The sequence below is a fragment of the Molothrus aeneus genome, chromosome 17 (assembly GCF_037042795.1).
Source record: "Molothrus aeneus isolate 106 chromosome 17, BPBGC_Maene_1.0, whole genome shotgun sequence".
Classification (NCBI taxonomy): Eukaryota; Metazoa; Chordata; class Aves; order Passeriformes; family Icteridae; genus Molothrus; species Molothrus aeneus.
The window spans coordinates 6,347,798-6,487,191 of NC_089662.1; the positions used below are offsets into that span (position 1 = coordinate 6,347,798).

A 139,394-nucleotide genomic window follows, 5' to 3' on the forward strand; every position below is an offset into this window, starting at 1 on the left:
CCTGTCTGGCTTATAATTTAATTTTGCTAAGGTTAGAACATTTCTTCTATTAGTGAAAAGCAGAAGGTAGTTTTGAGATTATGGCAGGAAACCTACAGTCAGTTCCTAGCTCCAAGAGAGACTTTCCTTATACAGTGTTGGGCAAGCCAACCAAAACTCATATGCTTTGTACCCTGAACTTGAATTAAAAAAAATTATACTTCCTTCTGTTCTTTGTCTTGGCTTCTTGGACAGTGAGCACTTGGGGAAGAGAAGGCTTTCACTCTGTATTTATAAAGGCTTTCACTCTGTATTTATACTGTGCCTGGTTCTTTGAGCCATCAGCCTGCAGTATTCCCTCTATACACATAGCAAGAAAGAATAAATAACTTAAAATGTATATTGCTATGTAAGTGTACAACAACCAAACCCAGTGAAGCTGTGGTACTTTGGTGTGTTGGGCACCTGAGCCAGTGCCTCTGGGCATCACCCTGCACTGATGCCATGCCATGGCACCACAGATCCTTCTCTGCTGTTTAGTCCCTGGTTCTGGGTATCCATGCTCAGCACATTTCACCTCCTGCCCCCCAGCCTGCCCAGAAGAGCCAAGAGGAACTTCTAAGTGGAATCAATTAGAGCCCTGAAGAGCAGGGATGGTCAAGTCTGTGTTTGTTTTCGGGTGCTGGAGGACACTGTGTGCTGCCAGCCATGAGCTGCCTGGCTCCAGCATCAGCTTTGCTCAGGGCAGGGAAGGGGTAGCATGAGACAGGGAGGAGCCCAACCCTCCTCACCCTTAGGAATGCTGTATTTACTCTGAACAGATTTATGCATGTGTTTTCACTAGCAGGGCTTGTTTCTGTGCTGCATTTGAGCTCCCAGCATGTGGACTATTTTTTGAGCAAGCAGTGGGCAGAGAGAGCAGAAAGAGCAAACATACACAAAACAGAGAGTTTGGTTTTATTTCCAAACAAGCATACACAAAACCACAGGGAGTACAAGAGAGAGAGGGCAGCATATCCTCTTGCTCCAGTATAAAAATGAACTTCCTAGGCTGACCTAGACACCTAAGAATAAAGGCAAAAATATAAGCTACGTGACTAGTGGGAAGAGAAAGAGCCAGCAGGAAAAATCTATCAGAGCTTTCCATGGTTCAATCAGTCAGAGCCTGCTTCACTGGGGAAACAATCAATTAACCACTTCCACTGGGGCAGCCACAGACGTGCTGCTCTGGAGGCAGTAAATCTTGGAGTTTATTTGTTCTCGCCTGCACTCTCAGCTTATTTACAACATCACGGGAATCTTCCTCCCTGTTTATCCTCACTTCTGCAAGTCCCTCCCAAGGATCTTGCTGTCCATGTCAATCAATGAAGAAGAACTCTTAGAGATTAACAATTTCCAGCTTCATTGCAAATCCCTGTTTCCCTTAAACAGGCAGCCAAAACAAACAGTTTCCTCCAGGCATCCAGAGGGCATTAGTCCTTTAACTGTCCATCCCATTTCCAGCTGTCAGTGCATTTTGGCTCACTTTAAGGCAGATGGTTTTGGTTTAGGAAGTTTTGGCCCAGCCAATAATCAAAGAGCCCTGCAGGACACATATTTGCCCTGGCCCTGAGGAGCAAAATGTAGCAGTCAAATGAGAAGCAGATGACACCAAAGCTAAGGGATGATGTTTAGAGCACTCAGCCCAAGCCACTCTGTGGCAGACAGGAGCAGGGAAGGACTCAAGCATGGCTGGTCCCACAGCTTCCAAGATGTAGTGAAACAAGCAATTTAGATGGACACAGCATAAAGCTGAGATTAAACTTCTATTCCCCATTTAAATTTTTTATTGCAGTCTTTAAATGAAAAAAAAAAAAAAAGCCAGTTGTCAGCACTTTTAGGTAACTTCTGTGCCTGGCAACCTGCAAGCAAATTTTGATTCACAGATGCCTCTTGCTCCTCTGATCAAATGTGCTGGCAGGACCGGTAGACAGGAGCTGTCTTAATAGTTTTAATGCACCTAAATTTGTGCCTGTAGCTGCTGTTAATGCCTTGATTGGTGCTATTGAAATCTCTTCTTAAACATATGGTAATACATTCCTCACTGATTCCTTTGCCTTTCAAAACTCAGACCTGGAGATATCATTGTCTGTAATAAGTTCATTCTGTTCCTTCTGCTTTACTGCCTGCCTAGCCTAGCTTTGATGAAGTAATTCATATAATTCACCAACTCCAGAGCAAGTTTTGATTAGTTTTTGAATTAAATAACATATTTTCTTTCAGGAAGTGCTGGAAACTCATCTTGGTATCTGATATTCATATGACCTCTGCCATTCTGGATGCATCACCAGTAATGAAGAACCTGGATGTCAGGGCTGAGTGCACTACCTGGCTGCAATTACCCCAAAAACCTTCATTTGGGGCTCACATTTACCCCCTCTGTCAGGAGATCCATTTAAGCTCCAAGCCTGGGGGGCTTCTAGCTCTTGCCTAGGCTGTAGGTGAGACTGTCTCAGACCTGATCCTGAACTGATGTTTGGCTTTCCATGGATGACTTTGGAGCTGGTGTGTTGATAGGAGGCACTGCCATCACCTCCTGCTCTGCCTCCCATGGCAGGGGACTGTGTCTGGCCACAGGTTTGTCCCTGCCCTGTGCAGAGGCTGCTCCTGGCACCCCTTCCCTGGGAGCAGCCCTGCTCCTGCTGCTTCTGGGCACTGGCCACAAATACCATACAGCTGTGGTAGGACTTTCAGTAGACAGAAAACTTTTTATGGATTGATGTATTAACTGTTTGAGAATGGAGAATACAGGTTGTTTAGCCACACTTTTCCTAAGGGAGATATTGGACTCTTAATATGCATTTTTGGATTAGCACAAGCAGGCCTGTCATTTCAGTGGGGTGACATTTAGTTATCAGGATGGGGGGACAGACCAAGCACAAGGAACATCTTCCTTTGTTCCCTGAGGGAACAGCAACCTTTTTGTGCAGACCACGCAAAACACTCTGTCTAATAGCATCCCAGGGTTTTGTTGCACTGAATAAATAAGGCTATACAGCGTTTCCTTCCCCAAAGCAGGACTAGGAGATGCTGTGATGTCTCTGCCATAGGCAGCACCTGTGGACAGCTGGCAGTCTTGAACCACTAATTCTCCATAAAGCTTATCGGAAAAAAAATGTGACTTGGGGAAGGATCTAAAATGTGCTCATTTCACAGAGCACAGCAGCTTCTATCCCACGGTGTGCTGCAGAATGGGCTTAATGCTGAGCCACAACAGGCACCAGCCTTCCTATTTAATGTAACACACCAAGGAAAACCTCCTGGTTTATGTGCTTTCTGCCTGGGAGCTTGTACGCATCCAAATAGTGGCTTTTATATTTTGGGAAGGGTTTTTTTCTGTGTCTAAAGAGAGGTATGTGGGAGAAGGCTGGGAGCCGGGCTGCTCTTCCATTCACACTGGGGTCACTTACGTCCCCTCTCTTTTGGAAGAAACCTTCAAGGTTCTACACCTGAAATCTTCAAGGTTGTTTTCTGCCATTGCACTCTGAGATCAAACCCAGGACCACGCTCTTCCTCCTGCATCTCCTCCTCTGTCAATTTCAGTTTCTCGGTGGATAAATGAGAAATAAATAAATTTCTGTCTATTTCAGAAATAAATAAATAAATAAATTTCTGTCTATTTCAGAAATAAATAAATAAATAAATTCCCATTTCAGAAATAAATAAATAAATAAATTTCTGTCTATTTCAGAAATAAATAAATAAATAAATTCCCATTTCAGAAATAAATAAATAAATAAATTCCCATTTCAGAAATAAATAAATAAATAAATCTCAGTCTATTTCAGAAATAAATAAATAAATAATTTTCTGTCTATTTCAGAAATAAATCAATTTCTGTCACTTTCATTTTCCCAGATCAATTCACAAGCAAACCTACACCTGCGTTATCCCAATGCCCGGGATGCGAAGGACCTTTCCAGCCCAGGGAAGGCGAGAACACAACCGGGGCTCCCCGGGCCGGGCTCGGGGCAGGGCGGGGCAGGCGCAGCGCGGAGCCGGGGCCGCCCGGGGCGGAGGGAGCCGGGGCCGCCCGGGCGGGGGCAGCGCGGCCGCGCCGGGCCCGTCCCGCCCCCGGGCCGCGATTGGCGGCGCTGCGGCGGGGCGGGGGCGGGCGGCGCGCAGGGCCGGCCGGGCGGCAGCAGGTGGCTGCGCTCCGCTCCGCGCCGCTCCGCGCTCCCGCCTGCCTCACCTCGCCTCGCCCGCCTCGCCTCTCCTCTCCCCGCCGCCTCAGCGCGGCCCCGCCGCCGCCAAGACGCCGCGGGCCGTGCTCCGAGTGAAGAATGGGGCGGCCAAGCTCGCCAAGCCGCCCGCGGCCGCGGGCGAGACCCCCGGCGGCGCCCCCGGAGCCGGGCTCTTCATGGAGCGGTCGCAGAGCCGCCTCAGCCTCTCCGCCTCTTTCGAGGCCCTGGCCATCTACTTCCCCTGCATGAACAGCTTCGACGAGGAGGACGCGGGTACGGGGGGCCGGGGAGCACCGGGGGGCGGTGGTTCCCGGGGCTGTGTGTCCGTCCGCCGTGGGCAGGCGAGGGTGGGTGTGCTCCGTGTCAGCGCCATCCCCGACCCCGCCGGGGGTTTGGGGCCGGGGGTTCATCCGTGCGGGTGTCCGAGGGATGCTGGGCACCGCTGGATGCGTGTGCCTGTGGAGGGTGAAACTGGGAGTGTGCTCCAGCGGTGAAACACGCTCCGGCTGCCGATCGATAGGAAACACGGGTTATTTGCAAATGGAGCGGCTCACGCTCCATCCTCCTCTGTGAGAATGAAGGGCAGAGCTCAGGGAGGAGGCGTCCATCCTGCCGGGTGGTGTGTCCGCTCTGATTTATACACCATCAACTCTCGGGCTGATTGTTCCCAGGGGTTGTTAGCGCCCTACACCGTGCTGCTTTTGGAGAGACGAATAATGGGATTCCGTTTAAATGAGGGCAGAGTAAATCCCAAAACAAAAGCCTTTCAGAATGGATGCAGTGATTTTTTTTTTTTTTTTGCCGGCATCAGAAAGACCTTTCTGGCCTCAGACAGTTGGTGGTGGTGATAAAATGACACCAAGCTTAAAAAAGAGGGGCACTGGTAGGGAGAAGTAGGAAAGGCATTGGGTTGAAGGGGCGAGGAAGGGTGGTGGGTGCTGGGGAAGGTGCTGGGAGTAGAGGGCAGCACAGCCGCTGCGTGGGTAGGGAGAGAGGGAGGGAGGGCGTGCGCGGGAGTGGATGGAGAGCGGTCGGAGAGCCCAGAGCCCTCTGTCCGTTCCCGGCGGCTCCCTGATAATTGAGGGGTGTTTTTCCCAGTGCACACTGTACCAGAGACTGAACCTGTGAGTCTTGTGAGTGGCAAATAATAAAAAGTTGGTAACAAAAGCATATTTTAACACTGACTGTCATGGTTGCATCCCTCAAAATGCCGGCATGCTCCTTTGTCTAGTGGCTCATCCCAAGATGTGCAGATGCCAGCAGGAATACATCAGTCCGCCAGCTGCTACACCTGTAACGATGTTGTTTTTAAAGGAGTTGACGTAAGAATCAATTCATCATCTGTGTGATTAACCTAGACTTGTCATCAGCATCATGCAGGGGTGGCAGGCAGAGGATTGTCTCCTCCAACAGATGTAGTTTTAAAAATTCTTATCTAAAAATTTTGCTGATGATTTATTTGCACTTCAGATTTGGCTCAGATGCCGAGAAGCGTACAAGACAATAACAGGAGCTTTGGGAAGTCTCAGCGCTGTTGCTTCAGGCATGATTGATAGTGAGACATGCTCAAGTATGAGAACCCAACACAATGCCTGGACAGCATTTCATTCCCTGGTGTCCAGCCCCTCCTGTCCTGAGCAAGGTGATAGTTTAGGTGAATGCTTCCTCTTCCAGCGCTTAAAAAACCGTTTTTGTGCTGAATTTTATTTATTCATGCTTAGTGAATGTTCATGATTGAATGTTAATAAGCTGCTCTTAATACAACACAAGTACTTGTCTCTGAATTAAGTAAATCTCCAATTAAAACCTCATTCTCCAGCAGCTTATGGGCAGGTCTTGCCTGTGTGAGTTGTCTGGTTAGTGAAGCTGCTCAGGGTGGATTCAGTACGATGGGGATGTTGCAGTGTTGCTCCTGTATTTTGTGCCTGTGAGTGTGTGCTCAGACATGTATGAGCAACCAGCCAGGAGGAACGTGTGCTGCTTTTTATTTTTGGTGTTAAAACTACAAGTGTATAATTTTCTCAAGCAAGTAGATTACTTGAAAGAGAAATTATAAGAGAAATGCTGCAATTGTGCCAGATAAGATTCTATATTATTCATACCCATGCACGCTTCTGAAATAGTGAGAGATTCTGATCAGTTTGGGTTGCAGCATGATTTCTGTCAAAAAAATAGATCTCGATAGCTCATTCAGGGAGATGAATACTGCACTTGGCAAAATGTTCTCTATAGGAGGAGGCAGAAAAAAAATGAAATTGATCCCAGGGGCATTGACAAAGTAAACAATCCTATTTCAAACAGACACATCATCCATTTTGTCTGAAGCTGAGAACCACATCTTTAAGAGAATAGCCGTCCTACAGAAAAAGGAGAAGAGCTGATAAATGACCAAGCTTAAGGGAAATGTGACGTTTTCCTCTGAAAGGGGAAAACAGCCTAATGATCGTTTAAATGTACAAACAAGAAGAATTCTCAAGGTGTTTCATTTAAGTTACTATGGGTGGGTAGTATCAAAGGAGTCTAAAAGGAAATTTACAGATGTGCTGAGAGCCGTGGCCGCATTTGGGCAGTGGTAACAATACCTCTGACTTCCAGTATTTCACCCTTTTAGTCTGGAAAAATGACTCTGCATTTGAAAAATACAGAATATACTTTTATTTATACAATATTTCCTTTTCTGCCATGGCTCTTCTTTGCTGTCTACCTTGTGGACATAAGGTGAGAAGACTCTCCTCATCTTCCACAATTCCTTTGCCTGGTAGACCTGCGGTGTGTCTGGATGGGGTTCTGAGCAGTGAATCTGGGTGCAGATGATCTCTTCATGTGCAGAAGCAGGCAGCCAGTGGAGGCAGGAAAGCAACAGAGCAAGAGACAGGATCACATTTGAGTGCTTCCAGAGCATGAGGGTGCTGGAGTTTCAGGTATTTCATGTCCATGTGTCTCTCCAAAGAGGTGGATGTAGACTTCAGGGTTCCAATGCCCTTTTCATTCCTCAGCTGCATCTACAAAAGAAGATGCTCTGAGCAAATGCAGAGCTTTTTTTGCCAGGAAGTTGCAGTGGGGCTTTGAAATAGCCAAAATGCACTCAGCAGATCAAGGACTCAGGGTTAATAACTCTTTTGATCTCAGCATGGTAATGTTGCTGGCCTTCCTGCTGGCTGGGTGCCACTGTCTTTGCTCCTCTGAGGTCCCCAGCAATGTCAGTGAAGTTTAAGGATTTTTAAGCTGCAGTTATTATCAGAATAATTGTTGGTTTAACTTATGCAAATGTCTATCCTACATTTCAGTTATGGAGCAGTAGAGTAAGAGGAGGTAAAAGTCAGTCATGCACTCTTTGTGGGCACATTTCTAGAATGCCTGTTTCTGACACAAATCTTGTGAACACAAATCTGAGCTGTTCTGAGGATCTGCCATACGTTTGGTCTTGGCTAGAATCAGCTGTTTGGAATGCTGATATTCCTGTGGGAACATGTCAGAAGGAACCAAACTGCTGAGGACTGAACTGCCAAGTGGCAAGTGCGTGTAAGTTAATAACAGGATTGTGGTGCACCTGGGTGCAGCTCATAATGAAAGCTGAGGGAGTGGGGTGTATGAAATCCCTCTGTGACTGATGGTGGCCTTAGCACAGCCCTCCCCAGTTCAGAATGAAGGTCATCCTTAAGGCTAATGGTGTGGAGGAGAGCCATTTTACTCCTTGTGTGGGGCATGAGGTTTGGAAATGTGACTAAAGCAGAACAGAAAGTAAGGATTTTGTAGAGAGTACCAACAACTGACTTGGAGCTGCACATGCAGAACAAGCAAGCTTTGAGCAGGAGAGAGGAGGTGGTTTGAGTAGCTGGGACAGTTGATGTGGCAGTGCTGAACCCACTGGGAGTTGGGAAGTCAGAAGCAGTGCTCAGCTCTGGAGGAGTGAGAGCTTCCAGACCAAAACCCTGTGTACTACAGAGGACAGGAGCTACATCTAAAGAGAGGCAGGTAGGTAAAGGCAAAGAGCACTGGAAGGGATGGGGTTTCCTTTCTTGTGCCTAAACTGCAGGACCCAACAGCACTGGTCAGGTCTGGGTGTGTGCTCCAGCTGTGCTGTGGCCCAGATGGGTGAGACCCTGCAGTGCACCAGCTCCTTTCATCCTACACCCCGGTTTTCTAGGGAAGGACACCTGCTTGCACTGGCAGAAGGCATCTGTAGCGTGCCCTGACAGGGATGCAGACTTGGATGTGTGGAATTGTAGCCATGGGTCACACTGCACACGCAGCTACCCTGGAATCCAGATCCAACTTGAGCATCTACACCAAGTTCCTTACTTACACAAGTGTGAAGAGCAGGGCTGCTCTGTCAGGAAGCAAGGGAAGGTACAGAGCAGCTGTGAGGGACTGGTAAGTGTCCCCTCCCTAGTCAGGACCTCAGCACAGGGACTGTCCAGCTTGGCAGACCCCTGTCCTTGCTGCAAGACTGGAGAATCAAATCGTGTCTCAGCCAGCTGGAACCAAGTGTCTGGCAGAGAGAAAATGGTTTCCAAAGTCAAAATGTCTCCTAGATACTGACAGTAAGCCTTCCTTGTGTCAGCTGCTCATTCAGAAAAGAGTTGAATTAGAGATAAAATTCAGCCCAGGCTGCTGCTTTCACACATAATAAAGTACTGGCAGAGGCACTGTGTTACGATCAATTGCTTTGAAGAGAAAGTATGTGAAATACTAATTTAATGGATTGATAAAAAACATTTAAACTATCGGGGTGTAAGAAGGGGCTGTGGATATTTAGGTTAGTTTAGGATATTCATTTGTTTGGGTTTTATGTATTGAACTTCCTCATAATTTTAAACATTGACTTGCTCTATAATTTCAAACATTAAGCGTTACAAAGCTATTAAATAGAGAGAGCCCCTATGTGTGTTTTCATGTTGCCATGGATATATCTCAGTTGCAGCACTGTATTGGGGTACATATGGTTTAAAAGAAAATTATGATTCAAGACTTAACTAGTCCATTTTTACTTTTTTTTTTTCTTTTTTTTTTAAATATAGCCCAAGTGTGTTAAGTCCTTTTTGTGCTTACTTTGGTTTTGCTTCATCCAGAGTTAATTTTTGGAGCTCTGGAAGCCTCTAACCGGTTTTGTTAGTTGTTTGTAAGATTGGTAGCTGTGCTCATGTGGCAGACATATAGAGAACAGGGGAAATTATTCATCCATCTGGAATGTTAGCTATTTTTTTAATCAATGTTTTATAAATGAATGGATAGTTTATCCCTGCAAAGATAGCCCCTAGAGCTCACCTGGCCATGCGTTGCCAGCTCTCTTGGTTGGTGCAGGAGGCAGTAAAATCTAGGGGTGCCAGCTCTCTTGGTTGGTGCAGGAGGCAGTAAAATCCAGGGCCTTTCCCTCTTCTCGCACAGTAAGGAGTGTATCTTTGGCTGTAGATTATCCTAGTGATGGTAAGAAATGTCTCTCTCCCTGCTGGGCACATTCTAGCTCTAGGTAAACATGTTTGTTTCATAAATGGATTAAGTTGAAATGAAAAATGAGAACAGTTCTGGAAGACCTGCTGTCAAATCAGTCTTCCATCAGAGGAAAGTATGAAAGGGAGCAGCAGCCTGGAAGATGAGGCTGTGGTAAGACCTGCAGAGGCTGGTGATCCCAAACCCGGTTATGAGTTAATCCAGATCCTAAATACAGCGACTGATTCTGACACCTGGTCAGGCAGAGCTGAGCAATCCTTGCTGCCCCTTCCCTGCCCTGAGCACTGGAGCAGCTTTCTGCTCTCAGCCCTGCTGCTGCTGCACGTGTGATCAGGGGACCGCAGGTACAGACAACAGGTTTTGTCTTTAGTGGCCATGGGAGGCTGAGAATGAGTCAGCACGAGGAGCGAGCGATTGGAAACCTTGTCCTTGCTTGTGTTGCTCTCGGTGTTGTGGCTGCACGTGAGAGCCATGGTCCTGGGCCAGGTTCATGCTGTGCCTGTAGAAAGGCAAAGCAGAATGTCAGCGTCAGTCGCAGGGCGCTCGTGCTCCGTGGCAGAACCCGGCAGATGGGGCCGGTGGGACAGATGGGCGAGCGCGGGGAAAGGTGACGTGGCATCGGTCAGGGCTCAGCGTGCCAGGCTGCCTTCCTGGGCCACCAGCTGCTTCCCACTCCTGTCTCCCATGGGGCATCCTGCAGAGCCCTCCAGCACCCCCCGACCGGCAGCATCCGCCTGTGCTGTGTTGGGAATCGTTAGAAATGCTGATGTAAGGTGGAGGAAGAGCAGCAGCTGCTAGCCCAGGGAGCTCAAGCACTGTGCCACAAAGTGCTGCCTAGAAGTTTCCTTGGTGGTCAGGTGGGTGTGGGTTTATAGGGGAGAGGGATGTGGATAGGGTCATGGGCCATGATGGTGGCTCTCTGCTGTCCCCTGAGCTTTTGCAGCACACACGTGCAGCCATGGAGAGCACAGCGTTTTGTCTCCTTCCCTCGAAGGTGGCCTGATGTACTTCATTCAGAGGATGATGCTGAGTTCAGCTGTGTGTGCAGGAGTTGTTGAGGGTGGGTTAGATGTGACCCCACCAGCCACAGGAAAAGGATGTCTCTTTTCTCTAATTCTGCTCTCAGCTGGTTTCCAAGTAGAAGAATCTGTCCCTGGAAAGCTTTCTATCTAGGAGACACTGTTTTTTTACTGCTTCTATTTCATGTGCAGTTAATTCTAATGCAACATTTATTAATTCAAAAGCACTCTGTTCTCCAGGCAAAAAAAAATTATCTTTGCTCTGTCAGATTCTTGCATCAGGACAAGTTGTGAAACGCTGGAACTACTTTGCTTCAACATTCCTGTTTGACAGAATGTGTGGATCTGCTTTGTGTAGGGAAGAATTAAGTTTGATTGGAGTAGTTGTCTTGAGGAATAATTTATCTGTGCAATTGTTTTCTGAAGCACTATTTGCTTATATTTGAATGCCTTCAGTTAAATTAGAAATGTGAACAATTTAATTTAGGAAATGGTCTGTAAGTCATTGATGGTTTTGGTGGGGCAGTGAGACCTGACTCACTCAAGGCTCTCAGCCCTGCTGTCTCCTCCTCTCTCCCACAGACATCTGTTGAGAAGCACCATTAGCATATTTGAATAAGGATTTCTGCTCCTCTGCGGAAGTGTTCAACACATTTTGAATATCCCATCTATCCAGATGATGTTCCCTTGGGGTTTGGTTTTATTTTCTGGGAGGTTGCTGTACTGTATGACAACACGTGTCACGACTGGGGTTCTGCAACACAATGATCCATCAGTTGTGCCATTGCTTAAGTCATCTGCTGATGACACACAAATTAGGCACTCTCTGCTGTTTGTCAAACCATGCCTTGAAATCTGCATTTAAGTTTTATCCTTGGCTTTGCTTTTGCAAAACAGCACATTTGTAAAGGCTGAGTAGCCCTGATACAGCCTCACCACACAGGGGTACAGCAAGCTCTGTAGCCCGACCTTATAGCCAGATCCATCCACAGTTAAATCACTGAGATGGATAATGTTCCACCTTCATGCCATCAGGGTGTTCTATCAGTTTTGTCCAAAACACAGAGCACTCATACAGCCTTGCAGAAACCAGTCTAAAATGTCTGAGTGCTCAGCAATTTGGGGAGTACACCATGTACAGAGGTAAATGACATGTTTTTCTCAAAACTGTTTTATGACTAAGAGAAACTTAAGCTATTGTCTGTGTCCTTATTCTTGCAAATGTAGAGGTAGAGGGGTCACTTATATCTGTTCCCTAAGTAACTAATTTACTCCTAATCAGAAGAATAGTTTACCCTAAAATTTAGCTTAAATCTGAATAGAAATAGCAGATTGCTATTGCATTGCTCCCAGCAACATTACAAGCAATTGATCACTGCTTTTGAAAGCAACTCTTCACATCACAAAGCTGTTCCTTCTTGTGCCAGTAATTCCAAGCCAAGTAATGGCTGTAATGACAGCCAGTGCTGCCTGGCATACCTCTCCCTCCTTTTGCTGTTTGGACTAAAGAAACCTGATGGATGGTTTTGTTTTCATCAGGTGTTTTGGTTTTTTTGGTCTTTTTTGTTGTTGGTTTTTTGTTTGTTTGTTTTGTTTTGTTTTGTTTTTTTTTTTCCCCCAAATGTCCTGTTGGCCTTCTTGCTGGATTTGGGATTGTGCAGGAGGAGCAGTGTGGACAGTGCCCTTGTTGCTGTCTGGCCCCTTGCAGTGAGGAGTATCTGTTTCCCACACTTTGTATGCACTATTCCTGTAAATACACACTCTTACTCCTGCTAACACTCAGAGTATGATCCATGCTATTTTCCAGATCATTCCCAGCATGAGTGCTGTTGGCTACTCGTTCCCTTTCTGGCATTTGTATGTTAATTTTTTCAGTGCTCTGAAATTACTGGTTTTACATGTGCCTTTAGTGATTTTCTTTGTGTTGACTTGGAGGGTTGAGCTATTTCATCCCATGGGTATTGGTCTGAATTCAATATCTGTTGTTTAGAGAGACCCGTGCTTATGGGATATTTGTGGGACTGGGAGGTGGGGTAAATGTCTGTAATAAGATGCTTTATCCCCTGGGCTCCAGGAATGTAGCAATGTTTGTGGATTAATTTGGGAGCTGGAGGAGATGGTCTGTAACTGAGGTGGAGTGCAGCATCCTTGAAAACCTTTGCTTTCAGAGCAGCCTGTTTTGTCAGGCCCCTTCTCATCACTTCATTCTGTGATGCTCAGGTGAAGGGACTGCCAGGCTGTCATTCCCAGTTAGCAGCTGGAATGAGGATCACAGTGGTTCTTACTGTGCTTCACATTGGTGACATCTGATTTGAGAGGTTACAGTCTCTCTGCCCAAGGAGCACATGGTTGTGTCCCTCTCTGGAGCGGCCCATCCTCTGAGGAGCAGCAGCTCAGCTCTTGCAGAATGATCCAGCAGCAGTGTCACCAAGGGACAGGAGTGTGGGGCCAGGCTGCCCCTCGCTCAGCTCCCTGGGCAATATGGATGAGGCTGACATTTCCCAGTGGTGACAGTTTCCCAGTGGTGTGGGACTTTTGCCAGCTGCCCACCAGCAGTATGCATATTTACAGTTAGCAGGGAATGTATCCTGCCACGTGGATGGAAAACATGTTAATTGTGTTGCAGCCAAGATGTCTAAGAAGATTAAGATTTTTTTTTTCCCTGTTGTAAATCCAGCTCCTTGTTTAGCACTTATCAGCATCCTGTGAGGATTGTGTGGGTGGGTTTTTCTTTTTTTCTTTTATTTTTACTATTCACCTTTCTTTTCTTGCATTTCATGCATGTTATCACAGCTCCAGCGGAAAGTTAGGAAACCTTCAGTCAAGATTGTAAGGTGGTTGCTTTATATCCATAATTTGTGTTTTAATCAGATTGTCAGAAGAAAAAAAGAGAAGGCTTTTCCTTTCTAATGCCTGTTGGATTTCCAGCTGCTGTAGTTGATTAATTCCTGAAAGTATCATGACAACTCAGACGCAGTAACTTTCCCTGTCCCTTAGGTTTAGGTTGTGCTGTTGTTCCTCTGCTGAAGCTCTGTTATCTCCTGCCCTGAGACCTCTCCAGTAGCCTGTGGGATTAGAGCAACTGCTCTGCACCACTTCTGCAGAGCCCTTCCACCTTTGTAACAGTTTAAATTAAATTCTCAATAAGGGTAGACAGTGCTCCAGACTAACTTCTGAAGCTTGTCAGTATTCTGCTTTCCCCCAGATCCCTCCAAAGCAGAAGGAATTGCAGGAATTGCTGTCACAACCCACTGTTGCATTTCAATGGTGAATTTGGTATGTTTGCCAAAAACCCAGGCATTTTTGTGTGGGTTGGTCCCCACACATCTGCCTTTGTGGATCACATAGTCCACAGTACATCCCCTGCAGATACAGGATTTTTGTTGTAATGTAAGTAAAGGGGAAAGGCTTAGATCATGTTATCTAATGTACCTTGAGATAAAACCAAGCATTCTGCCGTGAGCAGTTTCTACAAGAGTCAGTGCTTGTTTTAAATATTAAATGTGCAAAATTGGGCTTTTTCAAAAGTGCCTATGAGTTTTGGTCTCTGGTATTTGTTGAAAGTGAATGGGATTTGGGGCTGTGTTTGCTTTTGGCAGTTCAGAAGATCACCCCACAGCTCTGCAAGTGTGGGGCTGAGGCTGCTGCCCTGGTTGTGCAAAGCCAGCTGGAGCAGAGGAGCAGATCCTCCCTGGGACCCTGCAGTTCAAGAAGTTGAACTTGGATGAGGGAGTGTAGCATTTGCATTCTCCGAAAAAATCCCTTTGCCCAGGATTTTTCTCCTGGGAAGCTGAGAAGCCTCAGAGAAAAGGAAAACAATTCTTCTCTCATTTGCTTCTCCTGTGTTGTGCTCACATGTAGACTGTATTTGGAGATTGTTTACCCACAGGTGATTGTTTCATTGGATTCTGGTGTGAGTTGTTTTGGCTCACGGGCCAAGCTGTGTCAAGACTCTGGAAACAGTCACAAGTTTTCATTATTAGCTTTTTAGCGAGTATCCTTTCTGTATTCTTTAGTATAGTATTTTTAATATAATATAGTATCATAAAGTAATAAATTAGCCTTCCGAGAACATGGAGTCAGATTCATCATTCCTTCCTGCCTTTGTTGGGACATTCCCAGCAGATACAATAGGGGAGCACTGAGGACGCTGGTGTGGAAAGCAGGGCAGGCAGTGCTGAAAGTGGGCGTGCAGGCCAGCGCTCAGCCTGGCAGACAGAGCCTGTTAAATCAGGGTGATTTATGAAGCAGTTGCTGTTAAAAGCTTCCTCGTGCACTTTAGGAAGCGGAGCTGCCAGATTGGTCAAACTCCAATGCCCAGACAGTTTGAATTGGCTGCCGGCTGCGGGAACAAGCGTGGCAAACTCGCACAGCCGCTTCCTCCTGCCTTTGCAGGCTGCCACATCGCTGCTGCTGCTCGCCAAACAGACAGTGTCAAAATGTTACGTGCTATGAGGACATTGCCATGGCAACCTCAGCATCCCATGACACCCCTTCTCCTGCTGTGGTGTCAGCGCAGGCTGTCATTGATGTACTTTCCTCCTCCATCTGGGGCCTTGGGAGTGCAGGATCATGTGAATTTCTTCATTTGTGGGGCTGAGGGTGGAAGAGATGCTCTCACTGGGCTTTTGGGTGTCTTAAGTAAGGCAATGATTCCCTCTTTTAGCATAGCAACACTCTCATGATCATGGTTGGGCTCAAAAGCACCTGGATTTGCTTTCTGCTGCACTGAGGAAGCAGCATTCCCTCCATCAGATGGGCACTGCAGTAGCTGTGCCCTACCTGGCATCAGAGCACCCACACTGCTATCAGGCAGCTCTGAGATCACTCAGTTTGGACAGACACTCTGGTCTTGCTTTGGGACAGTCCTTTCAGCCCAGAAAAAGCCTGTTGCTGATGTCCATCTGCAGCCTGCTGGTCTGCTCCCTCCTCCCCTTCCTTAGCAGGAGCCATCAGCTGCCCTGAGCACAGCTGGTTTTGGACACCTGCCTCACACCTTTGGGTGGAGTTTCCTCCATGGCTACCTGGAGGTTTCATCATGTCTTGATCAATGTTTTCAACTCGCCTAAAAATATTTCAGTTTTTGTTGCTCCCTCTGTGTCCCGCCAGGATTTTCAGTATTCCCCAAGGTTTATTTTCCCCTTGTCTTCCTATATTTCTGTATTTCTGCCAGGTATTCCAAAATTAGCATCATGGTTTTTTTCCAGATATGTTTATTGGCTCTTTTCCCTTGACATAGGGAAAGCTGTTCTCAATATAAGCTAGAGCTTTGGCAAGAAATAACAAAGGTGGAGATGTTTCCTGTATGGCAGCCTGTAGACCTTCCACCAGTGCACGTTTCTGACTCCTGCTTGGTATTTTATTAGAGCAGGAGAGAGATCTGGAGTTAGTTATTGTGAATGTGAAAGTTCTGCAAATGGCAAGGACAAAGAGATGTTTAACTAAGGATTTGCCTGCCCAGTGTGTACAGGCTGTGGATGTGCAATTCAAGGAATGTGGGTACTCAACAAAGCTGTTTTTCACACCGTGGTGCTACAGCATAGAGGGATCATACATGATAGAACCCAGCACTTGTGATCTTCACATCTGGTCTAAAGGGTCTGAGAGGGTAAATGTGAGGTGTAAGAAAGTACCTGTTAAGGCTTGGGGAAGGAGCAGAACTTGATTTTTTCAATAATTTCTGTTTGTCCAGACCCACTTCTGAACTGTTTCACAACAATAATTCTCAGCTCTCCTGTCTTGCCCAGTGCTCTGCTTTGAGTCGTGCCAGAGTCCCAAGTTAATCATTCCGTAAACTTGTTTTTCATCTGTTTCCACTGAATTCCTGGCATCTGCCTAGTAACAGGAGTAGATCTGTTCCTGTGACCTGGCTGCTCAGTCTCTGCAGAAACACTTTTACTGCTCCTGCACAGGAGACACTGCTATGTCCTAAACTCAGTTTTTCCCAAGACCCAATCCAAGCCAAGTGCCTCTAAACCTGGCATCGTGTGGGCCCTATTTCAATATTTTTCTATTTCTGTCTCAGTACTGCCTGGCTTACCTACTAAAACACTCTATGAAATATTGCATGGTTGGTTGAGGCAAAATCCGGCTTGTTGCTCTAGGAATAATACCAGGCAAATTATCCACAGTCCATTTTATTTGGTGAGTTTGACTGTTTTCACAGCCTGTTCACTGCAGCTGTCTGCTGCAGCAAGCTTGTTGGACAGAGTGACTGTAAAAATCAGGAAGTCTTATTTCAGGCCATAATTTTGTTTAATTTCCTGAAATCCAGAAAGCTGTATATTTTCTAAAACATCTTTGCTTTGGAGCTCTAAGGCTGGGTTTCCAAAGATTACACATACAGGGTATGCATACCTGCATGAAAAATCTTGGTGAGAGGGTTGAATCCTGAAGCAGGGACAACATGATGGTCTGAAAATGCTTCACTGAGCAAAATATTAATAACTTCACAGGCTTGTGCCAGTTTTGTTAAGAATGTGGTTTTATATACAAGCTGACCAAGACAGGAGTGTTCTGTGAATGTCAGTTATGCAGATTAAAGCAGCATTTGGCATCTGATACTCAGTTAATACTCAGTTAATGGTTTGAAAACTGGATTTTGCCTGCTTTAATGCTAAAGTACTATGTCAGGAAAGATTATCAGCCTGTTATTTCAGTTTACAAAGAGGGGGGAAAAAAGCTTAACATCTTGATATAAGTACATCTTGGAGGGTTTAGACATCATAAAAGGTTTGGTGACCTGTTCTTTTAACCGCTTATAGTCTTCAATTTTGAGAGGAAATTGCAGTCAAAAGTGAACATCTTAAAACCTGCTGATCTTAGTGGTCTAAGAGTCAACCTGCTTTTTCCTCTTGACATTCCTCTGCTTAGTCCACTAAGGCTGCAGTGCAGAAAGGGGGAAAAGAGCTGTAGAACTAGGACAGACTTGGGGTATATTTAACAATGTTCTATTTCAATGTGACAACAGCTATCGAACACCTACAAGATTGCAAACTGTGATTCACTCGGAAGCTGATATAACTGATGTCACGTTATATTAATAGCTACAGAATTGTAACTGCTTTTAGCACTGAGATTCATTAACAGCCTCTACAAACACTCTTGACAATCAGTTGAAAACCTGAAAATATTAGGTGTATGTAAAAATGGATTATGCCATAAAGGAACCTCCCTATGCTGCCAAATGTGTTTACAGCAAGTTCTTGAGGGTGTTATGCATAATGATTCCTCTTCATCACTTTCAGGAGGTCTTAGTGATAGCAAAAGGTGTTTGAGGACTGATCCACACTCTAAATTAATTAGGAGCTGCTGATCTTATGGGGTTGCATGATGTGAGTGTTTTTGTGGATTATGGTGTCCATGGCATTTTTATTGGCACATGGGAGCTGCACAACCTTCCTGCATAGTGCTGATGGTGTCTTGGAAGGTATTTGTTCCTTCACCTGTTTTAGCTGCACATTTTGGCTTCAATGGTGTGGCAAACCATGCCTGGACAGAATTCTCCAAGGGGTATCAAGTGCAGGGAGTTCTGCTCTCCTCTGAGCTGATAGCCATGTCTGAGGAGATGGAAGAGAAGGAAGTGGGTGTGGAAGAGAAGGAAATGTTCAGTTCTTTCTATCCTTGAAGATACTGAATTAGTAGCTAACAGTGGTGGCATATAATGGCCCTCTCCAGCCTCTGTTGGCTCTCCTCTGGGCTGAATGAGTTGGCTGCTCTTCCAGGCTCTTCATAAACTCATCTCTTCATTACACACATGTGGTTTTAAGCTTTACATCCCCTGCATGACAGGTCAGGACATGGTTATAGAAGTGAAATGAAGACTGAGATGCAAGAGAGGAAGTGTTCAGGGTGACATTTGCTCTGTGTCAAGTTGTGTAGTCAAGCTTGTCACTAGGAGTGAATGTGTGGACGTGTAAAGCTGGGCTGACATTTCCAGTGCTCTGGGTGTTTCTGAGAGTTGTTCCATCATGATTGGCCACCTACTTCCTTCAGTTCTTTCTTTCCCATATATCAAAGTACATCTCTTCCTTTTGGCCGTGAATAATTCCCTTTCCTTTAAGTTTTCAGGTGAGATCTGCTCTGTCTCATTCATCTGTCATCAGGTTTTGGCATCTCTCATTTGGATGTGACCTTACTTTTGGCGGCCTGTGACTCTTAGGCTGTGATGTGCTGACTTCTGGAGATGGAATCTTCTGAGACTGGTAGGAAAGACTGGCTCAGGACACAGCAAAATTGCAAATAACAGTACTTTGAAACCAGTACTGTCTTCCAAGGAAGCAAAGCTCTGTATTTTGAGAAGATGGAAACCCTAAACCCTTCTTTTCCTTTTTCATTGTTCTTTTTTACAAGATTGGAAATCTTGGTTTTGAGTACGTTGTTAAATGGTCATTTGCCCTTCCTCCCTAGAGTTACAGGAAGCTGTCCAGATAATTAAGTACAGTTGATCATATTCCAGTAACACTGTTTATATTTTAAATATCTCAATAGCAAGGGATTCACTGGGCACATAAAACAGCAAGTGATCAAACCACATCTGGCTCAACATGTCTGTTGAAACAGCCTATGACAGTTAAGGAGTGTAATTAGCAAGACACATAGAATGGGATTGAAAAAAGATGTGAAAATAAGCAGAAGGATTTGAAAAGGATTAAGAATGTTAATGACAAACCAGTAGTTAAATGGTGCATGATTAATGACTGTAGAAGTAAAAGGTTGACTAAATATTGTGACTCTGTAATGGCTGCCCCAAAGTAATAGAAAAATACTCTGTTCAAAAGAATTCAGACCTGGATTTATATTGACACATATGCTGACTCTGGATTTAGACCTGTTTCTTAGACTTGGTTTAGGTGAGCATCCCCTGAGATGCCTTTCATGGTTGACTTGATGACCTGAGATTCCTCTTCCATCTTTAATATTGATGATCAGGATCAAGATATCACCACCCCACTGAAATGCTGAATCCCCTTCTGAACTGGACAGGCAGTTTGCACCGTTTCAGTAAAGCTCTTCTGAGGAGCATCAGGCTCTGTGTTCAGTAGCTCCTAGCTTACAGAGTTTAGTTTTGTTTCTGAGCACTAAGTTGCTTTGATTTCAATAATTCATCTCGATCCAACTGTTTTATTGTCACTTGATTTATTAATGAGTTGGCTCGGACATTGTCCTAGTACTTTCTCACAGCTGGGTGAAACCAAGAGTTGTGCTGAGCACAGATTGTGTGAAAAACACACCACTTCAGCTGGCCCCTGAGGGGCAGCATGGTTAGACTCATGTGCAAGAGCTGGAACTCCCAAACTATAGCCTTGTTATCAGTAGCCCTTCCCAGCACTCATTCTCTCTCTCTCTTGTTGTAGAAGAACTTCAGATCATGCTTTCTTTTTTCTAGGAGTGAATTGTGATGGTTAATTAGATAATGTTTGTAGAACAGTGTACAAAACCTGCCAAGGGTCACTGTCCTCACTGGTATTATTAGAGCTGGAGGAAAACTGCCAGGAGGTATTGATTACTTGGTAAAAATAAACCCTTCAAAATTCTTTGGGTTTTATTCATTGCTGCTTTTTATCTCGGCATCCTGCAAACATTTCAGAGGGTGGATTTGTTTGCCAGAAGACCAAAACAAAATTTTGACAACTACTGGTGCCAATTTGTAGCCTCCCATGTGGGTGGCATCAGAGGAATTTGTGCAGTGCTCTGGAAAGTCTTTCGAGGCTCTGAATCCCCTTGGATCCTGGAACTGTTGTTTGAGCAAAGCTTCCAAGTGTCCAGGTGGGATAGCACATTGAGTACCAAGCACAAGAGGATCTCTTTGGGGCTTGTGAAACTCTATTGTGTATAGAAGCTTGTATAAACTTCCTGAAGCTGACATTTTGATTTCTTTAGTGAAGTCTGTCAATTAATTGAGTAAAGCTGAGTCTTGCAAGGTGCAGTGGGTGCTGTTGAGAGTGCTGTGTCTGGCTGGTGGGAAGGGCTCAGTGCCCTCTGTGTTTTCTAGTACATCTCTCAGCCATGGTTTACACTTCTCACACACCTCACTGTGGAAAACAAAATGTCACACTTTGAATTCATTAAGCAGCTGTGAGTGTTGAAAGGGAAAGCTGTTCCATATGACAGTAAAATACGGGGAAAAGTCACGTATCTGTAGCAGAAAATACATGGGAAAGACAAATATTGTGTAATGTTCAGAAGGGCTAAGTCATGCTTCATAGAGGGGAGTTTCTAAGGAGAATGGATACAACAGGAGGACCATTCAATGAGGAATATGGCTTATGTGATAGAAGGAGGATGTATAGTCATTCATGGATCCATAGGAATAGAATTCAGTAGTGACTTCAAATCAAGTGTGGCCTTGTGGTTTCTCTGATGAAAATGTGCAGTTGGAGCAGAAGCAAAATGTTACATCCTTCTCCAAAACAGGCCAAGGACAAAGCACAGACCTCCAAACATCTGCATGTGTTCTGACCTAAAAATTGCTTCAACAGGGAGACTAAACCAGGCTTTGGTGGAGACTGCAAAGTGTTTTCTGTGCATGTGTCAGACTTGCAAATGGGTTCACTTTGATTATCACGAGTCCCCTTCATGTTCATTCCAAACCATTAAGCTTCTTTGAATGAATGTTTGGGTGAATGGGAAGTTTTTAAGTGGACTAACTGTCATCCAGCAATCTTAAAAACTGACTTGTCATGGAGCAAAGGGCAGGACTTGCCAAAGCTGACCAGTGGTGCTTGAAGGTCCAGTGCTGGCCTGGCCTGGCCTGCCACCCTGCTTCCTCAGGCACAGAGCACCTGCTGGGCCTGCACTGACCAGTCATACTTTGGTAATCTTGAACAGGTACCAGCTGCTTTTCTTTTAAAACTCAGGATAATTTATGAGCAAAGGAAGGGCAAGAACCACCAGCAGATGCTGTCAGCTCACTCCCTCAGTGCTAGTTGCTCAGATTTGTTCCAGAAGTAACTGAGATGTGAGCAAGTCTTCCAGCTGCCTGCTGCATAAAAAATGAGTGAAAATGGTTAAAAAAAAAAAAAAAGGCAGATGACAGGATTAACATCTGGCTGTTTAGGTACGTGGCTGGTGAAAGGGAAGAATGGTGCTAGTGCTGAGAAGTGGCAGAGAGGTTTCTGTTATTGAGATTTCTGTTATTTCAATATGTCACAACACATCAGTAACTGAAAGATGGAGAAAGAGCCATGGGAAATGGGACAGTAAATACCTGCCAGCACAATTTTAATGCTCTTTCAGTTGAGCTGTTTAAATGTAGTTGCCTGTTTGAGGAAACCACTGAATATAGATTTTAATGCTTTTGCTGATTGGTAGGTTCTCATGTGGGCATTGCAAAATCATCCCTGATGGTCCAGGCACAGGTGGAGTTAGACATGAGCATGGGAGAGGAGTGGCAGATACTCTACAGCTGTGCCAGGGCTTGCACAGACCATGCAGTGCACTCAGTTTGCACAAACTATAGAGGAAGAGAACCTGGAAGCAGCTTAGGAAATGGATGGGAAGCTGCTGCAGTCTGAGGACTGTGATCTCACTTCTCTGTCATGGCAGAAGGAAAGGAGTTTTCTTAGGATGCTCCTTCAGGATGCTGGCCCACCTTCCAATGATTCATGGCTTAGGGACTTTCTCTGCTCTTGAATTTTTTCCTCATTGATTTAATCCAATTTCTTTTTGACCCTTCATAAATGTCCATGAGCACCCCAAAGTCCTGCAGTGAGGAGATACCCAGCAGTGCCACTGCCCCTGTTACCTCATGAGGATGTCTGATAAAGTTGGCATGTTGAGTTCTTGGCTGTGGGTTGCCACAGAGCTGTGGCAGGGCAGACCCTAATTATACCACATTATGCTGGTTTAATGACAGTAATAGAAAGTCAATTTATAGGCAAGAGCAAATTGCCTTTTTATATGGGGAGGAGGATAATTCCTCCCATGTGTTGCATTATTAAATTTGTAATCTTCATTTCTAATGCTTTTCAAAAGTGAATATTAACAGAATCTAAAATGCAGCTCATAAATTTATGAGCTGCATTTTTTTCTCCAAACTCTTCAAGTTCTATAATTTATCTTAAAAGGTGAACTTCAGCAAGCTTAGGGTTTTTTTTTTCCTTTCTTTGCTTAACTTAATAAATGAAAATCCCTTACTTGCTACTTACCTCTGGACAAGCTTAAAGGCTCCAAAGATGCTGCATTTTAAATAGCAGTAATGGATATCTATTTCCATTCTTGCTGAGTGGAAAGTTCCGAATTCAGGCTTATTCCCTGGTGATGAAAGACACTGGAGAGAAAAAAAAATGACACGTTTTCATATGTCATTTGCTAGCAAGGAGGCTGTTATGATGCTCTTTTTTGTTGCCAGGGAAACAGAGTCCTGAACTCCTGTCTTTGCAGGAGGAGGAGGAAAGTATTATTTCACTCTTGAGCTCAATTTGTGACTTGTGATCAGAGGCTGTGAATCGGTTGGGACTGAGGGTCTCACCTTCAAGCTCATTTTCAAAATTGTGTATCCTACCTCCTTCTGTTTGTTTCCCTGTTGGAATGAGTGTGAAGGGTGGGGCCTGGTGGGGTGGGTGGCTGGCACAGGTCACTGGCACGTTTGCTGTTACAGCTGAGTGAAACAGAGTGCTGGGAGCCCAGGTGGTGATGGAAGGGGATTGTACTTCTCTGACCTTGCCAGTAACATCTTGAGAAATCCCAAGGCTTCCTTATGTCTGCCCAGAACAGAAACATGAAAGTTACCTGCAGGTATCAGAAGGGAGGAAGTGACAGTGATGCAGGTGCTTCGTAAGCACGGTGTCCTCTCCTGACCTTCTTCCATTACTGTTGAGCAGTAGTTGCCTGCACATTTTATAAAGAGATTCCCATCAAACTTTTTTTTTTTTTGTGGTTACATTAAAACTAATTTTTCACTCACACACTGCCCTTTAATGCATATTTGATCTCGCTGAACTGTCAGTGTTGCCTGCAAGGCTGATGCTGTCTGTGTCACAATTGCTTCTTCATCTGCTCTCTTTTTTGCTCTTGTAGTAGAGAGAGATTAGCAGGGCGCTCTAAAGCATTTTGTTCATCCTTGCTCCTTCTACAAAATTTGTTCAGAAATATTTGGCACAGATCATGGGATTTTGCTGAAGTTTCTGCCAGGTACATGCCATGTGGTAGCCATGCTGCAAACGGGCATTGCTTCTCAGGATGCTGTGCTGGTGTGTGGCTGTTGTTCACTGTGTGTGATTAATGCAAATTCCATTCAATACGATATTGAAGTCTGGTGTGCCTCTTCTTCACAAGGGACTGATTCTTACTACATCTAGTTGCTGATAATTGAGAAAACGAGATTTTGGTATTGTTCCTAAAGTGTATTAATCTCCTGTATTAACTAATCTGTATTAATCTGATGATTTTTTGCTTCCATCCTCAGTAATCTACATCCAGGCATGATATTTTGGTTGGTTTCCCACATCCTGCAGTATCTTTCAGCAGAGATGAACACATCATGTTTATTTTCCAGCTCTGGCCAAAAGGCTTTTTCTCCTCTATTGAAAGCTCTATACTCTGCATAGGCAAACAGTGAACTGAATTTCCCAAAGGACTTCAAATAATCTGGGATGTTTTTCTATCTGAGTGCTGCTTTTGTGCATGCAGCAAGCAGATGTAGGAGGCAGTTATGTGTCTGCCATGTTCATCTGTGGGAGAGTGTGTCACTCGGATGAGAGCTTGCATGTGTCTCTTCAGGGTTTGGGCTGTGAAAATTTTACTTGAATGTTTTTTCTTAGGTGTCTGCTAGTTAAATTCCAGCGCTTCTGTTTTTGGTATTGGATGGTGTTTTCCATGTGTAACGGCCTGACTTGTCCCCAGTTGAAGATATCTGTGATGGATGATTGGCAGGGCTGTTTGCAGTGATACAAACTCACTTTGATTTCTTAGTCACCGTGAATGACTTAGCAGCGTAAGGAACCGTGGCTCCTGTCCTGCTTCTGGGCATTGAAGCCTGACCTTCCCTTCCAGCTGTCATGAGATATCTGCAGTGAAATTACTGCAATCATGAAGGGCTGGGTGCTCTCCTTTCACTCCACCCAGGCAGAACCTGGCACTTGATCCAGAACCTCAATCCTGAAAGGGATCTGTGTGAAAGAAACACTATGAGTGCATTGGGTCCATTTGCAGGCTTTTGGGAGATGCAATCACTCTCTGAGCTCTCCCTTCAGCACCACAGGTGTGCTATAAACAGAGAGTTTGTACAGTTCTTGGTACCATTTGGAAAGAAAAGGGTTCCCTTTAGTGCACCTGTAGTGGGCTGTGGTACTTGCCTGGCACAACAGACACTCCATAGCCATGGACCTGTCATGGGATGTCCCCATGTGAGTCAAAGCAATTGTAGAGCTAGAGGGGAAGAGCATGCTCCTCTAGCACTTGCTACAGGTATTCCATGAAAGCACCTTTGGTGGAGCCTGACACAAGCAGTTGTAACATCTGGTGAGATTGTCTGGAGTTAGGAACTCAATGCCTGAAGTTGTTTAACTTCTCTGGAAACCAGACCATCGGCTGCCCCCTCTCTGCTTCCATAGTGGATCAAATAATTGCTTCCAAATGGACACAAGTTATTAAGCAGTGTGTATAATTAAAGTTTCACTCCTTGTGAATTTGAGCATTCATTTCCTTAAGGAAAATATGATGAAGTAATTATTACCCAAGCTAAATACAAATCAAATGCTGTTCTAAATGCAATTCTGCACGAGGATTCTAGTTTATGAATGACTCCAGGGTTCTGTGTGGCTTTGTGCCTGTTAAGGAAATGGGGCTGTGTTTTTAATTGTATTTATAATGAGTGAACAAAAGGTTGCATGACTCATGCATTGTGCCAAGACTATTGCTCCTCTCTGCGCTCACATGCACGTGGTCTTGACAAAGCTGCTCGCTCCTAAAAGAGCATCAGTAGGACAGAAGAAAAGGGAAGAAATCTCATTAATAAATATGGCCTTGTCAACTGCTTCCTCTGAATTTTGTCTGTCAAAACTAAACTTTACCTGCTGTGTAGTAGCTGTGATTTTGAGGGAGGCAAGTATTTCTTCAATGCTTAAGCTGCTGTCTTGACTTTCTTCCCATCACTACTATGTAGCAGACACTTTCTAGTTTCAGCTGAATTTGGGGGAGATGTCCAAGATGTGCAGACTTTAAAAATGCTGGAAAAGATGGCTCTGGGTAGAGAGAGAGACATAAGCTAGCACCCCTGGGAGAAAAGGCCTGACACCTAATCTCAGTTTAAAATCCACTTTGTGGGTGAAAGCAGACTGCTGGAGCTGAGCATCCAGTGGGACAGAAAGGTGTGTCAGCACCTCTGGGAGGTTTTGGTGGCTTCAGGAGGCTCATGACCCGAGTCCTCTTCTGCAGCAGGAAAGCACAGATTGCAAACAGGCCGCTGGAGTTACTTTGCCCCTGAAAGTGAAGAGCTAGATGCTGAGCTCTGCCATGGGGGGCACTTGGTGAGCACACAGGTCCAGCAGGCTCAGGAATGGCACAGCAGCCTCATGCAAAATTTCTTGGCTCACTGAAGTGTAGGCAGAGCAGCTCTTTCATCTCATGCCATCTTTCTCTACAATAGCTCTTTCCTAGTAGCTTTATTTTTGTGAATTCACCTCATTTTTGTGATCCTTTTCTAAATCAAGAGGTTTTCTGCAGCTCAGGCTCATTCATATTTCAGAACCTGGACTTAAGCAACATCCTCAGTTATTAATAGTGTGAGGTGGATAGCAGAATTAGGACATCAGGGTGCTCTGGTTCAGCTCTCTTGTAATTAAGTAGAGAACCTCACCTGGCCTTCACAACTTATGTTGTCTAGCTGGAGGACTTCCAGCCACAGGGACATAAATTGGCTCAACCTCTAATTCTCCTTGTGAATTAACAAGAAGAAAGCCCTGAGATGGTGCTGGCACACTAACCAGCCACTCATCTTTCTACTTTGATGCTTTCCTGATACCCACATCTTGATAGCTGGCAAAGTTCCAAGAGTTTGGAACTGAGAACAAGGAGAGCACCGCTGGTTGATGTTTGTATGTATGACACTTCCCTCAGCTTTCTAGAGAGTAAATATTACAGTGTTGTAGTTTAAATAAATAATTTCAATTAATTGCCTGTGCCAAATGTATGTGTTCTCTGAGCCCATCAGCTAAATTTTCCTTGACCTGGTACATATATGGGCTGCAGATCCTGTGGGGTTCCCAGATGGGCTGATGTCAGAGGGGCGTTTAACTCTTGGTGAGGCTTAAAACCCAAAATGCAAGAAGTGGAAAGATTGAATCCCCCAACTGCCATGCAGTGAGAGAGTGTTGTGTGTGTGTATCTGTGGTTTATTGGACTCTTAAGTACCATAGTAAGATTCCATTTTGAAGTCATCACCCCTTGCCCAAGCACAAAAGCAGCAGATGAAGAAGGGCCTGGGATGTGGGATGTCTGTCCCAGACAACTGGTGCAGCATCAGCAGTTCTGTGCTTTCCCTGGAGACCTGGGCTACAGACAGAGAGCAATGTTCAGGTTTCATTGCTGCAGAAATATTAGAGCAGTGCATTTTCTGGGTGGCTATGGACGTTTCATTTAATCAGACTCTACTGCAAAGCCTGGCAGATTGGGGAACGAGAAGGGGGCAGTGTGTTCCATTTTCTTATAAAAATAAAAATGCAAAAGCATCCATCAGATAAAGCTATTTGGATCCTGCTGCTGCAAACAAAATAGAGACATGGAATGAATTCTGAAGAGCTGGGTCTAGCTGCAAAGTGGTTCCCATGAAGTTACTCTGAAAGAACCAAACGTTTTTGTTAGTGTTATGGTACTGCAGCTTTTCTGTAGTGAAAAGTGAAACAATTTTTATGGCAGTCAAAAACTCCTTTTGAAGGTCATTGACAGTGGAACATATGTGTTTACCTTTTTGGCTGTTGGCTTTCTCTCTTTTGACAGGAAAGGAAAAAATCTCCAAAGGATTTTCCTGGCTACGTGTTTGCTGCAGAACTTTTTCTTTAGACACTTTTAAATGAAAATTTTAATGAAAATTTTGGCCGTTAAATTTTTTATATAGATGAATTATCAAAAAGGTCACAATTAAAAATAGCATCATGGGAACTATTTGATTTTAACCTCAAAAGGAGGAGAAAAAATATGTTTAAAATAAGAAAATGGAGCTTTTGAAGAAAGGAGGAAAAATTGATGCTCTACCCATGCCCCAGACAAGCTACAAGAGATGATAACATCTGCTGGGGTGGAGACTTGCTTAACTACAGGCACAGTTGAATTTAAACTGAACTGCAGCTCAGAGCAGCATGGAGGAAAAAATGCTGCTTTAAGTGTCTGAGGAGCTGGGGTTTGGGCTGAGTTGTGGGGGAACTATGGAAGGCAGCCTCAGGGGCTGGACTTGAAAATAACCCTGTGGATGATTTTTGGTTGTCTTCTAATGGTAATTATGGTCTTTGATCATATTTACACTGGATGTCAGCAAAGCAGACCTTCCAGTGCTGTGTGGAACACCTTTGGGAATGATTTTTGGTCATCTTCTAATGGGGAAAGAACAGAAACCTCTGGGTTCAGGGGGAGTTGGTTTGACATATTTTACTATTTTTCTGGCTCTCACAAGAAGAGTTGATTGAACTTTCCTAACCCTGTGAATGTACCTAACCTCCACAGATTAGAATTAACATGGTGATTTTTTTTTTTAATCCCACAAAGATTCTGTGCTTAATTTGGAAAGAAAGGGTGTGATTTTGTTGGTGTCTGAAACTAGGACAAGGGGAACGAAGCATACAGCCTGATTAGTGCCCCTGCTTATCCCCAGCCATTTTCTGTCATTCTGGTGGATTACTCAGGCTGTGATGATAGCCTGGCATGTTCTGGAGCACAGTACAAACTGCCTCTCTTTAGGTGCTCATAATTCACACTCCATTAGGATGTTGATGTAGGGAATGCTTGGCAGGATGTCAGGGCTTGCCAGGCATGATGAGATTGAGTTCATCTCGTTAAACTGCATTCTGAAGTGACAATTCAGTATTTATATATTTTATTTTTTTCCCCCTCAGCAGAAGCAGCCCCTTAGCAGAGCATCAGGGCTTGCTCTGAACAGAGAGAGCCCTGCAGAGGGGCCTGTGCTGCCCACCCTGGCAGCCAACAGCTCAGTATGTGCCAGGCTGTCACAGGTGTTGGGAATTCATGCAAGGCAGTGGGAAGGTTTCTCTTCTTCTCCTCTGAAGCTGAACAATGGAATTTTTATTCATCTCAGAACTGATTCATGGCACTCAAGTCTTAGTACGTGTCACAGGGAGTCAGCATCTGACTAAACAGAAGAATTTTTTTTAAACGCTTCAGGAGCAACAATGCAGTGACAAAGTTTCAAGTGGAGAAGTTAATGTGCTGACTCTTTTCTCAGCGTAGCTGAAAATAGGTAGGAGGTGAAATGGTCAGTACTTTAGCAGTCTGATGGGGAGCTGAGCTGAGACTCCCACTCTGCATTTTGCCCACAGACATCCCAAATTGTTGGACTTGGGGACCTCCCTCACCGCAGCAGGTGATATTATCCAGATGGGTGCTTGATGTTTTCCCTTCGTTCGCAGCCCCAAACCACTTCATCTTTTCTCAGGGGCAGATCTCCACGGGGAAGAAACCTAGAAAAAAGTCCTGGGGTCAAAACCAAGGATGAAGTTAGTGACAGCATAAAGTGAAAGGGCTTGTGAGCCCTTGTTTGAGCCAAGGGTAGAGCAGGCAGATGAGCTGAAAGGAGATAGCTCCAGGCAAATCTCCTCTGCAGGCAGTCAGGTCCTGTCCTGGCTCTGCTCTACCTGATCTACAATGTGCTCTGAAGGCTTCCTTGACTCTGCCAGATGGGTTTTTCTGTGGTCCCTTGCTGGAGCTGTCAGTTCTTCATGCTTCATAAGCTCAGGTTTGTATTTTGGAGCAAAGCAGGCGATTCATGTGCTGAGGAGCCCAGGTGTGAATCCAGGGAGCAGAGTCTGCCCAGGCTGATGCCCTGCAGCATGTTTGGATGGGAATTGTTCCATACTGCTGCACCTGGATAAGAAAAGCAGTGGGGATGCAGTCTCTTTGCTCAAGCTTGGACTGACTTTCTTGGAAAATACAAAATGTTATATTTTCCTGAGCTTTGCAATAGGAACAAATGAAAGTAAGCATCCAAGTGATTTCCCTTCCTGATTTCCCCCCTGGCTCCTCAAGCTGAAGTTTGGGAAAGGATAACAGCTACTCGCAGTGTTTTGCCAGATCCTGGGTGTCTTGGGTGGCCCATGGTGGTGCTGTGTGTCCATGTGCTTTGGGTGCCACTGTGCTCTGTGCTTGGAAGTGGTTGGGTAATTTAGGAGCCAGGCTGATTGAGTTGAAAGTCAGTCAATGCCTAATCTCAGGGCTAAATCAATACCAATTAATTCTAAAGTACAGGAGGGTCTGCAGCACATGCATCATGCTGGGTTCTTTTTGTGATGGTGGCAAGCCGCAGTGGAGGAGAAAATTGAAAACAAAGTGGAAAACAGAAAGATTGTAACAAGTACCTGGGTGGAGGAAAAGGAAGTGACAAGAGATTAGACAGTGTAGGGATAACAGTGAGAGACACTTCTGTCTCTCAGAAGTGCCATCAATAAACATCTATCGTAGAGTAATTCTGTGTAGGAGTAATAATTATATAATGATGACCTTGTGATGAGGTATTGCAGGACTCAGGTAGATTTTTCAAGACTTGCTGGCCTCTGAGCATGGAGAGCCCTGTCAGCAGCAGAGAGGAAGAGCTTCAAAGAGTTGTGTGTGGGAGTGATGTAGAAGAGGACATGAGGAGTGGTTACTCTTTCCTTGGGGGAGAAAAGGGAGCAGCACCGCTCTTATTTTTCCCACCCCATAATTTCAGGCAAATCCAGTCCTTGGTGGCAGCTCTTCCACAGGAGTGGCACCATCCTTGAGAAGAGCTGCCTCTTGGTTGGCAGCTGAGAGTTTAGTTAAGGGAGCTCTCCAGAAGGTGCTCTGCTCTGCACGGGGCACCTGCACAGTCACCTCGCTCCTCTTCATTTGGTACTGGGCTGCCTGGAAGGAGCTTCTGGTTGGCTGGTCTGACATCACTCAAAATGACAGGAAATATGATAATGAGATCTAATTAATAATGAATAAAATGATGGAATATAATTAACATCAATCAAGAAGAATGTAGGGAAAATGGGTCTTGTGAGAAATTCTTTTTTCGCCAAGTTTTAGAAGACACAGATACTGGGTAAGCATGGTAAGTATGTTAGGGCTTTGTCCTAGAACAACATGGCCCTAAAAATGTGATTGTGATAAGTGGATTAAAACGTTGATCATGATCAAAAAGCAATTGTCAAGGAACAGCCTCAAAGGCAGGAGGCCTCTCTTGAAGGCCTGGTGATGCTCAGTGTTTTCATTTGATTTGGAGCAAGCATGAGTTTAAACCTCACTTAATTCACAGGTGATGTGGACATTAGAAAGAGAGTAAATAGTATTGAGTGTGGAAGAGCTCTATAAAGCTGTCTGGAGTTTTGCTTGCTTTCTCTTCAAATAAAATTCGTTTTGTTACATATTTTTTGTTATAATGTTCTGCAAGGTGGTGCCATCAGGACAGGCAAGGGACTACAGAGCCTCCAGATGAGGTGTCTCCTCCAGGAGCTTACTGTGGTCTTGGGAGATGCCAGCAGAAGTACTGAAGATGAGAGCACAAGCTGATATTTACCTCTGTGTGCGTTTCTGCCCTTAAATGCAGACTTCAGTTCTGTTCTCAAAAGGGCGTTTAAAACCTGGGGAGGTTGTTAGAAAGATTCAAGGCCAGGAGAAAAAAAAATGCCAGAGCATGAGAGACATAGAGTTCTCAGTCTGTTTAACTTGTCAAAATAAGATTGAGAGATAACTCATCTGCACTGCAGAAAAGTCTGTGTAGTGAGAACACAAAGCAGCTCTTGGGGTGGAGAAGGGCACTAAAAAAACCTGATGTGTGAAAGCTGAAACCAGGCAAACTTAAGCCACATCTCTAAATGTCAGGTAGTAAAATAAACTGTGCAGGCAAATGGCAGATTCTTCATCTCTTGATATTCTTCACACCCAGAGTGGATAGTGCTTTAGAAGATATTCTTTAGCCAAACATAAATTGTTTGGCTGAGCAGAGCAAAATCAAAGCACCTGTCAACACTGAGAGCTTGGCAGAGTGACTCCTGGGCCCTTCTGGTTGTTGGCATCAGTGAGGTGCTGTGTATCTTCATCCTGCATATTTGAGCAAAAAACTTCATCTCCCCAAGGTCATCCCGGACCAAAATCCTCCCTTAGTGAGGTGTTGCACTGCAGCCTTGACTGACTGCTTAACCTCTGTTGTTTGCTGCTTAATTGGAAGAGGTGCAGGGAATAAATCTGGTGACGCTGCAGAAAATGTCAATACTGCTCTTACTTGTTTCAGATACCACTGACAAATTAAGACAAATGATTTTGCCAGGCAACACCCACATAGATGCATCTCATTTACCTTCTGATTGGCAAAGGTGTCAAAGCACAAAGATTTCAGGAAGGGGAGGAGGCACAGCCCCTATGCCATGCTCCACACTGACCAGAGAAGGTTGATGCTAGGTGACTGTTGCTTGTGAAATATTTTTGGCTCACTGATGAGAAGTGCAGTGTCATCCATATTTATTTCCTTTCCAGGTGTGCTATCCCTGATCTGTCCTCCTCTCCCAGCTGATGGGGATGGATAGTTTAGGAACCTGTATCTCCTTTCTGATATCTAGTGCGTATGGTGATCTCTTACCCTGTTTCAGTCTGGCTCTGCCTCTGGCTACTGTGGTTTGGGAGCTTGCCTTTTTGACAAAAAAATTATTCTCCTTCTGTTTAAAGGAAACTTTCAACAAAAAGAGACTGTAGTGGGAGAAAGGTTTCTCCAACCTTTCTCCAGAATAATGAGAGATAATTTGTAAGATGCAGGAGTTGCTCTGCATCCCTGTCTGGAAGAAGAGGGAGGAACAAAGGATTTTTGTCCTTTATTTCCATTGTCTTGTTTTACAGAGATTCTCAGTTAAACTTTTGTCATTTTTTTCCTTTTTTTTTTCCCAGTCTGCAAAAGCAATCAGGACTACTAGAAAATGACCCACCCAGCAGTGGAAAGCTGTGCATGTGATGCTCTACATCTGAACTTGCCCTGTGCCAGCTAAATCTCTGGTACAGTGCCCTGGTGCTCCCACAGTGCTGCCTTTCCTTGCCTTTGAGCCCTTCTGCTTTATTTCCCTGGCTTTCAATCAGGAGATAGTTGATAGAATAGAGCAAGCACCTTGCATTGCTCCAAACCCATGCTCTGTCCCAAGCCTCTTGTTTGTTTCCAGCTGTGGATGAACAGTGTTTTAATTTTGAGTGTCTCCAGGCACATCTCATTAGACTGGGGAAAGAAGAGATTTTTTTAAGCAGATGTTGCTTGGCTGGGCAATGGGTCATTTTTAATTTGTTTCCTACATTTATGTCATTTGATGCTTTGACTCTGGCTGCCAGCAGAGCTCTTGTGAGGAGTAACCTCAAAGGGCAGGAGGATGAGTGCTCTGAGTGCACACGAGGAGGAAGGATGGGCACTGGTGCATGTGGATGACTCAGAGATTGTTTGTGGAGGTGAATGCAAGACAAGTGAAATGGACCATCAAGCCTGCCCACATGGCTGTGGGATGTGCCCTCAGAGGAACCTACAAACGGCATCAGAGGCTCCAGTGAGCTGCACAAGGCTAAGGAGGGTGAATCAAAGGGAGCTGCTCTGCACTGATGGGGAGAACAAGCATGGCCATTTCACAAACCTTCGCTTTTGTTGATGCCCATCTTGATATTCTTGCCTGAAGGTTTGGGTTTTGAAAGCACATGAGAAATATGTTTTACATTTGTGTGACTTCCTGATTTATACAATGTGCTTCATGCATTGCTCTAGGCACACAAACAGTACAAACTGTAGTTAATGTTAACCCAGAATGTGGAAATTCGATCCCCTCAGCTCACAGGGACATGTGTACACAGGCTGCACCATATTTGGGGACAGCAGCTGGTACAGAGCCCTGGGGCCAGCACATTTACCCAGTTGGAAACATCATGATAGTAGAGAAAAAGGTACTTCACAGCTGTATTGATAGGAGAATTTTTGTCTTTGCATTTCCATGTAGATATAATTGGAGAAGTGAGATAGGAAGCATTTCTGATATCTTACGGAATTTTTTTTCCAAAGTCCCTCTTCCCACCAAGATCTAAAGAAAAGTATTTTAGGTCAAGCAGCCTGCTACAAATAACAGTGTATTTTAGGGAGGTTGTTACAGATACCCTCATATTTCCAAAGTAGTTCAGAAAGTGATTCACCAGAAGTTCCACCTGAATATGAGGAAGAACTTCACTGTGTGGGTGCACTGGAAGAGGTTGCCCAGAAAGTTGTGGAGTCTCCCTCACTGGAGATATTCAAGAACTGTCTTGATGCAATCCTGTGCAGTGTGCTCTAGGATGACCCTGTTCCAGCAGGGAGGATGCATCAGATGACCCACTGTGGTCCCTTCCAACCTCACCCATCCTGTGATTCTTTGAAAGATTTGCTTTCTTTAATATTTGGCGATCCTGAGTTCTCCAGACTCAATAGCTGGGTCATTTCTCCTCTGGAGGTGGTACTCAAAAAAGTTGGAAGGTTTCTGAGAGTACTGTGGGTCAGAGGTTTGTTGCCTGAATCCAGGGTAGTGACTGAGCATCTTTAGAGGATTTAGATAATTTTGCTTTGTTCAGAAAACTTGTAGCAGATGTGTTTTAGGATGAGTGCTCTATGTGGGATGAAATCTGGAGCTTCCTAACACCAGCTACAGCAATTAATAGTAATGGTATTCATTACATATTCATTACATAACATGGTTTGTTCTGAGAAACAGACTGCTTGAGATGGAGGATGAAAATAGCAGCTGTTAATTTCAGAGGGCTGAGCCTCTGAAGACTGCACCCAGGAGGAACCAGAACCTACTTAATTCCCTCTATGCTGTGGCTGAGGGCGTCTGTCAAGGGGAATAGTCCTCTCCAGGGCTTTCCATGCTGGTGCCACCAGGGAACATTTCAGCTGTGCCCAATATTCCCCTGTGGCAGGTCTGGGAGGGTCCTGCTTTGACAGCATCTCTGGTGCTGCCTGGCCTTTTTGTGCCCTCAATGCCCACCAGGACCTGCCACTCTTTGTGCTGTTCCACACAACCTGAGTCAGCAACGTGGGATTTGGGAGAGGCTTGGAGGCATCGGCTGTGCCCATGGTTGCTGCTGCTGTGTTCCCTGACTGGGTAGCTCTGGGTGTAGCCAGCTGGTGTGGCTGCCTTCTCAATGGATAATTAATTGGTTCAAATGGTTGGAGCAGGTAGGGAGGGTGTGCATGCTCTGAGTATCTGCTGGGCCTGGCATGGTGGAGCAGTGAGTGTGTTCCAGAGGTGACTCGGGAGCTGATGATGAAGCAGGGCTGGGTAAGGGAAATTTCCTTTGTAATAAAGGAATTTTATGTTTTATAATGAAGGAATTTATTATAATTTATATGTTTATAATATATATATATATTATATATATATATATAATTTATTATAAAATTCTATATTTTATAATAAAGGAATAAAGAAATGTATTCCCTATATAATAAAGGCTGGTCTTCCAAAATACCTCCTCTGCTCCCCCTTGGCCCTGTGAGTGCAGAAGGCTCTGGGAATAGAGGCTGACTGCCTTTTCTCCCCTTGTGTTCCTAGATGGTGATGGCCGGAGGCTGAAGGGAGCCATCCAGAGGAGCACAGAGACCGGCCTGGCTGTGGAAATGCCCAGCAGGACCGTGCGCCAGGCCAGCCACGAGTCCATCGAGGACAGCATGAACAGCTACGGGTCAGAGGGAAAGTAAGTCATCAAAAAGGAGCTGGGTAATCACTCGTGGGATGCACTGTCCCTGAACCTATTAATTTTCCTGCAGCATGATGGACGATGTGTTTTTCTGACTTGCCTGTGCTGCAGGTGTACTGCCCATGCAATTAGAGCAGATCTCTCTGTCTGCATAGCTGGCACATACTTGACTGTTTATATACTTTTTTTAGTGTCCTCATTACTCTGAGCTGAAGCAGATACCCATTACTTTTAACCACTTTGCCTTTGGATGAGTAATTCAGGGTCAATAGCAGAGGCTCATTACTGCTCGTAAATTATAAGCCAGTAGTTTCTAATGTTGCACAATAGTTTTCCATTTCCCCTGTTTCAAAATAGCCCTTTGGTTTGGGGCAGAAGGAAGTTTCACGGTGCTGAAAAGGGTGAAAGTAATAAAATACATGATAACATGGCAAAATTCTGGTATCAAAATATATATTCTAGAGCCTGAGTGTACTTCGGAAAAAAACCTAATTTTGTTTCATCTGAGTTAGTGTCCTAAAAGAATGTGTTTCAGAAAAGATTTTTGACTGCAAGAGAAGTTACAACATGCTTACATTTAGACTTTATACCAGAGTGCAAAGCAGGGGATATTTAGGCCAGAACTTGGAGACCTGACTTGTCTCCAATTCTGGTTTTTGTATTTCCATTACTTGAAGCCATATATGGAAATTTAATTATTTTACTAAGATGACTATTCATGGAAATCTTTGGAAGCAAAAAACCCACAGTGTTTAAAGAAGAAGGCAATACATACCATCTGATTTTGTGCTTTCTAGGTGTGTGGCCACAATGTTTCTATACCTAAAAGGTGTCCTGTTCAAGCCAAGGATTACACTTGGCATCACTCTGTATGCTCTCTCGAGTCCTGTGTGGTATTCCAAGTACACTGTACAGCTAAAATGCTGAGATAGTCCAAAGGCACTCTCAATTAATGTGATTCTGGTGTTAAATAAGTAACAGGCTGTAAATTAAGAGAGACTTTCTTTAGCTTTAGAAGTAGGCTAATCCTGGAAAGGCATCATAGATCTGTGCTGAAGGTTCAAAATAGTAATGAGGCACAGACTGCGATAGCAATCTTGTCACTCCAAAGCTGTGATGTACCTTATCTCTTCTGTGAGCTGCTGTCTCCAGGGAAATTTTCCTGCTACACCAGCACAGTCCTGTGGCTTGGAGTTCTGCCTCCGCTACTAGATGCAGAGGATTAATGATTAAGTTCATTCCCTGGGCAATGAGGAGTAAGAATCTGCTTTCATGCAGGGCAGAATTCTTTCTTTTTTATATTTACATAGCTTATCCTCCTGGGAAGGGGTGTAGTTCCCTGGATGGTTTGTGTCCTCTCACTGCTTCCATCAGCTGCTTTTGTGGAAGAGGAGTATTTCTGCCAACAAAATACTGCACCCCTACCAGTGCTGTCTCACCCTGAGGGCAGGTGACATGTAGCTACCAGCTGGACAGAAAAAGGAAAAGCCTGATTTGCAATGCAATTGTCTTTATTAGAACGAGCCTAAGGTTTGGTATTCCAGCCTTGAGCCCTGCCAGATCATCCTTGCCAGCACCTCAGCCAGGGATGGGGTGGTTTCTTCCTTTCTCTGAAAAGTGTGATTAAGTTGTTCCTGGATGCTTTGTTCCTGGGTGGGATAATTAATCTCTTCTGAGAGCCCCGTGGGAATTGCAGCTATCTGTCTGAGCCACAAGTGATAAGCAAACAGGGCTGAGAGTACAAAGAGCTAAGAGGGCTCAATTCTCTTGAAACATGGTGGGAGGGGAGTTTCTCTGCTTTCTTTTCCTGCTGCAAAGAATGGAATTGTTTGGGGAATAGCTTCGAGGAACAGAAATGTGTTCTCCTAAATCAGATTTCTCTTGACCTCTCTCGTTTGCTGTAGCTGTCTTGCCAGGGAGGCAGAATGAAGATTCATATGTCTCTGTTAGCTGTGGCAAGTTGATTTTCTTTCTAATAAAAGCTGGGTTTGTGACTGGTGCAGATTCTCCCAGGTCAGAGAGTTTTCAGCAGTGACTGTCAAACCCCTGGTTTCCAGCAAGGCAATGCTGTTCTAGCTCTTTCCACCCATGCATCCCTTTGCCGTGTCCACGCCTGGAAAAAGATGGATTCACAACCTCTCAACTTCCATGTGTTCTTATAATCCTTATCAATTTAAGGACTAACAGGAAAACTTCCAAAGATGGCATGCTGAAGTGATCAAAGATTGGTGAAACTTTGCTGCAGCAGGCCTAAATACCAGCCCTCAGCCATACAAACTGCTTTTTAGGAAGTGTTGCTCACTGACTGCATTTTCATGTTTGTTGCAGGGAGCTGCTCTGTGCTAGTGCAAGGTATCACAGTTTAAGAATGTTCTGAGGTGCATGGTTTTGAGCAATGCTGCTTCCATGTGAATACCAGCATGCATAAAATCCAGATTTTTTTTCATGGAGAGGCTTATTATGTAGGGGAATACCTCTGAGGTGTGCTTGGCATTCTTTTGAATACTCCCTTTAACTGAAAATGAAGTATACTGGAGAGTAGCTGGGCTAAATGATGCATCTCCTGGAATTAAAGCTCATATAGCATGCCAGGAAACGCTGACATTGTGAACACACTGCTTCATGTAAATTTTTGTCAGACAAGAAGTCCTCCAACCTTCTTATCCAGATTTTCTATTGCACAGTGGTTGTGCACTAGTATAGGAAATGAATATAATAAAACTCCATGTGAGACTTTGTAGAAGGAGAAGTAGATATTTACCATGAACAAAACTGTTTTCAGTCATTCCCATGTCCAGGTTTCATTCCCTCATGCTCTCACCACCCCATGTGGGCACCAAGCCTGGTGAATCCAGGTGCTGGAGCCAGGCTGGGTTGTGTGCTGCAGGGAGGACATGGGACACCATCTGTCAAGCCCTTGCTGTGTCTGCTGAGTTGTTCTTCACAGCAGACTGGCTCTTGGACTGTGTTTTTCTTACACTTTCTAGGACTTACCTGCTGCTTTGGAGTGATCTTTCACTTCAGGGTCTTGCTCTTTTTCGTCTCTGTAGATCTCAAGCAGCACTGCCACCTTTTTGTTCCCTTTTTTGGGGGATCTTTCTATGGCTACAGTCTGCCCTCAAACAGGCTATGGAAGTGATGTGCTCTCTAACCTTGTTGTCTGTTCTTCCCCCTTTCATTGGAGAACAGATCTGCTGCAGCCAGGTTGGTTGTGCTTTCACATACACAGATGTTCCCATTCATAATTCATCCAGAACAATCTTAGCACTGGTTACAAATCCTACAGCAGTGAATATTTTCTTCTATGTCTATTCTTAAAGATTCGCTTGAGGAAACAGTTGCCTGCTGTAGTAAGTGCCTGTGGGGTAGTCTCAGGACACCAGGATTGCTGCAAGGATACAATTCCCAATATAGGAATAACTCACAAACAGCCCTGTGAGATTCAGCAGAATCTCAGCTCCATCCTGGCTCTTGCACCATCTACATCTTGTTTTGGCTGGGTTTTGCTGCAGCTGCACGAGACCATGTACAGCATTCAAAAAGCAGTAGATTCTGGACTTGCATGTAACTTGTTCCTGCCAAACACTTTTCTTCCTGAAAATGGAGCAGAAAGATAAAAATGGACCTGGAACAAAAGTCTGCTAGCTGCCATAGTGCCTAGTGAGTGGTACTCAGAGGGTTTTTGTTCTTGCTGGCTACTGCTGAGATGATTAAGTTCTGGAGAGATCAGGTGATTCTTACCTTAGAAAAGCACAGCAGGTGGTGACTAACAAAGACTTGGAGGATTGTTCTGGTATTATCTGAGATGAGTGTGCAGGTCCAGTGAGGAGGCATCTTCTTGTTTCCATCTCAGCTCTCTTCTCCTTGGTGAGGGCAGTGCTGCCTGAGCCCTGCCCTGTTGTGCCCTGGGCAGGAGCAGGACACAGCCTGGCATAAGTGCCACCTGCAAGGGCATCTCACACCTCTTGGCTTTCTTCTGTCTCTGGTACCAGCTCTGCCCCTGGGCTGGTGTAATCCAACACTGGGACTTAGGCTGGGGAAGCTGCCTGCCCCTCTCTGCTTCACTGTGGAACAATAATTAACAGGAAGCAGGAGAAAATACTAGCCTGGGTTGTGACCACATGAAAATTCACTTCCCTTCACCAGAAATTATCCATCAACATTCAAGAATGACCAAAAGACTTGATTCCTCAATGCCCCATTCAGGAGATTCATGTTGCAGCTATTCCCTGAATGTTTCTTGTTGGACTTCCAAAGCCAAGAGACTTCTAGACTCTTTTATAACAGATTATCTTCAGGCCTCTTTTTATCTGAGTCCTTTAAAAAAATGTAATGAAACATGCTAATATTAGTTCAGGCTGTAAGAAACCAATGTCTTTTGAGATGGAAACCAGGAAAGGCATGGAGATTATTTCTGTAATGTATCAAAAAATTCCTTAGGCTGTTCAGCAACAGCACATCCTTTTGTGCAGGCAAAGCTTGACCAGCACAGCTTGGAAAGGATGTGACCTTGAGAGCTGTGGTTCCAGCATGAAATACAGTGAATCCCACCTTCAGCAACCCCTTGGGAGCAGACAGAATTGCTCACTGAAGACAGGTAGCTATCTTTTATTCAGTGCATCTAGATGACTAGTGATTGCTAAAAATGGAGCTAGCCTGGCAAGGTGGGGAAGGGAGTGGGGGAGGTCTTTGTGCAGAATTCACTGCATAGTTTTTATAGCACTGTTTCAGTGGCAGAATTCACAGAGCAGAGCAGAAGGAGCGGGATACGCGAGCGGAGTACAATGTGTTACAGCGCAGAAGACAGCACGTCACAGTGCTAAAAATGCTACAGAAACTGGAGTGGCCCAGAGAGAAACAGAGCTTGTTGAGAGGCAGAGTTGGAGATCTTGCCTGGCACAGGAGAGGTGTGCAGTTGGGGTTAGGGTGGGTTTGGGTCATGGAAAACCTTCCCAGCCAAAGTGAAGGCTCCTGCAGCGTTCACATCGACTTTGGCAGGTTAAGGGGCTCTGTGCCCAGTCCCTGGATGCATATTCCTCCTGCACACCATAAATATTTGAAAGATGGGGTTATGGACATTGGCAAGTTCTGCCTTCTTCCTTAGCTGATAGATTCTGCTTGGCTCCTGCCTGGGAGATGCGATTTAAAAGACGTTAGCATGCAATATGGATGAGTGTGATTGTTACACAGAACATTACTGCTCCCTGAAATTGGAGTTCTGATGGGGTTTTTTTAATGCTCAAATAAAATAACTGTCAAATATGTTATCAGTCTCAGAGGAGACTTCCCTCTCCCCATTTCTTCTGACTGTAGGAATCTGTTGCTGTCCCTGTTTTTTAAAGATAGAGCTGGAGAATTTAGCTCCATGTTAGATGTAGATGTGTGGTGTATCTGTTAGTTCAGCTGTGCAAGTCAAACCACTGAGATGCATGGCTGTGTTTAGGCAACTTGCTTATTAAATGCAAGTTTGTGCCATGAGATGATTAAAAAAAAGAGGCTTTTTTATTTACAAGAACAGCACAATAATTTCTGAACCCTGGACCCGGACACATCCCATGCACATAGCAGACACAGTGGAGCAGCTCTTCAAGAATGTATCACCTCTGGAGACTTGAGATGATGGCAAATCGGTGTTTGTGTGGATAGTGTAAATGAATCCATGAAAAGAACAAGACAAAATGTTATCTTCTAGAAATAGCTGTGTCTGGGTGTGCCAGGGGGTGGCTGTGTTGAAGCTGTCTGGCCTCACCACCTCGCTGAACCCGGAGCAGTGGAGCTCTGTGGGAGTCAAGGTGTGCAGCGTGTGAAACAGAGAGACAGGAATGGGGATTTGGTCCAAGGGTGAGGACACAAAATTCTCTTATCCTGAGAGAGCTCCTGGACAAAAGGGTGTTACACCCAGCCTGTGAAGGGAGATGAATGCCTCACTCTGTATTTCTTCTGCACAGGCACAGCAGCGAGTGTGTGGCCATTACACATTAGTACAATCAAGACCAGTCTCAAAGTCTTGTAAGACTTATAAAAAGGTATAGTATCAAGAAGAAAAGAAAGGGAATATGTGGTCTGTTTTTCAAACTGATAATTCACAAAGGACTGATGTGTAAAGAGGAAAAACTGGAAAAATATTTGGAAGGAGAAAGTAAAATAATGCACAGGAATAAACTCTCTGGGAAAGATTTAAGAACAGGTTAGAAAAGCAGCTGTCCTAGATGGTGTAAATAAGGCTGCTCTGGTCTTGGGACCTGGGTGTGACTGACCTGTGGAGATGCATTCTGACCATATTTCCTGTGAGTATTACAAGATTTTGACAAGCTGATTCTGCAAACGCTCTCAGCAGCATAATGGGATACCTGGCATACAGAGTCCCAGGAGCAATTTAAAAATAGATTTAGAAAAGAGGTTGGACAAACTCTGCACGGACAGGAAAAGAAATTAATGATACATTTTCCCTAAAAGTGTCTGCCTCTGCACACTCTGCATGCTAATCTGTAGCCAGCAGTGGGTGGGAGTGCAGAAGGGACTGAGCAGAGCCACATACACTGTGTGAGAGGCATCAGCACAGCTGCTCTGCATTTTCTTCATAGCATTTTGCATTGAAATCAGCGTTGTCCATCTGAGCATTCAAATCCTGATCAGTTTACAAGCAAACTCTGAAAAGCTAGTTCTGCATCCAGTCATATATAAGGAGGAGCTGCTGTGCCATGAAGGCAGGGACTGCATGATTTCCCCACAGAGGGGAAGGACATGGATCTTTGCAAGGAGTAGGTCAGGAAATGCTGCTACCCTGAAAGACCAGAGAAGCAAGCAGCTGGCAAGGAGCCTTTAAGCCACTCTTAAATTACTCTACAGAGTAGAGTAATGACCTGACCTACAGCATGCAGCACAAGAACACAGTCTTCAGAGGCTGCACAGATTTCGTAAATAAACAGGATTAGGAATGTTGTGTTAAAAGAAGAAGGTCTGGGCAGTTTCAGCCCCAGTCTGAGCACACAGCTTCTAAGATCCATAGAATGTAGAATATGCTGAGTTGGAAGGGACCCACGAGGATCCTCAAGTCCAACTCCTGGCCCTGCACAGGAGACCCCAGGAATCCCACCCTGTGCTTGAGAGCGGTATCCAAACACTTCTAGAACTCAGAGCTGTGACCAGTGCCCTGTTCCAGTGCCTGACCACCCTCTGGGTGAAAACCTTTTCCTAATATCCAGCGTAAACCTTCCCTGACACAGCTTTATACCATTTCCTCAGGACCTGTCACTGGTCATGAGAGGGAAGAGATCAATTCCTGCCCCTCTGCTTCCTCTCATGAGGATGTTGAAGACCACAATGAAGTCTCCCCTCAGTCTCCTCCAGAATGAACAAACCATGCTACCTCTAGTGTTTCCCATAAGGTTTCCCCTCCAGTCCCATCACCATCCTTGTGGCATCTTTTGAATAATGTTCTCTAATAGTTCAATGTCTTTTTTATATTGCTGTGCCAAACCTGCCCCCAGGACTTGAGGTGAGGCTGCACCAGAGCGGGGCAGAACAATCCCCTCCCTTGCTGGCCATGCTGTGTCTGATGCCTCCAGGACAGGATTGGCCCTCCCAGCTTCCAGGGAGTGTGAATATGCTGATCATATGTGAATATGCTGATCATATTCAACTTGCCATCAGCCAGGACCCCCAGGTCCCTTTCCACGGTGCTTCTTGTTCCCCTGTCTGTACACACACCCAGTCTTATCCTGCATATAAACGTGTCCCACAAAGACAGAAGGGGTTTGTGGGCTCTGTCACGTGTGCCATAAAGCCGGGCTGCTGGTTGGTACCTGCTCTGCACGGGCCCCGCAGCAGTGCGGGAGCTGCGGCGCTGCCGCGGGCTCGTGTCTCCCTCTCGCGGCTGTCCCGGCTCCCTCTGTCCCTGGCTGTGTCCCTGCTGTCCCTGCTGTCCCGGCTCCCTCTGTCCCTGGCTGTGTCCCTGCTGTCCCTGCTGTCCCGGCTCCTTCTGTCCCTGGCTGTGTCCCTGCTGTCCCGGCTCCCTCTGTCCCTAGCGGTGTCCCTGCTGTCCCTGCTGTCCCGGCTCCCTCTGTCCCTGGCTGTGTCCCTGCTGTCCCGGCTCCCTCTGTCCCTGGCTGTGTCCCTGCTGTCCCGGCTCCCTCTGTCCCTAGCGGTGTCCCTGCTGTCCCGGCTCCCTCTGTCCCTGGCTGTGTCCCTGCTGTCCCGGCTCCCTCTGTCCCTAGCTGTGTCCCTGCTGTCCCGGCTCCCTCTGTCCCTAGCTGTGTCCCTGCTGTCCCGGCTCCCTCTGTCCCTAGCGGTGTCCCTGCTGTCCCAGCTCCCTCTGTCCCTAGCGGTGTCCCTGCTGTCCCGGCTCCCTCTGTCGCTAGGTGTGTCCCTGCTGTCGCTAGGTGTGTCCCTGCTGTCCCGGCTCCCTCTGTCCCTAGCGGTGTCCCTGCTGTCGCTAGGTGTGTCCCTGCTGTCGCTAGGTGTGTCCCTGCTGTCCCCAGCTCCGTGCTGTTTCTAGGTGTGTCCCCTCTGCCATCCCTGCTGGCTCTTGTGCCAGGCACAGTTTGGGCACAGCAATGGTTATTTGATGCTGAAGTGGTGTTTGCAGCCTGTGCTGAGCCTTGGTAGGAGCTGGTACCCGTGCAGCCAGGGTTAGCCTTGATGCAGGTTTCTGCTGTGTTGGTGGGCTCAGAGATCCCAGGATCAATAGTATCCACTTATATTATTATTACTAGTATCCAGTGTTATTTTCCGCTGTCCCTGCTCTGCCTCCTTGCCTACAGCTGAAGACCATGGTCTGAGCATCCTCCAGCAAAATGTCCTTCATTTGTCCTTGACACTCTGGAGACATCGCTGACCTCCCTGTGCTCTCCCTCTGCCTTCTGGCCAACAACAGCATTGCATTCAACTTAGGACCAATTCCACAGCAAACCCATAATCTTTAATTCTGTTAAAATCATCCCCATTTGGCTGTGGAAAAGCAGAGCCCGTAAATCATGATTAGTGAAAGCAAAGGGCCAGAGAAGAGATAATTAATTTCGCTTTGCTGTTCAAAGGCTGCACTGCCCTTGCTCAGTGGAGGATTTGTGCCCTTTAGACAAAAGGCTGACAAGTGTCACCTGTTAATCTTCTCTGTGTGCAGCTCTTTGCAGCGTGAGATGGTCCTGTCACAGGGCCCTGCTGGCTCTGGCAGCTGCTATTTGCAAGTCAGCTGCAAAGCTCTCCCTCTTTATTCCTCTGGCTATTTTTAGCATTTCTCTTTAGATGCAATAAAAAAAAAAGACATCTCATGTCGGTGATAACCAGGTTGTAGTGATTGTTCCCCTTAAGGGACAGACATGTTGGGCAATGGGAGGGGAAAGGCTTTCCAGGATTGCTCCAGTGTGTGTGAAACATCTGCTGGCTGTCACCCAGGGTGGAGACACCACTGTCACCTGCGGCAGATCCCTTCAGGAGCCTGTCTCCAGCACATCCAGTGTGTGGTGGTTCAGCTGGAGAGCTGGTTGCTGCATCAAGGGCAGGTCAGAACAGCTTGATATATGCAGAGGGCAGGCAGGAAAAGTCTGCTGAGCCTGCAGCATGTTCCAGAGTGGCAGGGAAGGGCTCTTGGGAGCATCAGGGCTGCATTTAAGGAGTTAAAAGAAGTCACAGTGCTCCCTGGAGCTCTTTTCCTTCCTGCTTTAACTGCAGGAAAAACAAGTGAGGGAATGGGGAGAGCCTGTCCCAGCAATCTCACCATACATGTCCCCCTCACCTCACAATCTCAGCCTCTCTCTGAGCCTTTGACAGACAGCTCATCAAGCTGAATTTGAGCATCTGAAATTTAGTCTATTCTGCTAAATCATTCCTGCTGGTTTTAATCCACATTCATACTGTATTTCTGCCGTTTTATTTTCCCCTTCCCTCTCCCCTCAAGGGAGAAGCAGTAGCTTTCTTGGAGATAGCTTATGATTTTTCCAGACAGAAATTGTTTCCATTCCAGGGTTATTGGCAATACCCAAATATATGTCCAGGAATTGGTCAAAGCCAAGATTTAGAGCTGCTGCTTCTAGTGTCTAATAAAGCAGGACTGCAAAAGGTCAGCCTCTGTGCAACATAGCAGCCAGTTCCACCAGCTAATGGCATAATCTATTATAGAAGTAATTCCTATGTCTTCCCTTCCCAGTCAAATGTAACAACAGTGGGGAACATTAACTGTCTAATTTAATCCTGAGTTTCTTATAGTGCTAGTAAACCCATTAACTAGGGCTGTTATCCAGACTGATTGAGTCTTGACCTTGGCCTGTGTTTTTAAGTGAGCTTTGCCATTCCCTTTGGGATCAGCAGCTCCATTCAAGCAGCAGCTCCACTGCCCTCCTTGCAAGGCTCTGTGCTGGTGGCCCAGCCTGGGTGGCCCTGCAGCAGTGTCCTGCCCTCTTGCTGTAGTTTGCACTGCAGAGCATTCATCATTTCAAGGTCATCCAGAGCTCTCTGACTTCTGAATTTATGGAGGGTAACAGCAGCCTTTGCTTTGCTGTAAGCACTTCCCCTTGCCATTGCTTCACCTTTACCCCAACAGCTCTTGTTCTTGTGCTTTTTAACACTGTCCTTCATACTCTCCTGCTTTTTCCCTCTATGTCATCAATGCAGGCTGCAGCATCAGCTGCTCTGTTAGCAGGTGTTTTTGCTTTCTCCTGAGCTGCCCCAGCTGCTGGGCAGAGCCTTTGCTAGCAGCATTCATAGTTAGCATCACATAACAGCTTGGAAGGGACCTTAAATATCATCTGGTTCCAGCCCTGCTGCCATGGGCAGGGACACCTCCTGCTAGGCCAGAGGAGGGGTGGGTTGGTGTGAGAGCACAGATGCCTTCTCTCCACACAGGTATAGTGCAGAGGGGTACTTGGCATCAGCCTTTGATGTGATTCTCCCTGGCAGGTAAGAGGAAATGGTTTATTGGATTGTTTTGAGTATTCAGAGGCCAGAGGGGTTTCTGTGGGTGGTCTTCTCCCACCTTTGTGTGTCCTCTGCAGTAACATGGCTGACTTTCCTCTAGAGAGGAATTGCTCTAAGACCTAGTTCTGGGTGTGCTGTGAACTCTCATAGCCCTCAGCTTCACTCAATCCTGGGCTTCCCCTCCTCTGTCCTGGTCCTCAGCATTTTGCTAATTAGCCCAAGCATCTGTTCTGAGCACAGCAGTGAACATTTCCCTGAACAGCTATGAGTTGTCTTGCCAGATTGTTATTTACATGCTGGTTCAGGTCACACACTCCCCAGGGCAGGAGTGAGACCCGAGTTTGGGCCATTTGTCTTCCATGAGTTGAAGAGAATAAAGAAAACATTTACCTTCTGGCTGATGGTCCATTCATCTCCTGCTGAATCTTATGTCTTTGTCTGTCAGATCTCCCTTTTTCCCGCACTATTTTGAGTTCTCTAGGCACTAGTTTTCATCCTTTTTTGACTCTCTGTGTGCAGCCCAAAATGCCTGAGCCAGCAGGGTCACGGAGTCTCGCTGGTCCTCATGTGCACCAGGACTCACTTCTTCCTCCTTGTATGGGCAAATCACGAGCCTGATAAAGCCTGTCTGGCTCTGGGCTCCCTCTTCCTCTGCTTCCCCTATCCCATGTCCCTGCAGATTTTCCAGCCCTGGGGCTCTCTCTCTCTCTCTGTGTGCACAGTTTATCCTGGGGAGCCACAAATCCAGCAACTCTGCCGTGGTCCCAGGGATGGCTGCCACGGTGGGGCTGACAGATGCCAGGTGGGTGGTGGGGCAGGAATTGTGTGCCCACAGGGAGCAGAGTGTGGCCCTGGACACTGGGGATACACCTTGTGCTTCTAAGGAGTTGGTGACACAGGAAATTGAGAGAAATGCTAAGCCTTCTCTGCAACAAATGCCAAATAAACGCTGCTGTTTCTCTTGTATCTCAGAATATCACCTGGAGTGTTGGTGCAAACAGTGGATGCAGGGCAAAAAAACCACTGAACTGAGGAAAATACACCCAAGCAGAGCCCCTCCCAAGCCTGTCACCCAGGATGCCAAGACTCCCTCATCCCTTTGCACAAAGGTGACATTTGTAAAGAGCTCAAGGGCAGGTTTTTCCATGCTGATGGCTCAGCAGCTCTCCCTGCGCAGCAGCAATAACCAGGTTTCTCAAAGAGCCAGGTCAGCGTAGAGGGGAGGTGCAGTGTTCTGTGGAAAAGCTGGGCCATTTAATGCAGTGCCCCTGTCACAGGGAGCTAAGCCACCCCATGAACCCATGCTAGTGACATGTCCTCTTCAGTCCCCGTGTGTGGTGAGCTGCTGATGTGTGTGTGCTGGCATCCTCCTTCCCTGTCAGAATAAATAAATACTCCCATGGGGCTGAGAGCAGGTCTGCAAATAGCTAATGAGAGCTGAAATCCCAACCTGAAATTACCACACTGCTGGTTGAATGGGGTTGGAAAAGAATTCCTTTTCTTTTTAATGTCTTTTAAATGTAACTGGCTAGCAGGGGGGCATCACCAAGGCTTTGTGGCTGACTCAGCTGTGTGAGAGCCTGCCCACCCCGCAGGCAGGGCTCCTCTCTGCCGTCACTTGTACCCAACCTGCAGCCTCCTCACAGCGTCCTTTGTGAGAAAGGGATTGGGGGAACGGGGGCTGCATCACTCCCTGGGTAATTGCCCCCATTCAGGGGAGTTTGGAGAAGTGGAGGAGGTTTGTAATTGTGCCTGGCTTTGGCACGCAGCAGGCAGAGAGCAGCACCCGGCACGGCAGCGTGGGTATCCCAGCACAGAGCTCCTGACGTGGCTCAGCAGCTGTGTCATGGCTTGGCAGATGCCTGTGGGACAAATGTAGGTGTCAAATGCTGGCCTCAAGCCTCCTCCTTACCATTTGCAGCAAGTTCTTCTACAACCTCCAAAACAGCTGCGTAAATCAGGGTCCAGCTGGGTAAATCTTCGTTTGTATCAGTGTACCACAGAGTTTGACTCTTTGGTGTTGCTACGCACGTCCCAGCGCAGTGACCAGCACCTGTAGCTTGCCACGGGCCAACCTCAGTACCTGGTGATGAGATTTGGAGGCTCTGTCCTCCCAACAGCTTTTCTTTTGCTGTGGTGACTGTGGCAGAGGCACTGCTGGTGTTTGAGGATGTTGTCCTGTTGCCACCCATATTCAGATCCTCTTTGTGGCTACAGTCATGGAAGCAGATGTGAAAACCACAGTGTGGACAGGGTGGATACTTCTGATGTTGAGCAGGAGGAAATGGGACCTTCTAATCAAAAAGGAGATGTATTGCTCTGTGTGTGTTATAAATGGATAGGGAATTGAGTCCCAAGGGGACTGATGACTGACCCCTGCTCATCTCACTTTTAACTACTGCTCTAGATGGATTATTTCCTCTGCAGAAATGAGGATTGGGAAGGGATGGCTACCAAGAGACAATCCTATAAGCTATTCTAGCAATCTGTTACCTGAAGAGGTGACAGCCATATATGAGCCTGAGATAGCAGAAATTTTCTTTAGAGGCAATTAGTTATAGCTAAACAAATGTTGACCAGCTGGTGACGGTGACTGCAGCCATTATTGGGGTTTTTTTGGGCGAGGAAAGAGATTTTAAATGGATTCCATCTAACTAAACTGTGTAGAAACCATCGAGTTTTGCTCAAAAAAAGACTCCATAGACGTCATTCATTTCAAAGATAAATCTGGTTCTTTAGTTACTGAGTTGCTTTAAAATGCAGATTAACCACTAGCCAAAATAATTTTCTCTTGCAGCTTGAATTTCAGTGGAGTCCATCTGGCATCTGCTGGGCAGTTTAGTGACTTCCTGGGGAGCATGGGCCCTGCACAGTTTGTTGGCCGTCAGACCTTGGCCACCACCTCGATGGGTAAGGAACACAAAGGAGTTGGGTGGCTTTAACTGAGCCTTGAACAGACAGCTCCTACAAGGCACCTAATAATGTGTCCAGCATCTGCTGATCTAACACTGTCCTGCTCCATTTCTCTGTTAAATCGAGTGAGCTTGGCTGAAAGGTTTTGCTGACTGCAGCAAATGTGTCAGGAGGAGGAGAGCAGCAGCTTTATGCTTTTCTCCCTCAGCTCTGAAAGCCACAGACTGAGTAAAATGCAGCTAAAATCCTGAAAATGCATCTTGTGGGGTTTTTCTTTCTGTAAGGCCCATCAGGCTCTGTAAGAATTTTGTTATGGTCCACCATAATTGCATTTTCCAAAGCAGCTTGCAGTCCTAGGTTCTTCCATTTGGAAGAGATGAGAAGCTTGCTGCCACAAAGAGTAGGAGACTGAGCAACCAAAGCCATTTTAAAGGGCTCCCAGTCAAGTTTGCTTTTGAAAATGTGGCCTGGAATCACTGTGGAGCTGCTCCAGAGTAATACAGGAGGAAATCAGGCACATACAGTTTGTTACAGTTTGTGCAGGAGGGACATGAAGATGGTTTTTTAAAGATTTTGTAACCCAATGATGTATTATTTTGAAAGTCTTCTATGTATTTTGACATTCTGGTTTAGGGGACGTGGAAATTGGCTTGCAAGAGCGAAATGGGCAGCTTGAAGTGGATATCATTCAGGCTCGAGGACTGACACCAAAACCTGGCTCCAAAACACTGCCAGGTAGGATGCTTTGATCTCCTAAAGTACTGCCCTGAACCTCTGCATCCCCCAATGCTTGTGAACAGGGAAAATTTGAATTTTTGCTTGGCAGGATTGAGCAGCCTGTGTGTGGTGCTGAAAACAAAGCTGCTTGGGCAAATCTTTTCCCTTCTGTAACTGCCTTCTTTAGAAACACCTGAGACATGCCACACTGTCTTTCCTAAAGTGAACATGAAGATTTTCGTCATATTTGACCATGTTCTTTGTTCCAGCTGCTTACATCAAAGCTTACCTGCTAGAGAATGGCGTGTGCATTGCGAAAAAGAAGACAAAAGTGGCTCGCAAGTCATTGGACCCTTTGTACAATCAGGTGTTGCTGTTTGCTGAGAGTCCCCAGGGCAAAGTATTACAGGTAAGATGAGCAAGTGTCAGGTCTGCCCCTCTCTCTCTTCCACCTCTCATGGAAGATACTGAGTCCTGTCGTGCTGGTTAATTAGCATAGATGAGAAAAAGCCAATGTTTGTGTCAAACCAAATGCACTCAATATGAACTTAGCAAAGGGAAAGGAATCCCTCTTTCTTCATACCCAAGCTGATGATTATTTGACACCCTGCCAGATGCCATGAGTGGATTGATTTTTAATTTTTTTAATTCTTTTTTTCCCAACCAGTTAGGAGATGGGTGGTACCTATAGGTGCTAAAATGATCTTGCAGCATGGGTTGCTTTCTGTGCTTATACACATTCAGGGCATTCTGCTTTGCCATCACCCAATTACATATCTTACCTTTTTCTACCTCTTTTCTGTTACTGCCATGTGTTTTCTGCCATACTCGTATTTTCAACTCTGTACCTATGTTTTCAGAGCAAAGAGTGATTTGCATTGTTAAATCTTATAAAAATAATTTCCATCCAATAACGCCTGGCTAAAGTCTATTTGTAATACTAATGTAATTAATCCATGAGTTTCCATTCTTCACCTCCACTGGTGTCTAAATTGCCAGCTAACCTGCTGGACCCTTTTCTTCAGTGACTTCTACCTCATTTGCCTTGATTAGAAGCATTTTCCCCTGATGCAACAAAACTGCACATTTATGACTGAAATGGAGTGGGACCTGGCTTGGTCTGCTCTTGCCTTGCATGGGTTTCCTTACCTGCTGCCTTGCTGCCAGGAAAGGCACTTATTCCAAGAATAAATTGAGGAGCTTGGCTTTTTTGCTAATGGACATGTCACCAAACTCACTTTGTGCAGTGGCTTGCTCCATCTCCTGCTGAGATGTGAACTTTTGGTTTTTGATTGACATTCATTGTCTCTCCTACCTCATTTTACAGAAAACTGTAGTGTTGTGGCTGTTAGGAGCCTAGGGAAAGAAGCTGTCAGGATTACCCAGAGATCACTAATTGTCATCATAACCCATCCTACTCATCCTCTCCTCTTCAGAGCACGGACTCACTCTGCAGTCAGTCGTCACCTTTGTCACGACAGGGCCACCTGGCCAGACCTCCAGCATGCCTAAGCCCATGACCCTCACTGCATTTGTTCTTCCACCCACTGGTCTCCATCGTGTCGTAAGTGTGACTCAGCTTTCCCTGCTCCTCTGCCAGCTCTTCCATTGCCCTTCCCCTGTCTGTGAGCCATTCTGGGCCGTCTGTGCTGCTTGCCCTGCATGTCACTCACGTGTGCCCCTTGTGTCGTGTCCCTGGCTCCTGCCTTTCCTCCAGGTGAGTGGCCATGCCTCATCTCCATCTGCCACGTGTGCAGAAGTTAAAACATGCTCTTCTCCTCAAACTGTTGGCTTTTGGCCCAAGTTGTTGCCCACCTTTTTTTTTTTGTTGGTTTATTTTTCCAGATCAGGAGCTCCTCCTGCCCTTCCTCCCCAGGCCACCTTTTGGTGTCCAAGGCCTGTTATATGGCAGGACCAGATTTTACCTGCAAGTGTTGGACTGCAGCCCTGAGGATACTTTGTGCAGGTGCTGCCCCTGCCCAGCAGAATGATGTCTTGTCCACATGCACATTCACCTCTGTTTCATGGGAGGAAAAAAAAAATCCAATAACATTAGGATTTGTAAACATGTGTTTAAAATAAAATAGTAATATCATCAGGCAGAACTTCACGTCGCCTGTTGGTAGAGTAAATATTTCTGGTCTTCTCAGACTGTAGGAAAGCTCCAGAAAGTTGGATGAGTCGAAGGATTGGTCAGACTTGTGCTTCCCAAGCAAGTGTGAAAGTTGGAGGATTAACTGTGCTCCCCCTTCTTGTCCCTAAGGTGATAGTCTGGGGAAACTATGGACGCATGGAGCGCAAGCACTTCATGGGAGTGGCCAGGGTTCTCCTGGAAGAACTGGATTTGTCAACTTTAGCAATCGGCTGGTACAAGCTCTTCCCAACTTCCTCGATGGTAGATCCCACCACAGGCCCGCTCCTGCGCCAGTCCTCCCAGCTTTCCCTGGAGAGCACAGTGGGACCCTGCTGTGACAGGTCTTAGTGAGTAAGGAAGGGGGAACTGCTTTTGTTTTTTAAACATGCTGTCAAGGTTTTGTTTGCTGGAACTCTGACCTCAAGCGCAATGCATGTTCAATCAGTTCTTGTGGAGCTGGAAGAGGAGGATAACCCAGTGACCTTAGACAGAAGATGAGGGGGAGGGCACTGTGCCCTCTCCGTCCGAGGAGGAGGTGCCATGGGGCATGAGTCCTAGTTGTCAAATTAGACATACACCTCTTGTTTCACTTCTCTCGCTGTCATTCTTGGACCCTTGTTTCAGATCAATATTAACCCTGGAAAGTTGCAGCATTCGAAAGAATTTGGGGGGAGTAAGGAATTGATTTCTCTTAGCTGTGCGTGTTAGAAACTTCTAATATGAATTCTTTCACAAGAAAGTACCTGAAAAATTTAGAGGTCATCATCTGGCCTAAAAAAGAGCAGGAACGGAAAGTTTAAGAGGAAGCATTAGGTCTTTTTATAATGTCTTTCTTTCTGAGAGGAAGAAGAAGAAAAAAACCTGCAACTCTTTCTTTAGAATCAGTTCCCTGTCACTGAGTCATGTTAGCTGTAACACTGTCGTTGCTGTGTTTTCAAACTGTGCCAAATTACCAGCAAGTGTCTTTACTGCATTATGTGTCTAACACTGCTGATGAAGCATACTTGGTGGGAGAACAAGTAGCACCCACTTAGAACAGACAGTTTAAACAGAGTTCGAGTTTAGCAGGCTAATTAACCACAGTTTTGCTCAGTAAAAAACCCCAAAACACTAGAAGTGGGAGCTGAACAACACACTTGCAGCTTGAGGTGTTTTGTATTGTCAGATAAGACATTCTGCAGTTTGCTGACTCCCTTACTTGTTGCTGTGCATCTTTCAGTCATGATGTCTTCTATCTCCTGCTTTTTTCCTTCATCTTCTTGGTACTGGTACATATCTGCTGGAGATGCTGTCCTTCCTTCCCAGACCTGAAACAGGACTGTTTGTTTTATTCTGCCATGGGAGAGGAAATGGGGGGTTCTGGGGGTGCACAAGAAAAGAATCTCAGTTTGCCATCTGAGAAGAAGGTGCTGGAGAGCCCACAACCCTCCCTGTGGAGGGAGGGGAGCTTTAGGCAGTCTTGGCACTACACAGGCATTGTCAAGTGTCCTGCAAGAGGAGATGTGATCCCCAAAGTACAGAGAGGTGGTGAGTGAGGAATGTGATGACACAGTGGTCACAGCACATGTGTTCTGTTCATTAAATGAGTAAAGCACATTTGCTGAGCTGTGGCAGCTGCTGCCAGCAGAGCCATGTGCTGGAGGAAGGGCTCTGGATCCTTCAGACAATTAAATTATCCAGAATCACAGAGAATCTCCAAAGATTTTCTGTTGATAGCTCTGTTTTGGCTAGGTTTTGTCTTAGTTCCTAAATGAGGATTTGATGACTGCTGTCCCAGAATAAACTTTTAGAGATGTTTTACTTTGTGGTTTAAAAGTGAAGGTCCCATGTCCCATGTAGGAATGAGCAGATTCTTGGCCTGTCATAGAGAAATACTGAGCATTTATTTCTGCATGTGGACCTCAGCTTTCTTAGAGTAAAAGCATGAGTGTTGAGTGGATGGTAAAAGCAGTTGCTTTTGGTCCTAGCTTGTCTATGGCATTTTAAATTATTTTGAGATAAATTACAGGATAGATGCAAAAATTATATAGGCCTTACAATAATCTGTAAAAAATTATATAATATAAAGAAGAGGGAAGGAGGACAAGGGACATAGAATGACTAATTTTTTGAGTCTTCAGTGGCAAAAGCCTCAACATTTCAGATAAATCTCTTAATTTCCTTGATCAAATATGTCTCTGGCCTCTCACTAATTATTTTTTCTAATGTATTAGACAATTTCTATATATTAGCTGAAGAAAGTTTGTTGCATGCTGGTCAAACTATGTTGTGGCGCTCTCTCTTTTATTTTTATTTTTAAAAAAGAAGCACATTTACTGTAATTCAAGTCAGCATCTTTTCCTCTTGGTATGTAGTGAGTACTAGGCAATATTGTACAATATGTGTATGAACTAGACTAGATTAGGTAGATTTAGTGGTTTGTAGCACTGGATCTTTTAATAACTATGACTTTAAAAGGACTGTGGGGAGCTCCAGGCACACACCAGACCTGGCAACAGGGCTTCTGTCTTAAGTTATGCCAAAAGCTTTGTATTGGTACTTAGTTTGGACATTATCTACCAGTAAGAGCTAAGTTAATCCTGAGTTTCCTGTGCCCAGTAAGACGAATGCAGCATTTTTGCAGTTTTTAATGGGGAGTAGGAGACTATAAATGCCAAAAATATTTCCCCAGAAAACTTTGTTTAACGACTGTCTGTCGAAAAGCTCAGTTCCTGTGTGCCTGGCAGATGCAACTTGTCTCTGTTTCCTGCCCCTCTGAAAGCTCTGCAGGCTCAGTGATGATCAATTTAGTTACCACAGGACTCCTTAACACCGAGGACTAGCTTCCGTCTGGTTTTAATCATGCTGAAGGGTCACTGTCAGGGTGAAATAAAGAAGTTATGGTTCTAGTTGTGTTATTTTTGTTAACATCTCCAATTCTGTAATTTGGAGGCAGTTTCACAGTCTGCTCCATGCGATTTTCTTCTGCATTTTTTACGTGGTTGATTGTGGTCCAGTGCTTTTGTTTGACTCACTCCAAGTCCTGTTTCTCCCCAGCAAGTGAACCCTGCAATCCCTGGCTGCCAAGCACGGCACAGTCACATGGACTGGCAAGTGCTTCCTTCACAAAGCAGACTCACAGGACACAGAGTGAGGCTGGGGGGAGTTGCATGGTACCCTGCAGTTCAATTCTTGCTTCACTCACACACATGATTCCTGCACTGGCCATGGTGTGTTGTAGTCAGAAAAGAACTCTGCTAGTTGCCCATCGATTTAAGACTCCCAGTGTAGCATCCAAGACAAGTCTCAGGCTTGGAATAGCCTATTTTTATAAAGCCTAACCCACTTTTCCCCAAAAAATTTGGCTGGCCAGTTTCTGTCTAAGGCGATGTGGTGTGAGAGTTGGGATTACCAGTGTGGTCCTGTATAAAGCAGCATTTTGCCATAGTGATGAGCAGCTGAAAACTGAATTTTTGTCCCCTTTGCAGTTCCTGGCTGAGTCTTTTCCTGTGCCTGAGTCTTGCTGTTGGTTACAGTGAGGGAGGGAGAGAGGAAAAGCAGGAGACTTAAAGAAAAGAACAAAAAGGTGTCAGAGTATTTTTGGTTGGTGAATGATTATGAGGGATGAGACTGAGGAGAGATAAATACCTGCCCAACTCAGGGGTGATTCTCTGTTCCTTGTGCATGAACTGCTGCATTGTAAAGGTAAGGGGAGCATTGCTGGCCAAAAAACCCATGGAGAGCCAATCCCTGATGTTACGTGCATTATGGAAAACAAAGAAATGTTGATGCTGAGAGCAGAATGATCTCTCCCCAGTGGGAATCCCCTGCACACAGGGAGAGCAGCCTTGCATGTGGCTTTGTCCTCTTTGTGCTCTGAGCAAAAAGCAGCCGTGACCATGGTCCTGGTTTGTTCAGGAAAAAAAATGTGATCTTTTTCCCAGTCTCCTGGTGTTTCTTTCCCTTTGCCCCAACGCAGCTGGGATGGCCAAGGTCCTCACTCTGCAATTCAATCCATGGGTCCTCATCCAGCAGCTGGAGCTGCTGGAGCATCCCTTTGCACTGCAGGCACTGTGGGCAGGGTCAGGGCCAGCATTTCTTGGCCATGGATTGTTTCAAAGGACGCTGCAGAATTATTTGCTTTGAGTGAAAATATATATTTATTGTTCCTAGCTGCCAGATCCTTTATCATTGTACTGTTCTAAATTTGCAGGTCTTCTGGAGTATGAATATCACAAGTTCCTGTAAAGGAGCTGTTTTTAAGATGTTGAGGCAGTTAACAGAATCTCAACCTAAGCATGTTTAGTAATGTTTAGACAGCAAGACAACTTTTTTATGAAACTCATTTTAAGTTAGTTTATTACATGCTGTTGGTAATATTTTAAAACAGGAAAAATATTTTTCTTTAAAGACAAAATGATATGTATGTTTTTTAACAGGTAACATAATTTAGTGTTTTCAAAAATGTTTGATGTTCTTGGTATGAAGTTTACTCATTCTTTTGATTTCTATGTTCCTTGTTATATTTTATCAACTTTTTTCCAAAAGAAAAGAGGCATATGTAAATAAACACCAGAAAAGAGTCCTATAAGAAATTCTGTTCAAACTGGCCATAAAATTATTAGTAAATATTTGTTATTGTTCATTAACTCTCAGCTACTTTGTTGAAAGAATAGATGTTGTATTTTCAAGATGAGAACTACTAAGCTAGTTTTGTCATAATCCTGTACTCTGTATAAAAATCTTTTTATAAACAAAGTCTAATAGGCTACCAAGCAATAATATATTCCATTGGGTGTGCACAGATTGTGACTTGCAGGCTGTAGTACATATTGTTGATACAGTTTATAATTGTCTTCAATCTGAACAACATCACTTTTGAAAAAGGTCCATATTAACTTTGATTGTAAAAAAACAAAGACTGGGCTGTTGCCTTGTGAGATATATTCATTCTATAGACTTCTCTGTGAGTGTCTGTGCCCATCAACATGAGATCTCTCTTAGGTGAAGAAAGAAACAGCTGTAGGTGACTTCATACTACAGAGGTAAAAAATAGTTTCAGTATAAACTTCATGACTGTTTCAATCTCCTGTTTTTCTTAGGCTATCTAGTATTTGTAACTTGACGAGAATGGTTCCCACTGCCATTGTAGCCCTGATAAAGCAAAAAAGCCTTTGCACTCTGGGGCCACTTGAGTTCTGCCTGACAGCTGCCTATTTTCCTCAAGATACCTGGGGCAGGCTAAAGGGAGGGGTTTTTTTCAGAGCAGCAGATGGGGCTGCTCTTCTTTAAAGGCTCTGTGGGTTATTTTGTCCATTTCATAGGTGGTATTTGTCCATTTTGTTAGAAAATTCCACCCAAGGCAGAGAGGTTGCACCTTTGCAGGGGATCACAGGGGACCAAGGTGTAAAACAGGCACAGGTTGTTCTGTGCCTTGCTTCAGAAACTTGCTAGTGCTGGGCTCTCTGGTTTTTCCAAAGTGGCAGGATCAGGATACTGGATTTTAAGTCAGCTCCATCATTGATGCAGTGATAGAATAAAAGAGCTTCAAAACAGCATCCCAGTCCATTGCCTGTGGATTCCTGCCAGCATTTCCCACAGGACAAGTGTCCGTGTTGTTCTCAAGATTGCCAGGCTGCTGGCTGTGCAGGCAGCAGGTCCCAGTGGTGCTGGGAGCCCCAAGGAATGCTGGAAGAATTCCTGGTTTTTATTAAATGCTTTGAAGAGAGAGAGAGAGAGATGTGTGTGAATGCAAAGTGCCATCAGTAGAGGAGTCCAGGGCCTATTTGTGACCTGAAGGGAGCATCTAAAATGAAATTGCAGCTGCCAGATTTGAGCCAAGCATTTGAAAAGAGGATGATCAGTGAAAAGAGAATGATCAGTGAAAGGCTTTTTGTGTTTACCCCAGTGCACACCAGGCAAGGTGTGTGTCTGTGAACACGGTGATTCCACAGGGAGTTTGCAGGTGATCAGGTGTTCTCAGAATGTGGCTTCAGCTCTCACTGCCAGACTCCTCTGCTCAGTGGCCACGTCCCAGTCACCAGGCAGCCTCAGATCCATCCCCAGCTGCTCACCCTCGACAGCAGCATCACACTCACCCCTGGGGAACCTCCACTCTCCCCACAGTACAGGCACCCTCTGCACTCCCTTCCCCGAGGTAGCTGCTTTTATCCTGGTGGAGGAGAGGAACCAGGGAGAGTTTCTTTGTAGCATTTGGTTCTTTGGATTTCAGTGGCTGAAACAGAAGGACCTTGCACCAGCCCTTTCCAGAGCACCAGCAAACAGAGACAGTGACCCAAGGACTTTCCCTTTGTGACTTTGCAGTGGCTAAAATGGCAACCAAAGCAGTCCAGCTTGGCCAGGTCCATGGACAGCCTTGGCATTCACTCTGGGCGTGTTACATGGGCTGAGCCCCCTGTGCAGGGGCAGGGAAGGGCTGTGTCTGGCAGAGAGGCCATGTGGGCACACACTGTGCCCAGGCAGCTGTGAGCTCCACTCACTGAGCCATGGTGGGAGCAGAACCAGCCAAGAGAATGACTGAGGCACACCTTGCTGAAGCCATCCCACAAGCTTTGCAGGGGCTGGTTTTTGTGGTTGTTTGAGCATCAGATGTTAGGATATCTGCCCACAGGGACTCCAGGTCCCACTAATGCCAGCCTGGAGCTTCAAATCCTTCAGCAGTTTTTTTTCTTTGGGGCTGCTGCTTCTGACCCAGTGCTGCATGCTGGTCTCTTCTTTGGTGATTCCATCCTCTTGACCTGGAGCTGGTTTTAGCTTTGGAGCAAGGGAAAGTGAGGTTTGGGAGGGTGAATCTTAAGGCATGTTCCTCTAGCCTCACCACACTGGGATTGTCTTCTCCTGCTCCCTGCACAGTGAAAGGGCATCCTGGGGATGCAGTGCCTCCCTGAGACCCCCTCATGCAGCACTGCCATGGCCTGCCACCCACCAGGGATGCCCATGTCCTGCCAATGTATTCAAACTGTTTCCTTTCCCATCCTTGGAAGGAGCCAGGGCTCCTCTGCAGGGCTGGGCAGCCCAGGCAGGCGGGATGTGCATCCCTGACAGCCAGGAGAAGACAGGGAGCTGCCTCTGGGCTGGGAGAAGGGCAGCTCCCAGCGAGCTTTCCTCCACCTTTCCTTTTCTTTCCCCAGCACCCTCTGCTCCCTCCATGAGTCCCCACTTCCCTCTGGACACGAGGCCTTATTCCAGCCCGAGGGGGCTGAGGCTGCCCACACATCTCTGCACTGACACATCCATCCCCCTTGGTGTGGCAGAGCTGGCCTCTGCTCAGGGATGGGTCAGCCATCCCCCAGCCCATCCCTGCTCCCACCCCACTGCCAGGGCCTGGCCACTGCAGGGAAATCTGCTTTCACAGGTTAAACCTTTTTACTTCATTAATTGCTCCACAAAACCCAGCGACTTTGCAGGCACTACAACACTCCTCTTGCTTTACCCTAGGAGTGGGGGCAGCTGAGATCTGCTCTTTTTGGCCTCTCCAAAACTTTCTGGAGGTTTTTAACATCATTTGATGGGATGTAACCTCTGTGGAGCCAGAGGGAACACAGGCAATGGAGCTGGCAGCCTGCTTGCCCAGGTGGCTTGGAGGTGCCTGGGCTGCCTTGGGTGGAAGGTGGGACACTGGCCACTCGTCTGTAGTCAGGAGAGGATTCTGCTATACTTTTTCCTGTCTGTAGGTTTTATTCAGACAATATGTAATGAATAAGTGATTTACAATTCAGTGTTAAGCTAATGAAAATGTTGATAATGGTGATAATAAAACCTTTTTTTTTTCCTACGGTGTGTTGGAGGTTTTCTGTGGAGTGTGTCTGCTCTCTCTCTCTTGTCACCACCCTTATCTTCAACCTGAGATTTCAGCTGGACCCTTCCTTCTCCTTGTGCCTGTAGGGAATGAGACCAGCTCAGCCTGGTGTGCCCAGTGCTCTGTGGAAGGGCTGTCACTCTGGCCCCCTCAGTCAGCCCCAGCTTCAAACCTGCATTTCCCTGAGCCACTTCTGGATGTTATTTGGCCATGAGCATCTCCAGGCACTGAGCTAAGCTTGCTCTGCTCACCACCCAGTCTAAAGCTCCTGCTGTTTTCTTTCCAAGACTCTTCATGGTCAGCCCTGGCCATTCAAGGGTGATTTTGAAACCCTGGAGGTGAAGACTCTACTGGCAGAAAAAAGCCACCCCTGGCCCAGGCTGTTGGGAACATCCAGTGTGGGTGCAGGGGAGCCTGAGGGCCCCAGGGAAGGAGACCCTCAGGTGTTACTGGGTGTGCAGCTGTACCTGGGTGACCTGGAGCTGTGAGCCCTTGGGTGGGAAATGTCTGGGGGATGCTGCTGGAGGGGTCTGTGGAGGAGGTGGTGGTGCTGAGAATAGGCTGGTGCTGAGAATAGGCACCATTCTCTGGGCAGCTACTGCAAGTCCTTTTCCCATGGGAATGAGGGATCACAAAGTTCGCTAAGAATTTCTTAAAAGGTGTTTGTGGTGCCTCCAAATCCCTCTGCAGGTCATCAGGGTGAGACCAAGGGGCAGCTTCCCTCCTGCCCCAGCTACAGCCCCTGGGGGAGCAGTGATGGAAGGGGAGGAGGAGGAGGAGGAAGAGGGGGGTGTCTATAGAGTGTCAAGGGGCAGCCCAGCATCTCCCACCCTCAGACCACCACCAGCTTGCCAAGCAGGAGGGGGCTGAGGCTGTCACTGAGCAGCCAAGCAGTGCTGCCTGGAAGCTCAGGCCACATGGAAGCAGCAGCTACAGGCAGCTACTGTCACCTCACCACCAGCACTGCCCTCCAGGGTGTGGAGGTCACACCACCAGCCCTGCTGCCTCTGCATGGCTGCATAATGGTCTCTGGGACACAACCACGGAGCCACTGAGCTTGGGCAGTGCGCTGCTGAATCCAGAGGGAGAGTGCAAGGCTGGCTCAGCCTCTGGGTTCAGGTTTTCTCCTGCTTCAGCTCCACCAGAGGTGGATCTCACCATGCAGGTGCCTTGAGCAGGAATCAAGAACCTGCTTATTTCCACAACTGTGGGTGAGGGTGAGGTGCAGCCCCATGTTGGCCACTGGGAGATGTCCAAGGTTCAGTGTGGAAAGAGGGAGGGATTTCCATCTGCTCAGCTCTAATGGCAAAGGGCAGCACAGCAACAGCCAAACCTTGGGCTGAAATCCATGGGGAGGGTGGGGGAGATGGGACATGGCAACAGAAGGGCTGAGCTGGTGGGATCAGCGTGAAGTGACACGCTGAGGAGCTGAGAAGCCAATGAAAGCCTCATTGTTAAGCCTGTTTTCCACACTCACAGCCTGCTTTGTTCCCCCCTCCTCCCCCTTTCTCTTTAACCCAAGGCTCACCCAGCTGGGGCAGGGCTGCCCCACTGCTGCAAATGAGGCAGTGGTTGGACCTCCCAGCCCCTGGAATGTCTCACCCACCCAAAGGGCCTGGGAGCACCCAGGTGAAGGTGTCACAAACCAGCCCCTGGTGGCAGCCCAGCAGCACCTGCATCCTCCTCTCTGCCTGGGTGCCCACGGGGAGCCAGCCTTGGGGCTTGGACACTTCCCTTTGCTCATCCTTGTGACAAATAATCAACCACCACCTGATGGATTCACCTTTTATTAACCTGCCACCCAGAACAAAAGGAGGAGAGAGCAAAGCCTGCCCTGAGACCTTCACAATGCCGGCAACTCTGCATGCTTTCCCCACCAGGAAAAGGAGCTATTTCTCCACAAAAACCCCCTCAGAGGGTATTTTAAATAGAACTGAGAGTTAAAATGTCCATTATTGGAGAAAAAAAAAATCAATAGAGCTCCTACCACTGTCAGAGCCCTGCTTTCATGCAGATGAGAGAGGATGGACAAAGGCCACGCTGGGGTCACCAGCTGGAAAGAGCAGCCCAGGTGTGGCTGTGCAGGTACCACAGGGGGATGAATGTGGAGATGGGACCACCCCCACCTCAGATAACCCCAGCAGCAACAAGCACAAACCCATGGGCTCACAGGGACTGGGAGGAGGTGAGGAGCCAGCACAGCTGCTGCAACACATCACCTTTCCAGCTGGAGGAAAGGTGGGGAAGGAAGGGGTGATTTTAGGTAAGAAAAAAAAAAAAAACTGCTTAGGACCAAGCTGTTTGCAGGTGACTGTAGTTCAGGAGGCTCTCCCTGGGGCTGCCCTCAGTACAGGCTGGGCTCAGCACAGAGTAGAGCTGGGACTGGGCTGGGCTGGACTGGACTGGAGGAGTTCAGTTTCCCCTGGGAATGGGGCAGTGTCCCTCCAGCCATTTCAGCAAGGAGGACCTACCCATGGTGGGGAGGTGTAAGAGACAAGGTGTGCTGGTGGGCAGGTGGGTGAGTACATGGGCCTTCATCTTCTAAAAGCACTGAGCCAGCCACAAGCCTGAGCTCTCACCCAGAGGGCTGCTCACAGGAGATGAAGTTCCTCCATGAAGCTGTCCCCATGTGCTGAGCTGCAGGACTACAGCCCATTCCCTCCTGCCCACCCACCAGCTGCAAACCTACTGTGTGGCACTGACTTACCTGCACCTGGTGCCAGGGGACAACTTGGTAGTCCCCAGCCTTGCAAGGCTTGCTCACACACACTTTGCTTTCGACACTCTCAGCAAATGCAGCCCAGCCCATGGAGCAAGAGTCATGTGCTGGCAGCAGCCACAGCCAAGGCTCAGCAGGGTGGGAGGGCAGCAATGCAGCCTTTGGGGAGCAGGGAGGTGGGAGAGCAAACCTGCAGCTCACTGGGGTGGGAGAGGGCGGCTCTTGCCAGTCCCAAATGTTTGAACCTACTTGGGAGGAAAAAGCAAAGAAAAACTAACAATGTCATTCAGTGCCTGCAAAAAAGGAATCATTATTTCCCAACAGGATTTAGAGGCTCCTGCTGGGGGGAGGGAGAGGAACTGAAGAAATGAGTAAGAAGAACCTGACATCTCTGTTCTTAATTTATCACCATAGTAAGGGTGGAGCAGTGAGTGTGGCTCGGCACACACTCCTAGATGGATCTCCTCCGCAGCCGGGGGTGCTGCCTGCAGCGGGGGCTGCTGGAGGACAGAGTGCTCCCTGGGGAGGAGCCGGTCTGCCCCCGCGTGCTCAGGGACACCTCGTCGATTTTGTAGGAAATGGAGTTGTAGTACACGGGGTTGGTGTGGCAGCTCAGGGTCTCGGGGTGGGAGGGCGCCGGGCTGCCGCACACCTGGGGCCTGTAGCACAGGCAGGTGCAGAAGGACGGCACCTCGGCCGCAGACACGGCCGACTGGCGCCGCTGCCTCTCGGCCTCCTCCTGCACCAGAGGGATCAGGTTCATCTGGCTCGTCCTGTCCTCTGCGGGGAGAAAAATGGCGTTGCTGCTGCGGCTGTCCTCCTTGGGCTTGAGGTGGATGTTGTTGCGGGCTCTCCTTAGCGAGGCTCGCTCTTCGGCGTCGCGCCGCTCGTCCTCCGAGTTCATGGTGAGGAAGCGCAGCACCACCAGGTTGAGGAAGGCGCCGATGACGGTCAGGCCCACCAGGATGTACATGAAGCTGAAAGCCACGTACGGGGGCTTCTTCTGCAAAGCCTCGTTCTTCTGCAGAGCCACAAAGTCTCCAAAGCCAATAGTGGTCAAGGTGATGAAGCAGTAGTAGTAGGCATGGAAGAAAGTCCAGCCCTCGAAATAAGAGAAGGCTGCGGCGCCGATGCACAGGGTGCCCATGCAGGACAGAAAGCCCACCAGGACCATGTTCTCCATGGAGACGTGGGTTGTCCTCATGCCCAGACATTTCTTGATCTTTTTGAGCAGTAGCCTCACGACGGTGTTCATGCGCTCCCCCAGGCTCTGGAACATGACCAGCGTCAGGGGGATGCCCAGGATGGCGTAGAACATGCAGAAGACTTTGCCAGCATCTGTGCCTGGAGCAGCATGCCCATAACCTGTGAAGGACACAGGGAAGAGGAGAGGCGGCATCAGGACCTCACTGTGGCTCCCAGCAAGGCTGCCCTGTGACCAAGAGGAGCAGTAGAAAAATGAAGGGAAGAATGGAACTCAATAACAGATCTGTAGGCAATGCTAATGGGGCCATGGGATGCTCATCCTTTGGGATGATGGCACATTTGTGTAGGCAGAACCTCATTTGACCCCTAAAGAGAGAAGGTACCCTCCTGATAGCCCCCAGTGTCACAGAGGCCAAGAGAAGGCCTAGAGCTGGACTGGGGTCTGCAAGCCTCCTGCAGCTCATGAATAATTCAGAGATTGATGCTGTGCCAGTACCAGGTGTGCAGGGTAACCTGAACCCCACAGCGATGGGGAACAGAGGCTCTGCAAGATGCTGAGACCAAGAGCGCCGGATCACCCTGTGGGGAGGAACACACCCAGCCAGGACCATCCACAACTGCCCTTGCAGGGGCACTGCCACCTCCCCTGTCACCTGCTCCTCCTCCTCCCAAGCCATTCAGTGTCACATGCACATTTGAGTCTCAGCTGTAGGAGCTGTTGGACAGGAGCCAGAGTGACCCTGCAACCCTGTGCTATAGGGACAGTCCCCACAGGAGCAGCTCAGTCTGGAAGGACTTCTGCAGACCCACTCCAGATTTACTCCAGTGTCCCTAAGACTCAGACCTAAAGCACCACTGGCCTGTTGGGGAGGAGGGGCTGTGCTGGTTTAGATGCAGGGTAGGGAGCATTGATGTCACCTGTCAGCCCTGTCAGCCCTTTTCCTCAGGACAAGGAGCTCCAGGACAACAAGGTTCTCCTTGAACACCTTCTGAGATTTAATTTCTCCACCTTGGCCCAAGTTTCAGAGCTGTGACTCAAGGACACACACAATCACACTGTGAGGCACAGTGAGGTATTCACTGCAATCTTCCGGGCTCCAGCGATTCCGTGCCCACCTCAATTACAGCAGCTTAGCAGAAATTGGTGGCCCCTGACCTCAGAGGATGAGTAACAAAATCAGAGCAAGGGAGTCACGTGGCGTGGGGAGTAACGGCATCCAAAGGCATCCAAAGGCATCTGAGCCTTTCTTTTGAGTTGCTTCTACAAGAAACTACCAGGGCCTGAAACTTCCCTTCTGCAAGTGCCTGCAGAACAGTGCCAGCTCCTTCCTGCACTGCTGCCAGGCCTTCCACAAACAGCTATTTGTATTTTCACTTTCTGCAGGAATTTGTGTGACTTTTACATGGGGGACATGGGGAAAAACACCCTCTTATTGCCCCACAGTCTTAAGTGGTGACTTGGCTTCACCTCAGTCCTTGCTGCCCGTGGATTTCCAGGATACTTGGGGAAGGTGCTGCACCCAATGATGGAAGGGCCAGAGGAGGATAACCATGTTATCCTGGGCTCCTGAGCACACCTCCTGCTCCAGGAAACTCCTGCATGGGACAGAGTTGAGGGGCTGAGGACAGCATTATCCTTCACCATGCTGTGCTCAGAGCTGGTCCAGCAGGCAGCAAGGGACCAGCTTCTAATTGCTCTCTCTGTTCACAAATTCACACAACAAAAAATGATGGATTTAATACCTGCATGCCACATTTCATTAAATAGAGAGCAGACAGGAGACTGCAGTGGCAAAACCTCCCAGTCAGATCCAAGCTTAATAACTGAGTGCAATCACCAGGTCCCAGGCTACAAGATAATACAATGACAGCAATGAGGATGTAAAGATAATGATCCACAAGAGCAGTAAGTGGAAAAACAATTGTTATACCCTGAGAGACTGTTGAAGGAGTGTTTGACTGATGGTTTTGAAATGACAAAGGGAATTAGAAAGAGTAAACACAGCTACAACAACATTAAAACTGAGATTTGGAGCACAGCCCAATATAAAGAGATCTTACATGTCAGTGTTTGAGAAATACGGCACCTGGGCTGAAATTATTTATCACAGGGGGTGTGTGATAAGCACAGCCATTGTTTGTCACAGCCAACAGGAAAATCATGTAAATGAAGCTATAACCTGTCAAGTGATGATGGGGATTTTTGCTGAAGCTGTTCATCTTTCCCTCCTGCTGGGGTCTGACCTGAACCATGCTTTGAGCCCACTGTGGTTTGCTGACCATGTGTGTTCCCAGCTGCGCAAACCCACACCACATCCCATGGGAGCACAGGGAGACCCCAGGCAAGACCTGCAAGATACCTGTCCCTCTTCCACCTCTTGTCCTCTGGTAACACAGTGCAGCTGATCCCACCAACCCTTGTCCTGAGGGATGATGCTCCCAGCTACCAGAGGTATTTCAACCATCCCAAGCCCTTTGGGAAGGCTGAAGTCCTGTCCTGAAGAACAGGAGGGGGCTGCTGGCTGTGCTGGGGCTGGATTTGGCCTCAGGATTCCTGCCTCCAAAACAGATCTGCTGAAATCCCAGCACAAGCAGTGACACGAGCACGGGATCCCTGTCTACCCCCACGGGATTCTAAGGGTGCATGAATTAATCAAAGTGGATTCATTAAACAATGCTCAACTCCCATGTGGCAAATCTCACCTCAATTAAGGCAACCCTCATTCAATTTGGTTTCATCCTCTTGCAAAATTGAAGTGGACAAACCAAGGCACTGGGCTCTAGTATGGATAAGTGAGTCTACAGGGGAGTTTAATGTGATTTAATCACTCCAGGCTGACACCCCTGTCTCTGCAGGGCTCTGTGCAGGCAGAGCAGCAGGCAGTGGCTCGTGGCTCTCTTGGCTCCATGAAGCAGATCTCACACGGCCAAACGCCCAGAGTTTTGAGCCAGCAAAGAAGCCAACAATTCTTGCCCAGCTCTTCACGCAGCTCACTGGCTACAGCCAGCACAAGGGACAGACACAGCCCCTACCTCTGCCCTCCCACACCACTGCCAACTTTGGCAGCTGCCTGCTCCAAAGGTTCCCGCAGGAGCTCCCCAAGCTGCTCTGGCTGGGACAATGTCGTGTCTTGGGGCCCCGGCCAGAGCAGCACCCCCAGCACAGGGCGGCCCCAGCCTGCCCGTGGGTGACCTCACCCACCACTGGGCACTGGGGTCCCACAGGGTCAGCTCAGGGACGGCCTGAAGAGATGTCCCAGCCTCGCAAGGGTGACACCTGCCTCTGCCGTGCGGGCACCCCCCAGCCTGCCCTGGAGCTCCCGGTGGTACAGGAGGTGTGGGGCTGGAGAAGGACGGGGCACGGGGACATGGAGGGACATGGGATGCAGGGGCGTGGGGATGGAGGGACACGGGGTGCAGGGAGGTTGGATGGAGGGACACGGAGTGCAGAGGTTCAGCGATGGAGGGATGCAGGGATGCCGGGCGCGCCGGCCGGGCTGCCCGCACTCACCGATGGTGGTGATGACCGTGATGGCGAAGTAGAAGGAGCCGGCGAACTTCCACTGGCGGCCGGCGCGGTGCGGCTCGGCCTGCAGCACCAGCCGCTCCAGCTCCCGGTAATCGTCGGCGGAGAAGCGGTACTTCCTCCGCAGCTCCCCGCGCTTCTGCTCCAGCAGCCGCTTGCGGCCGCTCTCCGCCTCCGACTCCAGCGCATCGAAGACCGCGGCGCCCACCAGCAGGTAGGAGAAGATGCAGAGGATGAGCGCGGCCGTGCGCAGGTTCTGCCGCTTCATGGCGAGGGGCGGCCGCCGCGCTCAGCCCGGGCTCCGCATGGCCCCGCCGCCGCTGCCGCCCCCCGCCCGCCCCCCGCGCACCCCCGCGACCGCGCACCGCCCGCGCACCTCCGCGACCGCGCACCGCCCCCCGCGCACCGCCCGCGCACCGAGCCCGGGCCCCGCGCACCGCCGCCCGCGCACGGCTCACCCCGCACCGCGCACCGAGCCCGGACACCCGGACACCCGAGCACCGGCTCCTGTGGGCGCTGGGCACCGGCTGCTGCTGCCCCGGGCACTGGCTCCTATGGGCTCTGGGCACCGGCTCCTGCGGGCTACGCACACCTAGGCTGGCTCTGGTGTGCCCTGAACCCTCCCAGCCTGGCAGGTGAGCCCTAGCGAGGCCACGGTTCATTCTCATGCCAGTGACAGCAGTAACATCCCTGTTCCCTGGAGCTGCCCCTGGATGCTCCCAGGCTGGAGGAGGTTCTTGTGCCTACACCGTCTTGGCTTGCCCTCCTGAAAGCAAGGGCCTTTCGGGCTGTGGCTGTCCCCAAGTACCCTGTGGTATCACCCCTGTGGTATCACCCCTGCACAGGCAGCCCTGGCTCCTGCTGCTCTGCCCAGCTCTGGGCTACTTCACACCCATGGCACTGAGGAACACTTAAGTGTTACCTGTGTAATCCATTCGTGTTACCTGTGCAATCTATCTGTGCTATCTGTGTTATCTATCTGTGTTATCTATCTGTGTTATCCATCTGTGCTGTGTTATCTATCTGTGTTAACTGTGTTACCTGTGCAGTATATGTTATCTGTCTGTGTTATCTGTGTTATCTATGTTATCTGTGTTATTTATCTGTGTTACCTGCGTTATCTATCTGTGTTATCTGTGTTATTTGTCTGTATTATCTGTCTGCTTTATCTGTGTCATCCTTTTCCCAGCTGGTTACCAGAGCAGAGTCTGGCCTGCTGTGTCCAGTGCTGTTTTAAGAGGGCAGAAAGGAAGAAAAACAGATTCAATGTTTCTGCTGCTTTCTTTGGCACATTGGTGAGAGGCTGCAGACAATGTGGGAATGTGGGGACTGTCCAGCCTGTGCTGGTGTGGGGGGCAGTGAGCTCAGCCTCTCTGCACTGATGTGCTGTGGACAGCCCAGGTCAGCCTCAAGGAGCAGGGAAGTTAGCTGTGGTAGGAGGCAGAGCCCACAAATTGAAGATGCTGTTTCTCATTCCTGGTTACCATAGCTTTTATGTAACTCCTATACTTCACTTTTAAAAATAGAAAGATACTTCTGAGTTGTGTGTTGCAGGCGATAGTATCTCTTTCAGGAAAATAAACTCTTCTTTTGGCTGGGAATAAAACACACAAGTGAAAAAAATGACAAGGCTTACATCCTTCTTCATCCATCTTGCTTCCCTCTCTGGACAGGAGAAGATGCTTTGGGATTTAGTTGCACCAATGAAGGTTTGAACTGGACATAAGAAAAACTTTTTAACCATGAAGACAGTGAAACACTGGAACAGACTGCTGGGGGAGATTGTGGCACCCTGTCACTTGAGGAATTTAAAAATAAGATAAGCAGATGTCTGGGTGTCTGCTGAAAGTGCTCTGGGTGCAGTGGGTGCTCTCCTGAAGGAGGAGGTGACTCAGTGCTCTCCTAGAGCCCCGTCCATCCCCGTCCTCAGCATTCCCATGGCCAGCAAAGGGACACAGTGGCCTTTTCTACTGTAATTGTGAACTCTTTTTCACCCTGGCCACTTGCCACTTCCCTCCTCCTTGCTGAGCCTCCCTGCCAGCACCATTAGTGAAAGTTGTTATTGGAGAAAAAATAGACTCCAGCATCCATCAGGAGCAGCAAAGCTGTCGGGTGCTGCTCGACATCTCAGGGCTTGCAGCCTCCTAAATCATGGGGCAGAGCCTCTGCTGGAGGAATGTGTCTGCTTTGTGTTCTCAGCCCTGCTAACAGGGCCTGGGATGCTGTCAAACCTCCAGCCCCAGACACGTGTGGGGGCCTCCTGCTCATGAAGATGCACTTCACCTGGTGCTGGTAATTTTTTCCACTGGTCAGCAATGACTTCCCACCTTGGAGACAGGAGCCAGAGCTGCTAACTGAGCTTCTGTTGCAGAGGAAGGAGATCTTATGATGATTGCATCTCTGGGTGCCTGTCACATATCTTTTAGGAGGGGTTCTGGGGCCTGCAGTGCCTTGCAGATCAGATTCTGGGGTCCCTGGGTGATATTTGATCTGTAGCCTGTTATTGAAAGGCAGCTGCTCTGTGCAGATGTTGGGCCAACATGCCATTGTAGGTTACAGCCTGGAAACCCCTGGGAGATGCTCTCCACTGGGTGGGTGACAATAGGCACAAGGTGCTTGCCCAGTTTCTTTAGGAGCAGCATCAATCTCAGCTGATCATCAATTAAATCCTGCACAGTTTGTTTCCAAACCTGTGTTTGTGATGAGACCCAGCAGTGCTTGGGCAGAGATGGTCCAGCATGGCTTTCCCAAGGTGCTGCCTACACAGAGAGGGGTCTGTGGGTGGCATTTCCCCCTCTGTGGGGCTGGGGACACTGGGGACAGGAGCAGCACCTCTGTTGCCACAGTATGAGCAGCTCTCGGTGCTCCCTTCTGCTAGCCCTGTCCTCTCTGTGGCTTGTGGTGGGCTGACCTTGGCTAGCTTCAAGGTCTTCTCCTGGGCCCAGGAGAAATCTTTACCTTGCAGTGTCTTGGGACATGGGTCTTCCCTCATCATGGCCTTTCCCTGCTGCCCTGGGAGCTATAAACATTGGGATGTCACTGATTTCTCCTTTTGGGGCTTGCTTTGACCTCTTGCAGGTCAGAGGCCCCTGTAGAATAAATGCTGCTCAGCAGGAGAAAAGGTAGCAGGATCCATCTCCTAATGAGAACCCCCCAGTAACAAGCCAGGACTGTGTTTGGAGTGGGACTGGAGGCTTCAAAATTCAGGCTGGATTCAGCCTGCTCTGCCTCTCACTGCTCACACACTGCATTTTCCTGCCTGTGATCACAGGGATGGGTGACACCAAACTGTGTCAGATGGCTGTTCTGGAGGGCCATCCTGTCCTGTTCTCCTGAGACACAGGAAAGCTTCACATTTTCCTGATGGGAAACCAGAAGTTCATCCTTTGTGTTTCCCAGGACTTCACTCTGCTTGAGGAAGGTCAAGCTGGAGCCGTGGGTTCAGGGCAGGCAAGATAATGTACTTTATCATTGATTTTCAGTGAGAAGTTGCATTATGAGATTAAATGTCTCATTTTTATTGCATGGGGAGGCAAAGAACAAGCAGGAGCTCTGAAAATAAAGCCTAAGTCCAAGAGCTGTGTTTGTGTGGGGAGGTGCTTGTGACTGGGAGTGAATGTGCCTTTTTCTTAATCCTTTGGAGGTGAACTTTGAGAAGCTGCTTCCTCTGAGGCTGGTAAACAAAGTCAAACCTCATCTGTGTTTAAACCAGTGCCTAATTAATGTGTCTAATTGGCCCACATCTACTAATTCCAGGCTGGCAGGGAGTTTATTAAAAAGCTTTTCTGGTTCTAATGGATTGAAATAAGCAAAGCTGCTTAGGAGTCTCAGATGAAAAGCACTAAACAGGGACCAGTTGTGTGGGTCTGCTTGGGTCAATCCCAGATCCCACCAGGTGTCAGCCCCTTCCCTGGTTTCAGCTGCAAAGTGCTCCAGCTCTCTGAGGGCTTGGGGAGCATCCTGATGTACTCTGCTTCTTTTGGTTATTTTTAAACTCACCAAATTGATGGTTTTGTTTGCTTTAGCAAAAGCATCAGCTATTCTAGCTTTAATGCCATTAATACTTAGATTATAGATAGCCTGGCAAAGCCACAGGGTATTTCTAAAGCAATGGATTAGTTAATTTCCAGAAAGTATTATGTATCAAGGTATGAATAACAACCAGCTGCAGCTGCCCAGGTGATGTCCTTAAGCCATAGCAGACTCCAGGCTCTGCTGGGCTGCCCCCAGCCAGGCATGAGCTGGGCACAGGGAGAGATCCCTCCTCTCTGCATGCAGGGCCCTGGCAATGCCTTCCTCTGCAGACACAGCACCCTGATTGGATCCAGGCTGGAGGGAGTGTTTGCTTCTGTCCCATGACTCCACAAATAATCCTGTAAAACATCCTCCTGCATGCTGGAGCTGCCTTGGAGCTGTCCTTTGGCCATGCTCAGAGTTACTGCAGGCTCAGGAAGCTCACAGCTTTCCCTGGGCTCTGAGAATTCCTGCTGCCTCCTTCCTGGGCTCTTTGTAGCTTGGATGGCTGCAGGCACTTTGCTCTGCATTGTGATGTGGAAGCTCAGCAAGGGAACTAATGGAGCATTGGATATAAACTGGTTGTAAATGCAGATTGCCTCCATGTGCTCTCCCATGGATGTGACTTCCAGGTTTCCAACCCCAGAGCAGCTGGACACAGTTCCACCTGTGAATGTCTTCAACCACCTTACCCAGTACCAACCATGCTAAAGCTCATCATGCCACCTCCTAATAGCCCAGAACTCATTGGGAAGCCTTTCTCAACTACTCTTCCCACCCAAAATGGGTTCTGTGAGGGGACACACAGCCCCATCCTCCCACCCTGCTCCTCCCAGCAGCCTGCTCTGCCAGTGCTTGTACACAAAGCAGACCTGGGCTGGAAATGCTGACAGTACTCTTGAGAGTTGATGGTCACAAACTCTATTTTCAGCCTAATAAGTTTTTTATATGCTTGGAAAGCTGTCAGCTGAACATCAGCCAGGCACAAAGTACCTGCCATAAAGCGCCTGGACCACAACCAAATGGGAAAGGTGCTGCTCTGCTTTAGCAAGTTCTTGATCTTGGATGCTTTAGCTGGTTCATTTATTTTGTTTGAGGATCTTGGCTTTAATTATAAAATAATAAGATAAAATCATAATGCCTCTACTTAAAAATCGGTGGAAATATTTGCTGAGAGCCTGTTAAATCAAAGCTGTTGGCCAGTCAGGATTGGGTTTTGGGGCTGGGGGGTTCTGTGGTGCTGCTGCTGGTTACCACTCTGATTGGTTACTGCCAGGAGACCCTGGATCCCTGGGATGAAGGAGAGAGGCTTTGGGAGTGTGTCTGGAGAAGGGTCCTGCTTCTGGGCAAGGTGAGTCTGGAACTGAGCTGCCGTGGCCCCCAGCACAGCCTCACTGTAGGAACATGGCTCCAGGGAGAGCAGGGCCTGAGCTCGGGCATGCCTCTGCTCCCAGCAGCATCATGGTGCTATAAATGACTGCCCTGCCATCACAGCCTGTGGCACTGCCAGCAAGGTCAGGGCTAGGGCGGAAAAAGGCTCTGGGAAGGAATTACAAATATGTGAGCTTCTTCTGAAGGGTTCCCCAGTGACAGCTTTGCCCCGTCCTAGGAGGAATGGTAGCACGGCTCTGCAGGGATTGGAAAGGTCCTGGAGAGCTGCAGGGATCCTGTGGGACACCCCAGGGGGAGGGATGGGTGTAGGAGCCTCAGGGGGTAGGATGGTGGGGATGGACAGAGACGAGAGATCTCTGCAGCCAGGTCTGGAACTTGTGGTTTATTGCAAAGGGCCCTGCTGGGAGCTGCCAGCCACAGCTCAGAGCAGGGCTGAGAGAAGAGAGGGGTAGAGAGGATGAAAGGGTGAGAGAGTAAGGGAGTAAAAGGGGTAAGAGAGCGAAGTTCCCGTTACAATACAATAAATCTTCTTCTGTGTTGAATATTCTAATTCTCACTAACCAATCTAGTACAATATACAAATCCTATAGCATTTACATACAGCCTAAAAGAATCTTTACATTACCATACTGTGTTACATTTTAAACCCTAAAAGCTCTTCTTTGGGCCCCTTCTGCCAAGCTAGTAGGGTCTGCTCTGACCCTTGGATCTGTCTGCAAGCAGAGGGTGTTGTTTCACCAAAAGGGGATTACCTTCAGCCAGCCACAGCATTGTTTTCCAGTTGTTCAGTAACTGAGGGATCTCAAAGCTTGCTTTCATTTCAATCTCGCTTATAGTTTCTATATTCTCAAAATCTTTTGCCAGACAATCATATTGATAAGGCTTTCCTGTTTCATCTTCCCCAACAGATGGGCTCTGCCATGCTGGGTGTCCCCAGTGCAGCGGTCTCTGCCCACACGCTGGGTGCACTCAGTGGGTCCTCCCCACCCCACGGCACTGCCCTTCCCCACCGGGGCTGGTGGGGCAGGAGGCAGCGCCTGTGCCTGCCAGGATGTGCCTCAGGCAGGGCTGGAGGTGGTGATTTGCGGAGGAAAACAAAACTTTACAACTTTTGTGAAAGTATGTTTATTACAGCACTGGACGCATGTGGGAATCGTTCCCCTAAAATGACATGGGTACCTCTGGGAACTCTAGATTCCTTTTTATCTCCCTCTCAAATACATATGTATCCAATTTCACAATAAGCTCATACATATTTATTTCACTGATTTCACGTTGCACTTGCTTCTAATTCTTCTTTATCAGAAAGAACTCCTTGGTCAGGTTGCTCTGCTTTGTCTATCCCCCCTTAACTCTAGTCTTTTGGCTGAAGCAGTCCTTCCAAGCACAGGCCCTTGGTGAGAACAGGCAGTCAGACTAAACAGCAAGCTACAGACTTAACTCAAAGATGTACATTTCACCTAAATCAAAAAGGATTTCTATTCTGGAAAATTTCTACTCTGCCTCAGTGGGTGGATCAGCAGGGGAGCTGAGCCTTGCTCTGGGGCCGGGGCCGTGCGGGGCCTTCTGGGGCCATTCGGGGCCTTCTGGGGCCGTGTGGGGCCTTGTGGGGCCGTGCGGGGTCGTGTGGGGCCATGTGGGGCCGTGAGGGGCCGTGCGGGGCCTTGTGGTGCCATGCAGGGCCTTGTGGGGCCGTGCGGGGCCGTGCGGGGCCTTGTGGGGCCGTGCGGGGCCTTGTGGTGCCATGCGGGGCCTTGTGGTGCCGTGCGGGGCCTTGTGGTGCCATGCAGGGCCTTGTGGGGTCGTGCGGGGCCGTGCGGGGCCTTGTGGGGCCGTGCGGGGTCGTGTGGGGCCATGTAGGGCCGTGAGGGGCCGTGCGGGGCCTTGTGGTGCCATGCGGGGCCTTGTGGTGCCATGCGGGGCCTTGTGGGGCCGTGCGGGGCCGTGCGGGGCCTTGTGGGGCCGTGCGGGGCCGTGCGGGGCCTTGTGGGGCCGTGCGGGGTCGTGTGGGGCCATGTGGGGCCGTGCGGGGCCTTGTGGGGCCGTGCGGGGTCGTGTGGGCTGCGGCCCCTGGAGCTCCGCTTCCTGGGCAGACAGTTTACAGCAAATGGCTCCTTTCGATGCTAAAAATAACCTGCTGCCCCACGACTTCAACCGGAGAAAAGTGCATTTATTAGTAAAACTCAAGATGTCCTTTCCTGTTTTTCTCTGAAGAACCGGTGCTGAGAGGCTGATTGAGCTTCCCAGACAGGCACCAGCTTATTTCAATGCAGGGTTTGATTCCTCCCAGGTTAATTTTTCTTCCCCTGCTAGCAATGCTCCATGGCTGGTCCCACACTCCAGTGGCCAGAACAGCTCTGGGTTTGGGGCCACAAGCGATTTCCCAGCCAAGGGAGCTGTAAATGCTCTGTGAAAATGTTCCTGCTGCCCATGCCTGACAGCACAGCAGGTTCCCAGTGGGGAATGAAAGAACAAAATGAAATATCTGTTTTCTCTTGCAGTGTAAGCATCGTTTTAGTGACTTGTTTCTTCCTCCACCTTAAAACTGCAGATTTCACTAAGTCTTGTTTATATACAAAGAGTTTCCAGCTCTTTCTCTCCAGGCTTTTCTCTGGAAGGACTAATTGGGGAGATAAGACAGATCCTCTCTGCATTGCAAATGCAAAAACATCCCTGTGTTTGCTTGGCCCAGCGGCTTGTCCTCTGCTCCAGCCCTGGCCCTTTCTTTCCAGCCATGCTCAGGGGCTGTGTGGTGTCCCTGGGAACAGAGCAAATGGTGGCACAGGAATCACAGCTGTTCCAGGCACTGGGACACCAGATCTGCCATGAATCTGTTAGAGGGAATTAAATTAACAATAGGCTTTTTTGGAGGCAGGCAAACCACCTGAGGTAAATGGAGAAATAAACCAGAAGCTTTTCAGTGATCTGAGACATTTAACTGACTTTTAGGTGCTTTGTGTGTCTCTTGAGGCAGGAGCTGAGGCAGTGACAGGAGGTGACACTCTGGGTATCCCTTGGGCATCTCCACACAGGCACAGGCTCAGGGCAAGGCCTTTTGGGGGTTTCTGGCTTGAGAACCACGTGTGAAGAGCCCCCTTTATGGAGTCAAGGAGAACCTTCCCTGGGCTGGGATTGGCAGGAGTGGCTGCAAGTCCAGCACCCATCATGTGCTATGCCTTTGGGAGAGGATGTGTCCTGTGCTCCCAGCTGAGTCTGCTGCTTTGTCCATGAGCTGTCCTCTGCTTCTAAATGCCCCACTGAAAAGGAAAATAAAGTTTCACTTCGAGAAGCCCCTCTGCCTCACTGTGGCCCTTGTGCTGCTGGTGTCTGCCCTGGGGCACCTTGCCAGAGCTTTCCCCACATCCCAGCTCAGTGCAGTGGGATAGTGGTTCGAGGAATGGATCTGTTGGTTCAGCTTTGCAGACAGTAAGTTTCTTTCTTCCAACAGCCCTGAGGAAGCTGCAGCATCTCATGATGGGAAGTGCAGACCTGCTAGGGTCTTGGATAGCCCCAGGCTCATGGATGAGCTGCATCCCAAAGGAGCTGCATCCCCATTTCCTCTGGGCTCTCAGCATGGCACTGTGTGGCCAGCACTACACACTTTCAAAGGGGGGTTTGTGCCTCCAAACCAAGTAACACTTTATTCAGTGAGAATTCCTGGCTCTTGGCAGCCCCACCAGTGAACTGCCCCTGAGCTCTCCTTTGTGCCAGCAGCTCCCCATTGCCATGGGACTGTATCTCCACTGCCTGGAGTCACAGAGGTTCTGCAGGGTGGGCTGTGCTGGTAGGAGCAGCCTGGGAGCTGTGGTGGGTGGTTCTCCCCACCTCTGCTGGGCACAGACGTGCACCTCTGCACCTCCACACCTGAGCAAAGGCAGCCAGGACAGAGTTAATCTGTCTCCTGTCCTTGGATGTCCTGAGCACAGCACGGAAGCAGCCTCTCCAAGGAGGAGCTGTGGTGCCTTTGGAAAGCCTGGGAGCTCTCTGATGCTCCTTAGGGTAAACTTTTTGCCCATAAGCCCAAACAAGCAGAAGAATTTCACGCTGGCTGGGCTGTGCGTTGGCACGAAGGGCTCTTCAGGGAGCCAGATCGGATCTGAACCTCTCCTGTTCATGACAGAACGGAGGTGTTGGGCAAAATTCAAATGATAGCTTCCTCCCAGGATGCTGAGGAGGCAGCACAGGTCGTGGTGCGCTGAGCATCTCCCGGGGCTTTCTCTCTGCCCCGCTCCTGTGCTGGCGCCCGCCTCGAGCAGCGATCCGGGGCAAGGATCTCTTGCGGCGGGGGGGATATTTAAAGGAACGGCGTAAAAAATGCCACAACTCTTTTAAACCTGGGCTGGGCGAGTCCTCGAGGACAGATCGGTGCCCGCAGGGTGCAGCCGCAGTCGCTGTGCAGCGCACATACAAATGGGAGCGGCGCCGCGGCCGGAGCCGCCGTGCGCTCCTGCCCTCCCGCTGCCCCGGTCCGCGCAGCACGGCATCCATCGCCTATTTATAACTGCAGGCACCGCAGGAGGGGCGTTGGACTGATGGCTTCACACAGGCATGCTAAGTGTTGTTCTATTTCTGTGATTTGCTCTCTTCTGCACAAGCTGTTGGTCCCTCGGATGCCAGAGCACTCCGTGTAGTGTAGACAAAGACTCAGCTTTTTCTCTTTTATTAAAATATTCACCAATTGCACCCCAGTGGCAGGTATATTTACCATTTTCCTCAGCTCACCTGGATAATTGCATCTACTATTCCTTCCCAGTATGATCGATACCCTTTGTAAATAAGATAACCTGTCAGGTCTGTTGTCACTGCAGCCAAAGGTACTTTAGCAATGAAATTGTTTTGCTGAAGAAATAAATGGCTCTCACAGAATCTGAGGATGCTGTGACCTTTCATCAGTGACCTGAGTGACTCATCCCTTTTTTGTGTGCACACTGCAGCCTCCCACCACGCTGCAAAAGATGCTCCACCAAAGTCCTTCTGCTGAGTGCCTGGAGCAATGGGGAGCCAAATCCTGTGGGAGCCTCCTGCTCTGGCTGCTTCTCCTCCAGCTTCACACATGCTCTGGGCCTGAGGGCTCTCATGTTATGGCCATGGCCTGTTTGTCCAACAGGGACCTGTGCATCATCCCAGTGCCACAGAAATGTTCCCAGCACCCCCAGCCCTGTGTGCAGCAGCTCCCCTCTCCCAGGCTGTGGAAGTCTCTGACACAAAGGCATGAGCCCACAGGGCAGCCAACCCACACTTGTTCAGCAGTCAGGGCTCCACTGGACATACCAACATCCCTGAACTGAGTCAGAGCCAGATTTTAGCTAATGTGTGCAAAATGAAATAAAGAATTAATCAGAGTTGAGTTCTATGCATTTAGATGTTGCTGATAGCAATATTTTCTTCTTGTAGAGTGTTTTGCATGCCAAAAAAAACCCCAGTTCTGCATTTTGGAGGAAAAAAGTGGCTGTACATCTGTGCATCTGTATGTATGCCTGATATTTCTGCCTGACTGGCTTCCCTGGGCTGTCAGCTCAAAAGTTATCTGTAACATAACAAACCTTGACTGCGTTTGCAACATATCCTCAACCAAGAGTGGTTTATTTAATGAAGCAAGAAATGCTGCCAAATTTCCAGGCTTGGTCCTGATCCCATTAGTGTCAGGAGGAGAATTCCCACCATGTTTGATTTATTGGTTGGGTCTAATCTTGATAAAGGAGTTAAAAATCTGCTTTCAGCTTTCAGACCATTGCTCCATGCTGCTGCAGCAGAAAGGCTGTGGGAAGAGCAGAGAGTGCAGGTGGGATTCCTCTCACTTGCTTTTAGACATCTTCAGAGTCTGGCAACAGATAGCCAAGGGAGGGAAAGGGGAATGTTCAGCTGGTCATAAGGCAGGAGCCAAAAAGGGGTGATGATTCAGGAGGTAACCATGGCACAGCTTCTCCAGTGACACTGGCCCCTTCCTACCAGCAGCAAATGCTTGTGTGTGGCCCTGCCAATGTCTGGCAGAGAGTTGGCAGAAGGGGAAGAACAATTATGATGGCTCCCTGCCTTCCCTGCCAGTTTAATCACTCCCAAAATTTCTTTCCATGCCACAGGTGGGACCTGGGACAGGCTGGGTGCTGCTCTGGTTGCTCCAGGCACAATCCCACCCGCTGGTTCCAAGGATAAAGAGCCCTGGGAGGTTTTGAGGTTTTGAGGGGAGAGCTGTAGCATCTTAGACAGGATCCATGTGTGAAGACGGAAGAGCTGGACAGCTTTCAGAGGCGTGGGTGTTTTTTGAGTAAAGGAGAAGAGTTCAGAGCTCTGGAGAAGCCCAGATCTGGAGCATGTGTGCAAGGAGCAGGGACCAGGTCTGATCCTAATGTCTCAATCTTCCTCCTACACAGAGAGAAGATCTCATTGGTGAATTTATGCATTATCTTTGGTTTTCCTCTGGATGAGGTGGGAGCTAGACATTTCAGGCTCTGCTGGACCCCTGAGTGGTGCTGAGCAGATTCCTCAGTGTGTGCCTGTCACAGATCACTCCCCACTGGCTGCCTGCAGTCTCCCAGCAGTTTTCTGTCTGCAGAGCACTGGGAAGATCACCACCACTCCCTGAGCAGGCAGGCCCCTGCTCCAGCCCACAGGCCAGCTGGCTCCCAAGCTCCCATAAAGCTTTAAAAGAAGCCAAACAACTCACAAGTGAAAGCATGAGGTGTTTATTTGCACTGCAGACATATTAACTGCACTGAAAGCCAGCTGTGCTCCCTCCTCTGCCCAGCCAAGGTGGGTCTGGGTGAGGAACAGGTGACAGAGATAAATGTCAGGAAAAGAGCACAACATCCGTCCCTTGGCCAGTGCTTTCCCAGAAAGGGCTGATTTTAACTCACAGTCCACTTCCTTCAGCTGCCCTCCAAAAGCTGCTGCTGCTGCAAATCACATTATTCAATTGAAGTGGTTGAGCTGGTTGTAGTGGGTAACACCGAGATCAAAACCGAAAATACTGCTTGGGAGCCTCTGTGACCTTAACAGCAGAGATCTGTCACCCCTGGTGATGATAGATATCACCATCACATCCTGCCTTCACAAGCCTTCATGCCAGTGCTGCTTCTCTTTTTATTTGCACATCTAATTTTTACAAGCCATATCTAATGCCCTCTCAAGGCTGGATGCAAGATGCAAGCACCCACCTGAAGATTTGCAAACTCTCTTGGCATTTTCCTGCTGAAAGCAGGAGCTCAGGCTACTGCAGTCATTCACCTTCCAAAATAAAACCCCAACCAATAGCCTCCAAAAACTTTAAAATGCCCATTTGTTAGTTCTGCTATGTGCTCTTCCAAAAGAGAAGGAGTAATGCCAAAAATGTCTTTTTCTTCTGCAAAGGAGGTGGGCAGTAGAGGATCCCACAGATCCTGAAACAGCTCAATCACCCAGGAACTGGCACAGCTTAGTAATGTGCTTAAAACCTGATTTTTAAATGAATATTTCCATTTCCAAAGCTCTTCCTCCGCTGCAAAAATTTGCCGTCTCCTTAGGTGAAAGAGGGAATGCTGTCTCAAACCCATGTACAGTAGAGTAGAGAGCATACAGTGGAGGGACAAGGTGTCACTCCCTGCATCCCTCAGTCACAGAGGAGCGGGAAAGCAAGGGGATGTTAACCAGCTCAGCCTGCTGCAGCAGAGGCTGAAGGGAAATACTGTGGACTGGAGCAAAGGTGATCATCTCTTTCCATAGGCAAAATAGTCGGGTTGAGTAGTTTTGCTTCTGAAATGTGGTCCCAGTTTTCTCTCAGATGCTGACAGTCCTGCCTGTCCCTTGTGTGCACAGAGCCCATGATGCTCCTGTCACCATCTCTGCAAAGCAGGTGTCAAGGTGGGGGCTGCCCCCAGGGAGGTGCCAAGCACAAGCTGATGTGGCAGAAGCAGGGGGGTGTCAGGACCCTCAGAGCTCATTAGAAGTCTCCCCCTTACAAAGAATGCCGTTCCTCTTCTTCTAAGCTGCCTGGTCAGAGGTTTTGCTCCAGAAGGGTGGCCTCAGACACTGTCTGGCACTTTGGCTCATGCTTCTCACTCGTGACCTCCAGTCTTTGCTGGTAATCACATAGAGCAGGGGGTTGAGAGCACTGTTGAGGCTGGCCAGGCCCCGAGTCACCTGGTAGGAAACGTAGATATCCTTTGAAGCCTGTGTGCAGGACCCCTGTGGCCGCCAGCGAAAAAACAAGTTGAGGTTTCTGAAGATGTGGTAGGGGAGGAAGCAGATGGAAAAGAGAACCATGACGAGAATCACCAGCCCGATGCTTCTCCTCCTGAGGCTGGCGTCCACGCTGTCGTTCCTGCAGAGCACGAACACCACGTGGCAGTAGCAGCCGATGATGATGAGGAACGGGATGACAAACCCCGTAACGGTGACAGCAAAGGTGTAGGGCAAGTAAACGTGCAGGTTCTCCTGTCCCGTCGTGTCGTGGCACTGCGTCCTGTTGCCATCTGCCTTGCTGAAGGCGAGGTCGGGAGCTATCTGTGCGATGACCCAGAGCCACACTGCCACGCTGAGCCACACGGAGGAGGTGGCACCCCGGCACCTGCCCCGCGCCTTCAGCGGGTGCACGATGCCCAGGTAGCGGTGGATGCTGATGCAGCTGAGGAAGCCGATGCTGGCGTAGAGGTTGAGGTGGAAGAGGCTGCGTGTGAGGCGGCACCAGGGCTGCCCGAAGATCCACACTCTGCCTTGGCGGTAGTAGCTGACGAGGAAGGGCAGAGTGCTGACATAGAGCAGGTCGGCCAGCCCCAGGTTGCCCACCAGCAGGCTGAGGGGCTGGCGGGCACCATCGCGGGGCCCCGTGCAGAGGTGCCACAGCCCCAGCCCGTTGCCCAGCAGCCCCAGGGGGATCACGGTCAGGTACACGGCGGGCAGGAAGCGATGGGCGAAGGCGGAATCCACGGGGCAAGGAGCCCGAGTGCCATTGCCGGGCCACGTGGAGAGAGCGTCCGCGGCCATGGGGGCTGCGGCAGCCGTGCCAGGGTGGCAGAGGGTGGCAGAGCTCGTGGGCACCGAGCCGCGGCAGCTCCGTGTCCTCCGGCACAGGCTGAGGCTCCCCTCACCTCTCCGCTCCGGCTGAGCCCAGCCTGGGGCTTCAGGGCGCCGGACTTACCCCGGGAAACGGGGAGGGTACGCCGAGAGCAGCCTCAGCCGAGCGGTTTCCGCCACTCCCCCGGCGCCTCCCCCAGCCCGCTCCGAGCCGGGGTCACGCAGCCCCCCGGCTGGCTTGGGGTGCCTGGAGGGAGCAGGAGGCAGAGGGGTGGCAGAGGGATGCCTGAGGAGGAGAGCCAAAGCTTTCAGCCTGTTTCTGTTCTGTCCCACTCGCGGTCAGGAGAAACCTCCCAGTTTTCTACACCGGGGGATGGAAGCTTGCACCCCATGAGCCTCCCTCACTGCCATTGCTGACAGCCTTTCTCCTGGCTGCGAGGCTCAGAAATACAGGAGCAGAGGTAAGGAGGACACTGGCAGTGTTCCATGGGGCTCCTGCTGCCATGGCCGGTGCCGCGGGCAGTGCCAGCAGGCAGAGATGCACCAGGCTGCCCCCAGCACAGGCAGAGTGAGCCCTGTGCAAGAACTGCCTCCTCCCTACAGCTGCTCCTGCTGCCAACTTCCATCTCCCTCCCCAAACACAAAAACCCGTTCCCCATTCGTCCTTCCAGCCGTCCAGACCCGTGCAGGGAGGACGTGAGATAGGCTGTGCCTTTCCTTTCCTGTCACAGGAGATACGCAGATAATGCCAAACTGGGGCAAGGGCTAAAAGCAGCGAGCCCAAATCAGACCCCGAGGAAGAGCAGCCTTCATCGCATTGCTGAGCAGCTGCTGCAGCATAAACGGGACCAGAAGTCACTCGGATCTGCAGGCGCGGAAGTTAACGGGGAAGCAATCAGAGGTTTTCCCTGATAAGCCATTTCGACCTTGGGGAAACGGCTTGAGGTGAAAGGCTAGGCTCTGGAAAGACCGCGTCCGCTTGCTTTCCGGGAATTGAGTACGGGCAGGGGCGGGAAGGGGCTGGTATCTCATCAGCCAGTGGGAGGGAGGAGGAGGAGGAGGAGGAGGAGGAGGAGGAGGAGGAGGAGGAGGAGGAGGAGGGAGGGTGAGTCCTGCCCAGCCATCCCGACTCGCGTCCATCCCTCCTCGGGAGCGGCCGAGCATCTCCGCTGGACCACGCTCGGGTACACGGTGGGCAGGCCCAAGACGCAGATGAGGTGGGGGTTAGCTGAGTGTTGAAGGTACCAGTGTGCTTGTTGACTTCAGAAAGTGCTTGCTGGAGCAGATAAGCGGTGGGAAACGTGTGTTATTTCCTGCCGGTGCAATAAAATCTCACCGTTATGGGTGTGCCGCCGAAAAGGTGAAGCGTGGAAGCTGTTTCCTTGTGGTGAAGATATGGCTTTTCTGCGGTTTGCAGAGGCTCTGGTGGGTCTGTGCCGCTGGAGTTACAGCAGCGGGGGGGGTCCATGGGGGTGCACCCCTCAGGGAAGTGACCCCGTCCTGCCCTGCTGCTGCCCCCTTTGTCTCTGTGCACTTCAGCTGCTCCTGCAGCCTGGGCTTGGGGTGGCACTTGCAGAGCAACTTTATGGAGCTGTGGAAGGGCAGCGAGAAGAGAGGAACAGTTCCCTTTGTCCCAGAGCATCCACCTTTGGGGAAACTGAGGCAGAGACAGCAGCTGGCTGGGAGGGCTTCTGTGAGCATGGGAAGGGTCATGAACTGCTCTCAGCAATGAGGGCAAAATTTTCCCTGTCCTGAGAATGAAAGCTTGGAGCTGATGCCTCCGGCCATGGGAAGAGAGGAGCAGGGCAGGGCATGGGGAGCGCTGTCCATGAATGGCAATGGGAGCCCCATGCCCTCCACATCTCCTGTTCCCTGGACCCTTTGGAGGCACAAGCACAGAGCTTTTCTCTTGTGCCTGCCTCCTGTGTGTTTTAGGTGTTCACTTGATCCATGGTTTCACTCACAGTAACAGGTGCTACTGCCAGCTCTGCCCAAACATCCTGCATGAGGATGCTCCCCTCTGGCTGCTGGCTCTGGCAGGCAACAGTAGTGCTTATGTCAGGATGAGAACTCAGGGCCAAGACAGCTCCTGCAAACACAGAACCTGAATCATGTGTTTCCAGGAAAAATAAAAAAACCCATTTGATCTACTTGATTTTTTTTTTTTCAGTTGAGCACTGCATTCCTGTGCTCAGTTTCTGAAAATGTTTCACTTTAACAAGGGGCTCATCCAGCCCTCTCTCACCCAACTCTATGCTTTAAAAATCATCAATCATGAGAATGGCTGGGAAAAGCAATTCTGATGCATGTTGTTTACTCATCCAGCAGGACAGTTTTCCTTCAGCTGCTGCGTGTGCTTGCACAGATATGAGCTGTGCTCTGCTGCTCATCACTGGCTCAGGAGTGTGGTTGGCAGATCCTGGGCTGTGTGCAGATGTACCTTGAGGACAGGAGTGAATTTTCTTTCAGTTTGGGGATTTTTATCTTTACACATCACTTGTGGATGGGGTGGAATATTCCTCTGTTGCCCCACACGAGCAGGCAAAGCCAGGACCCTGCGTCAGAGCCTCAAATAACCACGTTTCCAGGGTAGCAGGGCTTTAGAGGGAAATATTGTGAGATTAGCAATCAAACTGCAAGAGTTGATTTCCCTGTATTCATAGGGAAAAATAACTCTGATTTATTTGGAATCATTAATTCATTATTTAGATGCTTAGTGAATCAGGGAGACATTCTGCAGGGTAAAAAGAAAGATAATTATAGCAGAGGTGTGTTGAGTCATTTGTTTGAGATGAGAATGCAGGTTGCTGCCTAAAAAGTGACCTTCTGATTTTTTACCATCACCCAGAGGTGGCTAGGCAGGATCTGGGAGTGTGTGACAGCCCTGGCAGCTCATCCAGCCTTGGTGGCCGAGTCCCAACACGCTTGAACAAGAACTGGCTTAAAACCAGGATTTTCAGTACCCACAATGTGTTTTATCCATGTCAGTCGAGGAATGTGGTAGTTTTGAAGTCTACATGGGCTTTGGGTCACCACTTGTTTGGCATGGCCACCAGAGAACTAAAAAAGCCAACCCAAACTGTTTGTTCTGCGATTTGCCGCCTGCTGGAGGTTCATCATGTGCCCCACATCAAACAGAATGAATGATTTGTATTCAGGCTGAGCACCAGATGATTGCAGTAAATAATTCTCTTTGTAGGCAGTGTTTTACTGCAAGAGCAGTGAGGTTTCCTTTTTTCTTTCTCTTTTTTTTTTACCCCCATGAGGTGGCTGAGCCGCATCCTTGACTTTCATTTTCTTTTCAGTTCTTGCAGGGCCTGAGGGAATGAATGAGTTGCCTTGGCCCTGCTGCCATTTCTGCTGCTGCAGGGGAGGCTTTTCCTTGGGCTGGAGAGAGGAGCTCCCCCTGCCATTCAGGCTCTGGTCCCTTCAGCCCCAGACCTGCCCTGGTCAGGAGCACAGTGAGCTGCTGATGGTGGCTGCGCCACGCTGGGGAAATCCCAGCCCAGGGGAATGGAGGAAATGTGGGCCTGGCAGCAGGAGGGATGAGCTACAGGGGAGTTTGGGCATTGATTTTTGGGAGCTGAGAAGGGGCTGTGCCTGTGGCTGCAGACACAGCAGCAGTGCCATGCCCTGCCCTGCTCTCCTGCACATCCCAACACTGGAGACCTGGGCACTGCTATGGCCAGGGCTGTGCCATCAGCAGAGCTTCTGGCTGGGTAAGAGTGAAGGATTTAACCCAAGATATAATAAATTGTAAAAATGTGTTCAGTGCTTTGATTCACATTTTTTTTTCTTTTTCCTTCTCTTACTCTAAGCAGCCTGAACTGAGGTGCCTCCAAGCTGCCCTACCCTGTGCCAGGACTTTCCTGCACCCACCGAGCTGGCCCTGAGCAGCAGGGCTGGGCTCGCCCTGCACACACAAGCTCCACACCTGGATGAGCACATCTTTATTTTTAGTTCCAGAAATACCCATCTAAAAAGGTCCATCTCTCACCTGGACGCGTCACCCAAACCACAGCTCCTTCCGGCTGCACGTTCTCTCTGCACATCTATGCGAGGCCGTTAGAGGGCATTTGGGTTTCACTTTCCATCACCCAGAAGCATTTTTTACTGGGATAAAGTACCGCCAGAGCAGCCGAGCAGCTCTCCTGCGCCGACTCCTGCATGGCTGGAGCAGCTCCAGCCCGTCGGGAGACGGCCCCGACTCATCTTTGCAATTTGTTTTCCCTTTTCCCTGCTTCTCCCTTGGCCCCGGCTCATGGGGAATGTGCTTGGATGGCAGGCGGTCTGTCTGCTGCTGTCTGAGCTCCTGGCTTGCCGAAGCCCTGCCAAACCACCAGAGGAGGAGGCCAGGCAGAGCGGGAAGGCTCGTGTTTATTCTGGAGGGATGAGGGGAAGGTGAGTTAGAGCTGCCATCAGGGGGACCCTGCCCATGCCCGGGAAGGCAGGGTGGGTACCATGGGCTGGCTGAGCTCCTGCATGGCTGAGCAGCTCAGCCTGGTGTGGCAGTGACTTGTGGGGTCACCTGCTCCTTCCCTGGAGGGCCAGGGCATGAGGGTTCCCTCCAGGGATTTTGGCTTCCAGGTGCTGGAGATGGTCTCTCCTGAAGTCTCTGCAAAGCAGAGCTGCATGATGTGGCAGAGAAGCAGCATCATCTCTTCAGAAGCCCCACTGGTCCAGGAAAGGACCAATTCCTGGTTTCTTGGGTGGGTTTATGTTTGGAGCAGCATTTCCCCACTTCCCATTTCATTCAGCCTAAGGAACTCGGCATGCTGCCCAGTAGCCCTGCCTGGGGCAGCGGGGTGTGCAGAGGAGGCAGGTGATGGGTGACACAGGGATCTTGTTCTCTGTTTCCAGCCTCCTTTGCAGCCAAAGTCCATCATTTCTTCTCTGTTTTCCCAGTGGAAACACCCTCCATCTTCACCATAACCACAGTGCCATGGGTTTGTGCCAGACTCTTTGCCAGGATGAGGCGTTGGCTCCAGGGTGAATCCGGGGTGGGCACAGCTACAAACGACCTCCTCTTGCCCTCTGGAAAGGCAGAATGAGTATCAGTGGGGAGATGGAGAGGGCTGGTGGTGTGTCCCCTGCAGCTGGGGAGCAGGAGCATGTAGCATTGCAGTGCAGGGGGAAAGAAATGGGCAGAAAGGGCCACCTGCACACCAGAAAGGCAGATTAGCACTGTGTCCACACTGGGGTTGTGCCAGGCTAATAAAGAGGTGGCAGAAGCACCTCCTGTGTGTGCCCAGTGAGCCAGGCAGGAGCTCCAAATCCATCTCTGGCCGTAGGGGCAGGCCGAGCTCACCTGTGTGGCATCCACAGTGCTCCTGGATTGAGACATCCAGGGACCCCAACATTCTGGTGAGCACCGGCCATCGGCTGTTTCAGGAGATGGCTCGTGTGTCCTGAGACACGCTCAGCTCGTGGCTGAGGAGGGCTGACGGGGGCCCACAGGTAAGAAGAGTTGCTGGCCCTTCCCTTTGTCATCAGCCGCGTTCCCCCCGGAGCAGCAGCAGCTCCCCCAGCCTCACTCACCGCCGGCAGCGCTGCGGGCAGGGCCGGGCAGGGGCCGGCCGAGCAGAGCCGCCGCTGCGTCTCCAGCCGGCACAGGCGGTTCTGGTTGGACACGCGGCTGGCAAAGCCCAGCCCGCAGGTGGCCGAGCAGGGGCTCCACTCCGTGCCCCACGGCGGGCAGGGGGACCACAGCAGCGGGGACACCGCCCCGGGGGCTGCAAGACACGACACGGGGGAAAGGGGAGTTGGAAGCAGGTGCTGTGCATGCTGGGGTGCTGCAGGCAAAGCCCTGCGTGGCAGAGAGCCCTGGGAGGTGTCCCCTGCTGGCGTTTCACGGCCTGGGGTGAAGGGGCCATGCCCAGAGATTTGCGTGGGCATCCCTGTGGCAGGCATCTTTTATGAAAAATCCTTTCCTCAGGATTTTTCCTCCTGAGAAGCTGAGAGGCCTCAGGAACAAAATGTAAGCAATGGTTATCTGCTGCTGTGGAATGCAACAGGTGGATCTGTGATTAGTCCATGTTAGATGTTTCTAATTAATGGCCAATCACAGTCCAGCTGGCTCAGACAGAGAGTCCGAGACAGAGCCTTTGTTATCATTCCTTGCTATTCTATTCTTAGCCAGCCTTCTGATGAAATCTTTTCTTCTATTCTTTTAGTATCGTTTTAATGTAATATATATCATAAAATAATAAATCAAGCCTTCTGAAACACGGAATCAGATCCTCATCTCTTCCCTCAACCAAAAACCCCTGTGAACACGATCACACATCCCCTCCCTGGAGCTGCCCTGCATCTCACCTGCCCTGGCATCCCGGGGCAGGGGCTGCTCCTGGGCACCTTCGCAGATCCACTCAGGGCAGCACTTCCCTGGGATCTCCACGCGCCGGGGGAAGGGGCAGTCGGGGCTGGGCAGCCGCACATCCTCCTGGCACAGCGGGACGCAGGTGAAGCCCCCGTCCAGGCAGTGGCACTGGATTCTGCAGCTGGGCTGGAAAACTTCCCCGTCTCGGTAGAGCCGGCCGTTCACCTCGCAGCCGTCCTCATCGTCCTCAACTGCAAGAGACAGCCAGGGAGCCCATGAGGGACAGGGGGACAGAGGGACAGAGGGACAGAGGGACAGAGAGATGGGGATGGCAGGGGCAATGCTGGGGGTATGTGGGGGGCTGAACAAAGGGATTGAGGTGGGGAGCCACAGAATTGACCAAGCAATGTGCAGGACAGACATGGGTGTGCAGCAGCATGTTCATCACTCAGTCTCCTTCCCTTCCCTTCCCTGCCTTTTGTCCTCATCTCTGTTTTTTCAAAGCAACAGCTCACAAGCTGTGAGAGCCCCCCTGCCCTTTGGCTCTGACCCAGCCTTCAGGATTTCCAGGCTAGGAAAAGCTTCTCTGAGATTCCCCTGCAGGACCCCCAGGCTCCAGCCTTGGCACCCCTGGGACCCCCCTGTCCATTGTCACTGAAACCACCCTGAATTCTCAGCCAGAAAGCAGCACAAGAGCCGGCAGGAGATGGGGCACAGCCCTACGGCCAAGCTGCATGTACCATCCTCAGGAAAGCTGCTCTCCTAGCCTCACCCACTCCCCTGCTGGTGCTGCAGGGTGCCTGTAGCCATGTGAGGCCATGGCTGGAGCTGGAGCGGGGCTGTGTGCTGGGCTGGACTGTGCGGGTACCCCCGGGGAAAGGGGGCACCCCTGTGCTCACAGTTGCAGGTGCCTCCTGTCCCCGCAGGTGCTGAGCTGTAGTCACAGACGAGGCCCTGACTCTGGTCACAGACGTGCAGGAAGTCGCAGGGCTCTCCCAGGCGCCGGGCACAGACCTTGCAGCAGCCACACCCATCCAGGACCAGGGGGGAGCCGCGGGGACAGCGGGGTGGCACCCAGGGACAGTAGCACGGCCTCCGGCACAGCTGGGCACAAACCTGTGGGGGCAAAGCTGAATCCATACAGGTGGTTTTGGGCTAGCAGCTGCTTTGTCACTGGGACAGCCAGGTAGCTTTGTCTCAACCATGGGGACAGATTTTTGGTGGAGGGAGGCTCCAAATCTATGGGAATATCTCAAAGCATCCTGGAAAGCTACAAAGCTACTGTCCCCTCTGAAGGGCACCTATGGAAGACCAGGGAGAATCAAGGATGCTCAGAAGCTCAGCACTCTGAAAGATGGGGGCTTTAATGTGCCACTGCTCTGAACACACAGGAGGATGGAGCTACAAGGTGAACATCCCAGGCAGTGGTGGTTATTTAGTGAGGTCAGCAGCCCCAGGCAGCCCAGTGGGAGAGAGGAAGGCAGGGAGGTAAAGCAGCCCACCCCCATGCCTGCCCCCAAGGCAGCAGGCTGTGCCCAGCCCAGGAGGGGTGGCTTTGCAGGGACTGAATCCACGTGGTGAGTGCACAGCACCTCGCTCCTTACAGCCTTAAGAGCTCTCATTCATGCCAGGAAACAGGACATTGCATCAGCAGTGGGGATCTGAAGCCAGGCAGAGCTCGCTGCGTTCCTCACTGGTCCAGCTGCATCCTCTGCTTGTCCCTGGCTGCAGCATCCTCACCTGGCCTGGCCCACTGGGCAAGGAGCCCAGAGACAGACACGTTTCAAGGACTGGGAGCTGTTTTCCCTCGTGCCTGGACTGAGTGATCACTTTGGCAGGGCTGTGCACTGCAGTCCTTTGCCTGCTTAGCCAATTGTCTGCCAGGGAGGTGCCCACAGGAATTCACCTGGGCAGGTGGATTTTATACCCTTGGCTCATCCTGCTCCACAACCACCCTGGCCCCAACAGCTCTTTGAGGCAGCTCCTGAGCTCCCATCACATCACATGTGACAGAGCTATTGCATATAGAGCCCGAAGCCACGAGAGCTGGCTCTGCAGTTTGGGAGTGAATCCTTCACCAGTGCTGGCCTGACAGTGATGAGAGCCCCCTGGCAGCCCTGCTGCTCAGCACCATGCACGTGCTGCTGGATGCAGGGCCAGAACAGCAAACCTGCAACCAAAACATTCATCCCTGCCCTGGTCCAGGTACTGGTGTGACTGCTGAGTCTGCCAGGAGAGCGATGAGCTCAGCCAGACCATGTAGGTTTTAGATACCATTTTTCTTTTTCTTTCCGTTTCTCCCAGGGGCACCAGTTCTGACATGATGAGTCAGACAGAGAGGGTGGCTCCTGGTGCTCTATCTGCTCCCCATTTGCAGCAGTTCAGACACTTTCCATGGGGCTGCAGGCGTGTCAGTGCCAATAACTGGAGTTAAAATATGGATTGGGATGGGGTAATCTGGGTCTTGTCCTAGTTCTGCCAGTGAGCAGCATTATTAATGTGGCAGGGACTGAGGGACCAGCTGTGGTGGCCAGGTTTGGGCTGGCAGCACGATGGCCCTTGGTGATTCTCCAGGCACTCGTGAGCACCTGGGGCAGGAATCACTGCTCTGTTACAGTTTGCCAAGGGCATTTTTCATCTTCCAGGAGGTTGTTATTACAAATCAATGTTTTAGAAAGACTAGGCAAGCCATAAATCCATTTCTCCCTGCTTCTTGTAATTTACTTGTCTTTAGATGACAATGTGGCTTCTGTCAGAGGTCTGAACTCTGGGAAAATTGTCAAATAGGCACGACATTGCCACAACATCCCTGCCTGGGGATTCAGGCAGCCATTAGAACTTGGAGCTGAGATGCCCTAAATTTTTCAACATTCCTGTTCTCTGCACAGGCAAATATTTTCACACAGAGTCCAAGAGAAAAAAATAAAATTAATGAAACCTCTATGACAACCCAAATCCCATTGGAGGCACTGGCTTGGCGTGAGCATTCCGAGAAGTGGGGAGAGCTGAGTAATGCCAGGGCTGGTGCTCGTGGCTTGGCCCCTGCCTCGGGAGCCTGGGCGGGGATGGAGGAGCCTGGAGGAGCCTGGAGGAGCCGCTGCCGCCCAGCTGCTGCTCGCTGCCTGGCGGGGACCGAGCGCGGAGAGCGGCAGGGGCGGCGGGCAGCGCAGCGCATTGCTGGCATTCCTGTGCGCCCCGGGGATTCACAGCGAGCCTCGGGCCCAGGAACGCTCGGACCCCGCTGCTTCATCCCAAACTCGTCTCCGAGCACAGCTCTGGCCCCTGCATCAGCACAGCCTGGCTGCCGGGCTCAGTGGCCGTGACACCCCATCCCTCCTGCAGCCCACGCTGCCAGGGCCGGGGGCTCCTCGGCTAAAGCTGCCCCGGTGCCCCGTCTGCCTTACCTTGGAGAGAATGCAGAGCAGGGAGAGGAAGAGGAGCTGCTTCTCCAGCTGGAGGCTCATGCTGCTCTCCCCGTGCCACTGCAGCACATCACCCCCCAGGCAGTTTGGAGGCAGTGTTCGCAGGTTTTAAAGCCCAGGGTAGGTCCTGCTGGTGTTTATACTCTCCCTGCTCTGATGTCACTCACAGGCTCCAATATAAACATGAGTAGGTTTGGACAGGCCTCAAGATTTTCTTTTTTTTTCCTTTTTTTTTTTTTTTCCCAGCCCACATTCCAGCTGCCATTTCCACTCTTCTCAAGGTGAGAATATGCTGTCCATGGGGACAAGGAGTGAAGGGAAGGGATGCTGTGCTGTCCCTGGGGAGCAGGCTGAGGAGCCAGGCTGCTGGAGTGATCCAGCTCCCTTCCCCTAGCCTGGCAGGGAAGCTTCACGCCCTGTCCTACTGATCAAAGTCTGGCCAGGCAGAGCTGGCACCTTCCTCCTGGGATTTGGAGGGTTTGGGACCTGTTGCTGCTGTGGGAGCAGGCAGCAACAGGGCATCCACCCCTGTATTTAATGCTGCACCCAGTCCTTGGCAGGCTGTGGAAGAGGGCTCACCCAAAGGAGCTGGAAATGGATTTGCTGTGGTGGTGCTGCCACATCACCCCCACCCTGAGAGGGACTGTGGCCACCTGGGGAGGCTGTGGGGTGGGGTGGGGTGGTTGGATGCACATCATGCTGCATTGTCTTGATGCAGAGAAGGCTGCAGTCTGACCATGCTGATTTCAAGCCTTGTAAATGCCAATTCAGCCCCTGGAGTATAATGACCATCTTAATCAATTGTGAGAATTAGAATTCCAAGTTTGGGGATGAAAAGCAGGTGTTCAACCATTGCCTCCCAATGCTTTCTCATTCTGCCCCGTGCAAGCTTTTCTCTTGTCCCCTGGACTGAAGATGTCTGTGAGGCTGGCTCTTAGGAAAGACAAACCTTAGCACCTCAAGACCTACACTAGACAGAGCCACTTCCCCATATTCCCACTCCCCAGACCTCATCACAAGATTCGAGAGGACAATTTGTGAGCCCAGAGCTCAAGGGATGCAGGATGTCCTGCAGCTCTCTCTGGCTCCTGCAGGATGTGTTCTGGGGCCAGGACTGCTACTCCTGTGCTGGCCAGGGGATGATCCTGGTGGCTGTGCTCAGAGTGCCTGTTTCATTCAGGCATGATGAAAACTGTGATGCTGGATATCAGGTCTGTGACAGGAGCTGCTGGCTGCTACGAGCAGAGCACCAAAACCACACAACCAAGGGTGATGCCCCATCTCTCCCTCTGGCCTTTTTCCCTCTGTTTTGCCTTTGTGAAACAGGTTCTCAGTCACCTGAGCAGCAATCCTGAGCTCAGCTCCACACTTTTCAGAGCCTGGCAGACAGGGCATGGAGCAGGGTGGGCACAGCCCAGCAGGGAGCAGGGCAGGCTGAGCTCTCACATTACCACCCCAAATCTCTGCTGTGGCTGTGCTTCATGCAGCCAGGCTGTTAACGAGGTCATGGCAGCTTGTGGGAACACCAGGACACTTTCCAAAGGCTGCTGTCACTTATGCAAGGGTCAGAGCCCCTGCTCTGCATGTTGGAGCCCCAGCTCTGTGCATCACCCAGGCCATGCCTGGAGGTCAGGGAGCTGCTCTGGCAGCCCTTCCTGTGACAGGGGAGGCATGAGGAGGGCACATTGCTCTGAACTCCCTGGCAGGGGGTGGTTCAGGACCCACTGACAGGTGCTCACAAGCTCGAGGGTTTGATATTTGAGGCTGCAGACGCCTCTCATGTTAAATTTTCTGCCCCACAGCCGGTGTCCTCCCACTGGCTACAGCTCAGCCAAACATCCTGGGAGTGCCTTGGGAGAGCCAAAGTACTGATCCAGCCCTGCCACAATTACTTATTCCAGCCTTATGTTTATTAGGGATTCCTGATTAATGGCCATGAGTTAATTTCCCTGGTAGAAATCAGGTGGCAGTGCTGGTAACAGAAATAAAAACCTCTCATTTCCCACAATGAGGCACCCTTGGAGCAGCTGACAGACCCCTGTGTGAGGTCTCAGGGGGCAGCAGGGCACCCCTGGGGGAGGCTGAGGCTCAGGGCTGCCCAGGGGAGCCAGCTGGACACGAAACCCCTGTCACCTGATGTGTTCTGGCTACAGGGTCAGCTCCTTTCTCTATTCTTTTCTCAGTTCTGAACAAGAGAGGACCTTGCTTCCCCCCACACCTGGTGTCACTGTGATGGTTTGACACCACCAGGAAGCTGTGAGAGCTCAGGCAGTGACAGAGAGCCCGAGTCCAGCCTGAGCCAGGCCAACACCCCCAAGTCAAGCAGTCAGGTGGGGCCAAACCCAGCATCCCATGCCTGGCAAGCTGCCCACACTTCTGATGGCGTTGGCAATCCTCACTGGGACCTGGCTGGGTTTTGGAGGTGCCCAGTGGAGCTGGCTGGAGTTGTACCCACAAATTCTCCCATGATCTGCCTTTCCAGAGAGGATTCTCCATGGGTGAATTTGGCTTTGGCTTCCCTTCTCCCAGCTCTGGGTCCCACATCCCCACCCAGGTCACTGTGCTGGGGCTGCAGGCAGAGCCTGGCACAGGAATCCAGCCCCTGCAACTGTTTTGATGTTCAAAGCTGCAGCAGAACAGCACATTAGCAGTTCATTTTATAAATGCTGTTATAGCCCTTCCCTCTGGAGCACGTAACCTGTGAGTGTTCTGTACCATACGTGTGATTTCAGAGCAAGTAATTCAGTCCATATGTCTCACTCCACAGTTGCCATGGTATTATTGTCAGGTTTTTGGGGGGTTATGATTTTTTTTCTTTTTCTTTTTTTGTGGTCAGTTGTGCAAGAAAATAGTTGATACAGGCATCTGAATACATCTCCTTTGAGTTAGCCACTGGCAAGCTTTGCTGTTTCTATAGAAATGAAGGAACTGCCCCAGTGAATTTACATTTTAGAGAGCTGAGTTCTTCATGTGTTTGCTCCCCGAACGTGCCATCGTGAATAACACAGAAAAGCTTCATTTGCACACCCTGCTCAGCTGAAATTGCATCCATCTGGGATGGATATTGAGCATAGTCTCCCTTCATGCCATTCCTTTGCTGGACACTCCCCTTCCTCACTCTACATCATGTGTTAAGCACCCTCTCCAGAGCTGGGGGAAGTCAGAGCAGGGTCTGGATGTCCATCTCTGGCAGGCTGTCTGTCTGTCTGTCCAGCTCTGTGAGGCTGTTCTGGGTCCTGGATGTGAAAATGTGGGTGAGCCCAGCTCCATGGCTTGGTGGGGAGAACATTCCCTTTGCTCCTGGGCACTCCTGGCCCAAATCCCCTCTGCAGAGGAGCAGGGCTGCCCATGGAGGGTGAACAGCACTGCTGGAAAGCTGGACAGACACCCAGCTTGGAAAAACCAAGAGCCCTGAGCTGAAATGGAGATGCCTCAGGTCTCCTTTGGCTGTTGGACACTTTGGGGTGGCTGCTCATGTTTTTCCTGAGACTTCTGGAAAACACCATGGCTTTGGGAAATTTTGAAATATCTCTGCTTTTTGGCAAGATGGGAGAATTGTTTCCTACCCAGAATGAATCTGGCTCCAGTTTCAAGCAGCAAGAGCAGAGAGAGGTGCTGATGGCTATTTCCACCCCTGTCTGGGCGTTTTTATTCCCTCTGGTTCTCACACCTGAACTGTTGAGCAGGGCCAGGCTGAGAGGACTGGCTGCCCTGAGGGACCAGGGATGGGCCGGGCACTCTTTTACCTTGAGGTCACTGCTCCCACCCCAGGCTGGGATGCAGGGACTGAAAGTATTTACCAGCTGGGGCCTGGCCAAGTGACTTGTAAGAAAAGAATTCAGGGCTGCTGTCCAGGTTCTGATGGTCAGGCAACTGCACCAGGAACCTTGGCTGCATCTGGGACCAGCTGAGCCCTCCAAGCTCCCAGCCACGGTGGCAAGGCCAGCAGGGCATGGCCCCTGCCAAAGGAGACACAGGAACCCTGCCTGGTGCTGGGAGCACTGCATCCTTCACCTCTTCCCAGAGGTTTTTAGGTAGGTTTCACTAAAAAGAAGCACTGATAAATGGGGCTTGGGGCTGGTTCTGCTCTCAGAGTGTGACATTGTCAAGAGGAAGGAGCTGAGTGATTACATGAGGAGCAAATGGACTATCACAACCAAGAAAAACTTAGCTTAGCCAAAATTATAGTGAGAGCTCATCCTTCAGACTGAGGGGGCTTCTCATTAGCACAGCACAGCCTTGCATCAGCTGTTGTGAAGGGACAACAGAGAAAGATCAAACCCTGGGCAATACTTCTGGGAGATTTTTTTTTTCTTGCAGTCCAGACAAGAGCAATTCATAATTGTCTCACAATAAGTTAAACAACCAGATAACTCAAAGAATAAGACTTTTGTAAAACAAAGCTTGGAAACTTAAGCCAGATGAGGTTTTCCATTGTTATCTGGAAAACAGTGTCAGAAATCATCACATATTCAATATTGTGATCCTCTAGGAGTTAATTTTTTTTTTTTATTGAGTATCAAACATCATCAAACATAAACTTCTTTTTAAAAATATCACTATAAGTTTTATCTTTCAGACAAGATATAATCCCCAGATCCTGACCTTGTGTGGTTACTGACAGACCCTTTGTATTTTCCATGGAGCTGGATGGCTTGCTCATGTTTCCTGATCAAATTGCTCATTCTTTTTTGGCTATCTCTATTTTTCTCGTGGTTTCAGGCAAAAATAGACATTGTTTTTCCTTCAGTTCTTGTCCTGCTCGAGGGTGCTGCATGTTCTCACATAGTTGCCATATCCCCTGCAGCACCAAAGAGCTGCAAATGGAGGCACCCACTGGTGTGCAGGCAGGGATGCTGGGAGGTGTCTCCAAACTCACCTTGTAATTGTGCCAGCCCTGCTCCAGGAGGCTTTGGGGATGGCTGTGCTCCCTCCCAGCCCTGCTCTAGGAGGGTTTGGGGATGGCTGTGCTCCCTCCCAGCCATGCTCCAGGAGGCTTTGGGGGTGGCTGTGCTCCCTCCCAGCCCTGCTCTAGGAGGCTTTGGGGGTGGCTGTGCTCCCTCCCAGCTCTGCTCTAGGAGGGTTTGGGGAGGGCTGTGCTCCTTCCCTGCTTTCTGTGCCTCTGGGAAGGCTTTAAGGATGCAAGTGCTGCACACATGAGGCAGTGGTGTTGTGCCTGAGGTGTGTGGTGCTGGAGGAGCTTTGGGTGACACAGGCTGTGTCTGTCCCCACATGTCACAGCCCTTCCCACCCCCAGGGCTGCTCTTGGCTGGCCAGCAGCAGGAGCAGCCCAGGGTGCTGGTGAATGCAGGCTGCTGGGCCAGGGCACTGCTGGGGAGGGGACAGTGCCCTGGGGCAAAGACAGCTCCCTTCAGCTGGCACATCTCCAGGGGATGCTCTGAAACACCTGGTGGTGGCTGGGACCTTCCCAAAGGCAGGGAAGAGGGCATTCCTCAGTGGCCTTGATGATTGGAAGGAGCCTGGCTCCTGCAGGAGCTTTCAGCACAGGCCTTGGGCACATTGGGAAGCTGGGCTGGGGGGGAATGAGGAGCTGCCAGCCCACCCCTCACACCCAGCACCTGGAAACCCCAAATGACTGTCACCACCCAAGCCAGCTGGCAGGGGGACCTGCTCATGCCAAAGGATTTGCAGGTGAGTCCCACTTCCAAATTCCACCTTGAGGAAACAAAGCAATGGCTGGGCTTGCTCTCCATCTTCTGAGCGAGACTGGAAAAGCTGAAGCAAGTGATGCCTCCATGTGCCAAGGAATCCCAGGCCCCCAGCCCTTCCCTACACCCCTCCTGATGCCAGAGACATCTGGAGACATTTCCCAAGCATGAACTTCACCTAAACCACCTCCTCTTGTCCCCTTCCCCAGCCAAATCAACAAAGACACGACTGAAACCTTTAGGGTGTGTGTGGGACCCAGCTGAGACAAACAAACCTCTGGGTCTGAGCACGGTTATGGAAGCAGCGATGTCGCCTGGAAAGAATGTACCAGGGAGCAGGGGGGAGAGCAGAGCAGCTGGGCACCAGCTCAAAGATGACTCAAAATCATGGGAAATGATTTCTGATTAATGTAATTACTTCGGCTCCAGCCCTGATCAATACGAGGAGCTAAAACGCTCATAAACCGGCCGAGAATGTGAACTATGCAGAGTGATTTGTAAAAGGTGTTTGGCTCTGGGTGCTCTCTCCCTGCCTCTTGGGCTGGGTGACCTGGTGCTGTGGGAGAGCAGTGATCTGCTGATTGTAAACTCGTGGCCCCCAAATGAGAATCCCCCCCCCAAATGAGAATCCCCCCAAAGGAGCAGGGAGGGGACTGCCCCATCCAGGCCCTGAGCCCAAATAAAAGCAGCCAGCCTGCTTGGCTGGCCTTCTTCTGTGCTCTGACCACAAAGCAAGAGCTCAGATTGGCCTTTCAGAGGCTTATGGTGCCCCCAGAGTGTGGGGAGGGTCTGGGGGGCTGGCACGCAGCACAGCCCAGGCAGGGGCTCATGTGGGCACAGAGGAGCACTGCAGGACCACGGGGACACAGCTGGAGAGGACAGTGTCCTCAGACCTCCTGCTGCCTGAGCTGTGCCAAGTGGAGTCAATCTGCACTGGAGAGGGGCTTCCTGCTCAGGGCTGTGCCTGAGGGAGCTGCACCGCAGGAGAACATCAGGAGGAGTGTTGGAGGAACCTGGGGCATCCCTGGAGACCAAGGCCAGGTCAGATGGGGCTTTGAGAAACTTTGTCTGGTGAAAGATGTCCCTGGCCATGGCAGGTGATTGGGAACTGCATGGTCTTCAAGATCCCTTTCATCTCAAGCCATCCTGTGAGTCAAAGATGCCCTGCAGCAGATCTCCATGAATGATGCCAGTGGCCATATGAAGGTGGAGGAACATCTCCCTGTGAAAGCAAGCTGAGGCTGGGGCAAAGGTGCCCTGGGGCATGGGGGTCTCCCATGAACTGGTGGTTTCTCTGACATGGGGGGAAAAGGGAAGAATGGCTGTTACAATCTCATTTTTGTCCTGCTGTTCCCCAGGAAGATGGGCTGGGCTGGACTGGGGATTGCAAGGCATTCCTCCTGTACTTTCAAATCAAGACCCTTTGGGGTGGGTTTCCACCTGCTGCAGGGTTTTGGGAAGAGAAATGCAGAAAGGGAATGTTTGACTTCTATGGCTGTCTGCACCTGGCTGCCCCAGGCTGGCGGTGGCAGCCTGGCTATGGCTGGGCTTGTCTCAGGAGCTGCTCCCAGCCCGTTTGGAGTCAGTCAGAGCCCCAGAGGAGCATCTTACAAGGCAGCTCCTCTCATGAACCAAGCTCCAGGAAGGAAAATGTGGCCTGGAACTGCTGTCAGCAGGCAGCAATTGGAGTGTGGGGAGCAGTGTGTGCATGGGGCAGCCCTCCCTGCTGGCCCAGGCTGCAGAGAATGTTTTGAGGCACTGCTGTGTATGCTCTCCATGATACTTTTCCAACATTATCTGCATGTTCTTCCTGGGGCAGAGAGCTCCCTAGGCTGCATGGAGAAATGCTGGTCTGTGATTTTGCTGCAAACCACACGTAGCATTGTGGCTGGGGTTAGGAGAGCCCTTTCCCCAGCATTTGGCTGCCCTCTCTCTCCCCTGCCAGAAGCTGACCACAGTCAAACCCTGGTTTTCCTCACATTCCGTGGTCCTGCTGAGCTGTGGCCTGCCACCCTCACATCCTGCTCTGGATCATCCCTGGGAGGATCAAACACAACCCCTTGGCAAGCTGCAGTCCTCCAGTGTGAGGCACTGTCAGAGCAAAGCAACATCCTCTGAGCTGTGCAGGACAGGACAGGACAGGCCAGCCTGGACAAGGGGACAAAGGACAAATGCAGGGGCTCTTATTGGAAAAGAAAGGTGATCTCAAATCTGGGAGAAATTATGCATCTGACTCCATTGATATCAGAAGGCTAATTAATTATACTATATTATACTATATTATTTTATACTATATTACACTACATCTAAACTGAAACTGCACAAGAACTCAACTCAATCAAACCTTGTGACTGTCTCCTGACCAACAGGACACAGCTTGCAGAGATTGGTCAAGAAAACAAAACAGAATCCAATTACCAATTCCCTTCAGGTAAACAATGTTCCACAATGAATTCCACTTGTGCCCAACAAGAGGAGCAGCAATTGAGATAAGAACTGTTTTTTCTTTCTCTGAGGTGCCTTGCTCCAATTCCCAGAAAATCTCCTTGGGAAGTTGTGCCTTGCTTTTCTCTGTGAAGGGAAATGTGGCCACAGGCTTTGGCTCCAGGGGACATCAGCCACTCTCTACATGCAGCCCCAGCTCTGAGATCTCACTTTGCTGCTGCCACAGTCCACCACAGACTCGTGGTGCAACCTCTCCTGCAGAGCAGTCCCTTCTCCAGCAGCTTGGTCAGGGATGCTCTGCTCAGCCCAGGGTCCCTGCAGAAAAGCAGAGCTGTGCTTCCAGCCTTGGCTGCTGCAGCCTCCCCCTGTAACCCCAGCCTTACAGGGCTACTGTGCCTTCCCCTGCATTACACCAAAGGTCCTACAACCCACAGAGAGGAAGCTTGAAGGTCCTGCATTGTCACACAGCTTCTGCTTGGACCTGCACACATCCTCCATGGCCTGATTGTCCTCCTTGTCCCCATATAGGACCACAGGCACCTGCTTTGAGCCAAATTCCATCTCCCAGGACTTGTCTGCAGGGTGAGAGCCCAGCCTTGCTGCTCCTGCCTCTGAACCCTGGTCCCTGGAAACATCTGCAAGGAAATAGCTGAAGGTATTGAAAGGGGAGGCAGGAAATGCTCTGAATATTTTTTTTCCTAAATATAATGACACTAATGTTGTTCATAGTGCTAAAAATAGAAATGAAGAGAACCTGCCTTTTTCCTGTTTGCTTTCAGCTCTCACTTTCCTGCCTGTCTCTGCACTCTGGGAATCTGCATGAAAATAAACCCAAGAAAGATCTCAGCAGTGTGCAAAGCAGAGCCAGATGAGTTTGGCCTTGGCTCCAGCTTCCCCAGCTGGGGCCATGCTCCTCTGTGGTGCACAGGGAGCTTCAGGCTGTGCACTCCCCACCTCCAGCCCCTGGCCCTGCAGGCTCTGCCCAGCTCCAGCGGGACCAGCACTGACCCAGACCTGGCCACTGTCACTGGGAGTGTGGCCACCTGCTGCACCTGTGTCCTGGCTCTGCTCACTCTCCTGCCTTTCCCCAGTGGATCAGTGGGCTCTGAGCACTGCTGCTCTTCCTCCATGGCTGACAGAGATGTGCTCCTGCCCCAGGCTGGATCTGCCAGGGGGCTACCACAGCAGCCCTGGGCAAAATCTCCCTGCTCCCATCTCTTCTGCTGGAGATATTTCTCCAGATGCCTGTGGCACATCCCTCCAGCGTGTACCCATTCCCAGGTCTCCCTCCCAGCCTCCTTCCATTGGGAGGATTTTGCTGCCAATTGTAGGGGGATAGAATATAAGCAAATAAAGATAGTATAGAAAGTAATCTTACCCCTAAGGAGTTGCAGCTGGGCCAATTATCAAAGATTAGGAACAGGCCTGACTTTAACAGGCCAATGAGAAGAAGAGAGCTATAAAAGATTGGGGTGGCTGGGTGAGAAGGGAACTGGAGTCAGTGGCTGCTTTGTGAAGAAGAAAGAGGCAGTGCTCTGAGGAGCTGCCCATGAAAAACACCTGGCAGGTTTGGAACTTTTGTGATAAGGAGACAACAGCGTGGAACCCCTGCAATAAGATGACAGCAGCCAATCTCTCACCAGCTCATTACAGAGCAATGGTCATCACTGAATTCAGCGGCTGATGGATTCAAACTCAGCTTTGAGCCAGTTCAGGATTCCCAGAACCTGCAGGATCAGGTGTGGGAGCCAAATCCCAGTCCTGAGCACAGCAAACTGGCCACAGTTTCACAGAGTCTGAACAGCAAGATGCCTTTAATTTGGGAGCCATACCCCACCCTGGGTCAGCACGGCTGCCTGGTGGCTGCAGGTGTTCACATGAAAAGCTCAGCACTCATTTTTCAGCACAGCAACCCAGGGAATGCGTGTCTTGGATGGAGGCTGCTGCCTGATTTATTACAGCCTCAGCTCGAGGTGGCTCTGGAGAGTCAGGGCTGGCAGGGGATGAGAGGCAGGCGTGTGCAGGGCTGGATTGCAGCACACAGAACGCTGTGCTGAGGCTGCCTGGAATGCACCGAGCTGGAGTGGGAGGATGAAGGAGTCCTCTGGCCTGGTTTGCATTCCTCTGCCATCCCCAGTTTCTTTCTTGAGCTGGTCAATGGGGAGGGTGGGCAGCCTTGGACTTTTGGTCTGTCTTGGAAATGCATGAGGCAGCCAAGCACTGGCTCAGAGTGCTGCTGGCACTGTCCTGGCCACATGAGCACGCTGACAGTGCCAGAGGACTGGCTCCACTATGTCCAGGTGCCACTCCTTGTGCAACATCCCTCCAAAGGCTGACTTTTGCAAGGAATGTTTTGTTCACAACGTGGCAGCTTACAGGGTTGACCTCAGGTTGTTCTTGGTTAGCTGGAAATCAGGTATTTAAAATGTCACTGGGCTATTGTGAGTCACTGTCTGGGCCAGTTCTCTTGTATGTCGCTGTCAAGTCTATGCTTAAACCTGGCATGATGTGATTTTAAAAACAACCAGAAGCTTCCCCATGTTTCCCTCCCCTCCACTAGCTGCTTTCCTGGCCCTGGTAGTCCACACATTTTGCAGTTTTTCAGCTGCCTCTCCCCAGCCAGGCACATCTGAAGCTGCCAGTGGCCAGTGTCTGCTGGCAGCGAGTGTCCGGGTTTGTCAGCAGTATCCAAAGGGACCATTCATTCAGAGTGTGACAATGATGGCCTTCACTGGGGGCTCCCTGACTGCTTTTGGGGCCCACTTGAGCACCAAACCTGTGGCAGGACTGGGATTCTGACCCTACCTGGTGCAATCTGTCATGGTGTTAACTGGGGCTGAGCCAGAACCATTGACACAGGGTGGACAGTGGGGACTGACAGCCCAGCCCATGAGCTCCTGCCCTGCTTCATGCATCTGTCTGTCAGTCCCTCTGTAATGCATAGAGGGGTGACTGCCCTGGATTTACGGATGGGATCTCTACCACAGGGATTGCCCAGGTGTTCCTCTGGCCCTGCTGCTGGCCTGCAAGATGTCCCACCCAACCCCACACCTCTGGTGTGAGTTGGGAATGACACAAAGCCCTGGCATCTGAGGAGGAGAAAACAGCTCTTGGGAAGGATTTAGCCATAACCTGTGTGCTCAGGTGCTTGGCTTCTTCACCTGGCCAGGCCGAGCAGACAAACTGAGGGTTCCTGGGGTGGAGGGCAGGGACTGAGCCTGTGGTGGGGTGGGTGGTGGTGGCCCTGCAGCCGTGGTTCCACAGCTCCAATTTCCCGGTCCTGCAGCCCCAATCCCCCAGCCCAGGTCCTGCAGCCCCAATCCCTTATCCCTGGTATCTCGGCCCCAATCCCATAGCCCCGATCCCGCAGTCCCAATCCTTTACCCCTAATCCCTTATCCCTGGTCCCTTATCCCCAATCCCATACCCCTGATCCCTTATCCCCTGTCCCTTATGCCCAATCCCTTAGCCCCGATCCCTTATTCCCGATATTTTGTCCCGGATCCCTTATCCTCAATCCCTTACCCCTAATCCCTTACCTCCAGCCCCTTACCCCCGATCCTTTATCCCCTATCCCTTATGGCCGGTTCCTTCGCCCCGGTCCCCGCAGCGCACGGGCTCTGCCTCCCTCTCGTGGCCGCTGTGCTGAGCTCCCCCTGTCCCCCGGTGCCCATTCCCGCCCTGCCCCGTGTCCCCCGCGGCCATTCCCGCCCTGCCCCGTGTCCCCCGTGTCCCCGGTGCCCATTCCCGCCCTGCCCCGTGTCCCCCGTGTCCCCGGTGCCCATTCCCGCCCTGCCCCGTGTCCCCCGCGGCCATTCCCGCCCTGCCCCGTGTCCCCCGTGTCCCCCGTGCCCATTCCCGCCCTGCCCCGTGTCCCCGGTGCCCATTCCCGCCCTGCCCCGTGTCCCCCGCGGCCATTCCCGCCCTGCCTCGTGTCCCCCGTGTCCCCGGTGCCCATTCCCGCCCTGCCCCGTGTCCCCGGTGCCCATTCCCGCCCTGCCCCGTGTCCCCCGTGTCCCCCGTGCCCATTCCCGCCCTGCCCCGTGTCCCCGGTGCCCATTCCCGCCCTGCCCCGTGTCCCCCGTGTCCCCCGTGCCCATTCCCGCCCTGCCTCGTGTCCCCCGTGTCCCCGGTGCCCATTCCCGCCCTGCCTCGTGTCCCCCGTGCCCATTCCCGCCCTGCCCCGTGTCCCCCGTGTCCCCGGTGCCCATTCCCGCCCTGCCTCGTGTCCCCCGTGCCCCTGAGCTGGGCGCACACCCCGGCTCATCCCAGCCGGAGCCGGCGGTGCTGGAGGTGTGAGCGGGGCCAGAACCGCTCCTGGACATTCACCTCTTGCTTTTAAGCAAATTCTTTCTGCTGCCACTGGGGGGAAACTCTTTCTGGGCAGTTTTGCGTCTCACCTGGTTGGAAACAAAGCCAACCTCACCAGAATCAGCGACCTAAAATTTGAAGCTGTTTTATTCCAAATAATCTGATTTCAATTCTTCTGCCCTTAAAGCCAAGAACAGAACAAAACAAGAGCTCCAGGGGATCCTAGAGAATATTAATTGGGTCAGAACCCTGGATTAGATGAATTAAAACATCTCATGCTCATGAAAGTTCCAGCTCAAAACAGTGAAGACTGGATGCTCTTCAACCACTTTTTGCTGAAGCAGAGGCTGTGACCAGTTGGCCCTGGGGCTTGCAGCCACCTTTGCCATGACAGAGCTCCAGTACAGCCCAGCAGTACCAGTCCTGCCAGGAGCCAGCACTGGGCAGAAATGTGGGAACACCTGGTTATTCCCCTTGTCCCTCTGCTTCTTCTCCCCTTCACCTGCCTTTCTCTACCTGCAGTAGCTCCTGCTGTTGATGTTTCTGGTGGTGCTCAGCAAGCCCTGTCTGAGGAGTCAGCAACTCATGTGAGTGCTCAGTTTGGGATCAGCCAGACCCTCACTGGCATTTCAGAATGAGTGATCTGGACATCCTGGGTTGGCATTTTTGAGTTGGGATCAGGGAGGACAATTTAAGTTACATTTCTGCTCTTCATATCCTAAATCTGGGCAGGAGAAGAGCTCCTGTACCAAAACCATCTACAGGCAGGGTGGAGCAGTAGCAGGGATGGACCAATGCCAGGACCAAACCCTGCTGTCTGCCAGGTTTAAGGGCTCTACAGGGTCAGGGTGATAGAAGAATGGGGACAATCCCCCCAGCTTTGCTTTGCTTTGCAGGATGTGACCTGCAAATGTCAGAGCTCTGCAAACACTCATGGGCCTTGTAGCCCTGGCCAGCCTCACCTGCCCCATGCCCATGGGCCCAGGAGCTGTATTTAAGCTCAGCTTAAAGAGAGCTTCAGACTCTTCCTGGCTGTGCTGGGGCAATGCTGGGCTCCAGTACAGCCACAGTGGTGCCTGGCCACGGGTCCTTTTGTTCCTGACTTCCACCTGTTGACTGTTTTCCTGGCTCAGTGTCATCCCTGCACCATTGCTCTGGACCTGATCCTAGCCCTGAGGATCAGACTGACTTCTGGCTTGGCCTAGGACCTGCCCCATCACTGTGATGTTGCCTCATTATCTGTGCTCTTGGTTGGACCTGGCTGCCACCTCTGGGTCTGTGCTGCTCCCTTTTCTGGCCCAACATCTGGATTTGGGCACAGCCATGAAGATCTGGCCTGGGCTGGGCTGGAGATGAAGCTCTGGGGCAATGATGGACCCTTTAGCCCTGGTGTGTGAGTGCTGCTGAGGAGATCAGGGCCCCCCTTCAGCTCTGGCACTGCTGTGTTCCAGCCTGAGCAGGATGGCTTGGGCAGAGCCTGTATCCATGGAATAACCCAGCATTAAATCCCTGCTGTGCTGGGGGTTTGAGTGGATGAAATGCCTTCCTTTCCCCAGCTCTGAGGGGCTCCACAGAGAGCACCTCCCCACGTGTGAGCTGTGTCTCCTGCATCCTGGCAGCAGCTGACCAGCCCTGCTCCCAGCCCTCTCCCCCTTGTCCCACCCAAAATGAGTGTGGGATGAAGGGCTGAGAGCTCAGCTAAAATCCATGAGGAAGCTGGTGCTGTGAATCCACAACCCAACAAACCAGGCTCCAGAAGGTGCTGTCTGGGCACCCTGTGGGGAGGTGAGAAGTGGCATTTGGTTCAGCTGGAAGCTCCCAAATTCCCCTGTGCAGGGGATGTGCTGTGCTTTTAGCTGGGGAGATTTGGAGTTTCCTGCTGTGGCAGCAGCCTGGGCTGAGGCTGTGATATTAGAAATAGTCTGAGGGGGCAATATTATGCTGATTATTTCTGTTTCCTGCTGCTCCCTCCCATCCGAACCATCTCTAAGAAGGTCAGATTTGGCAAAAGCCTTTGCCCTTTCTTTTTCTTTGTGCCATTCCAGAGAGGATGGTGCTGACCCGTGGCACCACAGCCCTGAGAAACACTGTCCTCAGCTCCTCTCTGTCCTTCAGTGGCCCGGGTGGCAGCGTCTGGCCGTGTGCTGCTAATCTAATTACCTGCTTACCCTGAGGGCTGGGGAACAGCTCAGCCCTCCACGGTGTGACATGTGCTGTTAAACCCCGGCATCAGAGTCTCTTCTGGGGACAGAGCAGCCTGTCCTGCTGGTCACAGCTGCTGGGTGTGCAGACAGCACCCTGGCCAGAGGTTTCCTTTGGGATCCGTGTCACACTGCCCAGTGACTCTGTGACTTCTAGGCAGCACCTGGCCATGGAACGTGGTGTGACATCTGATCAAGCTCCTTTGCTGGATGTAGCTGTGAGTTGCCTGTGAGGATGGAGACCTGCTCCTCATTCAGCTCTGGATAATGGGGGGAAGAGCTCAGGGCACTGTGGGTTTGGGGCTGTGGAGCTTTGCATACGTGAAAAACTGCAAAAGCCTTGGTTCCCCTGGGCCTGCTCTGCAGAGATAAAATCAGAGGTGTCAGCCTGTGTGTGTCTTGGTCCTCATTCAAAAAGTGGACTTGAATAGAGCCATGTGTTCCCTGGCCACAGCTGGGCTTGTGCTCAGCCTGGGAGCTGCATCTCTACTGCCCTGTTCAGTGACCCTTTGCTGGAGCAGGGCATCCTGCTCCTGGTGGAATTCCCTGGAGAGAAGTGCTGCAGGAAGGGGTAGGGGGGGGATGTGTTCTGGATGGGGCCTGGAACGCCTCCCTCCACCCCTCCCCAACAGGTCCCAGAGCAATAGGCTGTGCTGTGGGCTCAGGGCCAGGGCCAGGAGGGCTCTTCCAGCTCTGTGGAAGAGGGCAGGAAGGTGAGAGTGGGACACTGGGGTCATGTTCCAAACAGAGTTTGGACACAGCAGTGCTGTTCCTGTGGAGGTTTTGATCTGCAAATGAGCTGAACCTTTTGAGATGGTGCTAAAAACCCTTAGGAGGAGCTTGTTGTGCTAGACTGGGTGAATCTGGGTGCAAACCTTTTCTCTGGTGGTGCGTGGTGTTTACAAGGAGGGCAGCAATGTCAGCAAACAGGGTGGCAGAGCTGCGTTGCTGAGTCACGGCTCTGCTACACCCAGCTGGGATCAGGATGTGTTTATTCTTTTAAGGAACACAAAAGAGGAACGTGTCCCCAGGTCCTGATTGCTGGAAATCAGACTGAGCTGCACCGAGACCTGCCCAGCGTGGTGGGGGAACCCACTGGGATATGCTGGAACATGCCTGGCTCACATGCTGCTCTCCTCTCTGGGCTTCTCTTTGTGAAAACTGAGCTCGGGACAGGGAGGGACTGCTGTGCACCTGGGCTGGAGTCCCACGGTGTGCAGGCACCACTAGGGTCCCCTGTCCTGCATGGTGGGTGTCTGGGCACTCAGCCAGGCAGGAGGAGGAGCCATCCCACTGTAAATAAGGTGGTTCCAATGTTGCAAACAGCAGCAGGTTCAGTAATTCCCAGCAGCAAAGCCTTTCCCCAGACCCTGAGGCATCGTCCATTGTGGTGAAGGTGGTGGGTGCACTTGGCCAGGGAAGCCTTGTACCCACCCACCCCCTTATCTCCTCGGTCTTGGCATCAAATTATGTTGGTTTGTCCTTGGCAGAGATCACATCCTGGCAAGGTTTTTGTCTCAGCTGCAGTGGCTGGTTCAGCTTTCTCTCAGCTCCTCTTGACAGCACTGACACAAGAGGAACGGGGCCGCATCTTGCCCTAGGGTGGAGTTGGCTCCTTGTCTTTACCCACAGGGTGGAGTTGGCTCCTTGTCTTTACCCACAGGGTAGAGGTTGCTCCTTGTCTTTACCCACAGGGTTGAGATTGCTCCTTGTCTTTACCCACAAGAGAAATCTAAGGCCAGCCAGAGCTCAGGAGGAGCTGAGCTATCTGGCCTGGTGAACCCTGCTTCCATTTGTGATGATAATGGCCTTGTCCTTGAAGTTGAGCACTGGATTTGAGCAGTGACAAAGGCTGACAGAGCAGGTAGAGCAGAGGACAGGGTGGTGCCCCTGCTGAGGGGAGGCTGCTCTGCACTGCAGGGACTGTGTGCTCCTCTCACCTGGGACCCAAACTGCTGTGTTAGAGTGGGGCTGCCTTTATCCTTAGACATCCCACAGCTTCCAGGGTGGGCCTTGGAGGCATTTCCAAAACCGAAACCTTGCCAGACTTAGAGCACTGCTCTTTCCCACAGCCCAAAGCACTGACTGTGTTTCTCTGCCTTCTCTCTGTTTTCTCACTTTCAAAGCTGTGCCGTATACCAGCCCTGGGGGGGGGCATTCTTGTCCAGTGGGATCTGGAGAAGTCCAACTCCCCCCTAGCTCATTTCAGGTAGCCTTATTGAGCAGGAGATGCTCAGAATAGTTTGGAACACACGATGCTGGGTGCAAATTGGCCCTCTGTGTTACAGCCCTAATCTGGTTAGGGGATCAGTACAGCAGGCTGCAGCAGCCCACGTGGCTCTGCCAGTTCCTGCATCCTGTGCCCATGCTGGGCATGTCATCAGCTGGCTGTGAATTTCTGTGCTGCTCAAAAATGCCCCAGGATGGGAAAATGCAACCTGTTTAACCCTCATCTGTTCCCTGGGGTGTGATTTGGGGGTTTCTGCTGTGGAAGTTCTTTCTGTTTCCAGGCTGGTGTTGTTTTTGGGGTGTGAGGGTTGTGGTTTTCTTGTGAGCAGTGCCAGACAGGAGCTCCCCAGAGGGGTCTGCCCAGTGGTGCCTCTGAGGAGTCATCAGCCCTCTGAGGAGCTGCTTGGTGGCCCTCTCTGTTTTCTCTGACACTCTTGGCCCTGCAGTTGCAATTCCCTTAGGAAAAGCCCAGGACCCACTCACTGCTGATGGGAGAAAATCTGCTTGAAACCAGGGGGTAGTTCAGGATCTGCTTCTGCTTTTGGAGGCCAGTGCTGTGTCTGCTTCTAGCTCCTTTGAGAGCAGAGGGGAAATGAAGTCCCTGTGGGGAGCAGGGTGGGTCCCCAGCGGGGTTTGTGCCCTTCCCATTGAGCAGAGTCCATGATCCCCAGCAGGAGCCAAATGGGACACAGCCGAGTTCCCACCAGTGACCCCAGTGATGGCTCACCCTGGGGCAGAGCTTCTCCCTGCCCTGCAAGGAAGCTGCAGAAATGAAATGGGAATTGCTGAGATAAGTTAAGGCTTTGTTTCAAAAACAAAAATTTTGCAGAAGCAATGGATGTTTGGGCTGAGAATGTCTTATCTGGCAAAGTTGACTAATACAGCATTATGTCATATTTATACATGACAGTGGCATTTACACTGATAGAATTAAAGAATCTAACCACATTTTCTTCCATTAGCCCCTTAGAATAGGCTGTAGTGAGATACTGTTATCTGGTAAAAAAAAAAAGAAAAAGACAACAAAGCTAAAACAAAAAACAACCCAACAAACCAACAAAAATCCCCAAACCAAAATAGAAAAGTGCCTTTTTTAAGATCTAAGCCCAGCATAAACATACTTCTTATTATTTTTGGAAAGCTGTTTGCAGGTGTCAGCAGCCCTGACACACAGCTGGTATTAACTTCTGGGGGCAAGAGAAAGGGAACAGGTTTAAATATAGCTCCTGGGAAATAAGCATTGGAATAACTTCCAAGATCAGTTTTACCCCTACTTTGCTGCCTGGAATTTTCCCTAAAAATACAAAAGATAAACAGTTAACCTCAGGGACCAGATACATACGCAGAGGAGCAGTTGCTTTTCTCCAGGATGGCCCCAGAGCATCCTTGTGCTTGTCCAGACAAACCTTGTGCCTCTCTGGTTTTCAAAGTGGGAATTCACCCTTAAAAGACAGATTTGAGCCTTCTGGCTGCAGAGAGATGTGGTGCTCTCCTAGGGAAACACAGATTTAATGCCAACAGCCCAGCAGCTATTGCAGCCACCTGATTAAGCCAGAGGTAAAGATGGATAAAGTGGATCAGGGTCAGGTCAATTAAAATCAGCCCAAGCCGTGTTTCTAAGGGTCTGCAGCACACTTGTGTCCAATGAATGCACTGTGCTGACACTCCTGGAAAGAGCTGAGTCTGCAGCACACGTGTATTTGCTAAGCAGGAAAAAACCCATCAAAAACCCCTTACTGCACCATTCCCAGTCCATGGGGTCAGTTCAGCTCCATTTGCCTCCTTCTGACCTTGCTATCAACTCTCCTCCCAACAGAAAATTACCCACAGGCTATTTTTTTTTACCTTGTAATTTCCTCTAATCTCAAATAAATGCCCTAATTGACCTCTGTCCTCCCAGTGTACATGGCACACCGAACAGGGCTGTGCCCACAAAAGATCCTTGTAAAGCACTGTCTCTTTCCACCATTGTTTTATTGTTGTCATTAAATACAATAAATTGCCATTTATTGTATTTATTTATTGTTGTAATTGCTTTGAACCAGAAGTCAGACGTCAAATATGCTGTGAGTCATTATCTAGGCAAAATAGATGTTTTTCAGGTGGCTGATAAAAAAAGCTCATGATATGCAGGTGAAATGGTCCATGTGAACCAGAGCTCTCCTTGCCTAGAGGCAGTTTCACACCCAGTGGCTGATTTGTACCCTGCCTGGACCATTTTGTTTGTGCCCCATACATCCAGAGAGGGGAGGGGTGTGTTTTCCAAATTCAGCACTTTAAAAGCTTTGTAAACTTGAAATTATTTAAAAATATTTAATATAATATTAATAAAATATTTAAAATATTTAATATATTATATCTATTTTATATATGTATTATATATATTTAATGTATATTATTAAATAGATTAATATTTAAAACATTTAATATATATATGCTGTTTATTCCTGCTCATTTTCCATAAGCCTGGTCAGTGCTGCTCCATCCCACAGCCTCCTGGAAGCCTGAGTGCTGCTGGCCCCACACTTGGCAGCAGCCAATGATTACTTTCCCCTGCCAGTCACTATTTTGTAAAGAATATTTTTGCCTGTTAGCTGTGACTAATGTGCTTTGTCTGTGCAGCATGGATGCAGTCAGGGCATCCCTGAAAGGTTGTATTTAATAAAAGAGAACATGGTGATGAACCTTCCATATCAGCCAAGCCCTGGGCTATTCCCACAGGCCCCACTGCAGTGCACATACTCAAATAACCTTGGGGTTTGAGCTGAAAAACCACTGTTTTCTCAATGCCTACTTGGATTGGGGCAGAAATTCCATCAGCGCTCTCATGGCAAAGCTGGGGAGGAGTGACAAGGGAGGCTGGTGACATTTCCCTGTGGAGCAGTGAGCTTGTGGCATGTCCTGCACTCACTGAGCAGTGCCAGCAGCAGCCTGCAGCCCCCTGTGACAGCCCAGGGCTGGAGGGGCACCCAGCCTTGCCCATCCCCACAAGCAGAGCTCTGTGCAGCTAATCCCCTGCTGCCAGCTTCCACAAACAGTGTCCATCTGGAGGAAAAACAGCTGGGGAGGGAGATGAGGAAACTTTATTTTGCAACCATTTGTGGTAGTGTTCGCAACCACGGCCCCAAGTGCTTTCTCTGCTTACGCACCAGAGCAAATAACAATAATATTTTTCATTGATATAGTGATTTTTGTCTGCAAGGCTCCCTGCAGACCCGGCCTGTGGTCTGGGGATGGCCTCACCTGGGCAGGTGAACTCCTGTCATGAAGAACTGAACTGTGGTGCTTGTCTCTGCAGTGATTTTGGAAATACCAGCTGCCTGCTCAGTGCTTCCTGGGAATCTTAGATCTCATCTCACCCAGGGCTGCACATGGGCCTCAGGGTGTTCCCCAAGGCTCAGTCTAGGGAAGGTTCCATTTGGCAAATTTGCCTTTAGTTAGATGGGATGCTAGGTCTGGAGTGACTGAAACTCTGCTCTTCCCAGAATCAGAGAATCCATGCAGAGAGGAGCAGGCAGAGCTACTCTGAAAGTCTCCATTTCTGGAGATACTCAAAAACAACCTGGACACAGCCCTGTGCAACCTACTCTAGGTGAAACTGTATTAGCAGGGGGGCTGGACTAAATGATCTCCGCAGTTCCCAACCATTCTGTGATTCTGTGGCCTTCTGCCTCACTGTCTCCAAAGATCTGGGCTGCCATGTGCATCACCCACAGGAGAGGAAAGCAGGAGGCAGAGGAGCAGCATAAAACACAGCCAGGCCACTGAAAATAAAAAATGGAAAGCCAAGTGTGAGCTTGCAGGAGCTGCAAGTAGATGTGGTGGACCAAAATAAAGTGAGTCACTAAGCAGCAGGTTTGAGAGCAGGAAAGGTTAAAACAAACATTATTAAATTGGCTTAAGACTGAAATCAAAGCTGGAGATTGCTTTCCTGTTCTTCAGGCCGAGCTATCATTTTTTTTCAGTTCCATTTTCTGCCAGTGTTATCGTTGGAGCAGCAGGTCCACATGGGCCCTGAGGTCCTAAAGGAAACCAAAGTGGGATTGCAGGAAGGGTGGGTTTAGATGAAATGTGAGGGAGAAATTCCTCCCTGTGAGAACGGTGAGGGTGGCACAGCTTGCCCAGGGAAGCTGTGGCTGCCGCGGCAGTGTCCAAGGCCGGGCTGGACGGGACTCGGAGCAGCCTGGAATAGCGGCAGGCGTTCCTGCCAGGGCAGGGGGCAGGAGGGGGATGCACCCAGCGTGTCCCCGGCTCTCCGTCGCCGTGTGCCGGCCCCGGGCCCGGCGTGCGCGGGGTGGGCCGGGGCGGGGCGGCGGGGCTGGGCCAGCGGGGCGGGCGCGGAGCGGCGGCGGCAGAGCGGCGACAACGGCGGCGGCAGCGGCAGCATGGAGCGGGCACGGAGAATCTTCGGGGGACCCAAGGTGGGCTGGCGGCGCTGCCGGAGGCGCAGGGCCGGGAACGGGGCGTGCAAAACCGGCACCGAGGTGCTGCGAACGGGAGCGGCGGTGCGGAGGTGCCGTGCCCGTGTCTGAGGTGCCGTGCACGGGGCTGAGGGGCCGTGCTGGGGGCTGAGGTGTTCCCAGGGGTACCGTGCCCGGTTCGGAGGTGCCGTGCCCGGTCCGGAGGTGCCATGCCTGGGGGTGCCGTGCCCGGTTCGGAGGTGCCGTGCCCGGTCCGGAGATGCGGTGCCCGGTTTCGGAAGTTCCGTGCCCGGTTCGGAGGTGCCGTGCCCGGTGGTGCCGTTCCTGGTTCGGAGGTGCCGTGCTCGGGGCTGAAATGCTGTGTCCGGGGCTGAGGTGCCGTTCCCGGTTCGGAGGTGCCGTTCCCGGTTCGGAGGTGCCGTTCTCGGTTCGGAGGTGCCGTTCTCGGTGCGGAGGTGCCGCGCTCTGGCCGTGCCCCGGAGCCGGGCGGCCGCTCCTGCTCTCCGCAGCCCGGGGCTGTCCCGGCCGGAGCTGCGGCACGGCCGAGCCCTTGCTGGGGACGTGCTCCGGGACAGCGCTCGGTGCCCCCGCTGTCACCCCGCGGTGCCAGCCCGCTGCGCTGGCCCGGCCCGGTGCTCCCCGCAGGAACGGGCACGGCCCGTCCCGGTGTCCCGCTCATCCCGCCGCCGGGGCGATGCGGGTCAGGCGCATCCCAGCGCCCGGCCGGGAACGCAGCTCCGCCGGGCTGGGGATGCACAGGTGGCCTGGCTGGGGAAGGGGAGGCTCTGAAGGGCCCTGCGTCCCAACCACTATCGTAGTCTGCTAAAACAGATGTTTTCTCTTGTGTCTTTTGTTTTCTTGATTTGGGTGCACTTTTTTTTTTTTTTCGTGGTTTCGTTGTTTGGTTTTTTGGTTTTTTTTTTTTTTTTTTTTTTTCTTTCACGTTTAGTTCAGTTGTTCCTCAGATACCCATGAAACCACTTTGGAGCACTCTCTGACAGCAGGCACCAGTCTTTCACTGTCTCCATGCCCTGTATACTACATCTCTAGTAGGATCATATGGTAATGTTTTTATTATCCAGATTGTAACCTAGAGGACTAGAGGAGGAAGAAGATGAAACAGCTGTGGTTAGCAATAGTCCTGTATCTGATAGAAGAACACTGCCTGTGCTGCAGAATGGCTCAGCTATCATGCTGTGGTCTGGGTAAGATGCTGTTCAGGGTGTGCCAGGTTGGGCTCTTGTGGGAAAGTAGGAGTCAAGGCAGAGGAGACCAAGAAAAGTGATGTGGGAGTTGTGGTGCTGCTCTGGGAGAACGTGAGTGGTGGCAACTGCTTGTGGCTTTTCCAGAGAAGAAGACTGTATCCAAAACCACAAAAGGATTGGGGGGTTTTGCTGCTGTTTGCAACCTCTCCCACTCACTCTCAGCTGAGTTTGCACCAGGAAAGTCTCACATACTTGGAAAGGGCAGTGTGCACAGGTCTGATTCATGTTTCATTCCATCACTATGGTTCCCTTTCTAGGAAGCTGATCCATGCAATAGCAGGCAAACCTTGATACCAAAATCCAGGGAGCATTGGCAGCTGCTAATGGTTAAAGCCTTTTTAAGTGCACTTCAGTTTTGGGAGATGGTGGTGCTTCATCAGCTCCACTAAGAAAAAAGGCTGTTGATTCACCCTGGTGATTTTAAACTTTTGGTCGAGAGAAGCAACTTAAGTTCTTCTTTCATTTGTGCTTCCACTTTCCCAGTGAATGGGAGACTGGGATACCAAAGAGAAAGACCTAGGAAAAACTGCAGGGTTTGACTGCTAAGATCAGGCTTCTGTTGTCTGGCTATTGGCAATTATGGGATTGGTTTTCCTGACTCAGGCAGTCCCTTTCAGTCCTGTGAACCTGCTAAGTCAGGCTTGGGGGAAAAAAATGGGCCTGAAGTCAGTTATTGAGCCCTATTCATTCCTCTGGATCCTCTGCCATTGGGAATGATCAGTTTTGTGTTTTAGAGATGTTTCTGGCAACTGGAGCAGCTTCTGCCCCAGCCGAATGTGGGGCTGGGGCTGCCTCTGTGTTTTTCAGGAACTCGCTGACTCCCAGTGACTGCAGTGATGAACAGGGAGCTGTGGCAGGACAACTTTGAACCCTGCTTATCTCAGGCCATAAAAGAACAGAGAAGTTTGATGTTCCTTTGATGTCAACCATTACCCTTTCTGTCCCACAGCCAGAGCAGAGACTGTGTCCTTGCTCGCTGCCCTCTTCTTGTAGGCCTGCCCCAGCTTGAGGGCTTCAGGACATGTGGCTGTCTTCTGCAGCTCCATGTGCCATGCTGTGAAGAGCAGAATGGGAACAGGGGTTTCTGGGGTCAAGCCCACTCTCTTCAGGGACTGGTGTAGCTCATTTATAAAATAATCATCAGGTGACTTGGGGGAGCTCTTCTGTGAGGCACACGGTGTGTGTCAGAGAAGAGTGGCTGCTGGCCCAGCCTGGGTGGTACCAAAGAGCCTGTGCTGGCTGTATCCAGGGGGTTTGAGTGGATGTCCTGCCCTGTAGCCCTGCAGACTCTCCCTGCCCATCAGGGGACTGCAGGAGCACGATGGTGTGTGGAGGATGATGTTGGATTTGGCTTGTCCACCTCTAGTGCCCATCCTGGCCCCCAACCTGGCATGGTCAGAGCCTGGTGCTGCTGAGACTGCCCTGAGCTCTGCCCTGAGCCATGCCTTACACAGTGCTACCTTGTGTGCTCAATTCTTTTACAGCGTGGTACAGGGATGCTCTCGGATAACCTTCCCAGATCCAGGTGGCAGGAGGAGTTTGTCTTGGTGCCACACAAAGTGCCAGGACTCTGTTTACTGCTCTGAAGGGGTGCTGTGCTCCAGCCAGGGGTGGGTGTGAGCTCTGTGGTGGGTTGGTGGGCACATGGCACCTCATCACCTGTGATGACACACAACCACCATCACCTATTAATGTCACCAGGAGTCTCACACTGAGGTCAGTGATGTAGTTGGTGCCAGGCGTCTCAGCACAGAAGCATCCTCCTCTTCCTCAGCCACCAAACCCATGAATCATTGTCCAGATGCATAGAAAACACAGATATTTCCTGCAGTGGAGCTCTTTGGGGCTTGTAGTCTCCCATGTTCCTCTTTTAAAGGCTCACCCCTTGCAGCAGGTGACAGGTGCATTTGTGGTGTCCTCAGGTTTGAGGATAATGCTGTGCTACTTCCACTTCACAACTCTCTTGAGCCACTCTCACCTCTTGCTTCTAAATGAGAGTTTGGGATGAACTTAGGATGAGGAACTCTTTTTTCCTAACAGCACATTTCCTTAAAACCAGACTTAGGGGAACATAGTTAATTGTTTTTTTTTCCAGTGATTTGCCATGCTTATCAAACAATTGACAAATTACAGCTGTAATTAGCCTGGTTTTCAGCCATTGAGGTTAATAGAATGAGACTAAGTCATCATCTTTCAAAAGGCTGATAAATAATCCTGGGCAAAGTCACTGTTAAGGGTTTTAAAATGATGCAACTTTATCAGCTGCCTGATTATCTGTTAACGTCTGCTGGAAACCTCACAATAAAAGGAGAGGACTGACTTTGGTCATTGTATATATTTTTAAAAAGACCCTAACAACCCCCTAATACAGAAAATCCTTCAAGTGCCTTAGCTTGAATAGCTTTTTTTATGCCATATAATGGGCAAGCTGAGCAGGTAACTGCTCTGCCATGGTCCACTGATCAAACCATAATAGAGAAATTGTGTTGGGTCGACTGTGGATGAAAATACTTTGAATGTTTGGTTAACTTTTTCCCCTTAATTTCACTAAAATGAAAATAATCAGACTTGATCTTGGAATGGAACATACTTGTTTGAGGACCTTCATTTTGTGTTTGAATTTATTTTTGAAGCTTATTTCATCTCAAAGAAAACATTACAATATTTTCAGAGAAGTCAAGCCAGAGCCCTTAAAACTTCTCCTTTTTGAAAATCCAAACCAACTTGCTGATATCTGCACTGAGTCATGTGCCATGGTTGAGCTAAAACTTTTTTTTGCATAAAAGTGGAAATGGCTGGGTTTGCTCTGATGGCCTTGCTGGGGACTGTCTGTGCTGAGGAACACACAATTTACAGCCTTTTGAACGTTCTTTGAACCCATCCCTCTGGCTTCCAACAAGTCCAAACTTAAAGCTTTATTGCATTACACTCTGGGCTTTTGATGTGCTGGTGGGAGGTCAGTGGAGGTGCAGGAGGGACTGAAGGGTTCCTGCACAGAGCTGGTCCTGAGGGTCCCCCCTGTACCTGGGAGAAGAACAGAGCTCCTTCCTTGGGAAAGCACTGGAGAGTTCTGCTGCTCTCTTGTTCTCCATCAGAGCAGGTGGTCCCACATCCAGCTGGGCTGTCAGAAGGAAGTGATCAGTCTGGTCTGGTGGGTGGGATCCCTGCCCACGGTAAGGGGGGGCTGGGCCTAAATGACCTTTAAGTTCCTTTCCAACCCAAACCTTTCTGTGATTCTATGATCAGTAGTCCTGGGATGGCTGAAGGCTCCTGTCCAGTGCTGGTGCAGCCTGTGGTGCTGTTCAGATCCTTCACCAGGTGTTGAGATCCCAATATCGTGTGTGTGCTCGTGCTTTCTCTACAAATAAATCAGAAGGTTTGGGGTGAGAGAGCACATGCCCATGGAGCTGTGTTCTGAGGAGCAGAGAGCTCTGGAAGGAGCACTGGGCTCCTGCATTCACCTTATTTCTGCTTGCTCAGGCATCGTCCCCTAGAGCCACAGTTCAGAGAAAACCCTTTCATCCTTATCTGGGTACTTTCCTTGGCTTAAGGCAAGGTCATGTCACCCATTTGTATGTGGAAAAGACTTGTGCTTTGTTTACCCGAAACAAACACGGCAGGAAGAGAGCTGAAATGTAATCTGCGGTGAGCAGCCTCCCACGGACCTGGAAACCCTCAGGGTTTGTGAGCAAGGTGCCCAGGGCAGATGAGCTGCTGGGCTGTGCCTCTGCTGATTGCATCCTTATCTGGAGGCCTGTAGGCACACTTCCATCTTGTCTTGGATGTCCTTTGGCCATCTAAACAGCATAGAATAGTTCAAACTCTGCTCTCAAGCACTGGTCTGGAGGAAAGCCAAAACTTTTTGGGTTAAACAGCATTGAACAAGGGTTTCTTAGGACACAGACCCAAAAAAAAGGCTGGCAGGGGACAAAGAGCCTGTTGCTGGTATTGGAGAGGCACTTGCTGCTTTACAAGCATCTTGCCTGCAGAAGAGGCAGGAGGAGGTGACTTAGATGAAGGTGAAGGATGCCGTGGAATCTGCTTTCTCACTGATGGAAATGTCATGTTGGGATGTTCTTGCAGGAAACACTTGAAAAGTGTTTGAGGGAGAAGACCTCAACAGGTTCAGGTTGCTTTGTTTTTAAACCCAATGTGAGCAAATTTCAAGCCTGTAACTCCATCAGAAAGACATGAGGTCTGTTGAATATCTCAAGGAGTGGATCTTGCATGGTTTTGAAATAAGAACTGGAGCTCAAGAGTGGAAAACATGCCAGGCATCTACATCTGGCAATGCAGACCATGTTTGTATCCTGTTATTTTATTTGCTGCTTTGCAGGACATTTAGTCCTCATAAGCAGGATTGCATAACTCAAGGAGAGGGGAAAGATCAGTTTTTGCCCTTCATAAATCTTCCTCTCTGTAGATTGAGATGGTATCTTAAGGGTAGGAGCAGAGGCAGGCACGTGTTTTTACAATCTGCTGTCAGCGGTGGCTGTGGGTGTATCCATGACCAGCTGATTGCCACCAGCAGCTTGATCCATCCTCAGCCTGCCCCACCTGCATTTTGCATCCCACCAGTGTTTCAGTGGCAGCTTGGTGGCCATCATGAGGAGATGGCCTGAGCCCCAGCACTGTCCCTGCCCTGCCTTTTGCAGCAGGAGTGGCCAGTGGGAGCCCTGGCAGTGAGGCAGGTGCTCTGCCTGCAGGGCAGGTGTGCAGGGTGTGTGTGGGGATGGAGTGAGCTCCTGGGCATCAGCTCCTGGGCACTGCCAGCCCTGGGCCAGGAGCTCACCTCGCCTGCTCTTGGGCACTTGCAGGCACTGCTTGCTCAGTTTTCTCCCAGCTCCTGGTAGTTATTGTTTGATACATACCCTGATGCCAGAGAGGTTGTTTTAATTAGTAACCCTGGGTAGTTTAGTTATCCATGAAAATATCCAGTCCTCTTCTGAATCCTACTCCTTTCTTACCCTTGGCACCCTGCAGCTATCATCTATGCAGGAAAATGCATAGATGTTATAACTAAATGTCCATGATGTTATAACTTAAAAGAACCTTGTGTATTAAGTTTCTAATCTACAGTTTCATTTAAAAATACAGTAAAATCTAATGTGTATTTTGTAGGCTATTCTGTTACCTAAAAGAAAACAGTTCTGGAAAGATGGATATCTAGCTGAGACATTTTACAGCTAATATTTTCCTTCCCAGTTCAACTTCCAAATCACATTTGTCATGTTCCTCCGAAAGCCCCAGCTGGCTAATGGAAAAAGCTTGCTTTTGCTTTTCTGGCTCTCTTTCTCCAAAATTCAATGTTTCAGCAATAATGGGGAAATAGGGCTTCAGAGTGAAAAGACTTGAGTTACTGTCCTATTTTTAATGGGTAAAAATTTAAGTGTTTTATTTTGAAACCTTGTTAGCTCTATGGGGCAACTTCTTCTTCTTGTTATTATTATTGTTATTGTTGTTATTATTATTATTTTACAGCACCTTTGTGCCATGGGACTGACCCCTTGTGTAGGATTAGAGAGCCTGTAAGCCCTGATAATACCATGTAACTAACAACCCAGCAGGAGCTGATTCTTGGAAGTGAAGTCAAAGTTTTCATGTAATGACTCTTAGCAAATTAATTAGGGTTTGGCTTCCTGTGATTTCAAGGAGGAAGCGAGATGGAAAGTCAAGGTGTCTGGAGTATGCTTTTTTCACTCCTCCTGAACTCTAAATAAGGATAGGGCAGTACCTCAAAATTACTGGAAACAGGATAAATTTCTAAAGTTTCATTAAACGTGTGAGCTGCAGCAAAATACTTAGACAATACATAGATATTGAAAAAGAAACTTCATAATGATTATATTTAAAAAACGTTTATGTGTCATGACTTTGTCCCCGTATTGGCTACATTTATACCCATGTGAGCCCCAGTTACTTCTCTCTGAATTATTGTTGCAGCTCAAGAGTGCCTGACCCATTTCTCTCATTGCAGGTAGAGCTTCACGTCCACCTGGATGGAGCCATCAGACCAGAGACCATCTTGTACTTTGGCAAGTGAGTTGTGGGGAGAAGTAAGCTCAGGGAGCTGCAGTGCAAAGGCATCCTCCCTTCTGCTTCTCCAGATCTGTGACACAGGAGCTCCTGCAGGCAGCAAACCTGGCTGGTGCTGGTTCTGTCTCTGCCCAGACCTGGCTGCACAGTGTGAGGACACTGAGCACACCCCAAAAGACAGGGGGGGCTTCCCAGGTAGCAGGAATGTGACTGAGGTGGGTTTGGGAGCTGGGCAAGCTCAGAGGAGCCACCATGAGAAAAGTCCAGAAGATGTCTCTTAAAGAGCTGCCTGCCTTTGAAGTGTACCCAGGGTACAGCTGTATTCTCATTTCTTTTTCCACATTCCTCATCACAAAACCAAGTGGAATGGCAGCAGGCTGGGAGTCTTGTCTTGGTGGTGGTGCTGCTGCTACATGGTTTGGGAGGAAAAGCCAGCTTGGGTGGCCTTGCCTGCCCTGCTGCCATGTGCATTTGAATCCCAGGCTGTCTGCCTGGTGTCAGCAGGCAAGGAGTCTCCCTGGTGTGGGGCTGGCCCAGGGAAGCACCTGGCAGTGGTTCAGAGAGAGGCTGTGACAGAGCCCACGTGCATCTTCCTTCAGTGGGGATTGTGTGGGAAGCACGGGGTGAATGATTAACCTGTGCCAGGGCCTGGCTCCACATTTGTAAGCAAAACAAACAAGATTTCTTCCAGCTGTCACTGATACCCTCAGACCAAGAAGGTGGCAAGGGTAAGGATTTCAGTAAATGGCTCTTAGGCACAGCTCTGGTATTTTGGGGAGGCAGTCAGTTCTGGTATTTTGGGGAGGAGGATGGGGAGGGGTTCTAGCATCCTGTGAGCCCAGCAGATTCCAAGGCAGTGCAGTCCTGGGGAGAAATATTCTTTCTGGAGTAGCTTTTTCTGCAGGGCCTGGCCATACTTTTTGCTGTGTAGTCAGAGAAAGGAGGGTGGATCAGGGCTGTCCATCCCATTTTCCTGCTGGATGCTGGCATGGTGAACTCAGGGTTCCTGCTGGTGGGCTGCAGAGCTGGAATACAGCTCCAAGTGAACAGCAGAACTGGTGCTGACTCCCTGGGGCTCTGCTGGGTCCCTCTGCCTGCAAACAGAAAATGCCAGTGTAGTCCCCTAGGAGAGTTGTAGGAGCCCTGAAATCCAGGAGGCACTGGCTGTCTGGGGATCCTGTGCCAGGATCCTTTCTTAGGGCAGAAACCTTCATTGCCTGAGCATCTGCTGAGTTCCCTCTTATTTTTAAACAGCCCTGGCACCCCCCTGAGCTGCCAGCCCTTGAGTGGAGCAAGGCTGTGCTATTCATGGGCTCTAAAACCTGCACTCACACACAAACCACCGGGACAGTGCAGAGGGCTGTAGGGGACTGACTGCCTTAATAACTTCACCCTGGGCACAGAATGCTGCTTGTGGCCTATTTTTAAAAGTAAAGAGCTGGAAATAATTTTGCTAGGTGGTGTTTGACCATGTAGACAGAACCCCAAGCTGCTGGGATGCACAGGCCCCCGTGGGCAGTGCACTGCTGAACTCAGCTGTTTTTAGAAACCTCGTCTCCAATTCTGTCAGCTCTGGGTCAGTCTTTGCATCATTCCTGCTCAGCCAAAGGGCTCAGAGGTGTGACAGACCCCTCGTGGGGACTGGGTGTCCCCAGGAGAGGTGCCCTTTCTGTGATGGGATGGTGTGCATGGTGCTGCCCATGGCTGGAGGGAGCTCTGGGCAGGACACCGAGGTGGCAGTGAGGACAAACATGTTCCCCTCTGGCCACTTTGCTGCAAGAAGAATCCCACCTGCAAGGAGGGTTGGATGGGGCAGCAGCAGCCCCAAAAGCCACACTGGCATGATGCACCAGATCTTGGCATCCAGAGGCATGGTTCCAGTGTGGATCATCCCAAAGCACTGCCACTGATGCCTGCAGGAAGGCACTGCCTCAGCAAGCACATGGAGCAGGTCAGGGACGTGGCTTTGCTTTAGGAAACTTTGCTGTGGCAGGTGGAAGAAGGTGCAGGTCAGTTCCTGGAGCAGAGACTGAGGTGTCCGTGCCATGGAAAGGGCAAGGCAGGGGGGAAAACCGATGCCTTGGCAGCAGTGAGTGTTCCTTGCTGAGTGCCAGCAACTTAATCTGTGCAGATTGCATGTGAGGGCTGAGCATGGGGCTGCTTTCCTTGCTGGCTGAGTGGGGAAGGAGCAATGTTTACCAAGGCCAGGAGCAGGGTCCTTTGGACTGTGTCCCTGCATGGCTCATTGGGATGGCTGCTGGCAGGGCAGCACTACAGCTGGCTCTGGTGTTTTGTCTCTATTAGCAGAGTTCTTCCATCAATCAGCTGTAATTCATTGTGGCAGGAAAGAGGATTAAAAACAAATGTCTGGTTATTATTCCAAATTTGTTTTGGCTTGTGCAGGGTACCAGAGGGCGGGGGATGGCAAAGCTTGCCCAGAGAGCTGCAGCACCCTTGGCTGGCAGCCCCCTGGATCTCAGCTGTCCCCACACCAGGAACACCTTCACCCACTCAGAATTCCAGCTGCTCCTGGGAAAGAGGGCTCTTCCCTCTTGGAGGCATTTATGTGGGCATCAGCATGTGTGTCCCTGCAGTGAGAGCAGTTGTTGCCCTTTGTTCCTGTGTGGGAGCTGTTCCTGTCACAGGAGATGCCACCAGGATGCTGGGCTCAGAAAGCAGCTCGCTCTCAGGAGCTGCTGGCACTAAACCCACGAGCCACAACACTTCTGCCTGTGTGATCCCAGGCCCTGGAGCATCTCCTTGATTTCTTAATCCTTTGAGCCTGCATAAGTGGAAATTAACTCTTCTGAAGAATTTTGGAAATTCTGCTGCTAGGTCTATGAGGTGCCAAGAAATAATCCAGAGCCCCTTTAGATGAACTCCTTCTTAAGCTTAAAATGTGCCCTGGCTGTGTTCCTGCCGGGTCAGGCTGGGCTTGTATTTGGGTTTGTTTGTGCTTTGCCTGTGTTTTGGATTGCCTTCCTCTCTGCTGAGGTTCAGGGCTCCATCTGTGAGGAGCTTTTGGAAGGACAGGGTGTACTGTATCTTTCCTGTGAGGAAATGATGGTTGATGCTGCCAGCTTTGGATACAGTTGGTGTATAAAATGGGCTGATTAAAAATGTGATAACCTTCCCTGTCAGTAACATGTGGCTTTATTTCCAGGAAAAGAGGCATCCCCCTCCCTGGGAACACTGTTGAGGAGCTCCTGAAGTATGTCAGCTATGACACACCACTGACACTCCCCCAGTTTCTAGAGAAATTTAATTACTACATGCCTGCCATTGCGTAAGTACCCTGCTTTTTGCTTTTACCCCCTCACCCTTGGCAGGATCAGCCTCGGAGGTCCCCTGTGGGCCCTGAGGGTGACAGTCCCACTGCCATCCCTGCAGGGGTGACCGTGAGGCAGTGAGGAGAATTGCCTACGAGTTTGTGGAGACAAAAGCCAAGGAAGGAGTCGCCTACGTGGAGGTCCGGTACAGCCCTCACCTCCTGGCCAACTCTGGTGTGGCTCCCATCCCCTGGGGACAAGCTGAGTGAGTGATCTTGCTGTGCTGGGAGCTGCTGGGTGGGCATGGAGAAGGCATCCCCATGCCAGTCAGCCACTGTGCCTTCAAAGGCTGCTGTAACAAACCTCCTTCCTCCTCCCATGCAGTGAGAGCCAGCATGCTTCCACCTCTGTCTCCCACCAACGGGGTTTTTCACCTTAAACACCTCTGTGTGCTGCAGTGTTTTAATGTCCCTTGCTCTGGGCACTGAGTTCTGTGCTCAACCATCTGGCTGAAGCCCTTCCCTGTGAGAGGGAAAGGAATGTCCCCATATGGACAGCCTGACCACAGAATGGGAGTTTGAGCTGGCAGAGGTGGTGGCTGGTGTTGGAGGGGGCCTGCTGCTCTGATCCCTTCCTTTCATGTCATCCCCTGTGTGATATGTGCCTCTCATTAAATCAGTGCTGGGCTCTGAGGCCCCTCCAGAGTGTGCTGTGGTGGGTGCAGAGCCCTGGGCTTGCAGAGAATTGTGTGCCCCAATGAGATGCTCTGGCAAAGAGGGGATTCCTCTGCTCAGGCAGGAGGGACAGTCAGTTCCCTAAGGCTTTTCTGCATCTTAGTGTCATCTGTGCCTGCTGCAGTGGTACAGGAGTTACACCTGTACCAGGTGAATGTGGCTGTGGCAGGGGTGTAAAAGGGCTCTGGGTGGTCTCACTGGGCAAGTGGAACCTGGGGCAGCCTGTGCTCATGAGGGGCTGCTGGGCTGGACCTGCCTGCCTCCCTGGCAAGTGTCTGGCCTCTTGCTGATGGCTTTTCTTCCCTGCAGGGGTGACCTCACTCCAGATGAAGTGGTTCAGATCGTAAATCAGGGACTGAAGGATGGAGAGAGGGATTTCCACATCAAAGCCAGGTCTATTCTATGCTGCATGCGCCATATGCCAAGTAATGTATTGCAGCTGCCCTGCTGCTCTGCTCCCTTCCCTGAGGGGTTGGGGGGGATGTCCCTGGGGCTGGGACCCTGCAGGACATGGGGAGAGCCCCAGTCTGTGGGGCTGGTGCAGCACCAGACAGTGCTGGGGGTCTCTGGGGGTCTCTGCTCCTTTCACTGTAGGGCAAAGCTCTGCTGGATGCAGGAGTGGGGGTCTCTGGGTACAACCAGTATCTGAACTGGTTGTGCCTTGCTAGAGGGACAAAAGGGGCATTTCTGTGCTCTCCTGGGGGAGCTGTGCTCTCTGCTCCCTGCCCAAAGGCCAGAGCTCACCTTGGGCCAGTAAAAGCCATTGGCACAGTGAGCACTTGCATCTGTCATGAGTGGCTGGAGGTCTGAGAGCAAATGGTCATGGGAGGAGGAGCAGGCATCACATCTCACATTCCCTTCTCATGGTCCCACAGCAGGGTGCTCCTTCCTTAGCCTGGGTCATGGGGCAGCCAGAGAATCCACTGGCAGCAGCCAGTCTCTGCTGGCTAAAGCTGAAAACACAAGTCAGATATACTTAAGGCACATATATAAAATGTTTTTTATAAAATTAGCAGCTCTGACAAAAACCTATGTTGGTAATAGGTGCTGTGACCCAGAATAGTAAGAAAACCCAATTACCAGCATTTCAATGGGCTGCTGAGTTTCACAAGCATCTTCCTCTAGGGAAGGATGCAGCCAGAGAGAGCCTGTGTGACAGCAGCTATTTTATGTGCAGGTTTTATTCTGAGTATCTTCATATCTCACACCAGTTTTATGTGGGCTTAGTAGGGTAGATGGTGGAAAGATTTTTCCTAGTGAGTACGTGATTAATTTGTGTCTAGAAATGTCATAAATTATATTCTTGGAAGCTGGTAGAACCTTGGTAGATTTGAAAGTGGGGTTTTCTTTTTTTTTTTTTTTCTTGCTTGCACAGTCAACACCAAACAGTACTTTGAAAACTTGATCCTTATATTTCTGGTTTCTAGGGGGAAAAAAAAATGTTTTTCTTTGTAGAAACTGGAGAGCTGTCAGGCACTGGCACAGTGATCTGCAGTTACAGTCCCTGCCAGTGCACAAGTGGTAAAGGCAGGAGGTGGCAGGAGCACCCAAGGTTGTGTGCAGCCTGCACTGCCCTGCAGGAGGGATTGCTGCTGCAACCAGCAGAGGTGACATTCTCATACCTGTGTCCCAGCTGATACCCAGAGCCATGATGTTCTTGATAAAAAGTCTTTAGCAGTGCATTCAGGATGTGCTGCACAGTGAGAAGCCACCCTGTAATTAATGAACTGTTGAGAGAAAGGCAGAGATACCTGCCAGAACTGACTCATATTAAACTTGTTAATAAAATAATGTCTCTAACCCAGCAAGTTGGAAAATGGTGGAAAAAAATAGATGATGAAGTTGCACACATCATCCTGGTGTGTTCAAATGATTTGGGGATTTTCTGTACACAGCAGGTGCCTGTTAATTATTAACACAACTGTTTATCTCTGTTTCTTGGCCTTTCTGCTAGGGTTAAGTGCTATGTGAGCTGGTAGATGCAGTTTCTCTCTCAGAGGTTATCTATCCTGATCACAGAGAGCTCTCAAGCAGTTGTTGGCCACTTGTTAGTCTCTTTTTCCCTGCTGGCAAATAGATAAAACTTCAGCTCCTTCCTATCAGGAGTAGAATCCTTGGGAGAGTCAAGGATGCCCTACAACAGGCTTCAGCACAGGGCCCCCCAGAGACCCCTCCCAGCCCAATCTCCTCCCTGGCACAGCTCATCTGGTGGGGCAGATCCTGCCTTACCCTTACCTTGCCCAGCCAGGGAAGGGATGATAGCTCAGGAGCTGAGGGATTTCTCCAGCCCATCATGTTACAGCCCCTGGCAGTGCAGTTCATCTTACCTCGAGCTACTGCAGCAGTCACTGCTGCTTGGAAGATTTTTAATTAATTTTTTCCCCTGCTTGAAGTGAGCAGAAAAACATGATTGGAGCAGTTTTATAGCTGGTGAATGCATTTAATTTCCCTTTCACTGACAACAGACTGATCAGTTGACAGCTTTTATATTCCTGAAGATCACAGAGATGACAGACCTTTCTAGGAATTTGCTAGCTTTCTTTTTGAGCATCAAATTTTGGGAAAGACTAAAGAAAGTAGCTCTAGCCTTCTAGTTATAGGACCAGGATTTGTTTAGAAAAATGTTGAAGGTGTGACCCTTATGAATGCTTCCTCCTGAATGCTGGTGCTGCCTCTCCCAGGCTGGTCTCCAGAGGTGGTGGAGCTCTGCAAGAAGTATCAGAATGACTCTGTGGTGGCTGTTGACCTGGCTGGAGATGAGACCCTGAAGGTGGAGGATTATTCTGAGCATAAGAAGGCTTATGAGGTTTGTGGAATAAGTTTTTAAAAAGAAATTACAAGAAGAATATATATTGAGAGGATGTGTGTGAGGGGATGCTTTTCAAACTGCAAACAGCTGGGACAGCTTAAAAATTAGTTGCAGCTATTAAAAACATTCAGTTAAATAGAAAAAGCATTTGTTTATATTTCCTAAGTGATTAATGGCAGGCATCATTGCTAAAGCATGGTCTTAGAGCTGGGGCTTGGCATGCTGTGAGTGTGACATGAGGTACATGGAGCCCAAATCAGCCCCCACTCCTCTGCTGTTGGCTCCTGGGGCTTGGTGAAACCACAGCCAAGGGTGGAAGAGACTGGCCTTTCCAGTCTGGCAGAAATCACTGAGGAGCAGAGCAGAAACCACACATTTGCAGGGCTTTTATCTGATCATCTCAAATGCAAACACTGGAATGGCTTCAGGAGCCTGATCCCAGGCTCTCCCCAAACCTCAGCCTTTGCAGTGGCTCCAAGGGAAGGGGAAAGCCTCTCTGCTCTTTGCTGGTGGAATTTGGGGTTGTCAGTCCCCACCATCAGTGGGGAGGAGGTTGTGCACCATCACTGACAGAAAGGGTGGTGGTTTGCAAGCAGTGCTCAGGTCTGAAAGGACTTGGGGCTTCCTTGGGGTCTTCACCCCGTCAGTGGGAGCTGATACAGGGCTGGCCTGCTGTGCTGAGTGAACAGGGTTATTATAGACAATGACAAGGGAACAGGGCTTCATTAACTGATGGGAAGGCAGCCTCAACCTGCCCTGGTGGGCCAGCAGTACCAGGTCCAGCCTCCTCTGCCTGAAGGATGCATCTTGTCTGTGTGCCAGGGGCTCACTCAGGCTCTGAGATGCTGAAGCAACCCCCCCTCCCATCTGTATTAAGTAAAAACACTGAAAAACACTCCTGAGTGCAAAGCCCTGAAGGAATGTCTGTGAACAACATCTGCTGCAAGGTGGGGCTTGCAGCCTGTCTGCTGCTACCAGCTGGGTGGCCCTTCTCCAGCAGAGCAGGAGCCAGGCTTCCCTCCAGGCTCCATGGCTTCCCAAAGCCCGGGTGGCCTGTGACCCCTGGCAAAGAAATTTTCAGGGTGATCATGGAGCTGCACCCAAAGCTGCCCTCACAGGGTCCCTAGGGCTGGGCTCCACCCCTGGCCCCTCACAGTGTCACAGCATCTCTTCATCTCTGCCCTGGGTTGCTTCTACACCCTCACACGTGGCTGCAGCTAGCCAAAAATACAGAAGTTCCATAGCATGGAACTGCTGCAAGTTTCATGCAGAAAGGCAAGAGGGTGGAGGAAGGGGAGCTCAGAGCTTGCTGCTGTCTGGAGAGGAGGCAGTGGTGAACTCAGCCAGGGTTAAAAGCCCGTGAAGAGCCTGGCTGGGCTCCAGTGGAAGATAACCAGGATTTTTAAGTGTCTCTGTATGTGACATTACCGAGCTCTTGCAGCCCTTGGAGTGCAAGGCTCGTGATCTGTGGGCTCTTGGCACAGGAGCCTTGCTGTGAGAGCAGTGCCAGCCCCAGAGCTGGCTGTCCTTGCTGCAGGTGATGGCACAGGAGGATGTTCTGCCCTGTTTTGCAGGAAGCTGAGAGGAGTGGGATCCATCGCACCGTCCATGCTGGGGAGGCCGGCCCGGCTGCCATGGTCAAGGAGGTACGAGGAGCTCCTGCCTCAGGGCACAGAGGGACAGGCTGTGATGTGCCCTGCCCAGGGCACAGAGGGACAGGCTGTGATGTGCCCTGCCCAGGGCACAGAGGGACAGGCTGTGATGTGCCCTGCCCAGGGCACAGAGGCATCCAAGTCCTCCCCAAATCCATAGCAGAGTGAGCCCTGGGGACATGGGCACAGATCTTACAGCTGGGAAGGGATGTGCCAGGGGCCAGCTCGGGGGTGTGGCAGTACCTGCAGTGGGGTGGGGGCTCTGGGCAGGCAGGGCTGAGCCGTGCCTGAGGCTCTGAGTGCTTTTCCTGTGCTCTCTAGGCAGTTTATGTCCTGAAGGCCGAGCGTGTTGGCCATGGATACCACGTCGTGGAGGACCCTGAGCTCTACAAGCAGCTGCTGAAAAAAAATATGCATTTTGAGGTAAGGATGTGCCATGGGGCTGTGACAGCCAGGGTGGTGCTGAGTGGAAAACAAGCCCTCACTCAGGCTGTACTACAGCCAGGGACAGGACTTGACACCCAGGTGCTGACCATGTGTACAGTGATGTTGTGTTTATGCCCAAAGCTCCACAGGAAAAATGTTGGGGACAAACCTGTGTGTTTGCTGGGAGCACTGGTGTGCACAGCAGCTTGTGGGAGGGATGTGGCAGAGAGAATGGATCCTTGTGTGGCCATGGATAAATTCTGGAGGGCTTATTCACTAATTTATACACAAATCAGGCTGCTGTAACAGAGCAAGTCTGCTTAGAGGGTAGGAATGCCTGGGAGTTACAGTGCATGTAAGGATTTCTTTTGCTTTTCCCCAGAATGGAGATAGCCACTAATAGAGGGAATATGTACTTCATGCAGGTGGTTTTGTAGCTGTGATTGGCACAGGGCTGGTGACTGACTGGCCATGGGGAAGATCCCACAGCCCCTGTCACTGTCCTGTGGGCTCCTTGCATCCCTATCCTGGGACACACAATGGTCTGTCAGAGTAGTGCTGAGGGGCAGCTGTGAACAGAGCTCTAATCTGGTTTTACCAGTGTGCTGAGCTATCTGTGTCCACAGCTGGGGTTCAGATCCATGTGGTTGATTCTGGTTTTCCTGCTCAACTCCCCCAAACAGGTCTGCCCTTGGTCCAGTTATCTCACTGGAGCATGTTCTCCGGACTTCACCAAACACCCTGTAATACAGTAAGACTTCTCAATTATGTGAAATCTCAAATAACCAGGATTTGGGTTGATTACAGCTGTTTTATTGCTTTACAAAGCTAAGGCACAATGTCCTAATTATGTAGGACAATGTGGCATATCCATGTACCTTGGCACGGGAGAGCCTGGTGCAGCTGGAGGGGTGTGGGGGTCCCTTGGGGAGGCTGCCCTGTCCCTCCTGCCCTGCTCTGAGCTATGGGGCACGAGAAGCTACAGCCCAGCCACTCCTGGCAGGTCAGTGCAGAGCCATGAGGGGACAAGCTGAGCCTTGTGCTTTTCTCCAGCAGTCCCAAAGTCTTTGGTATTGCTGCATTTCACCCTGAGAACTTCACAGTATCACAGCCAGTGCTCTGCCCACCAGTTCAAGCTGATTTCCTTGCAGGTTTAAGAAGGATCGTGCCAACTATTCTCTAAACACAGATGACCCCCTCATCTTCAACTCCACCATTGACAAGGACTATGGCATCGTGAAGGAGCACATGGGATTCACTGAAGAGGAGTTCAAGAGAGTTGTAAGTTGGCTGGGTGCTCTGCTGGTGCTCTCAGTGCAGCCCAGAATAACCTGCTGGTTTTTCTTTATAAACTGAAGAGTTTTTAATGGAAAGCAGAAAATTCTGCTCTGGCCTTGTAAGCAGGAAAGTAGGGCCAGGCTCAAAGTACATTTCCCAAAAATTCCTGAGTATTTAAAGACCTTTGCTTTGTGCTGGTATCATTTCTCCTGGGACTGCTGCTAGTGATGGGCCAGAGCAGTTGGCATAAAATAAGGCCATGGAAATGAATCTGAGAGTGGAAACTTTACACTCTCCCTCGCCTGTTGCTGCTCAGAGCCAGGTGCTGGGATGTGCACAGCTGTGTGTTCATGTCTGATGTGTCCTAATGTCCCTGTGTTCCCCCTCTGCCTCCTCAGAACATCAATGCAGCCCAGTCCAGCTTCTTACCCGAGAAGGAAAAGCAGGAGCTGCTCAACAAGCTGTATGAAGCCTATGGGATGGACCCCAATGCATCCTGACCTGTCCCTGGGAGCCAGCCTGGAGGGAGCCCCTCTTCACAAGAGCCTGGCTCTCCTCTGTGCCAGTGGGAGCACTGGCACTGCCCAGAGCCAGCCCCTGTTCCTGGCAGCCCTGTGTTGACCCTCACAGTGCTCATCAGAATCAGACTATCACACACACCTACCTGTAGCCCCCAGTGTCTCTCCTAAATGGATCTCCAGCTTCCTGTCCTGCTGCTGTGCAAGCAGACTGGTTCTGCCTGCTGGCCTGACTCCCTTCTCCATCTGCTGGGCTTTCTGTGCTGCAAATGCAAACAGAACAACCTCCCTTATGGGTTTGTGTCCCCCCCCTTTCCCTGTTTTACCTGTCCTGTCCCACTGACCTGCCTGGCCCTTGCCTCAGTGCTGAAATATCCACTTTCAGCTCTGCTGTGGCCTGGGTTAATTCACCTTTCCAGGGCAGAGGTGTGCTAGTGCTGGCAGCCCTTTCAGACACAGAGGCTTTATTCTTGTCCCTGTGGGTGGTCACAGCTATATTTACCCAGGGTTAGTCTTGTACTAACAAGACTGGAACAAGAACAAGCTGCTGCCCCTGCCCGTGCACAGGTCCAAAGGGCATTTGAAACAAAATAGAATTTTTTTGGCATCCTTTCTTGCAGAGGAACTCCCATGTATCAGGCCTGCCAATGTCACTGCTGCAGAAGTGCACACCTTGGGCTCAGGCCCCAGCTGTGCCCACAGCTGGCCATGACCATGCTTGCACATGCAGAGGAAGTTGGAACATAATTTTACCACTTCAGGCCAAAATCTGCCTTCTGGGATTTTCCCCACTTTTTTAATCTTGGAGAACTCCTGTGAACTGCAGTTTGATCTTCCTCTTACCTTTGTTTAGGACTTGGAAAAAACGTGATTGATTGCCTGGTTTAACAATTCTGCCCTCTTTCTGATTTTATTCAATCATTAGGCACTCTTAAGGCTGAATAAGTAAATTAACCTGGACCCAATGTCACACATTGACTCAGGTCCCATCTGATTGCTTCTCTCACTCAATTATGACACTGGCTAGAAGTCAGATCTTCAGTTTGGTGTAGAATTTATGCAGAGAAACTCACCAAAATTTCCTTAGTGATTTTATGGCATTAGAGTGTTTTTACTCAATAAGCAATAGAGCTGTGCATCCAGAGAAGAGACCATTGTTTTCTTACCTGAGTGTGTGGTGTGCTTTAGCATCCCAGGGCTCTGCCAAGATGCTCACTCCAAAGATACTGTACCAAAAAGTTGCCTTTGAAAAGGGGCCATGGTCACCATTGCCACGGACAGACCATGGACTGGCCCAGTCCCTGCCAGCACTGATGGTGTGCTGGGAGTATTTCCATTCTTTCTGGGCTTCCATACTGGCCTTCAGAGTAAAATACTCATCTCTGAAGTACGTGGTGCATATATACACATAGCTAGATAAATGAAGATGAGAGAGTGATTTTCTTACTTTTATAATGCAAAAGATAAAGTATAATTTTAAGGACATGATTGTGGTAAGAAACTGGTTTTGGGTCATTTTTTCCAACAATTGTTTCTGAAGAAGAGTTGCTTGCTTGGATTCTGGACAGTTGATTGTTAATCCTGTTTAATAAAATAACAAATTTATATTAAAAGAGAAATCCCTGTACCTTTCTGTTCAAGGGTGGCTCTTAGGAGCTGTGGCCTGTGGTGTCCAATCCCTGCTGGGGGTTCACTGATAGGTGTGATGGGGCCTTTGGTACTTGCCTGGTTGGCAGGGAAGCCAGAGGGAAGCCTCTCCCTTGCCGAGCAGCCCAGTTGGATTTCTGGCTCCAGGTTGTTCCAGCCTCCCTGTCCTTTTCCCTTCAGTAACACAAGGGCTGTGCACCACTGCTGGAGCAGCAATGCCATCACATCTCACTTTCCAGGTGTTTATCAAAAGTAGTCACTTTTTTTTCCTGTTTCCTGGGTTTTGCACAGTTGGTTGATGCTCAGAGCCAAAGAGGGGCAGTCTGGGCTGCTGGGCTTCACCATCAGCGTGGGCAGGGGAGTGCTTGCCCCAAGGTTTTTGGGTTATTTAGTGCTTGGTTAGGCTTTGACAGCTCTGGCATGCCTGTGTTCAGCTGGAAAGAAGGGCTGGGAGCATCCCTGTGCTCAGCAGCTTTGCAGATGAGGATGTGGCTGGATTAAGGCAGTGCCCTTGGTGTTCCAGCACAGGCAGTGACAGTGGCTGAGCTGGCTGTCACTTGCAGGGGGAACCTGATGCCTCTCACCCATCCCCTGAGAGAAGCTGGCCAACAGCTCCCTACTCCTCTGCCTAAATATAATTCTGAAACAGATATTTTCTGACCAGGGAGAGCTAAGATTAGCCCACATTTGACTGTTGGAGGTCTGTGTGGTGCTCAGTCCTTCTGCACTGCCTTGCAGCTCTGTGTGTGTGTCATCATAAGCCAAAATTGCTGTTCTGTGGTAAGGAGAGCTGGAAATGGGGCTTAAAGCAGCAGGGCCAGGAGCTCCCTGCTGGTTTGCCCCTGGGCACGGGAAGTGGGAGCAGGCTCTTGGCCACCATCCCTGGCTCTGCAGTGACACCCAGCCAGCCCAGGAGCCCTTTGCCAAAGCAGCAGCCAGGGCCCCTGCCTGGCTGCCAAATCCTCATTTCCTGTGGGGGGCTGGAGCTGTGGGGCCCTCTGTGCTCCCCCCATGGCCATCACTTCTCACAGACAATTCTCCCTCTGCCTGACAGCCACTTCTCTGCTGATTTATGGCCTCAGACTCGTAATACTCAGTTCTTCTGCAGGCTGGCAGGGAGATGATTTGTCACCAGTGGAGTCTCCCAGGTCAGCTGTGCCCTGTCCCTGTGCTGGTGGCCAGTCCCAGTCAGGCTGCTCCACTGGGATCAGTGAAACACCAGCAATGCTCCTGTAGTTCTGTGCTGCAGAGGGAAACACCTCTTCCCACTGGCACCAATCCTGCTGCTTCCTGGGCAGTCAACCTGGGAAAATGGGGGCAGACTTTTATAATCTGTGCCCAGCTACATCTGCCTCCACTGTGTGCTGCAAACCCCTGGGGTTTCACAGACCCAAATCCATGGGATTCTTCTTGCACAGCTCTGTGTCTCCCTATGAAACCACCTCACAGCTGAAGGTAAAACAAAGGAAGAAGAAACATCCAGGCAGAAAAGAACACCTTCAGTGCTTGAAGGCTGTGTCATTTATTCCAACAGCTTATGTAGTTTTATCAAACCATCTTTAACACAAAACATGTCTCCTTAAAGACAGAAGGGTGTGAGATCCTACCAGAGATCATCTCAGCTAACAGCTTGCAAAGTTAAGCCTGAATTTCAACAGTCAAACCAACAAAATGTTTCTCCCTGCCCCTTAATAATCTTGAAGCGTTGAAACCTGAAGAAAAAGATGCCTGTGGCTGGTGCTGCTGGGTCTCCAGGTGGGGCAGATCCCCACAGAGCTGTGCTTTGGTCCTTTCCTGATGCTAAGCAGCAGCAGCACATGTGAGTGGTGTTGACATGAGGGCAGCAGGACAGGCTGGGTCCTTTCCCCACTGCCCACCCTGATGAGGGGCCATGTGGACAATCCAGAGGCCAGGTCTAAGATGAAGATGAGGGTGAGGCTTAGGAAAACCAATAATCTAAATTTCTAACCTATGGAAACAGAATAAATAATAGTCTAAATCTGCAAAGGAGGAAGGTACCTTGGACAGGAAAATCTGGTGTGTCTATTATTACTGAAACTGTTTTTCCCCTAAGAGAAAATTACAGCTAAGGCATCTTGAGAATGGCTCATACCACTACAACCATGGCAGTGTTGTTCTAAACCACTCAGGATGGGGGCAGAAGTCTTTTGGAGGTGCCAGTCCTTGCAGGTGTCTTGTGTCTCTCTACACAAGCACGGTTCCAGCAGAGACATTTGACAGACAACTTGCTGTTCCAGGTTGGCTTTTGTCCACGGATTCAACAAATCCTTGTTTAATGTTCACAGCAAGGCCCTCCTCCTGCCCATCCCACACCCTTTTTGCTCTCATGGGGAGGGGCTGCTTTCCTGCCCCTTTGGTCTTGCTCCAGGGTCATTGTCAGAAGAACTGGCATCTCTTCGGCTTTCTGCAGAAGGGAGGATTGGGAAGAAAGCACAGTTACACCCTGCTGAAGACACTTGAAGCCATCAGTGATTGCTATAGCTGATTTCATCCTGACAGACAAAAGATTTTTACCTGAAGATCTATCACTCCCCCCCTGTGACCAGATACTCGACCCATCCATGAGTGTTCAAGGCCAAGCTGGATTGGACTGGGAGGTCTAGTGGAAGGTGTCCCTGCCCATGGTCCCTTCCAAACCAAACCATTTTCTATGATTAAGAGATTTGGGGTCTCCCTCCACATTCCTGGAGTACAAACACTTCTCAACACGCCTGGCAATGCTGAGAGGGAGCCTCAAGGTAGGGATGCGCACTCACCCAACTTTCAAGTGCTCCAAAACTGTCCTGACAGCCTGGCAGACCCTGAGCTGCTCTGGTAAAGCAGCTCCAATTTGTGCTTACTATGGATGGGTGGATGGACACATGCTGGTATGGTCATGCTGAAAGAAGTACAGTGGAGTAATTAATGTATTTAAAGTGTTTTTATAGTTATAGGTTGTAGGCTAGAGAATTAAGCAAGTAAGGGGGAAAACTGAGTTTCCCTCCTGTAATGATAGTCTGTGTTGTGTTGCTTATTAGTGAAATGAGAGTGGCAGCTTTGGACAGAGGATTGAAGCTCCTCACAGCCTGCTGGCCAGCAGACACTGAGCAGGGTGATGCCTCTGCACATTTGGGCTGAAGGGAGGGATTTGGACATGACTGTTGGTGTGAAAGTAATTTCTGTTATTATTTATATTATATATCTATTAGATATAATAGATATTATATATATTTCTATTGTACATCTATTATATACATTTCTATTATACATATATATACTATATTAATTATATATATATTATGTCCTGGGTTCTGACAGGCAGGAAAGCCCCATCCCAGAACTATTTAAAGTTGATTTTTTTTTTACAACCAACCAAAATAGAACCACAACTTGCCCATACGTTATTTTTATAAAGCCTAAGGTGTAACTGATGTGTAACTTGCTGTGGCAAGGGTCTTGGTCAGTGAATGTTTTGTTTAAGCACCAGTGAGCAAAGGGCCTGGGCTGGAATGCACAGTGCCAGGGACCAGGGACCAATCTGTTCACTGCAAGCACCCCTTGACCTGAAGGGTCTCTCACCACCTGAGTATGAAGGCACTGACTGAGGCAGTGAGGAATGAGATGTTCATTTTGAGCATCAGTGTGATGCTCCTGGAGACAGCACTGCTCACTTGCGCTGCCATTTCGCGCCTGCCCTCCCAGCCTGTGCCGGGAGCTGCTGGGCCCCCAGGTGTGTGTGTGCATGTGCTCAGCTGCCCTGCTGGGCCCCCAGGTGTGTGTGTTTGTGTGTGTGAGCTCACCTGCTCCCTGCACAGCCAGCTCCCCCATGTCCTGGCTCAGCTGGCGCATGCTGATGGTGGTGGCCTCTCTCTCGATGTCATGGACAGCGTTCCTCCGGCCAGCCCGGTCGCAGGAGATGAAGTCAGTGTAGGTGCTGGACTCTACCTCCATTGCATCTCTATTCACTTGCAAAATGCTGTGGAGGAAGCACAGCTGTGAGGCCCAGGATGCTGGGCATGGCTCCCTCCAGGTTTAGGTCACAGCCTGAGAGAGCAGTGCCTGTAACTGTGCTCCAGTTCCTCTGACAGCAGGGACTGCAATATCAGATATCACCTCCCTCAAGTGGGGCAATGTGTGGGGAAACCCACCATGCTGGGTGACCCACTGTGCCAGGTGAGGGCAGGTCTTGGGTTTTTTGTGGTTGAAATATCTCTTGAGATATTAGAAAGTCTCTTTTTTCTTAGCCCCAAACTGAAGAAGAAGTCAAGATTCCTTAGTTCTGCTTTTCAAGGTTGTTTATTTTCTCTTATCTCTAATATTCTTTCTCTGACCTACACTGACATCTGTCTGGCAGGTTGGTTTGTGGCACACTGACCACCCTTGGGGTGGTGTTGGCTTTTTATACTAAGAACTACATGTACTCTATTTACAATAATTTTCCAATACCTATTACCTATGTTAGACAGTCTGTCTCTATTCTAAACCAATCCAAAAGTGTTACCATCACAGCAGAAGATGGAGGACAAGAAGAAGGATAGGACACACCTGTTGTCATCGTATTGCAGGGGTTCCATGCTGTTGTCTCCTTATCAGAAAAGTTCCAAACTTTCTTGGTGTTTCTCATGGGCAACTCCTCAGAGCACTGCCTCTTTCTTCTTCACAAAGCAGCCAACTGACTCCAGTTCCCTTCTCACTCAGCCACCCCACTCTTCTTCTCACTGGGTACAGCTGTGGCCTGTTAAAGTCAGGCCTGTTCCTAATCTTTGATAATTGTCCCAGCTGCAACTCCTTAGGGGTAAGATTGTTTTCTACACTATCTTTATTTTCTTATATTCTATCCCCCTACACATGCCCAGATTCCTCCATCTTGCTTCTTGAATGCCCATTCTAAATTCCCAAAATTCTACTTTTTCACCCTGTGACAAATTAGCTATCATTCTGCTCAAACCCTTGTGGCTTGTAAATCCTCACACAAAGTTGGTAACTTTTTCCATGGGCTAAAATCAAAGGCACAGGTGTTTTTGACTCCGTACCAAGGTCTCTGAGCCCCTTGCCAGGATCTCGAGTCCTCCAGGGCAGCCAGAGGGATGTCCTGGGTTCTGACAGGCAGGAGAGCCCCATCCCAGATGCCTGCCTTGTTCTGCCTTCCCCCTGCAAAGGCAGACACGGTGTTTGTCTCTCCTGGGAGTTTCCAGCCTTCTCCTTTGGGCACACAAGGTCGCTTGCAGCAGCTTTTCCCTACAGGAAAAGCATTACAGAGAAAGCCCTGCTTCCTCCTCAAAATGCCATGGGAGCCTTGAACCCAGGCCAGATTTGGCTCACTGCTTGGGGGATGGGGTGGTGATCCAACCTGAATTTGTAATGGGAAGTGATGGATGCCCACTGGAAAGCTGGGGGAGCAGGGAATATTTTATAGGTGTTAGGTGGTATTTTATACAGGGCTTGGAGCAGTACTGGCCTCCTCTGGCTGCTGGGTGTCACTGAAGAAGCATTGGGCTGGACTGCTGTGAGATAAACACTTTACCATGTGAAAATCAGCCCTTCTGTGAGACATTTGGATCCCTTCACTGCAGACTTGTGCCAGTGCCAAGTGCACAGCACGAAGAAAGGCCTGGAGCAGCCACTTGTCACATGCCAGCTCTGCTGTGAGCCAGCTCTGAGTGCAGCTGAGGAATCCTTAAGTTGCTGGGTTTTCATTTTGGCTGCTGGCTCCCCTTGCCAGCACTTGCACAGCACACAGAGTGCAGGATGGTGTTGTGGGCATCCTGGCTGCTGGGCACAGAGCTGGTACACACTGCCTCTGCACAGGAAACCTGGAGCTCTCAGTTCCTGTGCACCCTGTCTGGCACTTTGTTTTACTGTGTGGAATCAAGAAATTAATTGCTGTCTTATCTGTGCCTCTGATCACTGTGAAATGTGCCTCCAGCCCTGCTGATTGCTGGCAGTGCTTGGAGCAGGCCCTCATTAGAAATGCTCGTGTGCCGTGAAAACAAATTCATGCACATTCACTGCCTTTGTGCCTTGGAGTTAATGACCCACAGAGGAGTTTGCTCGGCTTCCTTTACAAATCCTGCTTGATATTGATTTCCTTGCCAGGGAAATCTGTTGGCAGATTCAGCCACCAGCCTGAACAGGAGTCACACTCCTCACTTTAATGTTAAGGCAGTAGAAAGGAGATGCAGATGAAGATGCAATAACTGGGATGAAAGAGGTCAGATTCTCTCTGTTCCTGAGCTGAGTAGGGTGCAGGAACCAAAAACCCACAGAAACCCAGCAAGTTTTGGCAGCCCCAGGGACTCCTCTCCTAGAGTAGATGCCAGCTCAGGCAGTGCTGCTCCAGCTCACTGGTGGGATGTGGGGCTTGGCCCACCCAGATCTTGCAGGAGATCCTGTTTCCCCAAAGCTAAGTATTCTTGTCACCACCTGCCTCCTGTACAGACTTGGCATCCATCTAGCTCCTGTTAGATGAGCCCTGGGAAAAGCTGCATCCTTTGCCCCGGGAAGAGATGCCCCAGATGTTTTTCCTCATCTTCTCTCCTTCCATCCCTGGGACAAGGCACTTACTCTGGGTGAGCTCAGTGAGCAAAGTGCCTTTCCCCAGGACTGTCACAGACATCTTTTATGAAAAATCCTTTCCTTAGGATTTTTTCTCCTGAGAAGCTGAGAGGCCTCAGGAACAAAATGTAAACAATGATTATCTGCTGCTGTGGAATGCAGCAGGTGGATCTGTGACTGGTCTCATGTAGTTGTTTCTAATTAATGGCCAATCACAGTGCAGCTGCCTGGACTGTCTCGGTCAGTAACAAGCCTTTGTTATCATTCTTTTTCCATTCTTAGCTAGCCTTCTGATGAAATCCTTTCTTCTATTCTTTTAGTATAGT

The 139,394-nt window shown here is 49.7% G+C and overlaps 6 protein-coding genes across 8 annotated transcripts in view; 2 read left to right on the forward strand and 4 right to left on the reverse strand.

Moving 5' to 3' along the window:
* The first annotated feature begins 4,182 nt into the window (after positions 1-4,182).
* RIMS4 (regulating synaptic membrane exocytosis 4) lies at positions 4,183-59,994 on the forward strand. The gene is made up of 6 exons (XM_066561862.1): positions 4,183-4,475; positions 35,401-35,542; positions 49,254-49,366; positions 50,003-50,104; positions 50,356-50,495; positions 52,350-59,994. Exons 1-6 carry the CDS (start codon positions 4,379-4,381, stop codon positions 52,566-52,568), a joined length of 813 nt encoding a protein of 270 aa, XP_066417959.1. The 5' UTR covers positions 4,183-4,378; the 3' UTR covers positions 52,569-59,994.
* A 1,795-nt stretch (positions 59,995-61,789) lies between these two features.
* On the reverse strand, positions 61,790-67,773 carry KCNK15 (potassium two pore domain channel subfamily K member 15). The gene is made up of 2 exons (XM_066561418.1): positions 67,455-67,773; positions 61,790-64,102 (listed from the first exon to the last, which is right to left on the reverse strand). The coding sequence occupies exons 1-2, from the start codon at positions 67,735-67,737 to the stop codon at positions 63,189-63,191; spliced, it is 1,197 nt and encodes a 398-aa protein (XP_066417515.1). The 5' UTR covers positions 67,738-67,773; the 3' UTR covers positions 61,790-63,188.
* A 12,777-nt stretch (positions 67,774-80,550) lies between these two features.
* LOC136564038 (P2Y purinoceptor 1-like) lies at positions 80,551-81,833 on the reverse strand. Its single transcript, XM_066561778.1, has one exon. The coding sequence runs from the start codon at positions 81,831-81,833 to the stop codon at positions 80,832-80,834; it is 1,002 nt and encodes a 333-aa protein (XP_066417875.1). The 3' UTR covers positions 80,551-80,831.
* A 4,798-nt stretch (positions 81,834-86,631) lies between these two features.
* CCN5 (cellular communication network factor 5) lies at positions 86,632-91,690 on the reverse strand. Of its 2 annotated transcripts, XM_066561636.1 has the most exons (5): positions 91,587-91,690; positions 89,082-89,298; positions 88,179-88,433; positions 87,402-87,595; positions 86,765-86,897 (listed from the first exon to the last, which is right to left on the reverse strand). In XM_066561636.1, exons 1-5 carry the CDS (start codon positions 91,644-91,646, stop codon positions 86,874-86,876), a joined length of 750 nt encoding a protein of 249 aa, XP_066417733.1. In that variant the 5' UTR covers positions 91,647-91,690; the 3' UTR covers positions 86,765-86,873. The 2 variants fall into 2 exon arrangements, with proteins under 2 accessions (XP_066417734.1, XP_066417733.1); XM_066561637.1 differs by lacking the exon at positions 87,402-87,595 and having other exon boundaries at positions 86,632-86,897.
* Positions 91,691-112,831: 21,141 nt separating this feature from the next.
* Positions 112,832-132,466, forward strand: ADA (adenosine deaminase). The gene is made up of 11 exons (XM_066561536.1): positions 112,832-112,879; positions 120,122-120,183; positions 123,344-123,466; positions 123,571-123,714; positions 124,493-124,608; positions 126,865-126,989; positions 128,567-128,638; positions 128,966-129,067; positions 129,754-129,821; positions 130,222-130,351; positions 130,747-132,466. Exons 1-11 carry the CDS (start codon positions 112,844-112,846, stop codon positions 130,846-130,848), a joined length of 1,080 nt encoding a protein of 359 aa, XP_066417633.1. The 5' UTR covers positions 112,832-112,843; the 3' UTR covers positions 130,849-132,466.
* A 1,525-nt stretch (positions 132,467-133,991) lies between these two features.
* The window catches only part of PKIG (cAMP-dependent protein kinase inhibitor gamma), an 18,763-nt gene continuing 13,360 nt past the window's right edge, over positions 133,992-139,394 (reverse strand). For both annotated transcript variants that reach the window (XM_066561449.1, XM_066561448.1), the window contains exons 3-4: positions 136,314-136,489; positions 133,992-134,938 (exon numbers count right to left, since the gene is read on the reverse strand). In XM_066561449.1, the coding sequence (XP_066417546.1) occupies positions 134,859-134,938; positions 136,314-136,464 (231 nt within the window). In that variant the 5' untranslated portion in view covers positions 136,465-136,489 and the 3' untranslated portion in view covers positions 133,992-134,858. The remainder of the gene's footprint in view (positions 134,939-136,313; positions 136,490-139,394) is intronic.

Bases quoted from the DNA above. Each gene is read 5' to 3' on its own strand.
- RIMS4 (XM_066561862.1), top strand. From the start codon at position 4,379: ATGGAGCGGTCGCAGAGCCGCCTCAGCCTCTCCGCCTCTTTCGAGGCC. The intron at 35,543-49,253 runs GTAAGTCATCAA...TTTCTCTTGCAG, and splicing joins AGCTACGGGTCAGAGGGAAA to CTTGAATTTCAGTGGAGTCC. The intron at 49,367-50,002 runs GTAAGGAACACA...ATTCTGGTTTAG, and splicing joins CTTGGCCACCACCTCGATGG to GGGACGTGGAAATTGGCTTG.
- CCN5 (XM_066561636.1), bottom strand. From the start codon at position 91,646: ATGAGCCTCCAGCTGGAGAAGCAGCTCCTCTTCCTCTCCCTGCTCTGC. The intron at 87,596-88,178 runs GTGAGATGCAGG...CGTGTCTTGCAG, and splicing joins GCCCCGGGATGCCAGGGCAG to CCCCCGGGGCGGTGTCCCCG. The intron at 86,898-87,401 runs GTGAGTGAGGCT...CTGCCTTTCCAG, and splicing joins TGCCCGCAGCGCTGCCGGCG to AGGGCAAGAGGAGGTCGTTT.
- ADA (XM_066561536.1), top strand. From the start codon at position 112,844: ATGGAGCGGGCACGGAGAATCTTCGGGGGACCCAAG. The intron at 126,990-128,566 runs GTTTGTGGAATA...CCTGTTTTGCAG, and splicing joins AGCATAAGAAGGCTTATGAG to GAAGCTGAGAGGAGTGGGAT. The intron at 129,822-130,221 runs GTAAGACTTCTC...ATTTCCTTGCAG, and splicing joins ACCAAACACCCTGTAATACA to GTTTAAGAAGGATCGTGCCA.
- LOC136564038 (XM_066561778.1), bottom strand. From the start codon at position 81,833: ATGGCCGCGGACGCTCTCTCCACGTGGCCCGGCAATGGCACTCGGGCT.
- KCNK15 (XM_066561418.1), bottom strand. From the start codon at position 67,737: ATGAAGCGGCAGAACCTGCGCACGGCCGCGCTCATCCTCTGCATCTTC. The intron at 64,103-67,454 runs GTGAGTGCGGGC...TGTCCTTCACAG, and splicing joins CACGGTCATCACCACCATCG to GTTATGGGCATGCTGCTCCA.